This window comes from Castanea sativa, chromosome 4 (genome assembly GCF_040712315.1).
Source record: "Castanea sativa cultivar Marrone di Chiusa Pesio chromosome 4, ASM4071231v1".
In the NCBI taxonomy this organism is placed as follows: Eukaryota; Viridiplantae; Streptophyta; class Magnoliopsida; order Fagales; family Fagaceae; genus Castanea; species Castanea sativa.
In genome coordinates, this window is record NC_134016.1 from 41936088 (window position 1) to 42080266 (window position 144179).

Here is a 144179-nt window from a genome sequence, read left to right on the forward strand (position 1 = left end):
TCTTGGCAAAGCATGTGGCCCGCATCTGGACAATGGGAAATGGAGGTTGATGATGGACAACCCAAAAAGACGGCTGGCTTTGCTCCTTTGCCTTTTTTACAAAGACTATGATAATTAATTTTGAGTACTGATTTTTTTTATAATCAATTTTGAGTACTGATGGGACGCCTTTCATTTTCATTATTATATTTATAGGTGTGTTGCCAGTGTTGGACTTCCTCATTGATAAACTTTTTTCCTTAAAAGCTAAAAGTACATTAAAAAAATAATTAATTTGCCCCTCCAGATTAGAGCACCCCACAAAAAAAATATTGGGTGCAAAGGAATATAATAGCATTAATTAAAGTATTAAACATTAGTACAAAAGAGTTAGTAATAAGTCACACCTCTTGTGATTCAAGTGTTAAGGACAATGTGAATCCCTACCTCCCATAAAAAAAAAAAAAAAAAGTGAATCCCTATGTGTCTAGAGAACTCCCTTATGGGGGTGCGATACGGTTTTGGGTTATTTTTAGTTAGGGGTGTCAACATTCGACTCAACCCGTGAACACAACACAAACCCGACACGGGCTTTTTCGGGTTAGGGTTGGGCCTTAATATGTTTGGGTCATAAACGGGTCGACTCGAAAGCGACATGATAAGAAACGTGTCATAAGCGGGTCAACCCGCGTAACCCGCAGTATATACATTTGACACGCCAATTTATTTGTGTCAACCCAAAATGACCCACTTAACACAACCCGTTTAACTCGTAGAACAAATAAATATTTATTTTATTTTAGATTTGTCAAATACCTTTTATATCCAACAGATATTTTAAATTTAAAAAGAAAAGTGAGTAATTACAAAAATTTACAAGAGATATAATTGAAAATTGAAACTTTACAGACCCTAGAACTACTAATACTTTTTGTTGGCATAGAACTTGCACAAATGAAATTGGATGAGCTTGTGGAAGATGTTATGAATTTGGACATCAACAAAGAATCTATGGATGATAATTGTGGTCATAGTCAGGATTAGTCTACTGTTTACTCAAATTCTTTTAAGATTGATACTTAGCATTTGGCGAGTTCCAAGGATATTATATTTTTGTTGAAATATGTTATTTTATTTTTGTTAAACTATGTTATTTTAAATTTGGGTTGAAGTGTATACACTTCTTTTGGAGTGTAAATAATTTATTTCTAAATGAATGTTATATTTTTGTTGAACTATATTATTTTGAATGTGGGTTGAAGACTTAAAGTGTATGCACTACTTGTTGGGATGAAAACAAAAATTATTTCTAGATGGATGTTATATTTAATATTATGCAGTTTGAAATGGGTTGTGTTACATTCGTGTCAACCCAACACGACTCGTTTATTAAGCGTGTCAAATGGGTTGGGTCAAGTCAACCCACTTTATTAACAGGTTGGGTTAGGGTTGAAGGATCATGACACGATTATTAAATGGGTCGGGTTAGAGTTGAGTCATTTAGTCGAATACTCCTACCTCGACACGATACGAACCCGACATGCTAACCCAAATTGACACCCCTATTTTTAGCACCGCACTTTGCGATGCGGTTTAACTAAAACCATAACTGCACCGCACCTTATTTTTGCGGTCACATGTGCGGTGCAGTGTGGTGCGGTGCGGTTTAAAGTTTAGCCAAAACCATAACCGCACCACACCTCATTTTTGCGGTCACATATACGGTGCGGTGAATAAGATGCAGTTTGAATGATTTGAAGTTGATATATTTTTCAAATTTTGGGTTTTTTTCTACCCAGCCCAAAACTAATTTTTCCCTTTGTTTTAGTCCAAGTTTTAAACTATTGAGCTAGTTTTTCTTTATTTTGGGCTGGCTTTCCTAATTAACACTTGCTAGAATTATGAAACTTTTTTTTTAATTAGGGTTATTAAACTATTAATAATATATTTACTATTAAAAATATTAATATATAGAGAAGGTGCGGTGCGAAATTACTTGCGGTGCGGTGCGGTTATGTCATTTTGCGGGCGGTTTTGGTGTGATTTTTGCGGTTTGTGCGGTTTATGCGGTTTGGTGAACACCCCTACGGCCTTATCCATTTAGGAGAAAGATTAACATTGTGTTTGGAAGTTTGTAAAGGGTAAGGAAAGGAGAGGGGAGAAGAGTGGCAGGAAATAATTATATCTTCCACTTATTTGGGTATTTTAAAATTTAAGTCGGGAGAGAAAAATGGAGAAGAGTAATTGTTGATGGGCATTTTGGCAGAAAATGCACAATAGCAAGAAGAAACCCCAACAATATGGGTAGAAAAGAGTTAGTAAGTTGGAGGAAAAAAGTCATTATGTCCAAATGGCAGGAATAATGGGTTATAGGCCTAGAAAATAATAAACAAGCCTCAAAGGAAGCAAGCGGGCCTAAAAGAGCCCAGAGGAAGAAGTAATAAACCCATGGATACTATGAGAAATGGAAAGTAAGTAGGAATGGGTCAAAGAGACCCGAAGTAAATGAATTAAGTAAGTAAAGGGGTAATGGCAAGCCCAAAACCCCCAAAGGAAAATGATGTGGAAATTTGGGCCAAGGAAACCCAAAAAGAGTTAGCAAAAGCCCATGAGAATGCGGAATTAGAATGGGCCAAGGATGCCTAAGGAAAAGAAATAGGCCAAGGATGCCCAAGGAGAAAGAAATGGGCCAAGGAATCCCGTAAGCCATAGAATTAGGTCAAAAGAGCCCGAAATAGCATGCATGTAGCCCCAATGACAATACGGGGTTACTGTAATTAAGTAAAAGAAAAGCATACAACAGACCCAAAAGAGGTCCAGCAAGCACAAATTAAATAACACCACGGCAGAAATAATAGAATGTCATGGCAAGAATGCTAGCAAAACCACGAAAGAAACAAGGATTGGGTAAGAAAAGAAAAGCCCATAATCAAGCAAGGCCCAGCCCTCAAGAAGCCAAGAATGAGTGGTAGAACACACAGGCAAGCATCCAAGCCATGGAAAACAAATGAGCAACAGACAAGCTTTGGGCACACACGAAAGTGGAGTACGCATAAAACTCAGGCACCACCAAAAGAAGTACTAGATGGTTGGGACCATCTGATGCATGCCATAAAGCTAGGTAGTGAGGTAGTCTAATCCTTATCCATTTGAACCTAGAGGTAGAGGTATACAACAAGAACAAATAAAAGGAAATTTTGTCGTGAAATGAGTAGTGGTGCAACAAACATGTACTGAGCAATGACAGTGGTCGGGGCAACTAATGGGTTGGTGAGTAGTCCTAAAAGGATGCCCACAACAAGCCAAAAACAGTTGGTGAAGCCCAATGGGTAAAAATGAGAAATCTCATTGAATTAGCTCACTATAAAAGGAGGAGGTAGCCATGGATGAAAGGGGGACCAAATGGAGAAGCACCTAAGGGGGGAACCTACGGTAAGAGAGCAGTAAGCACCTAAGGGAGGCACTTAGAGAGAAGGACCCAAGAAAAGGAAAAACCAAAGGGGAAACAACCCACGGCAAGAGAGTAGTAAAAAACTAAGAGTAAAAAGAACGAAGAGAAAGAAAGAAAGTGGTAAAAAGAAGAGAGAAAACACGGCAGGAATAGGGGCATGCATCAATAGACCATATTTTCCCTCCCTCTTAGCAAACCCACTCTTTAAAGGCTCCCAAAGTAATAACTATTAGCCATTTAGGTCTATTCTCCAAAATGCACAACTTTGATGGCAGAAGCTTATGGCAAGGTTATTTAAGTTGGAGTTTGGGTTCCTTCTTGGTTTACTTATTCTATGGGAAGATTCAATACTTGATTTCGATTGCAAATATATTTGATCTCTCATTATGACTTATATTTGTTGTATTTAGTTGTTCTGCTGTAGCACGTTTTTATCACATTTGCTACATTAGTTGTCCTGTTGTGATATCTTTACTTGTTGTAGTAGTTATTCTACTGTAGCACATTTTTATTATATTTACTGTTTTAGCTATTATATTAGCTAAACCTTTTCTGCCAAAGTTTTCTTCTTTATTTGTTATTACGTGTTTTACTATTAACATAAACTAATCATTATTCTGCCATAAGTGTATATACATACATACATACATACATATATATATATATATATATATAGACACATATATCTTGTTTCTCATGTTCTGCATAATATATTTTGTAGATATATATGTGAATTCACATAAGTATGTTTACGAATATATGTATGTATATATTTGAGAATATGCTAACCCATGTAAGCTAATATTTGCTTGATTGGTATTTTCTTTGGGTTTTAGATTTATTTATGTGCAGGAAGTAGAAAAGTATTTTTGCAATAAAAAATGAAGAGTAGTCATTCACATTACAGAAGGTTTTAATGCACAGCGGAAAGTTTTATTGCACAGCAGACGGTGGAAGGCTTTAATGCACAGCAGACAGATTTACTGCACAATAGAAGGCTTTACTGCACAATAGAAGACTTTACTGCATAGCAGAAAGCTTTATTGCACAGCAGAAAGCTTTATTGCACAGCAGAAAGCTTTACTGCACAGTAGACAATTTTACTGCATAGCAGACCTGTGGTAGAAACTAGAAAAAAGTTCCTTCTACGGCAGAAATAGAGGATAAGCCCACTTTGCAACATCTTCCCTTGGACTTTGGACTCAATGTTTGTGCATAAATTGGCAGCAGCAGAATGGTAGTTTGGAGCCCATTCCGAGGAGTTCCAGGCCCAACTTCCTTCTTAGAAAAAGCCTAGACTAAGCGTTGTCCAATAATATCAAAATGCGTGTCTAAGGTACAAGAAATGTAAAAAGAACCCACGACAGGTGGCTACCAAGTAAGTGATACCCCTCTCATCAAAACCAGTCAATGGGGTAATGGTCCCAACAGTATCAACAAAAGAACCCATGACAGAATCAGCACATGTAAAACCCATACCCAAACTCCTATATGCTCTCCAACAAAACCCAACTCCTTTATCAAAAAACTCAACGACAGGATGTCCAAGCGCCTTCAACCCAACCCAACCCAACGAAAAGCCAATGGAAAATCAAATGCAAACCGACCATAGAAATCAATAATAACTCTCGGGCACGACTAGTATCTCTCCTTGGCAAAAAGAACAGGCCTACACTTTGCCAAGTGCCTAGCACAACGCTCATACAACAGATGCTACAAAATGGTACTATGAACAGAAGAAGTAACTATATGGCAAGAACCCGCTTGCTCCTCATCACTCCGCAGGATATCTAACTGAACATATAAATGACCCAGAAATGTGGGTGCCAACGGCAGACTCACCCCAACAGATATCTTAATGGCTAACCGAAAATACAAAGACTTCACAGCATAGTGAGGGTGGGAACCAAAGATGAAGTTATAAAGCCAAAACGTGACGAAGGTCGCATGACGAGCAACGACGGAAGCCTTGGAGAAGGACCCAACCCAATGTGATAATTTTGCGTTGCCACTCATCCCTTTCTTCAACTCGGCCTTCACGACCTCTTCTTCTAGAGAAAGTTGCAAGGCACCAGGGTCGACATCACCAAGGATAGGTAGAAGCAACTAGTTTGCCACATCCTCCAATGTCACGATGTACTCATCGTAGGAAAGAAAGAAGGTGTGGGTCGCAGTGCACCACCGGCGGACCAAATGACGAAGGTTGAACAAGTCCCTGTAGTTGGACAAGCAACTGATGAAACAATGGCCTTTAGCACACCGGCCCGCTGTAGCGCCTCCATAAAACACTTATCGGACAATTCGGTGTCCACCCATTCCTTCCAACTCAAAGCGGTACTCGACCCAAACTCAAAGAGAATGGGCACAGGGAGTGGAAGACCTTGGTGGATAACGAGATCAGGGATTGAAGAAGCCAATGGAGCCCAAGAAATTTCTGTATGGTGAAGGTAAAGGGAAAGCCACACACGGCCCGATAGCGCCGGTGTGTAATCGCCGGAAACTTTTGGAAAATGGGCATAGGTGTCATACCACAGGTATATGAGGGGAGCACACTCACTATCGGGTTTGCGCCATACTTCTTCCTCATCGGAACGATTCGATTCGGAGTAAGGAGCCTCTTCACCGACGTCTTGCTTGGCAGGATCATTGGAGGCAATCTCTTTCCCTTTATGGCGGGAAGAACCTTAGCCTCTCGCCGGCATCATGATCGATTGTTTGATCGGAATAGATGGGTGAAAGTGTTTGAGGGAGAAGATGTGGTGAAGAAAGGGAAAGAGAGAAAGTGTTTTGTGTTAGAAATATGAAAGGAATCTCTTTAAGTACTGACGTCATTAACGCTGACACGAAAGGATGTGATGGGTCACCCATCGGATAAGGCATAGCATTAATGAAGCGAGAGCTGTGTTTCAGTATAACTGCTAAACTGGAAAATTCGAAAAGACAACACTATTCATAGCAAGAAGGAAAAATAATAAAGTGGGGCCCATTGTTCGAAAAAAGCCCGCGAAGAAAAAGAAGAAGGAAAGACAGAGAGAAAAAGAATCTTTTATTCGCATATGAACCGCGAGAGCACTTTATATGCTCAGGGGGATAAATGTTGGTGGGCATTTTGGTAGAAAAAGCCCAATAGCCAGAAGAAGCCCCAACAATATGGGTAGAAAAGAGTTAGTAAATTGGAGGATAAAAGCCGTTATGTCTAAATGGCAGGAATAATGGGTTATACGCCTAGAAAATAATAAACGGGCCTCAAAGGAAGCAAGCGGGCCTAAAAGAGCCCAAAGGAAGAAGTAATAAACCCATGGGCACTATGAGAAATGAAAACTAAGCAGGAATGGGCCAAAGAGGCCCAAAGCAAATGAATTAAGTAAGTAAAGGGGTAATGGCAAGCCCATAAACCCTTAGAGGAAAAGGATGCAGAAATTTGGGCCGAGGAAACCCAAAAAGAGTTAACAAAAGCTCATGAGAATGCGGAATTAGAATGGGCTGAGGATGTCCAAGGAAAAGAAATGGGCCGAGGATGCCCAAGGAGAAAGAAATGGGCCAAGGAAGCCCGTAAGCAATAAAATTGGGTCAAGAGAGCCCGAAATAGCATGAATGCAGACCCAATGACAATACGAGGTCACTGTAATTAAGTAAAAGAAAAGCATACAGCAGGTCCAAAAGAGGCTCGGCAAGTATGAATTAAATATTACCATGGCAGGAATAACAGAATGGCATGGCAGGAATGCTAGTAAATCCATGGAAGAAACAAGGAGTGGGTAAGAAGAGAAAAGCCCATAATCAAGCAAGGTCCAACCCTCATAGGAAGCAAGCTATAAAGAATGAGGGCTCAGAAATCAGTTCATGCCACAAGAAGCCAAGAATAAGCAGCAGGACACATAGGCGAGCATCCAGGCCATGGCAAACACATGAGCAGCAGACAAGCTTTGGACACACACGGAAGTGGAGCACGCACAAGGCTTAGGCACCACCAACCTGTACCCAGCCAATACAAAAGTGGTGGGCCATGGGTCAGAGGTAAAAGAGAGTATGGTCTGGTGGTGGGGAGAAGGGGGAATCCTATTCTAAGGCTCCCGCTCAAACTCTTTTGAGGGAAATGTCCTGCTAGGATGACATGCTACCCAAAAGAGGGAGGGTGAGCTGGAACCACTAGGTGTATGCCATGAGGGATAATGAGAGAGAGAATGCCCACCTAGTTGCGGATAAGAATGCCACGGTTAACAAGCAAACAAAGTAGAATTCTTTGTCTGGTAAATGGGGTATGGCACAGCCAGCACAGGTAAGTGGTGGTCGCCAGGCAGCTGACAAACCAGTAAATGGTTTAGAAGTACACTCACACTCAGACAAAAGTGGTGAAAATGTAAAATAATAAAAACTAGTCACGGTAGGCAGTATATAAGGAGTTTCCGCTGTGCACAGTAAATATCATCAACACGATCATCATAATCACAGCAATATAACGACAATAACAAGAACATGAAAGTAAAAAGAAAAGAAGAGAGTAGAAAACAGAGTAGCAAAAGCTTAGGAAAAGAAAGCTACAAAGAAAAACAGAGAGAGTATGCAAGAGTTAGATGGCAGGCATGCACCTATAAGCTAATCTCTTCTCTCTCTCTAAAAGTCTACCCTCTGTTAAGGATTTAGGATTTTCTTTGGGGCATAAATCATTCAGGCCCATTCTCTCAAAGAGATTAATTTCTACAGCATGACCTTCTTGCAAGGTTATCTACATTGAGGAAATGGTTCCCTCCTTGATCTTAGTTTCGTAATGCAACTGAGCACGGCAGACTAACCATTTCTTCTTTGATTTTACTATTTATGCACCAGTATTATTTCTCTTTTATCTTTGCCATTTCACTTTTTACATTGCGTTTCCTGTTGTGATGTTCTTTTTCTTTATCTTAATTGAGTATCTTTAGTTTATTTTGGCTAACAGCAAGCACGTCTCCTTTACTATTGTTATATTATATTTATCTGCCGTAACACTTTTGTGACAGTTTCATCTACCACAGGCATGTCACCAAAGTTCTTCAACAAATGGGCCTTAGTTTGTGCACAAGCCGGTTTGAGGTGAGTTACAATCGGATTGGTCCCAACTCTCCAACCTAGAACCTTTGGGCCTTAGTGTGGCAGGAGGCAGCTCGACCCATAAATCTCAACCACAGTAATCACACAAAATTATAAATTGAAAATTATGACTTTTATATGCTAATTTTGAGAAAATTTATATAAATTGACATCATAAGAATAACATCGACAATTTAAATGTTTTTAATAAAAGTGAGACCCATCCCCTCGACTCCCCTTACAAATTCCTCCAATTTGGGGAAGTTACAAACAGGGGCTAGGAGGAACAAGTATAAGTGTATAACAAACTCCTTCAAATCCCTATCCTTCTCTCTTTAAAAAACAACTAAACAAGGTTCATTAAACCCTATCCCTCTCATTCCTTTTACTTCAATCTCCTCTCTGTTTAACCCAAAAAAAGCTTAAAGATAAGTATGAGGATGACGATTTTTGGGATTTTTTGTGTGTTTAAGTGTCTCTTTCTTCTTTTTTGTTAATAGATGTCATATATATTTGGTATGAAAAAAAAAGTTAACACATCTCCGAATTCGTAAACCAAAAGGGATTTCAAGGTTGTTGATCCTTTTCCTCCTTGCTTCCATCATGTAGATCACATAGAAGTTTATCATATGACTTATATCTTTCCTTCTTGAGTAATGTTACGTTTACAATATTTTTATAACAATTTTATAACAAATTTTAAATGGTAAGTTGATATAGATTTTAATATGAGCTCATTACTGTCACAATTTTTTTTATCACAATAACAATTTGTCACTTAAAATTTATTGTGAGATTGTTGTAAAAATGCTATGCACGTAACATTACTCTTTATTCTTTGCCATACATCTACCATGTAGCACACAACGTCAAACTTAACTCATTATATATATTACACAATCAATGAATTTTTAATAAGAATATTTATTATCATCTAAAAAATTTATTTTTCGTTACTAAACTATATATTGAAAAAAATTTACTTTCTATCTTTAAATTTTACCAAAATTTTTTTCTTTAAACTATTGAAAAAAGTTATTTTTCATCCTTAAACTTTGTAAAGAGGTTTTTTTATAGACAAAATTAATGATAAAAAAATAACTTTTTAAGATTTATGGACAAAAGACAAACTTTTGATAAAATTTAAAAATTAAAATAATATTTTCCCCACAACTTTTAAAGAGATATCTATATATATACGATAATTATTAGTATCCGTTTGGCATGATTAATTTTGTCACTTTATTTTACTATTCAACTTATTTTTGCTACTATTCATGGTATCGCTGCAATTTTTTATACTATTCATAAGTCTCACACTACTATTTCAACTAATTTTTATTTTTATTTATATTATTTTCAATTAAAAGTTTTAAAATTTTACAAAATATACGGATCCTAAATAGATCACTACCCAACCCAAAAAAGAAAAAAAAAAAAGGCGATGAGTTCTACCTAGAAGTGCTTGTCTACTTGACTTCTGTAAATTTTACACAATCCTGTTAAAAACCTCCAAAGGATGTTACTAGTTAGTTACATTGTTGTTAGCAGTTGGCAAGACGCAGCACAAAGTACCCGCCAAACCCAAAAATGTTTGCAACATCTTCCTCGTCCGTTACAGTCCCAACTCTTGTTGTCCCACACTCAACCGTTCCTCCATTATCAACCACCAAAACCCCTCACAATTCCTCTAACCCCATAGTAAACCGCCGGCACCTCCTCACCATCTCTATCTCTATCTCTATCTCTATCACCACCCCTTTTACTCAACCCAATTCTCTAGCTTTACCGGTCGCAGATGCCCGTGGCCTCTTCCAGATGCCCCCATTTCGGCTCACCAATAGGTAATTCAACATACCCAGAAAGAAAAAATGTTTGATTTTGTCTAGCTCAAGCTCATTCTATATGTAATTGCTGAGAATATTGTGTGAAAATTGGAAAAATAATAATGGGTTTTCTAGCTTATGGTTTAGTGAGTCGATTTGTTTTTATTTTTTTTCAGATTTTTTTTTAATATAATAATTTAGGCCACATTGGAGTAATGAGGGAGAGTTGGGTAAATAAATGCCTTAGCTTCATTGGGTTTTATATAGTGTAAATATGCTTTATTAACAGTTGCTTAGGTGCTATAGCTTGAGCTTGGCGATTAAATTCCATCATATGGTTATATGGGTCAATACAAACAATAACAATGTTATCTTTTCCGAGGAAAATTAACTGAAACCATGTGGATGCATACTGTAGCTTAATTGGCACCTCCCTATGCACAAAGTGTATGGAGTTTAGGGGGGAAAAGAGTTCAAGCTATAAGTTAGTAGCATATTGTAACTATAAAAAATAAAAAAAAGATGTGGTTGCATACCAGTTGGTTCATCGGTCAATGTAATCACATAATTGAATTTAATTGGAAAACCTAATAGACAACAGCTATATAACTCTACACTTACACCACTTCATAATTTTTCACTGATAAGTGTATTTTGACTATTCAACCATTAAATCACGTTATCCCCTTTTACCCTCTATGGTTGCAAAGTATCAAGATGATTAGAGATGAATAACTTTCTCATCATAAAATGTTTAAAGTTTAAGGTTTTTATTTTTTATTTTTATCGACTCTAAAGTTTATGCATAAAAATTGTGGATCCGATAGTAAATAACATTTGATTAACTCGAAATTTGGTGTGCATATTAAGAGCAATGAGAATCTGTAATCCAATGGTTGAATTGTTAAATTTTAATCATATAAAAAGTTATGGACGGCTGTAATATTGCAAAGTGTTAAACTAAGTATAACTTGATTCTAAACCTGTATACCATAGTTTCATAGTTTCCTATATTTTTCTTATCAAGAAAATGAGCAATAGTACTGCTGTTATTGTTTCTTGTATTTGTTGGTAATTGCTGTTGTGGGAAGGTATTTTTTGGTGAGGGCTGGGGAGTCTGAGTATGAGAGCTTGGGAATCATTAATACAAATCCAGTTGCGAAGACTTCAATGGATAGTGGGTTGTCAGAGAAAGGGAAGAAGCAGATTGTTCGGGCTGCTTTTGAACTTAAGGCAATGGGGGCTTGTGAAAAAGGATGTTGGATTTGGCCTTCTATTACTCAAAGAGCTTATCAGGCAGCAGAGATCATTGCATCAGTTAATGGAGTCAGTCGAAGGTCTGTGAAATTTTTTTTTTTCAATTGAATCAATTATTTAGAGTTAAATAGAATGCGGAGCTTTTTTGTGTGTGTGTGTGTGTGTGTGTGAAGAAAAATGAGATTTGGTGGTAGCTGGAATTAAATGGTGCTGGGTATCAAACTATAAACTCAGATGCCCTGTTTAGTTGCTTGGAATGATGTTGGAAGAGAAAGGGATTATTTGATCTGTTGTCCAATAACACCGAACCTCTACATGTTAAAATGATCTTTAGTCTGCTTATGTATTCACTCTAACAATGGAAGAGAGTATTTGAACTTCTGTTTCCTATAATCTAAGTGGAATTTATGATTTCAAAGACGAATCTTGAATGATAATTTGCAATGCAAGTATCTGATTATTCAATTTCATTGCAACCTGTTCTGTCAAAGAGTTAATCTTTTCTATGCTTTCAGTTATATAGTCCCAGAGTACAGCTTTCTGGATGCTCGTGGATTGGGAGCTTATGAAGGAAAAAACTTGGAATCTGTTTCAGAAGTAGGATTTCTGCATATACTCTTTCTTCAAATTAGTAGTGATATGACTTAATATCTACCTGAAACAGATTTTTTCTTTCCTTTTCTTCTGTAATGCTTCATATTACCCTATTTACAAATGTCAGTATCCTTATAGATGCAAAATTGCTTGCTTCGAAATGCTTCAGGTATATGCATCAGATGGTATTTCTACAACCATCAAACCTCCTCCTATCGATGATGGAACCCCAAATGAGAGTGTTGCAGATGTATTTGTTCGGGTAACACAACTCATGTCAATTCTTGAGACTCAATATTCTGGTGACACGGTTATTATTGTCTCACCAGACTCTGATAACTTGACAATCCTTCAAGCTGGTTTGGTTGGACTTGACCTGCGAAGGTAACTGGATAGTCCACAGCTCTTCTTATGGTATCTATAAAGGACCCACTTTTCTTATCAAATTCTTAAACAAAGTAAATAAACATTAAGTGAGCCATGAATTCTTTTCCCTATCAATTTCAGGCATCGGGATCTTTCTTTTGCCCCCGGTGAAGTCCGATTTGTTGACACCAAAAGCATTCCTACTTACAAGCAGCCTGCATCTGCGGTGTATAAATGTTACAATCCACCAAATTGTAATTAATTTTTTAATCTTGTTGTAATTAGTATTTAAGCAGTGGTGATAGATGTGGCAGATTGTCTACATCTTCTCTATTGGTTATCATCATCACTGTCATCTGTACAGTCCTTTCACATTTATACATCGGAAATTCCATAGAATTAATAAATTTAAAATATGGGCTTAATACTTTTTTGTGGTGCCCAAGCGATCGAACAAGACAATGAACCAGTTTCTTTTCATAAAGTCATGACTTCAGATGGCCTATTTTAAAGTGTATGTGGAATGACTTAATTATTCTGCAGTGATGAGCCCATGTTCCAATGATCCTTAAATCTTCAGTACATGGGATTTGGTTTATTCTTCTTTCTTGTCACTGCTCAAGTAAACTTAGAGGCTCAGAAACTGGCTAATTTGATCTCAATTGTCTGTGGACAAATTTATTCACTTTGTTGTGGCAGCTTGCAGCCTTTATCTCTCCTACGAACCTTTTCAGGTACAGCCAAGTCTAGATGTTTTTTCTAGCTTCTCAAACCTTGCACGTTTTATAAACAGATTATCCCATTGATAAATGCTTTTTTATATACTAATGTTACTTACATTTAGTCAAATTATCTCTGGACAATTATACTCAATCCATTGTGGCAGCTTATACTCTCTATTGCTCCTCTGAGCCTTAACATGTACAGCCAAGTTTTAGGAATTGTTTCACCAGAAGAAGCTTTTTTTATTTTGAAAGTTCTTTGAACGTTTCATCTTATTCATAGGAGCTTCTTATATTCTTATTTTACTTATATATTACTTATAATAATTAAATAAAAAAAAACTATATTTGATCAAATCATGGTTTTTTGTGTTGTGCTAAAGTGCGGAATGCTGGTCCTTATTGTTTGGTGTGGTATCTATGGTGGGAGAGAAATAGGAGGATGTTTGATGATCAAGAATAATTCATGGAGAATTTTAAATCTGAATTTGTTGAGTTGTTATTTTATTGGATTTCATTCTTTGATGTTCGTAGGCCTCCAATGTTATCTGATTTCATTGATTCTTTGTACTTGTAACATGTTTTAGGAACTTTAGGGAATACATCCAGCATACTTCATAAGTTTATCTTGTATGTTTCCTATCTGATTAATGAAATTATTTATTTCCTACAATTTAATTTTTCAAAATTTCCTGTTTCCGAGTACTAGTGTGTAATTTAAGTCTATACTCCTTTGGATGGCCTCCTTTTTATAATATAGTAAAGGCCATTCTACTGGTCATAAAGTCAATGCTGGAAAAATAATGGTGCATTTTCATTTTTCGTTTTATCTATGCAGTGAACTAGTCACTATAGATGTGTTGCACCAAGTGACTCCTGGCATGAAGTGGGTTGTACTTCTATCCCTCACCTTCAGAGTGTCTCCTGTGCCTGCTCCATGGAGCAGGCCTAAAGATAATTTTCACACCTTCAGGAGGTACCTAGGTTCATTATAACTTGGGTGGGGCATTTTCTTGGAAACCCTTAAGATTCCATCGTTTGTACAATGAACTTGAGGCCATAATTGGGAAGCTTTAGACCGCATGTATTGCAACCTAAGTTTGTTAGGTTCCATACTCACCTTTCACTAACATTGGACAGTACAGCACCCAAGATTCACTGCTTTCACCAAGTCCATAGTTGCTGTACAATTTGAGTGTTGTGTGAATGTGGTGTGGTGGGTGCTCTTTTAATAAAGGTGATGCTATAAGGTGGAGAACAGTTTAGCATATTCACAGATTAGGCAAGTTTTCACTTTTGTCATTTTACATTCATGAATGTTTCACTTTCACATTGTCATGTTATGCGCGGTGCCCGTTAACAACTCTGTTGACTTTTTTCTGACAACTTTTTTGTTTTTTTTTTTGCAACTTTATGTTTTTTTTTTTTTTCAATTTTATAAGTACTTTTATGTCTTTTTCTTTTATTTATCTCATTTTTTTATTAAACCCACCTTAAAAAACCTTAACAAGAACTACACGGTGCTTGTTAACATCTTATTTATTTTGTTTTGAAGCAGAGGGTATGTTTCAGAATGTGATTCTTCTGCTGCTGCTACCACAGCCAACTGTAGGATTGATTTGTCATTAGTTGTGCAGTTTTCCAACTTGCAAATTCGCTTTATGTGTGTGCTATTCAAAACATAGAATTTGAAGTCAAAAAGTGATCTATATTCTTTAGCTCATCAAATTCCTTCATGCTTCTGTTTTTCCCATTCACACCTATTGGTTGGCTTGACTAATACTTTCAAACAAAAGGAAGCATACGATCAAGAGTTATCTGTGGGAGAAAAAGAATTGAAGTCTATTAATTTCTCTTTGATTAAAGTCTTTAATTTGCTTGCTTTGAGTAATGTCTGGATTCTTGGTTGCAGCTTCCTAAATGTTTGTGGATTTGAGGCTCAAGAAGACAATGAAGTTGTAATTTGTTTTTAAAATATGACTATTGTTATTTTAGTGCCATGAAATTTTAGGGGTCATAATAAACCTGCCTTTATGAAGCATAATTTCTCTTCTTCACTGCTTATTCTTCCTCTTGCCTAGTGGAGTTCATTGAGTGGTATATATGCATGTCAGTCTTGTCATAGGCACTAATTAAAAAAAATTCTCTATTGTATGTAGAATAGTATCTTCCCAAGCATCTAGTACCTTGGTATTCATGTTAATTAGTGCTATTGCCTTACCAAATTCCAACAATTGGCAACCCTACCAGCTTATTCAGTTTGATTTTATCTACAAAAGTTACGGAGTATTTTTTTTTTTTTTTTGGGATAGATAACTCAAAAGTTGGATGTAGGAGGGATTTGAACTCTGGATGTCTTTATTTAAAACTCTAGGAAGTGTCAACCAGTTAAACTATAAAGTTCTTGGCAATTACTTAATATTTTTTTTCTTTTTTTTTGAGAATCAATTACTTAGTATTTTGTTATTGTTATTTGAATACTAACTCAGTGCCGCCCTAGGCTTAGGCCAATTAGGCCATTGCCTAGGGCCCCCTTCTAGAGAAGGCCCCAAATTTGGGAGCAATTTTTATTTTTATTTTTTATATACAAATATTTTTGGGAGATATTAAAACATTTTAGTTTATATTTTTTTCACTATTAAGAAGACTCAAAGAATTAAGTAATCCTAAAAATAGAGATAAGACAAATTTAAATAAATAGGTCTTACAAATAGACGTGTTATTAATCACAAGTAATTTTCATTTATTTAATTATTTTTATACAAGATAAAAATTTTGCTCTAGTCTAATCTAAGTATATGTGTACGAAACTCTCTCCTAGAGACTTAAATCTCAGTCATTGCCACCCCACACCCACAAAAATTTATATTTGTGGAGTGATCACTGCTCCAAGGGTGCATGACGGTCTCCATAACTTTTATAATTTAATGTGACAATGAATATGATAAGTGAATTTCAACAAACTATTGAATGCATTTTTGAATGAATATTTGTGATTGATGATATATCTTTGTAATTCTCATATTGTAAATTTTATAATATTTCTAGTATTTTTGTAAGCCTCATGTCATTGATCACATTCATTATAACAACAGTTTGTACTAAAATTGTTATAACTTTAGCATTTTCTCAAAAAAATATCATATTAAAAAGTAAAAAGAATGGATTTTAAAAATATTATTGTATAAAATACTAGTTAAATATTATTTAAGTGATAACAAAAATACCTCATTTAAAAATTTCGCCTTAGACCTCCAAAATGCTTGGGCCGGCCTGTACTAACTCGACACCTTTGTCAGCAGGTTATCTAACCTCTTTGTATAGACTGGTATTTGTCCTTGATTAGATCATTCACTGTGTAATCATGATTTTACACATGAACATATCTTGCAATACGTAAACAGTTTGTTTTATTCTTGTCATGAATCTTTCAGGCTTTTGAGTACTGGTTGTGACTGGTTTTTTATGGCTAGGGCTCCTCAAGATGGTTTTCAAAACAACAATCTATGGTCCTTGACATGAAGTTTTTGTCGGAACCAAGCATGGTGTGAAAGCAAAGCATGTGAGCTTGTTAGGCCAAAACTTGATTGACATACTCTGGACCTCCATTTTTGCCTGGGCCCCCAATATATTCCACACAGATAACATGGACATGTAGTAAACAACACTCCTCTATATGAAAGTAGAGTTGAAAAAAAAAAGAGAGAAGAAAGAAAGTACTGTGTAGAATTTATTCCAAAGTCATCATAAGTACAATTTGAGAGCCGGATATACGGTGTTCATATACTTTGCTACTTTTCTTGAAATGCAAAGGGTGCTCTTTTTGTAAGAATTGTAGAGGTTTTATGTTCAAATCTCAAACCCAACATTCATAATATTAATAATCGGAGAGAATATTACTCCAACAAAAAGAACATGAGATTGAAGAACCCTTTACTTCTAGAAAAAAGAAAAGAAAAAAAAGAACATCTTTTTGGGTCGTAGTCATACCTCAAGGAACATTCGTTCAACCATACATAAGATTTGAAGTAAATATTGCAAATTGGAAAATTTAAAATCAAACAATACACAGGGTTTTTGGCTCTTCTTTATGAAGACTAGATAAACACCTCTGCAGAAAAAGTGTCATAAAGCAAATCTAGTTCCAAGTTCCAACACGTCAGCCATGGATTCTCTTCTCCCATAGCTATCATCTCCATTGCTTTTAGAACAAAATCTCACTTTATTCGTGGCCATATAACCATGAAAAATAAGTCTATCATTGTGATCTTCAGCGTGATCAAAGTCAGTGGAATATGAAGTAATAGCAATGACTTATGGCTGAAGTATATATATCACTACAACAAAATGTATTTTCAGTGACAAAAAAAATCGTCATTAAAATTTCAGTATTTCGTCATTAAGAACCTTTAGTGACGAAATTGGACTTTTAGTGACAAAATTCATTTTGACGCTGAAACCCCGTCACTAAAAGTCCAATTTGATTTTTTTTTTTTTAACTTTTAGAGATGAAAACGTTTCATCACTAAATGTTTTCCTCACTAAAAACACCATTCAGTGACGAAAATATTTCGTCACTAAAAACACTTTAGTTTATTAAATCATATTTAGTGACAAATAATTTCGTTACTAAAACTATTTATCGGGTACATATAGTGACGAAAAAGTTCGTCACTAAAACTATTTTTAAGAAAATCCATGCACATATAGCGATGAAAATTTTCGTCACTAAAACCGTTTCTTACAAAATTTTGTTACATTTAGTGACGAAATATTTCGTCACTAAAACTTATTTTCTGTTTTTATTTTTTTCATGGTTTTGATATTAACTTGTAACCTGTTATAACATTACTAAAACCTCACATTTGAATAATACATTTATTTCAACAACACATTTATAAAAAAAGATCCATACATTCCACAAGTAAAAAATAAAACAAGTATCTAATTCAAACTCCTTCCATACAATAATTGTTTTCAACATATACAATAACTCAAGATGTTTTATAACAATACAAAAAGTATAGCATAATATAATTAGAACTAACGGAAGATGTCCTCATATGTCTTCAACTAATGCCAAAAGTAAATCTCCTTAAAACCACCAATAAGAAATCTGCACAAATATAAAACCAATACTACATTAAAATCATAAAGTAAAAACATTAATTATGTTAGAAGAAACATTTCTAACAATACATTAAGAGTAGTCACACCATGTAATGTGGGTCAATTGCTAAAAGAAAGTACTAACCAAAACATGTTTTAACTTGAAGTTGAACCACCCCCATAGGTAAGAGCGTCATCATAACCATTCCTCCTTAAAAAGTTAAGAATATTCTTTTGGACCTCTTCTTGCTTAGCTCGCTCCTCTTGGTCCCTAGCTCGCTCCTCTTGGTCCCTAGCTCTTGCGTCTTTGAGCTCAATGATCTCATTTTCTAACCGTTGAATATACTCCACCGAGGAATTAGATGAGGCGGTGGTTACTAGAGAAGAGGAAGGGCTCATGCCAAGTTCTTTTACAATACCAGACTTCTTCTTAAAAACCAAGTTTGAGATCTCCTCTTGTGTAAGGGGAATTGCATTAGGATCTTGACAATGATCTTCTTGCACTTTGAAAATATTTTCCTATCATTTGAAAAAGAGAAAGAAACAAACAATCACAACATTAATAATACATATGTTATAGCTTTACAAACATGATAGAGATGGAATGATAAGGATGGAATGATATACATACATATGTCGCTTAATCCTCATGGTGCATCCACATATTTGTATTTGGATTGAAATGAACATCTTTGAAGATTTTTGCCAATTCAGAAACTTGACCGTCATTACTATTTGTCTGATTAATTAACATTCAAGTGTTAGATAGTTATACTTAATTAATCACAACATGTAATATACTAAAGTTTAAGAAAAATGAAAAAATACGCACCTCCTTATCAACCCTAACAGCAAGTGCCTTTGTCCCGCATCTATGTTTGCCTGAAATTTTCTTCCTATTTTCAGAGTTCTTTATTGATTTTTCCTAATAAACAACATTCAAGATATCTATTAAATCATGAATAAAACAGTATACATTTACTTTATCTAAGTATTAATCTAATTAGTTTACAACATAATATAGTAAACATTGGATAATAATAATATATGCATAAATAATTTACCAGCCAATCCTTATTGGTCCATCTCTCATCAATGAGTTCAGTCCACAGCTCAAGTTTGGCATTCTTTGGCGGGTGGCTTCTTGCATAGTCAGCACCATGAGATTATACGAGCTTTTTATAAGCTTGATGCAACTTGTAGGAGCTGGAACTCAATAATCTTCTACATTTTGTATTTAATGTTTTCGTTACCAAGTTGGAATCCTCTTGTAGCTCACACTGATCCTGTAAAATGAAGTGTATATGTATTATAAAAATACTATTATATGAATTTAATATGCTTAGTGACAACAAAAACGAGTTAGACGTTAAAAATTTACCGCAATATTTGAAGCACCACATCTCTAGTAGCAGCATCAACATTTTTCCAATTTTTCACGTTGTAACTGGACAAATTACTTCGCACTTGTAAGCCAATTTGATTGACAAGCTTGCACGCATTCTTCCCAACAGGAGCATCATATTCTGTAGCTATACATACTAGTAACTTACCATTTTTTTCAACAAGTGCCCGTACTGCTATACCACGTGTTGTTCCACGGGTATTTCTGCTAGCAGATCCTATTTAAACATTATTAATGTTAAGAAATTATACATTCCATGTATATTATAACTAAATTAAGTGAAGTATAATCTCAATAGTAAAAACAAGGTGCAGTTGTAATTAAGTATGTTCTATGTAATTACCAGTCGTGCTAGTTAATGCGCCAGTAGTCTGCGCCTCCGCACTAGAAGAACTTTGGATGGGAGGATTTGCTTCAGGAGGTGTTTTTGTAGATTGGACCGTAGATTGAACCACCAGGATAGATGCCTCACCTCGTGAGCGTGTAAGTCGTCCTGGTGCCATCTGTAACTAACAAACATACATATAATGGAACAACAAAGTTATTACAAGTAATGGAACAATAAAATTATTATCATCTATTGTACCTTATGGATTACAGAATTAGATGACTCATCATCATTGTCATCGTCACCAATAGGTGTTACATAATCATCATCTACCACAACACTAGCTCTACTTCTTTTTCCTTTTGCACAATTGGACTGAGCAGTATCCTTTAGAGAAGTTGAGATGTGCTTCAATCCCAAAGCATCAATTCTCTCTTGGTTTTGCCTCATTTTATCCAATCTTGCCATCTCATACCTCGGTATGTTATGAGTGTATTTGGCATTTTTTGGCATTTTTTGAAACTATGTATTGATGTCATCAAGTTCAAAATAAGTACAAAACATCTCAATAACAATTACTACTAACTTTACATATCATAGTCTACGCCATTATCCATATCAAGCAATTAACTTTACATATCATAGTCTACGCCATTATCCATATCAAGCAATTCACAAGTGCAAAATTTGAACACAAGTACTACTAACTCAACACAACAAATGACCACATCAATATCCATATTAAGTTCAAGATAAGTACAAAACAATTGCTACTTAGACAAGCATAAAACTTTAAGATAAGCACACAACATTTAAGACAATTGTTATGAACTCTACATATCATAATCCATATCAAGATCAACATCAGGTATGTCATGCTCTTCATTTTGATTAGCATCTCTTGATTTCCACCTTTAAGAACAACCTCAGTTTCAACATCACCCATACAATAGTCAATAATATTGTCCTCAACATTGATAGAGACAACATCAACAATCGCTTCTTGTTGAAATGCGTCACTATCTTCTGTATTATCATTGGATTCTCCATTCCCGACTTCCAGGACATCAAACACTCTCCTATGTTGGATGGATTGCACAATTTTCCAAGGTTCACCCAATTTGGTATCTTGAAGGTAAAAAACTTGTCTCGCTTGACTAGGAAGTATAAAAGGGTCATTTTCATACCATCGACTTGTAACATCAATGCTTGTGCAGTGTGCATTGGTTCTTATCGTTCTTCTTCGACCATTGGTACCAGTATTGTACCATTCACACTAGAACAAAACAACTTTATGGCGAAACACATACTCCAATTCCCAAATTTTGCACACATGACCAAAGAAGTCGTGCATTTCTCCCTCATGGTCCCTTTCCGTACATACACCACTGTTTTGGGTTACACGACGATTGTCTAGGTCCCTTGTATGGAATTTTACACCATTGACCATACAAACTGTGTACTCCTTCACATGCGGCTTAGAACCATTTGCTAATGACCATAACTCTTTAGTAACTTCTGGTGACTCGTTAACTTTCAATCTATTCATCTCTAATGACATACAACAAGTGATATTAATTAGTAATAAGTAATGATGAAACTATTTAAATGTTTAATTTTTATTAGTGTGTGATTAAATTTCAAATATCTTACACATTCTCTGAACCACTTGGGAAACTCTTGTCATTGGATTTGAGTTATGGCTTCTCCAGTAGGATTATGCAATGTACTTTTATGTTCACTGTTAAAAATAAGGTGATTTATTTTCAGCTAAGTATTGCAAATAATATTCAAAACTTGATCAAACAATACATGCACATGAAATCACATACTTTAAATAAGGCTCTAGCTCAGGACTATTGTACAATAAGTACCAATGAGCAGTATCAAGCAATGCACGAGATAAGTTGCCATCATTCTGCCTACCACCTGTAGGTCGGGCAGTCTGTGAAAAAACTATCAATCCTTCACTAGATTCACCAAAATCTTCATTTCTTTCTATTCGATTATGCACAGTTTCGATCCCATCAATATACAAAGACCAGTTGTTAATACATTCTTTGAGAATGTAAGCCTCTGCAATCGAACCTTCTAGTCGAGCTCGATTCGAAATGTATCTTTTCAATTTTCCAAGGTACCTACGAGGAAAAAATACACACATTATGTGATTTTATACCACGTGGGAAAGATACAATTGATGGATGCATTAAAGGGTCTAATTACCTTTCAATTGGGTACATCTACCGATATTGTACCGGGCCTCCTAGAATTGCTTCTCGAGGCAAGTGAACAGCAAGGTGGACCATAACATCAAAGAATGCTGGAGGAAAGAATTTCTCAAACTTGCATAGTATAAGAACTATACGTTCTTCTAGTTTCTCCAATTCACTCCGCTTTAGGGTCCTTGAGTATAAGTCTTGAAAGAAGCTGTCCAACTCAAACAATACAATACTAATATCTTTATGTGCAAACCCTCGCAACCCAATTGGAAGAATTCGTTATAGTAACACATGACAGTCGTAGCTTTTCAAACCAGATAATCTACCATTTTTTGCATTCACTAACCTTGATATGTTGGCTGCATAGCCATCCAGATACTTGACTGATTTCAAAAAGTCATAGAAACCATCCCTTTCATTTGGGTTTAATGAAAAAAAAGCCCGAGGCTTGTCATATGATCCATCAGGACGTTGTTTCAAATGCAACGTGTGCCTAAAGATCATATTTTGCAAGTCTATCCGTGCCTTGTCAGTATCCTTGTTTCTCCCTTCAATACCCAACAAAGTATCGTAAGTACTCTCACTAATGTTCTTCTCCACATGCATGACATCAATGTTGTGCTTGAGCTTCTTATTCTTCCAGTATAGAAGCTTATACAAAATACTTACCTTTGACCAATTTGGCTCCCCAATGAGTTATCTCTTCTTATTACTTGGATGCTTTCCTAAAATTATATTTGGCATTCTATCTAATTGCTCTTGTATCTTTCCCACTTGTAACTCTAAAGATCTCTTCCGTTTCTCCGATAAACCATTATGCAACCAACTATGTCTCCAACAATGTTCCATAGGCAAATAAGCTCGATGGTTAATGAATCCAATTTTACTTTCCAAAGCTTCTGAATATGGTTCATCGTTGCAAGTGTAACAAGAATGATAACCCTTTGTCCTCCACCCAGACACGTTACCAGATCCAGGATAGTCATATATTGTCCACAACAAAGTTGCACGCATCTGAAAATGCTCTTTACTATAAGTATCATAAGTTTCTACACCTTCTTCCCACAACTCCTTCAACTCGTCAACCAATGATTTCAAGTAAGTATCAATCTCATTTCCTAGTTGATGGGGACCAGGAATAAGCAAGGACAACATAAAATATGGCTCCTTCATAACCAGCCAAGGCGGTAGGTTATAGGGGATAAGTATGACAGGCCACATACTATAGTTGTTGTTCATATTCCCAAAAGAGTTAAATCCATCTGTAGCCAACCCCAACCTTACATTGCGAGGTTCGAGGGCAAAATCAGGATGTTGCAAATCAAACTCCTTCCACTCCTCACTATCAGTCGGATGCCTCATTATCCCATCATCCACTCGTTTGTCTATATACCATCTCATGTCCTTAGTTCTTTGGCCTAACATGTACAATCTCCTCAATCTCGGTGTCAACGGGAAGTAACGCAATACCTTATGAGGAATCTTTTTACCTTGGGCACGTGTATCCTTGTACCTAGGCGTCTCACACACCGGACATTTATCAAGGTTTTCATTTTCCTTCCAAAATAGTGCACACTCATTTTTGCATGCATCTATATGCTTATATGACATGCCCAAGTCACTTAATATCTTCTTTGCTTCATAAGTTGACCTTGGAACCAAGTTATCTTTTGGTAAAACCTTTGTCTGCAATTCTAGCATCATATCAAGTCCCTTATTACTCAAGTTGGTCATTACCTTTACATTCAACATCTCAATAACAAACTTCAAGATAGAATAATCAGTGCAACCCGGATACAACTCACGCTTTGCATCTTCCTCAAGTTTGTCAAAATGACGCACCTCCTCATCTTCGTTTGCATTTCTTGGTTCCCCTCTAATTCGGTCACCTACCAAGGCATCGATACCATCCATATGATCACCATCCAACATTTCATTATCATGAATGTTCTCGTTCAATACACGAGGTTCTCCATGATTATACCAATTAACATAAGATTGCATAATCCCACGATGAAGCAAATGGATACGCACAATTTGAAGAGATTGTCGATAGCAGTTCACACAGTGAATACACGGGCACAGAATATTACCACTCAAGTCCACAACCGATCTTGCAAAATTAATAAATGTATTGACCCCTTCAATATATGAACGACTTAATCTGCCATCAGGTGTCTTAGCCATTGGCATCCAACTTTTATCCATGTTTGACTACAATAAGGTAAATGCTACTTTAGTAAAATAAGAATAACTCATGCATAATGTATTCTAACATCTAAGTCTATAAGCTACTTAGATAAAGTTCTATCTCATTCATAAATGCACAAGTATTGAAATCAAATAAAATATTATTCATCACATCTAATCAACAATACTCATTCACATTTGCAAGAAATGAAAAACACTCTCAATATTAGTTTAACCCACCTTATAACACCATGCAAGCCACCCGCTTGCTCCAACAGAACATGCCACCACAAAATCAATCACAAACATCACAAGTATAGAGTTTTACAAGTATTTAAATCAAATAAAATACTATTCATCACATCTAATCAACAATACTCATTAACATTTGCAAGAAATGAAAAACACTCCCAATATTAGTTTAACCCACCTTATAACACCATGCAAGCCACCCGCTTGCTCCAACACAACATACCACCACAAAACCAATCACAAACATCACAAGTATAGAGTTTTACAAGTATTTAAATCAAATAAAATATTATTCATCACATCTAATCAACAATACTCATTAACATTTGCAAGAAATGAAAAACACTCCCAATATTAGTTTAACCCACCTTATAACACCATGCAAGCCACCCGCTTGCTCCAACACAACATACCACCACAAATCCAATTTCCAACATCACACGTATAGAGTTTTATAAGGTTTTCTACTAAAATTTACTTACTTTACTCAAGCTAAGCTTACAACTTTCAAAAAAAATCCAAAGTTATTGCAAACAATGTGTATTTAACCTGCAAAAGAAAAGTTAAATTTATAAGTACTTCAATCTTGAAAATGATCCTCTCATAATAAAAAGAAGCGAAGGCACTAGGTCAGGAGTGATCAATCACTAGTTTTTGCCAAAGGTACACTTACTGTTGAAATGCTTTCCTGCAGAAAGAGAAACAAAATTGAAAATTGAGGAACACAAACAATAATCTAAAATAACTAACTAAACCATAAAACAATAATCTGGCTCTATCAAAGTGAAGACCCAAAATTGAGACCCAAAAACATTTCACAACAATTTCAGCTAACCCAAAAAGGGTACCATCAAAGTCACCAAAATGCTAAAACAATCACCATTCCACAACCACAACCACCATTCTAGTTCACAAACAACAACAGCACAACCCTCATCCAAAACAATCTATACAAAATGAGAACGGTCTCTATTCAAACTTAGACAAACCGTCCCACCACAGAGAACAAATCTCAAACAGAAAATATTGACTGAATTTATTTAGTGTTTCAGCCATCAAACAGAATCATCCACTCTCCTAAGTCTAGTTCTTTCAATTTATCAGCTTAGTTAACACATCTCCACCTTTTTGAAAACAAAATTGCTTACCCAAACAAAAAGATATAGGAGAGTCCTTTAACTATCTAATGAACAATCTAACATCATAGTCATACATCTGTGGATTAAAAGTGATCCTAACTCCATAAGAATTTTTCCCACAGAGTGATTCTCTAATCATATAACAATCATGTAGTCATTGAAAAGAATAAGATAATTAACTGAGATCATACAAATAATCATCAACCATCGCAGAAAACATCATCAATAAGACAATAACAAAACCCCCAATCTTCTATAGAACTATAGAAGTAATCAGATAGCAGAGGAAATACAATCACAAAACAAATTATTATTATTATTATTTCTAAAACTTTATGTTCTCCTATTTTCTTGAAAAAAAAAACAAAAAGGAAAAAAAAATTAACATCAAGCATTTAGAAACAAAAATTAACGAAAAAAAAAAAAACTCAAAAAGGAAAAAAAAAAAAAAAACCTGGAAGCGTCGTGAACTGAAGCGTCGCCGGAAGCGTCACTGGATGGTGTGAACTGAAGCGTCGCCGGATGGTGCGAACTGAAGCGTCGCCGGATGGTGCGACTAAAGCGTTGCCGGCGATTGGGAGTTGAAGCGTCACGATCGGGGCCGGCGTCTGAATCGTTGCGATTGGGAGAGAAGCGTCGCCGGCAAGCTGAAGAGTCGCGATCGGGGCTGGCGTCTGAATCGTCGCGATTGGGAGCTAAAGCGTCGCCGGCGTCTGAATCGTCACGATGGACACGAAATCGGCAACGAATGGGAACCGTCGTCGGCATCTGAATCGTTGCGATGGACACAAAATCGGCGACGAATGGGAACCGTCGCCGATAGAAACCGCCGAATGGAAGCGTCGCCGTCTCGCCGACAGGGACCGTCACCGTCGCCGATTGTGTGTTGATCTGAAGGTTCGGTGTATTTGGTCTGAAGATTCTTTTGTGTGGAAGGCTTTTGGGAGCTGAAATAAAAGAGAGAAATGACAAAATGAAAGGGTTAAGTGACCTAATATACTTAGGTCTTTAGCGATGAACCTTTTCTGTCGCTAATGCCTACTTTGTCGTCGCTAAAGGTATCAGGTTTTTATGTTTTTAGTGGCAAATGTCAATTTCGTCACTATAGAACCAAGGCTTTGTTAAGGTTTTTAGAGACGAAATTCATATTTCGTCACTAAAGCATACTTTTAGTGACGAATTGTGATTTCGTCATTAAAAACATGTAAGTGCAAAACCTACAGTGACAAAATATTTCGTCACTAAAAATTTCAACTTTTAGTGATGAAATATTTCGTCACTATAGATTAATTAAACTCGCGCCAAAGTTTCCCTCCCCTGGCACCCATTTTTCAGATCATAATAGTGACGAAATTTATTTTTCGTCACTAAATGTTATAATTTTTTTCATCATTAGTGACGAAATGCATATTTCGCCACTAAAGCTGTATTTTTAGCAACGAAAAATATTTCCTCACTAATTTTCGTCACTAAAAATACATTTTGTTGTAGATATGGTGCCATGGTGGTATATAGTGATTAGGATTCCTTGTAAGTCTTATTAATGTTATGACAAAAACTACTCTTTTTTTCCATAAAAAAAACAAGAACAAAAAACCTACACTTTTTTGTTTTTTTTATTTTTTATGAGCATGACAAAACCTACTCAAATGTTAAAAAAAAAATAAAAAAAAATCTAAAATGGGCTTACTTTAAAAATAATAGAAGATTGCATCTAGTGTCATATAAGTTTGTTTTGTTTTGTGTTTTTTTTGTAAACCATCATATTATACCATAAACACGACAAAGTCTTAGTTCCAAAATTTTGAGGTTAATTTGATTCAACATATTAGTTATGGTTGGTCGGCGACATATATACATGCATACATACATACATATATACATATATATATATATATATATTTTTTTTTTCCTTCATTCTATTCTATTTAATATCATATACTTTGTTACTTCTTTAATTAAGATATCCTTTTTATTACTTCTACTAATGTGATTTTTGGTCTTCTTCTACTTTCTTTTTTATTTCCTCTACTTAGATCAACTTACTCTTTTTTACTGATGCATTAGACACTCTCCTCTAAACTAAAAATCATCAAATTATAATAAGTAAATTGTTCTTTTAGTCCTTGAGGTAAGTTGGATTATGGTCCTTCAAAAGTAACAGTTTAATCATTTTATTAGTTGCCCGTTATTTTTTATTTTTTGTTTACATGACTAACAAATATGAGGCAACAAACCCTTTTATTTTTAGTAGAAAGAGATAATATTATAAAGTAGAACAACTAGCCCCCATTAGAAGGAACCAAGCGTTCATACATTATACCAACACGGTCCAAATTAAGAAGAAAATACACATTAGATGGAAGCTCAAAATACATAATAAAATCCTAAGCTTGATGAACATTACGTTGGGCAAGTGCATCAACACACTTGTTAGCCTCCCTATAATAGTGGAAAATTCTAACTTTGGGAATTCTCCTCAGAGTTTCTCTACAATCAACCACAATATTAGCATTACAATTGTTAGCAAGATCGAGCCCGTTAAGGAGATCAACAATAATCTTAGTATCAAGCTCAATTTCCACAGCTTTTAAATCAAGAGCAATACAAAAGATAAATTCCATCCCCACCTGCCCATAACTCAGCCGCCACACTTGAGGTGATACCAACAGCTCTACCAAAACCTCAAACTCAATTCCCCTCATGGTCCCTGATTAAATCACCTCCACCAACAAATCTAGGTTGTTCAAGGAGGACCCATGGGTGTTTAATTTGAAATAAAAGGTAATCTTTTTATTTCAATAAGTAAAACGTGGGAAACAAATGCAGCATAAACTATTTGCATGGTTAAGGAGTTACACCCACACAAGCAAAATATCTAAACTAAAAATAATAATAATAATAATAATAATAATAATGATAATAATAATAATAATGAATTGTAAATCAATGAATTCCTCTGCATATGGATTCATTTTGACACAAAAGTGAGCCATAGACATTTGATTTTGAATTTGGATAATTAGTTTGAATAGTTTCAAAAGACCAAATTCTACTCTCTTTTATTCTCTTTTTTTTTTTTTTTTCATGTTTGAGATAATTAAAAACTTAAAACTTAAAACCCGTTAGTCCAATTTATCGCATTTATAGTTTCATTAAGATACCCTTATATTATGCACTCCATTAAAAATTAACCTATTTAATTTTTTTTTCAGAAACGCTTATTTAACTTTTTTGTTAATTATTATTTATAGTAATAAGTGGGTTAATTAAACAAGTCATAAATAAAAAAAATACAGCAAAAAGATAGGAGTAATAGAAAACCCATGCAAACGGAGTGACATTGACTTGTTAAGACGTGACACATTAAACGAAGAGTAACAAGAAAATGAAGTCCACACAAAACACAACTCAACCGCCACCAACTGTTCTATAACTTTCCAAAAAAAAAACTGTTCTATAACTTCTAAAAACCGAAACTATAATTATATGTAGCGCAAAGTAAGTACACTTTATAGGTGGCCGTGGCGAACCAGGAATTGAGATGAGGTATGGTAAAATTTATATAAGATACATATTATGTGAATATATAATATTAGAAATCAATTTTAAAAGATTAAAACTATTCATTTAAATAGTAAGTGATATTTAATGTAATTATACAAAACATATTTATTCATAATATTGTATTTATCTATTAAGATATTTCTCACCTGAATGATTTATTTTTAATTTTTTTAAAGTCAAAACTCAAGTTATGACTATTAGTAATTTGATAAATAGTGAGTATAATATATGTGAAATTCTATTATTTTTTGTTAACGTAGACTCATAAAGGTTCAAATTATAATATGGTAGAGACAAACTAAAAAATTCAGTGCAAGGCGTGTTAGTAGAGGACTTAAGGTTCCTCAACGGTTCGTTTAGAAGTTGTGCTCTGTTTCAAGACTAAAAAAATAGAGCAGCATTTAATAAACCCAAAAACAAAAAGTAGGCAGGAATATTTAATAAGTATTAGCTATAATAATTAATAAGGGTATATTTTGGGCAGGCTAGGGGCACCACCTTGATAAGTGGGTTCTAGTTAACTCAACTGATAAAGTCTCTGATTGTTGAATAAGAGATTCGAAATTCAATTTCCGCTTACACTAAAAACTAATTGGTATCTTGATTTAATAATAAAGAGTTATTATCGAGACTCGAATACTAAAAACTAATTGGTATCTTAATCTAATAATAAAAAGCTATTATCGAAACTCGGGAGCGAACCCATAAGTTGCAACTCTTTCCCTCAAAACAAGTACAGTAGAATAATATTTTGTTAACGCCGTGAATTAACGTCCCCGTCAACGTTCCGTCCCATTTATAACTATCAAGTCCCTCTCTCTCTCTCTCTCTCTCTCTCTCACTCACTCACAGTACTACCCTCATTCTCACACAGTTTTGTTTTTGTTTTTTCACTCTTTCTTTCTTAGTGTACGGAGCTTCGTGCACTCCGAAATCTGAAAAAAAAAAAAAAAAAAAATCAATCTCTGCGTTTCGGGTCGTTCATGATCCGACCCGACAGAAACCGCTCCACCGAAGATCCGATCCCGATTTCGCTCCCCCAAAATGCCGATGACCAAATCTCCTCCTCCTTCTTCTTCTTCTTCTTCATCGCTCTAGAACTTTCCGATTTCGCTTCCTGACTCTCGCTCCAATGGCCATGAGAGGCGTCGATTTCAAATGGTCAGTTCCAAGCTCCAACTTTTTCTGTACATGTGAGTGAGTTTGAGAGTGTGTGAGTGATTGGTTTTGGAAAATTTGAAGCGAAAAATTTGTGGGTTTTCTTTTGCAGGTACGATGGGTTTTTCTTGTCGATGCTGGCGACGAGTGTGTATCCTTTAATGGAGTATTGATTGTGTTTTATTAGTATAGTTTAGTAGCTTTATGGTTAGTACCTAAGATAATATGGGAAAATGTTATAAAGACTTCAACTTTTTTTCTTTAACATTGATGGGTTATAGAGTGATTGTTGCAATCAATTGGAAGCGGTATCATGCTTGTACATACCCATTGCACATATGGATTGTGGTGGGTATTTTTATTTTTTATTTTTTTTTTAATTTTACTATTTTAAGCAATTTTTCAATTTGTGATGTTATAATAAGAGCTATGTGTTGTTATCTTTATTGGGTTTTTTATTTATTTATTTATTTATTTTATAGGTTGATTACACTACCGTGTTTGTTTTTCGCCTGTTGATGTTCGTAGATAATGGACTTGCGGCCGGAATGGGATTGTAAGGCCTTTTTCTCTTTCTTTTACTGTTGATTTTGTGGTGAAGATCTTATGTTACAAGTTTAATGGAGGATAAAACATATGGGGTTGGGAAAAAAATGATTGGTATGGTTGATTTGATAAAGTAAAGATGGGGTTTGTTAAATTAGTGTGTAATTTGGATTGGTTTATTTGCTAAAAGTAGGCAAAAGGCTTTAAAAAGTTGAACATAAAGCTAAATGAGCTCTAGAAATAAGCTAAACCAAATATATATGTTACTTGAGAGTGTTTTTAGTGAGGCTGCTTTTGGGCTCATTGTTGTATTATTTCTGCATTTAAAGAATTTTGAACTTATATAAGTTTTCACTTAAGTTGTTTGAGTACCCCATGACATGGATTACTCAAATGAAATTGAATGCCACTTTGTCTGGTCTATTGGCAATATGTGCATTCACTTCAAATCTTTTTGCTTACAGTTTTCCATTTGGAAGAATGTGACTTTGAAGGTTTACTGGCCAGGCCTGGACAATTTTTGCATTTGTTTAATAGTTTTATTGTTTTTTTTTTTTTTAAGGCTGTTAATGGTGAAAGTACTTAGATTTGATATGTGCATACAATTTGTATAAACTCATCACACATGGTTGTTATAATCATCTCAAGACAAGTTGTTATAAACTCATCATACATTGTGAGTTTAGTTTTGGGTTATTATTGTGTTCATAAGTTTCAACATTTAACTGAAGTTTTGATCAATATTATTTTAATAATCTAGAGTCAGAAGTTACCCTATCATTTCCTTGCATGTTGACTCAGATTTCATCACTTGAATTGTTTTATGTGGTTTTTTAGTTTTCTTTTGGAGTGGCTGTATGGTTGTTATTCTTGTTTCTTTTTTAGCTTTTTGGTGGCACTTCATATAGCTAAACCTCATGTAATATCTTTTCCTTTCCTACGTCAATTTTATGTGCTTTTAGGGATTTTGGGCGGCAACAGAGGTTTGCTCGTTTCTGTGGAAGAGTAGTGGTGCTTTCGATTCTGTCTCTACTACTGTATCCATTCCTTTGGGCTTGGACTGTAATCGGTACCCTCTGGTTCAGACGTGCAAAAGATTGTGTAAGTTTTTCATGCTATTGGTATTCCTTTGTTATCAAAGGCAACATCATTTTACAATGGCTAGTCTATGGGGCTAATGCACCAAATGCTTGCAGCTGCCTGAAGAAGGTCAGAAATGGGGTTTCCTCATTTGGTTGCTTTTTAGCTACTGTGGACTTTTTTGCATTGCTTGCATGTCCTTGGGGAAGGTTAGTGGTGCTCTTTGTCCCTTTGCATTTTTTGGAATTAACAATGATTTGGCCCTATATTATGAGTGAGATCTTTCTTTTCTGTTTCATTTTTCATATTTTACTTCTCCCATCTTGTCTGGCCTGTTGCCCACCCTATTTGGCAATATAGCTTCTTGATGTTACCTATTTTTGGCTTGTGCTGTTCTGATCCTTGTTTATTGAACATCTCCTTTGTAGTGGTTGACAAGAAGACAGGCACACTTACTACGCGCTCAACAAGGAATTCCTTTATCTGAATATGGGGTAAACTCTCAAATTACTTACATCCTGAACTCTGAAGTGCTTGCAGCAATATTGAAAGTTTTAATAATTTTTTGAGGATTTTTGCCATCAGTTACCTCACGGAAGCATATTACCTTTCGTGCCTTTTCTGTTTAAACTTAGTATTAGAATAGAATGTTTTAACTGTAGTCAAGGAGCTACTTAGAAAGAATGACCAATTTTTTTTAAGTATATATTGTTTATCTGTGGGATGATATATCACCACTATTCTATGCCTGATGCTAATATTTCCCTTAAAAACCTGCGTTTAAACTTACATAAGAAAAATGAGTTTAGTACAATATAATGCAACTTATATGACATGCCAGCTTCTTGTTATGAACACATAAGAAAAAAAGTTTTGTAGAATGTCTTCGAACCTGACTGATGATGTCAGTTCCAATGCAAATTTTATTTATTTGTATGTTACTTATGTTTCATGGGCCCTTTTATAAGACTGAGCAACTATGAGAAGTATTTCCCTCCATGTCCTAGGTTGTGGTTGACATGATCCGTGTACCAGATTGGGCATTTGAAGCTGCTGGTCAGGAAACAAGAAGCATGGGCCAAGATGCTGCTGCATACCATCCTGGACTTTACTTGACTCCAGCTCAGGTAAGCATTCATTGGGTTTAGAGTTTACTCATTGCCATTAGTCTTTGTCTTCTTACTGGGTGCCCTTCTATTTCATATTCCCTAGATAATATTATGTTAAAACTTTTTAAGCCCCTGATAGCTTTTTAGATGAACACAAGGCTTAGACTGACGTTGAAAAAGGGCTGATCAGAAATTATGCAACCATTATACTGGATGTATTAGTTATTATGCCCTCATGATACTTCCAATTATCTCTTCATTGTGAAAATCATATTGCTTAAGCAACTTTGATCCTAATATCATCCTGTTCTGAATCCTGAAGGCTAGGATTTTTTATTTTTTGGTGGTTCACAGAGAGAAGCAGTGGAAGCACTCATTCAGGAACTTCCTAAGTTCAGGCTAAAGGCTGTTCCAACAGATTGTAGTGAATGTCCCATTTGCTTAGAAGAGTTCCGTGTGGGGAATGAGGTAATTGTTTCTCTCTCTCTCTTGATAAGTATGCTGTTTTCAGGAGATCTCTTTCACATTCTATTCACAATATATCATCTATACCCCATCACAGTTGCCAAATTTGTTCCTGATTTTCAAATTCAATAGTAGGGATGATACATTATGAATGCATCATGAAAGAAACCCTCTGAAAAGAGCACTACTGAAAGCAAAATGTATATATTAATGTTAATCATTTCTTATTCAAATTATATGGGATTGGTTGTTGGGCTTTTTTTCGCCATTTGGCTGTATGTGGGACCATATGAAGTGATAATGTGACAAAAAAAGTTTTGTAGCTTTTTAGGTTTTTATTCAGAGGATCAGATTGTTTTGTGTCAATTCCTAACCTATGCAGAATCTTATTGTTTCTTCGTGCTTTTGTGTCTGGTTCTTTTGAATGTGGGTGGCCTAAAACTATTCATGTAATGTTTATTCCTAGAAAGCATGCAACTTTGAAAAAAGTTAAACTCAGATGCAGAATTGTTACATTAGGAGGTGCAGGCCATCACATCCATGCTCATGCATACACAGACATTAGGTATTATCAGTAGGACAGTTTAACACACAAATTTCATTCTAAAATTGGTGCAGGTTCGTGGCCTGCCTTGTGCTCACAATTTCCATGTAGAGTGCATTGATGAGTGGCTTCGACTGAATGTCAAATGTCCTCGGTGCCGTTGCTCAGTTTTCCCTAATCTTGACCTTAGTGCTTTATCTAATCTTCGTGCTGAAACTGAACGGTCATCTGCAAGCGTTATGACAACCAACAGATATGTAAGAGAACCTTCTAGCCAGAGCTATCTGTTGAGATTGCAGGGTCTGCTCCGTCCAGTGCGTACCGGAAATGCAGGGACAGCAGATGATGCTGATATTTCTTTGGAAACTATTGAAAATGGGGATGTGGCTCTGGCGACTCGGTATCCATCAAGCACTGAGCCCAACCCCTCAGTTGATCACATGTTTGTTGGGCAGGCCGCCCCATTGCAACGCTAGACTGTTCCTGCTTTTATTTTTGACATTTTTTCTCCTAACCCTGTGCTAAAAATATCAAAATGATACATGTCCATATTTGGCCATCACTTACTAGGCTCTTGTGTTGGTCTCTCATTGTAATGAAGAGTTTATTGATTGATCCATCTATGTCTAAGTAATGGACATAAAATTTGTGAATGATGCGTTCATTTTGTTAACCAATGGAGATTAGAATTGCAGTTATGTAGTGCAGATTACTTTTGGTTTCATTTACTGTGTTGTTTTATGAGCTTTTTATTACTTCTGTATTTATCCTTGTGGAAAAGAAGGTTGGACTATGAACTTTCGATTATTAACTGCTAGAGAAATGATAGCCAACCATTTTAACGTTGGTTGCACCATGCATTCCATGTGATGTTCCACCCTGTGCATAATACTGCATTAGAGTAGTATCAGTGGGCTTCAAGCAGCACCTAATCAACACACAGATGATCACAGTTGCTCAAATAGGTTATTATTGGCATTTCTCTTGATTCTTTTATGGAACCCCTACTTGAACAGCTGGAATAGCTCAGTTGGCTAGAGCGTGTGGCTGTTAACCACAAGGTCGGAGGTTCAAGCCCTCCTAGCTTTCTGGTTTAAGAGGTGGGTTTTGGTATGATAAGAAGTGTCTTTTACCATAATCGACAAGTTGTGGGTTCGTATCCAGAAATCAGCCTTTCCAAAATAAATTTGGGATAGGGCAACTTACCATGACCTCTTTCCAAACCCCAGCAATAGTGAGAGTTTTGTACATTAAGTACAACCGAAAGATGAGAATGAAATTGGTGAGTCGTGTATAGACTACAGATTCCTTTCTTGAACTGGTTAGGCAAAAATAGGAAATTAGCAATAATTTTTAAACAATATAATTAGTAATTACTGTTTACAAACTATATTTTTTATTAGCATCTCGAGTTTAAAAGAGTCGATTTTGGACCTAAAAATCGACTCTTTGAGGGTCGATTTTCATAGTCTGCTCACGTCTGATGTGGTATTTTTTCCACGTGGCGTCTACCTGAAAATCGAGTTTCTAAGACTCGATTTATAAGCAAAACAAAAAAAATTAAGTCATCAAAGAACTTCTCACCTCATCAGAGAAGAAAGACAGAGAAAAAAAAAAAAAAAACCTAGATCGCCATGGGCCGTGTGTGGGAGGGTGGGTTTCAAGTCGGCGTGGGGCGTGGGTGGCTGTCGGGGCTCGTAGCTAGCCGTGGGTCGAGTTCAAATCGTCGTTGAAGATCAAGATCAGAGTGGGTGGCCGTCGGTGATCGTGGGTGAGTTTTTTTTTTGTCTTTTTTCTCTATCTTTCTTCTCTAGTGGCGGATTCGGTCTGTTTGAGTTTGGTGTTGTTGGATTTTAGGTGGTGGTGGTGGTGGCTGTTGTGCTGTGGGTGTGTGTGTGTGTGTGTGTGTGTTTTTTTTTTTTTTTTTTCCGGTCTGTTTGGGTTTGGTGTTGTTGGATTTTAGGTGATGGTGGTGGTGGTGGCTGCTGTGGGTGTGTTTTTTTTTTTTTTTTTTTTTTCTTCTCTGATTTTGATAAGATTCTGACGAGAAGGTGTAAAGGGGGATTTTGAAACATTATAGATCGAGTCTTAGAGACTCAATTTCCAGGTGGATTTATAAGCCCAAAATTGAGTCTTTTAAACTTGAGATGCTAGTAAAAAATATAGTTTATAAATAATAACTACTAATTATATTATTTGAAAATTATTGCTAATTTCCTATCGGAATTTGAACTTTGTATTTTGAAGGCGCCCAGATGGCAAATGGAGCTAGAAAGTTATACCTTCTTATTTTGTTTCTGGAATTGAACCCAAAATGCCTTACCTTCCCTTACCAGAGAATAAGGTGTATCCTCTAAATTCTAGGACAAAATCTTATGGTCGAGATTATGTGATGGTAAAGTACTTGTTTCAGACAACACGTATATATCCTAATGTCATTTTCTTTTTATAATTCAATTGTGACCTTAGATTGGCCGAAAGTATGGCCGAGCATGTTTAGACAATGATGGTTGGAGGTGGGCCTGTCGTAGAATCTAAAACTAGGTTGCTTAAGAAAACCTTTTCAGGAGCTAAAAATGATAAAACATAGGCACATGGTTACCATTGATAAAGGGCCTTTGGGTTTGAGGAGAAAGTGGTATATTTTATATTCGTTTTCAGTTTTTGTGGAACCCACCATTAAAAAATTTGTTTGACTTTGCACTTGTATTTAGTATTCACTTTTAGTATAAAAAAAAAAATTGAATATAAAATCTAAATACAACATTTTGGTGTTTTTATTTTTTTTAAAAATGAATACAGTGATATTTTTGTAAAAAAAGTCAAATCTGTAAGTCCTACTATCACTGACTTATCACATCAAAGAACACACTCTCTATTTGTTGATGGTTGTGATAAAAAAAAAGTGAAAGAGAAGACAAAGTAGAAAATGATATCAAACAAAAAAGAAGAAGATGGAAACAGATAATGAGAGTATAATAAGATACCACTTATTTGCTAAAAATTGAAAATTTATTGCTGAAAATACTGTGAAAAAATAATTTTTAAATATGTAAATAATATTGTGGGACTCAAATTTATATTGAAATTTGTGTTTATATGACTTTTGTGGGTCTCATGAACAGTGTCATGAGACCAAAAAAATGCAAAATGCAGCACTAAAACTGTTCATGAGACCAAAAAAATGCAAAATGCAGCACTAAAATAATTTCAGTATAGAAAATTAGTATAGAAAATAAAAAAAATGAATACAACTTTCCAACCAGGCATTGAGTACGCAAAAGAAACCATTATTACGAGTCTATGTACTTTGTTTTCACTTTTAAGTCAAGTTTTACTTTTACCACTTGTGCATCTATTAGCCAATAATTAATAGTGGGGAAAGAAGAATAATGCCTCTCCCTTGAATATGACACTCGAGTCATTTGGTGTCATTGGAATAAGCATGGCAGTCCCTCTAAGCCATACTTTGAGCACCATCTAAGCCTATCAAATGCTTGAGAGTGCGGGATGGAAATTTTCTGATAAATCAATGATGCTTTTCTCAGCAATGGCAAAGAGCTATAATTGGACATAGATAATGCTAAATCACGGGTCCACAGAATAGATACTAATGATCAGTTCACCAAATTCATGCATAACTCTGCATCTTATATTGACCATTGTTAAGCTTGGAAGCTAGTTGCTTTCTTGTTTCCCATACACATAATTTTGCTTGCGACAGAACGTAACTAAAATTTTGCTTCACTACAAAAAAGTGCCATTAAATAAACTAGCTAGCTAATGTCCCGTATACACGGGTACAATATAAATTTATTTTAAAATATTTTATAAAAAGCAATATTTTTTCTGTATAAAGTTATTGTTATGAGTTATGATCATGCATAATATATAGTCTTAATATTGCTGCCTCTACCATAGCTCCCAACCATGAATTATCTTCCTCATTGGATTTAAACTTGTCAATAACATATACTAAATCTCCCTCTAAGAGGATATTTCTTACACCTATCTCAATTGCAAAATTAATAGTTTGGATAGCCGTTGCTATTTTTGCCTCCTCCGAATTCGAATTGTTCACCCTTTGCAACTCAATACTTGCAATGAGCGACTTGTTATTATCTTGAATCAAAATTCTTGCTTTCGCTCTATTCTTTAAAAATTGCTCCATTAAAGTTTATCCTGAAGGACAACTCCTAAGGAGATTGCTATTTATGATTGATTGGACAAATGTGTAGAGACAAATAATTATATTACTCAATCCATTGAATCTGACTCTTGCAATTTTACATTGAACTTAGTTCTTGAATGACAGCTCTTAAGGAGGTTGCTATTTATGCTTGATTGGACAAATGTGTAGAGACAAAAATAATCATATTATTTTACAGAATTCATTGAACCTGGCATTTGCAATTCTATAATGAACTTAGTTCTTGAAGGACAACTCTTAAGGAGGTTGCTATTTATGCTTGATTGGACAAATGTGTAGAGACAAAAATAATCATATTATTTTACAGAATTCTTTGAACCTGGCATTTGCAATTCTATAATGAACTTAGTTCTTAAAGGACAACTCTTAGGGAGGTTGCTATTTATGTTTGATTGGACAAATATGTAGAGACAAATAATCATATTGCTTAATTCATTGAATCCAACTCTTGCAAATCTACATTGATGATGCGAAAATCATCAATTGTGTACATTCGTCTTGATGGAGTTAAGTCCTCGTCACTGTACTTGCAAACGTAGTGCAAAACTTTCCTCAAATGGTCACTGGTGTGATACCTGCCACAACATCTCCGATGATTAAGTCAGTGCACAGAAGCTTTTGAGGAAGTAAGAAAGCTTAAAATATTAGAGTTACGTATACTAGTGTATTTTGGGTGTGTGTGTTTGTACCTGGTTTGGTTCTGATGGGCATATATATATAGTTTCATAGTTTCTAGCCATTGGGGCCTTAATTGTGGCTTTAGTGCTCCTTTTGTAACGCCTCTGGGTTTATTAATAAGGGCTTTGATGAGCTCCCAACGGTCTGACAATTAATTGGTAACTGTTCGGGGCATTGAAACTTCTTATTAATGACTTGCCTCCCTTTTTCTATGACGTGGCAAGATGGATGAAGACGTCTTATCAAATTGTCTGAGCATGAGGGTTCATCGGTCCCATCAGCTGCCCCTCCGGGTTCTGTGGTCGTTGCTATGTGTCAAGATGATCACAAGAAGGTGAAAGGTTTCTTGCCTAGACGTAACTTTTGGGGTTTTGTTCCGCATTTAATGTGTATTGGCAGCGTTGCACACGTCATGGCCACATGGCGTGTTTTGAGTGGTGGAGTTAATGCTCCACTTCTTGTGCCTCTTGGGTTTCCCGCTGTTTTTCAGTTTTCTGTGCCTAGTTTTTAAACTTCCTTCCTTTTCTCTTTCTTCTTCACATTTCATCTTTCTTACGCCATTGTTGTTCTGCAATTTTTCTTCTCCAAGCCACTTTCCTTGCAATTGTCTGCATCTTGTCTTTTGTGGGGTCTCGTTTTTGAGGCACGGCTTCTTCCTTCTCTTTTTATTCTTCCTACCATAGAAATTTCGCAAAGGTTTTTTATTCTCCCCCTTTTCTTTTTGTTTTGGGTTTCTTTAGGATTTTTTCCTTTTCCTTCTACTTTTTGAGTTCCATGCTTAGCAGTTCCGAGGTTAGGACCCTTTGTCCCTGTATTTCCTTCCTTTTTGCATGTTTAGGGGCTTCTCTGAGAATTTCTCACAATTTCTGCCCTTTAGTTGAGGGTTTTGTGTGTGGGGGAAATAGCTTAAGTTTAGTACAAGTCAATCTGTTCCCTTTACTTCGTCAATCCATTGATTGGTTTGAGGACCAAGTGGGTGACTGGAGAGTGATGTTGGAGGTAAGATCCAATGAGTTAGAGACAGGGTTGTCATCTAGTGACGATCCTGTGGGGGAAGATATTGTGGCGTCTGCTCCGAGAGTGGTTAGGGCTTTTTTTGCTTTGGAGGAGGAGTGCGGCTTGGACGCTGAGACCCTTTCCAAATTTAGGGATAGGTTTCAATTTCCTGATAGGGTTAGGATTCGTCTTCCTCACAAAGAGGAATGAGCTTGCCATTTCTCACCCAGGGAGGTGTGTTTCTATGAGGCCGCTTTTTAGAGCGAGCTTAGATTTCCTTTCCACCCCTTTATCATGAAGCTTCTAAATCACTTCAATATTACTCCAGGGCAACTTATGCCCAATTCGTGGAGGATCGTAGTTAGTTGTATGGAGATTTGGCTAGGGTCCATAAAGGGGGATATGATTAGGGTGGATGAATTCGTCTATTTGTAGCATCTGAAGGAGTCCAACGAATACGGGTACTACGAGCTTGTGCCCTAGAACAAGAAGGCTAGGATCGTTACTAACCTACCCTCATCCTTCAGTTAATGGAAGTCTTGGTTTTTCTTTGTGTCCGGGGATGATTGGGAGACTCTTCCAAACGAAGTTTGGGGCGATGTCTCTAGGTTACTCCGTCGGTGGAGAGCCCCAAGTCTAGGTGCATCATTTCTCTACAAGCCCCTTCGTTGTCCTTTATATATTTCTTTCTTCTATGTGTCTCTTTTTGATTGTCGCTAACTTGCTTGTTCATTGTGTGTAGTTAAGAAGCGTCCAAAGCTCAAAAGTAGGTATAAAGGTCGTGTGGAGGCAACTGTGAAGTTTGCGAAGACAATAGATGAATTCGAAAACCTGGTCGATTCGTGAACTTTAGCCCGTTGCTGTCTTGGTCCAGAGCCTTCTGCTTTTGTTCTTTGGGCTATAGCGATTGAAGAGAAGAGTGAGTGTCATCATACCTCGTTGTTCTTCTCCTTTTTTTTAAGTGTTTCTTTTCTTTTCTTCATTAGAGATGACGACTAAATTTAACCAAAAGATGTACTCCAAGATGAGGGTGAAGAAGAACAAGCCTCTTTCTACTCTTGGGAAGAGGATGGTTCCTTAGCCACTTCGGTGGAAGAAATCACGCCACGTACGAAGAAGGCTCGTGGGGTAGACAAAGGGAAGGAGAAAGCCTCTTCACGACCTTCCAGCGTTTGGAATGACGCTGATCTTGCACAGACGAGGGCGCATGAAGTGTTTACAAATGACGAGCTCAAGGCCCTTTCCGGGGTGCCGCCCAACAAGACAATGGGTCATCATGTTCTCAAACTCATTCATGTCATGTACTCATCCAACTTGCTTTTCATTTTTTTTTTTTTTTTAACATTGGATCCTCTTTCCAGGTCCTGGGGGAAACTATTCATATAACCTCGGAGTACTTGAGCCAAGAAGCTAGGGCTTCATCCACAGAGTCCAAGGCTAAGGGTTTGGAGGTGGAGCTTTCAAAGCTAAAGAAGGACCTGATCGTGGCTATGGACGAGACCAATACTGCTAAAGAAAAGGCAAAAGTTTTGTTCGATGACTTGAGGGCGGAGAAGTAGCTCACCTTGGAGAAGGACGAACAACTCCAGGCTACTAAAGTGAGGGTGAAGACGATTGCTGTCAAGTTTGCCGACGCCTTTCAGCAGACTGGCGAGTACAATACCATGCTCTTCAGCTGGTATTACAAAGGCTTCGAGCTCGTGTTGCGATACCTAGTTAAGCACCCTTCGGGTGTGGACCTGGAGGACTTGGACTTTGAAGTTGTGGATAAAAAGATGGCCGCTAACGAGGCTGCTCAGGCATCTCAAGCTACCAAGCTATAGTCGTCGCTCTCGAGGGCAGTACTCCAGGGCTTGTTGAAACTAACAGTGGAGAGGCTGGTGCTTAACCTGCAGACACTTATGTTTTTTCTTTCTTCCTTTTTTTTTTTTGGGTGCCCAATGTGTTTTTTGGGCTTTTTATTTCAATGCTAGAACAATATCTTTTGCCCCGTGTTCTTGGGTTTTTAATTCTAATGTTGGAACAAACTCTGGTTGCCCGATGTTTTTGGGCCTTTTATTTTTTTGACTACTTAATGTTTAACTGTTTACTTTTCCTACATCATTGTGCATGATACTTTTTGTCTGTATGTGATTTTTATTTGCCTTGTTACTTGTCTACCCTCAGCTCGGGGGGTTTGTCTGATTAGGAAATGACTTGCATCCATCTGTAGTTTGTATCCGTCTGGGCAAATTTTCATTAGCCAATTTTTTGCGCCTTATCCTCATGTGTGGGACCTTGTCATTTGCATCTGTCTGTAACTTACATTCGTCCAGGCAGAATCTTGTTACTTAGCCAATTTTTGGTGACTTACGCCCATTTAAGGGATCTTGTCATTTGGCTTCCTCAGTAACATACATCCGTCTAGGTGGAATCTTGTTACTTAGCCAATTTTTGGTGACTTACACCCATTTAAGGGATCTTGTCATTTGGCTTCGTCAATAACTTATATCCGTCTAAGCGGAATCTTGTTACTTAACCAATTTTTGGTGACTTACACCCATTTAAGGGATCTTGTCAATTGGCTTTGTCAATAACTTACATCCGTCTAGGCAGAATTTTGCTACTTAACCAATTTTTGGTGACTTACACTCATTTAAGGGATCTTGTCAATTGGCTTTGTCAGTAGCTAACATCCGTCTAGGCAGAATCTTGTTACTTAGCCAATTTTTGGTGACTTACACCTAAGGGATCTTGTCATTTGGCTTCGTCAATAACTTACATTCGTCTAGGCGGAATCTTGTTACTTAAACAATTTTTGGTGACTTACACCCATTTAAGGGATCTTGTCATTTGGCTTCGTTAGTAACTTACATCCGTCTAGGCGGAATCTTGTTACTTAGCCAATTTGTTTTTAGGCTCCTAGATTTACACGCATCACATTGGCTAAATAATTATTTAATTGCTTTATTTCAAACATGGATACAATTTTCCATTACACTTATTGATGGTATTTCTTTAAATGCTCGATATTCCATGGTCGTGGCAATCTCTTCCTATCCAACATTTCCAGGTGATAGCTGTCTTACCTAGAATAATGGGTAACCTTGTAGGGTCCTTCCCAGCTTGGGCCAAGCTTCCCCTGGGTCGGGTCCTTGGTAGCAAGTGTGACTTTGTGCAGAACGACATCTCCTATGTTAAGTCGTCTGAGCTTCACTCTCTTGTTGTAGTACTCGGCCATCTTCTGCTAGTACTTCGCCATCTTGCGAGATGCTCCATCTTTGGATTCGTCCAAGCAATCCAAGTTGACTCTTAATTGATTGTCATTGCTGCCTTCATGGAAGACTTCTCATCTCATGCTGGTGATTCCCACTTCGACTGGGATTACTGCCTCAGTGCCATAGGTAAGGTTAAAGGGGGTCTCTCCCGTCAAGATTCTTGTTGTAGTCCTGTACACCTACAGGACGTTAGCCAACTCCTCTGGCCATGCGCCTTTTGCCTCGTCTAACTGGGCTTTAATGATCTTGAGCAGTGTCTGGTTTGTCACTTCCATCTGGCTATTAGCTTGGGGGTGATTAGGTGGCGAGAATTGGTTCTTGATTCCTAATCTCGAGCAGAAGTCCCTGAAGCCTTGACTGTCAAATTGCCGCCTGTTGTCTAATATGATCGTCCGTGGTATCTCGAATCGGCAAACTATATTCTTCCACACGAAGTTCTGGATCTTTGCCTCCATTATGGTTGATAGTGCTTCTGCTTCAACCCATTTTGTGAAATAGTCAATAGCAACTAGCAAAAATTTTACCTGTCTAACGGGCCAACGATGTCAAGTCCCCACTGGGCAAATAGCCATGGGAAGGCTATTGGCGTCAATTTCTCTACTAGTATGTGATGGACGTTCCCAAACTTTTGGCATTTGTCGTACCTCTTGACAAACTCCCTCACATTCTTCTGCAAAGTAGGCCAAAAGTAACTTATTTTGATAACTTTACTAACCAGGGATCTCAGGCCTACATGGTCTCCGTAAATTCCTTCATAAATCTCCTCTAGAATATATTTGGCTTCTTCCTCGTTGACTCACTTCAGGTAAGGCATGGAGAAGCCTCTTTTGTACAAGGTGTCATTCAGGATCGTGAACCTTGTTGCCCTTTTTTTGACCTTCATGGCCTTTTCAACGTCCTGTGGAAGCCGTTCATCCTGAAGGAATGATAGGATTGGGGTCATCTAGCTGCTTTCGCTTTGGATTGCGAAGGTGAGGACTTCTTCGATGCTTGGACGTTTTTGTACTTCAATCTTCAGGTTTGTATTCGTTGGTCCTGCTTTTGAGGATGCCTACTTCGCTAGCTCATCTGCCCCTATATTCTGGCTCCTAAGGATCTGCGTGAACTCCACTTGATCAAACTCTTGTGTCAAAAGCTTCATCAGCCTTAGGTATTTTTGCATTCTTTCCTCCTTTGCTTCAAACTCCCCTTTTATCTGACCTACAACAAGCTTTGAGTTGCTCTAGAGGAGCAAGTTTTTGACTCATAGCGCCTTCCTGACCTTTAGTCTCGTCAGTACTCCTTCGTACTCAGCTTCATTGTTGGTGGCTGGGAATGTTAGCTGAACTCCGTATTTGAGCGTCTCTCTTTCGGGGGTGATGATAATGACCCCTACACCGCCCCTTTTTTGGGCTGACGAACAGTCAGTCTAGATCATCCATCTTTCTGCTTCGTTTGTTGCTCCCTCCTCGTTTAGGATTGTAAATTCTATGATGAATTCTGCCAATGCTTGTGCCTTAATAGCTGTTCTAGGGTGGTATTTAATGTCGAATTGGCTAAGTTTGATAGGCCACTGGATCATCCTTCCTGCAGCCTCTGGCTTGTTCATTGACTTTTTTATAGGTTAGTCCGTCATCACCAAGATAGAGTTCACCTGGAAGTAGGGGCACAGCTTGCGTGAAGCTACAATCAAAGCGAATGTGATCTTCTTGATCAATGGGTATTTGGCTTCTGCCCCTTAGAAGGCCTGACTGACGTAGTAAACTGGAAGTTGTCTTCTGTCCTCTTTTTGAATCAAGTTACGCTCACAGCTGTAGCTGACACCGCCAAGTATAAATACAGATTTTCTCCCTCCTTGGATGGGCTCAAGAGGGATGGAATGCTCAAGTAACACTTGAGTTCCTGTAAAGCCTTCTCACACTAGTCCGTCCAAGCGAAGGCCTGCTTCAGCATCTTGAAAAAGGGCAGACATTTGTCCATTTATTTTGAGACGAACCTGTTGAACGCTGCTATCCTCCCTGTGAGTTTTTGGACTTCTTTCACAGTCTTGGGCGACTTCATCTCTAGTATGGCTCATACCTTCTCTGAATTTGCTTCTATTCCTCTCTAGGACACCATGAACCCTAAGAACTTCCTTGACGCCACCCCAAAGGCATACTTGCTGGGGTTTAACTTCATTTAATATTGCTTGAGAGTTGTGAACGTCTCTTGAAGGTCGTCCAGGTGAGCAGACTGTTCTTTGCTCTTGACGAGCATGTCGTGTACATACACTTCCATGTTCCTCCCCATCTGTCTGCTAAACATTTTGTTTACTAACCTCTGGTAGGTTGCTCCTGCATTATTTAGCTCAAAAGGCATCACCTTATAGCAGTAAAGCCCTTGGCTTGTGATGAAGGCAATTTTCTCCTGGTCTTTCTTCACCATTTTTATCTGGTTGTACTCCGAGAATGAGTACATAGATGTCAGGAGCTTATGTCCTACTGTGGAATTTATTGGCTGATCTATTCTTGGCAGGAGGAAGTTGTCTTTGTGTAGGCATTGTTCAGGTATGTGAAGTCCACGCACATCCTCCATTTTTTGTTTGCCTTCTTTACGAGGATGACATTGGCCAGCCAATCTAGGTAGTAGACCTCGCAGATGAAGCCCACTGCTAGTTACTTCGTCCATGGCCGCCTAGTTTTGTTCCGGATCAAACACTCGTCGTTTCGGCTGGACGAGCTTTTTCTTGAGGTCAACATTTAACTCGTGTTGGATGATCTCTGTGGATATTCCTAGCATGTCCTCGTGGCTCTAGGCGAAGATGTCTAGGTTCTCCTTAAGGAATTGGACTAGTTTCTTCTTCATGTTTGCACTCATGGTCGTCCCTACTTTTGTAGTCTTTATTGGCTCTCCATCTACCACCTTCACAGTTTCTAGGACTTCCACCTGGTCCTCTTCGTTTTCCTCGATTATCCATGTATGGTCTTCTTTTGCAGCTAACACTACTTGGTAGCACTCCCTAGCCAGTATTTGATCTCCTTTCACTTCACCTATGCCATTTTTCATTGAAAATTTTACCTTCAAGCAATAAGTGGACGTGGCTACCTTCCAACAATTGAGTGTGGGCCTCCCAATGATCATATTATATGAAGAGGGACAATCTACTACTAGAAAGTCTAACTGATAGGTTAATTGTCGCATATAAGACCTCACTATGACCGTCAACGTCACTATGCCTTTGGGATACACCTTGTCCCTGCTGAAGCTGACGAGAGGGGACTCAAAAGGATGCAGCCTACTTGGATCCAACTTTAGCTGTTGAAAAGCAGAGAGGTAGATGATGTCTATGGAGCTGCCATTATCTATGAGGACTCTCCTGGTGTTGAACCCTTCTATCATAAGCATTATGACTAAGGGGTTTTCATGTGGCTGCTTCACTCTTCTAGCGTCTACTTCTGAGAAAAACATGTCCTTGTCCGTCCGTCTTTACTTCAAGGTTGGTATCCTATGGATGCTATTCACCTGCCTTTGATACGATTTCTTGAGGGATGAACGACCCACTTGTGGATGGCCCACCTGTGATCGTCTTTATCTCCCCGATCACACTTGGTGGATGTTGGGACGCGTGGTCTTCGTCCCTTGGTGAGGCTTCGCGCTTGTCCTTACTATCATCCCTAGACTTGCTGGGCTCTCCCCTTTTCACAAACCTTTGCAACTTCCCTTTTCATATGAGTTCCTCTATCTGCTCATTCAGGTCCCTACAATCTTATCTGTAGTGCCTGTGATCCTTATGGAAACGGCAATATTTCTTCTTGTCATGTACATTAGGTGACGAATGTAACGGCCTTAGCTATTTAAGGTAGTGCTCATCTTCAATCAGTGCCAAAATTTTGTCAACAGGTATAACTAAAGGAGTGAATTTTACCGTCCGAGGAGTTTTATCGTCTTTCCTTTTACTCTCTTTGCTGTTCTGACGATTTGTACGCTCCATTTTTAATCCTCTTCGATCATCTTCCTTTCTTCCCTTCTCATTGGATTTCTCCACATCTTTTATCGCGTCTAAGGCGTCTTCGGTGTTCATATACTTTTGCGCCTTCAGGAGCATCTCTGCCATCGTCTTTGGGGGATTCTTAAGAGACCATGAACTCCCTGGACTTCAATCCGGCTTTAAAGGTTGTTAACTGCACTTTGTTATCAACTTCGTCAACCTCTAAAGTTTCTCGAGTGAAACGCTTCACGTACGACCTCAGGGTCTCCTTTTCTTCTTGTCTGATGGTAAGTAAGTGGTCTGCTGGCCTTCTAGGGTGTTGTCCCCCGACAAAGTGGCGTAAGAAGGAATTGCTCAACTGCTTAAAGTTGTCGATGGACAATGTTGGTAACTTCGTGAACCACTCCCTTGCACCTCCTTTGAGAGTGGTGGGGAAAGAGCGGCACAATATTTCATTAGAAGGTTGTTGAAGGCCTAGGGTCATCTTGAAAGTGTTGAGCTGGTCTAGTGGGTCTTTCAGTCCGTTGAACAGTTCAAGCTGAGGTAGGTGAAATTTTGACAGCACTAGGCATTCCAGTACTGCCACCGTGAAGGATGAATCCGTTGTCCTGACCATTCTATCCAGGCTTTGGTCCGTTTTCCCCTTAATGGCGCTCCTTATCTCATCCATCTCCTTTCTCATTTCCTTGAGAAGATCCGAGCTTGGTCCTTTTGGAGTGGCGGGTCTTCAACGGTCATTCCTTCTATGACTGTCTCCATCGTCCTCATGGTTGGTCCTAGACCGGTTTTCCTCTTACTGAAGCCGCAACCTCATCTCCTGGTTCTGTCTGGTAAGCTCTTCCACACTAGCTGTAAGTGTCTGGATTTGCAAGGCCAATGTTGCAAAATCTTGGTTAGACTCCATCTGAATTTGAGAATTGACTAGAACTACGCTTTCGAACCTAAGCGTGAAAATGTCATTCCCATAAATGGCACCAAACTAATGATGCGAAAATCGTCAGTAGTGTAGGTTCGTCCAGATGGAGTTAAGTCCTCATCGCTGTACTTGCAAATGTAGTACAAAGCTTTCCCCAAATAGTCACCGGTGTGGCGCCTGCCACAACGTCTCTAGTGATTAAGTTAAAGCACAGAAGCTTTTGAGGAAGTAAGAAAACTTAAAAGATCAGAGTTACGTATGCTAGTGTATTTTGGGTGTGTGCATCTGTACTTGGTTTGGTTATGATGGGCGTATATATATAGTTTCGTAGTTTCTAGCAGTTGGGGCATTAATTGTGGCTTTAGTGCTCCTTTCGTAATGCCTTTAGGTTTATTAATGAGGGCTTTGATGAGCTCCCAACGGTCTGACAGCTAATTGGTAACCGTCCGGGGCATTGAAACTTCTTATTAATAACTTGCCTCCCTTCGTCCATGACGTGGCAAGATGGACGAAGGCATCTTATTAGATCGCCTAGGCATGAGGGTTCGTCGGTCCCATCATACATTGAACTTAGTTCTCATGTAGAAAATAGAAAACTGAAAATTAAATCATTAAATCTATCTAAAACATTTCAAGTAATAAATACATATTAAATATTTGAGTTGGATCTTTGCTTAATTTCAACTCCTCAAAGCATTTCATCACTTACTATACCCTTCCTTGTCTATGGGTGCCTAAGTATTTACCGTAAATCTTTCCTCATTTGAATCTCATTCATAGCTTTAAGAATTCCTATAAAAAAGTGAAAATAGCTCATAAAACTATAAATTTCCAACTAGAAGTATAAGCGACTCATTGGCAATGATTTGGAAAAAGGAACTTGCTCAAGTTGTAAGTTAAAATGATAAGTGTTTCTATATAGGTCAATTGTCACTGTTAATGGACCTGAACCTTATTACTCAATCCATGACCCTGGTGAAGATTGGGTAATAGTAATTGCACAATCATATAGTGTTGGATATATTTCAACAATTTACTTTTGTGATTAAACAAAAAGGAGCAACATACAGATCAAAATATAAGTAATAACACAAATAAATGTGATAGGCAAAAGTAATAAATAGATACTGTAAATATAAGAAGAAATCTGCAAATAATTAAAAACTTACAAACCGGATTCATGAAAGATAAATAATTCAGGTCAAGTCTTGTGTTTGACACAATCTCCTTAAAACATATTTCGTCTCTCACACAATTTGTGGTGTTTTGAGACTTATGGACGTTTGCCTCACAGGATAAAATGATCTACAACACGGAGAAGAAGCACACAAGGTCCATGTTTCGCGAATTACTCTATCTCTTTCTCTCTTTTTAACTCAAATGAATGCACAAAATATTTTCTCTTTGTGAGAGTTAGAAAAAAAAAAAATTGTTTCTCATGAATGATGGACTATGCATATATACGATACTAAACAGACACACTGTTTCAGAAGTAACTGTTGTATACAGACTTACTGACTCAAAAAATAAAAAATAAAAATATTATTATTATTATTATTATTATTATTATTATTATTATTATTATTTGAACAAGAGGACCCAGTCCACACACGCCTAAAGCTCAACCCAATCTAACCCATAAGCATATAAACTCATTCTCTATCATTTCTTATGTGGGACTTAAGGATTTTCACCACTTCAATATCTTGTTTAAGTGGACACATTAGGAGTTAATTTCTTATTCACTCCATACTATTTTTCCAACATATAGTTTAATGTAAACTAAAGATGTAACATTTATCTCTGATTGTTTAATTTAAACTAAAGATTTAACATCCATAAAATTGTGTTTAAGTTTTCTCTAAACAACTTTTTTTTTTTGTTATTGATGGGACTGACGAAGTCAAACACAGACGAGATCGACTCCACAGATGAACTTAACCAATTATCTACATTACTGACGAGGATGATTAAGACCATTCGATGCTGCCAATAATGTCCCGAACGGTTACGAAACCAGCTGAACGAGTCGTTGGAAACGTATTGAATGTCATTACTCAGTTGAAAACGTTATCAAGAAAGACATTAACACCATAATGGCTAGAATGCAAAGGGATATATAAAGCCCTCACAACGCCAATACGAGGTACATACATAGTCACAAGATACACTGATCTATTTTTTGTTTTTATTGTTATAAACCTTCTTCCACACTAACTTTGGCATCGGAGGCGTTGTGACAGACACCACACCGGTGACCATTTGAGTGAGCTTTTGCTTCCATCGTGACGCAAGAGTGTGATCGGCCCTATCTGGACGAACTCATAACGACTGACGAACTTTTGCTTCATCAGTTTGGTGCCGTCTGTGGGAACGACATTCTCGTACTACGGTTCGAAAACGCAGTTCCTACGACCTTCAATATCTAGATGGAATCCAACCAAGCTTCAGCAACCTTGGCTCAACAAGTTCAAGCTCTTGCGGCCACCGTCGAAGAACTCACCAGATAGAATCAGGAGATGAGACAAAGGCTTTAGCAGAAGGAGAACCGATCAAAAGCTGTCCAAGAGGATGAAGGGGACAGCCACGAGAGAAGTGACTGACGAAGGACCATTACTCCAAAGGAACAACATTCTGATCTCCTCCAGGAAATGAGGAAGGAGATGGACAAATTGAGAAATGCCATCACGGAGAAGACGGATCAGAGCCTAGATAGAATGGTCAGGGCAACAGATTCTCCCTTTACCATGGTAGTCTTAGAACGACCAGTACCAGCAAAGTTTCAGTTGCCTCAACTTGAGCCTTTTGACGGGCTTAAGGATCCCCAAGATCACCTTGATACCTTCAAGATGACACTGTGTCTTTAGTAGCCCTCTGATAAAATAATGTGTCGTTCTTTCCCTATTACGCTGAAGGGAGCTAGAAGAGAGTGGTTCACAAGACTATCCACTTCATCCATTGACAGCTTCAAGCAGTTATGTAGCGCCTTTCTATGTTATTTCGTTAGAGGGAAACGTCCTAAGAGACAAGCGGATCACCTACTCACTTTTAAGCAAGGAGAAAGGGAGACCTTGCAGTCATACGTCAAACACTTCACTCGAGAAACCCTAGAAGTGGATGACGCAGACGACAAGGTACAACTAACAACATTTAAAGCAGGGCTTAAGTCCAGAGAATTTATCGTCTCATTAGCAAAGAATCCGCCTTGAACGATGGCAAAGATGCTCCTGAAGGTCCAAAAGTACATGAATGCCGAGGACGCACTGGCAGCCATTGTGGATGAGGAAAGGCCAAGAAAGGAGGGAAGGAAGGAAGACGAATGTAGGGGCATAAAAGGAAGCGCCCAGGCCGTCGAGGAAGTGACGTAGATAAACGAAAGGACGAAAAAGCTCCACAGATGGTAAAATTCACCCCTCTAATCATGCCTGTTGACAAAATTTTGACACAGATTTAGGATCAACATTACCTTCAGTGGCCTAGACCTTTACATTCGTCCCCTAACGTGTGTGACAAGAACAAATATTGCCGATTCCACAAGAATCATGGCCATTACACGGAGGATTGCCGAGACCTGAAAGGACAAATAGAGGAGTTGATACAGAAAGGAAAACTGCAGAAGTATGTGAAGAAGGGAGAGTCCAACAGGTTCAGAGACGGCAACAAGAGCCAGCGCGAATCCTCGTTCAAGAATGAGATCTGTCTATCCTAACCACCACAGGATGTGATCAGGGAGATAAGTACGATCACAGAAGGGCCATTCACAAGGGGATTATACAAGTCCCTCAAGAAAACATGCCAGAGACAAGTAAATAGCGTCCATATGGAACCCCTATTCAAGCAGAGACGGAAAAACCAAGACATGTTTTTCAACGAAGAGGATGCTCGGGGAGTAAAGCAGCCAGATAATGACCCTCTGGTTATAACGCTCACAATCGAAGGGTTCAACACCAAGAGGATCCTTGTAGACAACGGTAGCTCCACAGACATCATGTACTTACCAGCCTTCCAACAGTTGAAACTAGATCCTGGGAGATTGCGCCCGTTTGACTCCCCCCTCTTCAGCTTCAGTAGGGACAGGGTATACCCCAAGGGCATACTGACGCTAAAAGTCACAATAGGGATCTACCCGAAGCAGCTGACCCATCAGTTGGACTTCCTGGTGGTAGATTGCCCCTCCTCATATAATGTAATCATTGGGAGACCCACGCTTAACAGGTGGAAGGCGGCCACGTCCACCTACTGCCTAAAGGTGAGATTCCCAACTGAGGACGATGTCGGCGAGGTGAAAGGCGATCAGGTCCTGGCTAGGGAATGCTACCAGGCTGTACTGGCTGCGAAGGAAAACCACACGTGGACAATCGAGAAGGAAAAAGAAGACAAAGTAGAAGCTTTGGAAGCAGTGGAACCCGTCAAGGGAGAGACTGCCAAGATGATGAGGATAGGAACAACCTTAAGCCCCGAGATGAGGACGAAACTCATTCAATTCCTCAAGGAAAACCTGGATGTCTTTGCATGGAGTCATGAGGATATGCCCGACATATCACGCCAGGTCATCCAACACGAGTTGAACGTAGATCCTGGGAGAAAGCCCATCCAACAAAGACGACAAGTCTTTGCCCTCGAACAAAGCCAAGCGATCACCGACGAAGTTAACAAGTTGTTGCAAGCAGGCTTCATTCGGGAAGTTTATTATCCCGAGTGGCTGGCCAACATCGTGCTAGTGAAAAAAGTGAATGGGAAATGGAGAATGTATGTGGATTTCACGGATCTAAACAAGGCTTGCCCAAAGGACAGTTTCCCCCCTGCCTAGGATAGACCAGCTGATAGATTCTACAGCCGGGCATAAGCTACTGACGTTCATGGATGCCTTTTCAGGATACAACCAGATAAAGATGGCTGAGGAAGATCAAGAAAAAACCGCTTTCATGACGAGCCAAGGGCTTTACTACTATAAGGTGATGCCTTTTGGATTGAAGAACGCAGGGGCAACATACCAAAGATTGGTAAACAAGATGTTCAGCAAGTAGATTGGCAGAAACATGGAGGTGTATGTGGACGATATGCTCGTTAAGAGCAAAAAGGAATTGACGCACCTAGATGATTTGGAAGAGACATTTAACACCTTCAGAAAATATCAAATGAAGCTGAATCCTAGTAAGTGTGTTTTCGAGGTTGCGTCAGGGAAATTCTTGGGATTCATGGTGTCCCAGAGAGGGATAGAAGCAAATCCGGAGAAGGTACAAGCAATACTCAACATGACATCGCCAAAGATCGTCAAAGAAGTCCAAAAGCTCACAGGGAGGATTGCTGCACTCAATAGGTTTGTCTCCAAAGCAACGGACAAATGCTTACCCTTTTTCAAGACATTGAAGCAAGCTTTCGTCTGGATTGACGAATGCGAAGCAGTGTTTCAAGAGCTCAAACGTTACCTGAGCAATCCACCCCTCCTGAGTCCGTCGAAGGAAGGAGAAAACCTTAACCTATACCTGGCGGCATCAGTCACGGCCGTCAGCGCAGCCCTGATTCGAGAGGAAGATAAGAAGCAGCTTCCAGTTTACTACATCAGTCAAGCCCTCCAGGGAGCAAAAGCCAAGTATCCCAGGATTGAGAAGATTGCATTCGCTTTAATAGTGGCTTTACAGAAGCTGCGATCGTACTTCGAAGCACATCCCATCCTGGTAATGACAGACTAATCAATCAGGAAATCCATGAACAAACTTGAGGTAGTAGGAAGAATGGTCTAGTGGGCAATCGAACTTAGCCAGTTCGACATCGAGTACCATCCCAGGACAGCCATCAAGGCGCAAGCTCTAGCAGATTTCATTGCCGAGTTCACCCTTCCAAAAATGACGACCGCGAAGATGAGGCAGAACAGTGGACAATCCAGACTGATGGCTCATCAGCCCAAAAGAGGGGGGGAGTAAGGGTCATCATAAACACCCCTGATGGAGAAAAACTCAGATATGAAGTTCAACTAAAATTCCCGGCAACTAACAACGAGGCTGAATATGAAGGGATACTGACAGGATTGAGACTCAGGCAAGCACTTGGGGCTAAGAACTTGCTCATCTAGAGCTACTCAAAATTGGCAATAGGGCAAATTAGGGAAGAGTATGAGGCAAAGGAGGAGAGAATGCAAAAGTACCTCAAGCTGACGAAACATCTAGCTCGGAACTTCAATAAGTTGGACTTCGTTCGGATCCCAAGAGACCAGATTAGGGCGGCAGATGAGATCGCGAAGATGGCCTCGTCAGAAGAAAAACCGACGAATGGAGAATTACTCATGGAGATTCAGAAACTCCCCAGCATTGAAAAAGTCCCAATATGTTCCATCCAGAGCGTAAATAGCTAGATGGCACCGATTGTGTCGTTTCTCCAAGATGGGCACCTTCCTCACGACGCCCTAGAGGCCAAGAGGATCAAAACGAGAGTAGCTAGATTTACGATTTTGAATGACACCTTATACAAAAGGGGCTTCTCCATGCCCTACTTGAAGTGTGTCAAAGAAGAAGAAGCCAAGTACATCCTTCGAGAAGTCCACGAAGGAATTTGTGGAGACCATACTGGGCCTAAATCTCTAGTAAGCAAAGTCATTCGAACAGGATATTTCTGGCCAACCATGCAGGTAGACACAGCGGAACTCATCAAGAGATATGACAAGTGCCAGAGGTTCGGGAATGTCCAGAGGCTGCCGGCAGAGAAACTGACAACGATAACCTCCCCGTGGCCGTTCGCATAATGGAGGATTGATATCGTCGGCCCATTGCCCCTAGGAAAAGGATAGGTAAGGTTCCTGCTCGTTGCTATTGATTACTTCACAAAATGGGTCGAAACAGAGGCAATAGGAACTATCACAGAGGCACGGATCCGTAGCTTCGTATGGAAGAATATAATTTACAGGTTCGGGATTCCAAGAATGATTATATCAGATAATGGGCGTCAGTTCGACAGCCAGGGATTCAAGGACTTTTGCTCCGGACTAGGCATCAGGAACCAATTCTTGTCCCCAGGACACCCACAAGCGAACGGACAGACAGAGGTGACTAACCGAACACTGCTCAGAATTATCAAAGCCCGACTGGACGAAGCGAAGGGCGCCTGGGCGGAAGAATTGCCCAATGTCTTGTGGGCCTACAGAACAACAGCAAGAACCCTAATAGGAGAGACGCCTTTCAAACTCAATTATGGCACTGAGGCGGTAATCCCAGTCGAGGTGGGAGTGGCTAGCGTCAGGCGAGAAGTATTCCGCGAGAAAGACAATGACGTCCAACTGTGAATCAATTTGGATTGCCTAGATGAAATAAGAGACAAGGCCTCTAGCAAGACGGTGAAGTACCAGCGGAAGGTGACCAAGTACTACAACAAGAGGGTCAAGCTCAGATGACTTGAAATAGGCGACCTCGTCCTTCGCAAGGTCACCACGGCAACCAAAAATTCCGCCCAAGGAAAGCTCGGTCCTACATGGGAAGGACCTTACAGAATAGTCCACTACTCCTGGCAAGGCAGCTATTATTTGGAAACCCTAGACGGGCAGAGGCTCCCGTGACCCTGGAACATTGAGCACTTGAAGAAATACCATCAACAGATGTAACACAGAAATGTACTTATTCCTGAAAATTAATGAAATAAAGATTCAACTAATGTCTTCATACAGGTCTCGTCAGTAGTAAATCCCGGAAACCCAATATGGCTAAGCAATAAGATTCCGCCTAGATGGATGTACATTGTCGACGAAGCCAAGAGATTGTCTCGAAAACCTCTAAGAAAAAGCCTAAGTAATAAGATTCCACCTAGACGGATGTGCATTACTGACGAAGGCAAAAAAGAAAAGAGAAAGCCTAAGTAATAAGATTCCGCGTAGACGGATGTGCATTACTGACGAAGGCAAAAAAGAAAAGAAAAAGCCTAAGTAATAAGGTTCCGCGTAGACGGATGTGCATTACTGACGAAGGCGAAAAAGAAAAAAAAAAACCTAAGTAATAAGATTCCGCCTAGACGGATGTGTATTACTGACGAAGGCGAAAAGATTATAAATAAATAAGCTAAAGTAGTGAGATTCTGCCTAGACGGATGTGCATTACTGGCTGAACCAAAAAATAAGATCCAACCCTAATGGATACAAGTTGCTAATGGGTCAAAGAGGTTGACGGGTCTTGAAGCACACACAGGTACAACATATGTAAGTAAATACGATGTTATAAAAACCCAAAAACCGAGGGCAATTACCTTTGTTTTTACATCTAAAAGCCCATAAACACTGGGCTAAAAATATTCTCATCAAAAAGCAAATTAAAAATGTTTTGGAATTTGAGCCTAAAACATGTCAGGCATCTAAAAAAAAAGAAAGGAAACTTTGAACAAGTAACAGGTTCAAACGTCCGAAATAGCATCGTCGTCAGCAGGGGCACCAAGGGCATGAGCTTCAACGACTAGGACATCAATGGCAGGTGTGTCTCCAGGAGTGTTAGCAGTCGTTGTTTGAGCAGCCTCGTCAGCAAAAATCTCCTTGTCCACTTCCTCTATGTCCAGCGTCTCCAAATCTATTCCAAAAGGGTGCTTAATACAATATCTCCTCAAAAGCTCGAACCCCTTGAAATACCAGCTGAAAAGCATGGAGTTGTACTCCTCAGTCTGCTGGAAACCCTCAATAGCCCTGGAGGCGACGACCTTGATCTTCTCCTTAGCGGCTACAAGCTGCTCGTCCTTCTCCAAAACCAGCTGCTGCTCGACCTTAAGCTCGTCGCTCAATTTCTTGACCTCCTCCCTGGCATGATGAACATCCTCCATCGAAGTTATCAAATCCTTCTTCAGCTTCGAGTTCTCTATCTCCAGGACCTTAATCCGAGAGAGCGAGGACTCAACCTTAGCCCCCTGAGCAAGGTACTCCAAGGAAAGATGAATGGTCTCCCCCAACACCTAAGAAAAAAAGAAGAAGAAGAAGGAAACACATGAAGGAATTTAACCTTAGTACACCTATATATAATAAAAAAGATAACTTAGCACGAGCGGGTTACCTGGACGAGCTTATGGAGATGACGACCCATCAGCTCATTTGGAGGCAAACCCGAGAACACCTTCAGGTCCTTCGCGATCACGATCCCATGAGCCCTATCCGTCGCCAACCTCTCGTCATCCTAAATAGTGGATGAACAAGCAGCGTCCTTCCCCCTATCAGACGTGCAAGGCCTTTTTGAAGCAAGGGTCGGGATCTCTTCAACCGAGGTGGCAAGAGGAGCTGTCCTCGTCGTCTCGGCAATAGAAAACAACTGGAGTAGCTGAAGCAGTCGGAGTGACGGAGGAAACCTTCCCCTTGACACGGACCACCTTTTTTCCAATATTGGACAGCGGTTCGTCCTTCTTGGACCGCATCTTCTCGTACATACCTTTGTTAAATTTCGTCGTCATTTCTGCAAAGAAGGAAACACTTATAAAAGAGCAAAGGAACCGAATACAGATATGGGGACCAAGATTGGCGAACTTAATGCTTACTCTTCTTTCCTTCAATGTCAAGGCTCTGCAGAATGTAGGGGGACGGATTGGGGCTGAGATTGTAAAAAGCAAGCGTTCGCAAATCTACTAGATTGCCCCAATTTTCAATGGTTTGGGAGTACTCAATGGCCTTTTCAACACGTTCCTTATACCTGCTTTTAAGCTTAGGCCTCCTTTTAACTGCACAAAAATCAAAGAGGTTAATGATAATAACAGTGGATTCAACAAAGGTAAAAAAGACAAGAAATAATACAGATGCACCTAAAGTTGGGGTTCCCTCCCGACGAAGCAATCTGGGGATATCACCCCAATCCTGGCTAGAGGGGGTCTCAAAATCGTCCCCGGACACAAAGACAAATCTGGACTTCCAGTACCTAAAGGACAAAGGTAAACCCTTGACGATCATGGTTCTTCTCTCCCATAGTACTAACTCATAATACCCATACTCTTTGGACTCTTTCAAACGATACAAATAGACAAGCTCACTCACCTTGATCATATCCCCGTTAGCGGCCAACCATATTTCCATACAATTGAACACTATTCTCCACAAATTGGGCATAAGTTGCCCAGGAGCGATACCAAGATAAGCTAAAAATTCCATCAAAAACGGATGGACGAGAAGCTTAAGTCCACAAATGAAAGCGGCCTCGTAGAAGCACACTTCATCGAGAAAAAATTGGCACGGCCTCTCCTCGTCATTGGGCCTACGAATACGAACCCGTTCTGGAAACTGAAACCTATCCCTAAATCTACCCACGGTGTTAGCATCCAGCCCACACACCTCTACAAGGGCATGAAAGGCCCTAACCTCCCTAAGGGTCGAGACAGCCTTATCCCCCTCTACCTGCTCACCACTGGACGATAGCCCAGTCTCAAGATCATTGGACCTAACCTCAAACATTGAGCCTTGCTCCCTCACCAAACCCTCGAACCAATTGACTGATTGACGAAGCAAGGGAAACAACTCACCCAAAACAACACCCAAGCTATTACCCTCGAAAACGAAGTTCTCAAGGTTTGGGAAAACACCCAAAGACCCCTCTAAGCATGCAAAAAGAAAGGAAATTGAAGGACAAGCTATCCTAACCTCAAAATTACTGACCATGAACACCCAAAGGAAAACACAGAAAAAACAAGAAAATACTAAAATCCCCGAAAACTGAAAGCAGAAGCCAAAAGAAAAGAAGAATCAAATATTTATAATCACCGAAGAGGGAAATAAAAAGGAATTGAGAAAGAAAAGAGTACCTTAGAAAAGAAAAGGGGAGGAGCTCAACACCAACCACGCACCAGCTCAAAAAGAAAAACAACAAAGAAAAATTGAGAGGAGAAAGCGCTCAGAGACAACTAAAATTTTTAGAGAAAATGAAAGATACAGTAAAAAGAAGAGAAGTTTAAAAGAGAGATTAAGGCAAACTGAAAATCAACGAGAAACCCAAGGGTCATACAATGAGGACATAAGCCCTCTCCAACCGTAACATGCCATGTGGCCACGACCAGCATAACGTCGCCACTACGCATTTAATGCGGCACGAAATCCCAAAGGTTGCCCAAAAAAAAAAAAAACCCTTTCATCTTCCACGATCGTCAGGACACGTCATGACGACCATAGAACCCGGGGGCAGCTGATGGGACTAACGAAGTCAAACACAGACGAGATCGACTCCACAGACGAACCTGACCGATTATCCACATTACTGACGAGGATGATTAAGACCATTCAATGCTACCAATAATGTCCCAGACGGTTACGAAACCAACTGGACGAGCCGTTGGAAACGTATTGAATGTCATTACTCAGTTGAAGACGTTATCAAGAAAGACATTAACACCACAACGGCTAGAATCCAGAGGGATATATAAAGCTCTCACAACGCCAATACAAGGTACATACATAGTCACAAGATATACTGAGCTATTTTGGTTTTTATTGTTATAAACCTTCTTCCACACTAACTTTGACATCGGAGGCGTTGTGGCAAGCACTACACCAGTGACCATTTGAGTGAGCTCTTGCTTCCGTCATGACACAGGAGTGTGACCGGCCCTATCTGGACGAATTCATAACGACTGATGAACTTTTGCTTCGTCAGTTATTATTCTTTTTTGATACAATTGTTATTATTCTAATTACAACAATGAAGGAAAATTTTAACCCAAGCAGCCATTGAGCGAATTGTTAGTGGCCAATAGCGCCCTAGTTGATAGCATTCCTTTATGTGTTTATCACTTGAGGAAACACGGGGCACTAATTATCCTCATAAATGAAAGCGAACAATATCACAAAATTTGGTTTTGAACATAAATTTGTGTTCTTAACGTTAGCTTAATGTACCAATGATTCTTTTTTTTTTTTTTTTTTATGAGAAAGCTGAATTCATTCAATATGAAATTGAAGTACAACAAGGGGAATACAAATAAAGGATTCAGTACATTCAAGATGGTTGAGATCCTATCGTCATCATTCAATGATTCTTGAGATCTTGAGATCCTATCGTCATCATCTTGGGGGTTATCTCCAATGAATTAATTCTATAATAATCTGATGTCGGTAAAACGAGAGGACTTCTCATGCCCGAGGGAACTTATCATATATTGACGTGGCCACGCGGGTTAGAAGTTGGAGAGGGTACCCAGCCCACCACAATCGCCCTCCTCATCATCAAGAGACAGACAAATCAAAATGGACCCCACAGATCCAAATTTCATAGGATCTGAGGGCTTTGGATATTCTTTCTTTCTTCGACCTGGGCTTAGCTTATCCCCAGTCCCCACTCCACCATCCTATCCTAAGAATCAAAGCCCCTCTCTCTCTCTCTCTTACAAACCAAAAGGTCCAAAACACCATTTTTTCACAGATTGAGAAATTCAAGCACACCTCCAATCTTAAAAAACACAGACACAGTCACAGATTCACAAACATTAGAGAGAGAGAGTGATATGTCGGTGGCTAATACATGGGGCGTGGGACAAGGAATCCCAATGACCCAACTGAGGCCAAGCTTGTGTTTCTCACATTTTTCATCTGTGAAATCAAAAACCCATCTGAGTTTCGTTGTGGGTTGGAGCTGGGGCTACTCTGTTCAGACCAAGAACGCTTCTTTTAACAATAAGACCCGCAAGAACTCCAGCTTCCGTTGCTCTAATGGCAGTAACAGTAACAGCACCAATACCAGTTCTTCTTTGGAATGGGATTGGAACCGATGGAACCGCCATTTCTCCGAGATTGAACAAGCTGAGAGCTTTGCCTCTGTTCTAAAGGTATTCCTTTTCCTCTCTCTCTCTCTTTGTGTCAGAGATAAAGCTGATTTTTTTTTTTTAATCTGTTTATGATATTTTGGAAGGGGGTTTCTAATAAAGTCTGCCCAGTTGCTAAATTCAGTGAAATTTCATGGTTGTGATTGCTTTTTAAGTTCATATAAACATGACCCAAGTAGATATGTTATGGGGTGTGAAGTTTTGGAATTGAATATAGCTTTAAAAGGTTAAAACTGAGGAACTTTAACAATTTAACTTGGAATTGGTTTTGTTAAGAAATTCCTGATTTCAGTTGCTATAATTAGCATGAGAAACTTGGGAATAGAAATTATGTGCGTTTTCTGGAATGTAAAGAGTGAGACTTTAATGTCATTGGGAGTTTGGTACAGCTGCTCAAAAGTGTCACGTTGCACAAAAGTTGCTACTTTCCGCCACTTTTTTTTTTTTTGTCCTTCTTGTCCCCTTTTGGTTGTGCTTCACATCCATGTTTTCTCGTGGAAAGTGTGAGGAAATGTAGTGACTTTTAAAAGTGGAGTGACTTTCTGAGTCCCATGGCACCAAAGAATTATCCGGACATGGAACCAATATCATGAAATTATAGACTAGTGGATCACATCCCACCATTTTGGAAGCTCAAAACTGAGATGGAATAACTGTTTTTCTAATTAACTTTGCCATATATCAGGAAAGTTTCGAGTCGCTACTAAATGGCTGGTAACTTGGAATATTCTACTGCATAATGGCCTTAAGACCACCTATCTATAATGGTGCCAAGATTTATTTTGGAGAACTACAGGCTGTGTCATGTTTGCACTGTCAAATAAGCTGTGAATTCTTATCGGTTTGCAAATCAAAAACTTAGATGTACTTAGTACATTTAAGTTATAGAGGTCAGGCCTTGGTGCGATGGCAAGTGCCTTCCACCAAAAAAACACATGTTGTGAGTTCAAGCCCAAGAATCTGACTCCAAAAAAAAGGGTGTTGGGGGGGGGGGGGGGGCTTTTTAAGGCTGCCTACCAATCACCTCTCCCAAACCCCACAAAAAGTGGAAGCTTTTGCACTAAGTACAACCTTTTATTTCATTACACTAAAAGATATGCTAGAATGATAAGTAACATTTCAAAATTTAGCATAACTCAGATTGATGAACTTACACATGATGGTTAAAATTTCTCTTTTTCCTTTTTTGGTAAGTATTATACTTAAAGCAAGCGCCCTTAGGTTTTGGCTTGAGTGATGGTAGTTGTAGCTCTCAAGTCTCAGGTTGAAATCATGCCATGAAAATGAAAAGATTACTCAATTTTAGATAGGTATTTACAAGTTTCTGTCTTTTTTTAGTTCTGATGGGAAGCCATGCTTTGTAGTTTCAACTTGAAGATGCAATTGAGAAGGAAGACTTCCAAGAAGCTGCGAAGTTGAAAATGGCTATTGCGGAAGCTACATCCAAGGACAGTGTTGCTGAAATCATGTCTCAGTTGAAGGTCAGCTCAACACTTGAATCACCAGATTTGCGGACCTGCACATGTCATAGTTTGGCAATTGATCTGATTTATTTATTTGCAGCATGCAGTTGACGAAGAGCGTTACCATGATGCTTCAAGGTTGTGTAGGTACACAGGAAGTGGACTGGTAATCTTAGCAACTATAAGCTATTCTATTTATATTCAATAGTCACCCTATTCCAGTTCTAGTAACCTGGTTTGCAGTTCCCCTTCACTGTTATTATCTTCCTTGCCCTCAATAGCATTGTCTTTGTCTTTTCTTATTCATTTTAATTTCAAGTTACTAATTAAAAAGTAGAAGGTGAAAAGAGGTTATTATCAAGAAGAGATTAGTTTTAATGGGACTATGAGCATCTTGTGTTGGTTGAATTCATGTTTCTCTGCATTTATTTATTTTGTTGGGACTCGCCACCATTTTAGAAGAATGGGATGGCATCAGTTGTGATCCAACTATGTTAGAGAAAGAATTTTTGAAAGAAAGTTAGACATAAAAGAAACTGATAGGAAAATTAACATTGATGAGAATACATTTGTGACTCTTACTATATTTGTTTTTGTGGGAGAGTGAATTTAATTTGAAGTGTTTCAACATGTTTTTGAAAATTCTTTTGAACTGCCATAACATTGAACAGTGAGTTTTATCTCTTTTAGTTAGTGGAGAACATGGATTGGTAGCCAGTTAGGGATTGTTGTTCAACTTAATAGAGTTCTGTGATCTTCCTACTTTCTTCAATAATTACCTGATAAGTGGGGCTCTGGCATAGAGCTGTTTGAACTCACTTCTATAAAGCTGTTTTATTTACTTGTGATATATGACACTCCAGTTATGTGACTCCTTTTTTGATAAATGGATGGCTTGGTAGATGGTAATGTCTATACTGACCAAGGAAACTTTGTTGCTGAGCACATCCTTACATATAAAGATATTTCCTTAGATGGTTTCAATCAGTTTTAATCAGCCATTTAATAACTATGCTGTCATTCTGTTTAATATTCTATTCAAATCCTGATGGCAGGATGAGTCTCTTCAGTGGATGAAGTGTTTGTTAGTCTACTCTAAACCATTATCTCTATATATGTAGGTAGGTTGGTGGGTGGGCTACTCAAAAGATTCAGATGATCCCTTTGGGAGAATAATACGCATAACTCCAGGTGTGGGCAGATTTGTATGCAGGAGTTTTAGTCCAAGGTAAGATTCGTATTTCCTCTCTCTCTCTCTCTCTCTCTCTCTCTCTCTCTCTCTTATTTTTTTGATGTCTTATCTATTGATTGTTGCAGGCAGTTGGTGACTGCAGCTCCCGGAACTCCATTATTTGAAATATTTGTGGTAAAAGACACCGATGAGACATATGTCATGCAGGTGACTTACAGATGCTCCTTTTAGATTATCACTTATATTGTATTCAATCATGGTTAAATTTCAAGATTGTGGAAGATGACCCGGGGATGACTAGCTTATGTGTTATAGTTTGATTTGGCTCTGGTAGTGCTGAGTTTTGACCTAGATTGGGCATTTCAGACACACAGTCATGAAACTTGGGATGATTCTGAACCTTACCTAACCACACGCCCCAAAATCCCTTCTCATTTCTTGTTTTTTGTGTGTGTTCGATTGGATGTGCTTGTGCATTGTTGTTAAAAACACTTATGCTCATACAATTCCAATGAGCTCTGAGACAGTGTACCATGTTAATAATTTGATTTGTCTCAAAGTTAAGAGTTCTCATAGATCTGGGATACTACTTGCAACTACCAAGTCTTGACCAGGCTGATTAGAAATAGTTTATCTTTATGCTTTCTCCATTCATATACATACAACTGATTAAGTTGCAGTTCACAAGATCAATATAGGCAACTGATTTGGAAGCCCCTCTTGTACAAAGTCAATATTGTTCTTATAAACCCTATTCATTATATGCATTTGCCTGCTATTTTTCCCCTTTGGTCAACTGCAATGCAATTCTCATATGTTGGATGTGTGATTTGAAAATTTGGGTCAATGATTCAACAAAGGCTTATGGGACTAACAGCCATGGTCATTGTTGTAATTTTTTTCTTTTATTTTATTGTATTAAGTCCACTTGTAATTTCTATAATTACTCTGAGTGCTACCTTTTGAGGACTGCATCCATGTCAGGATTAGAATGTTGATTTGGCCTCAAACTGACTTGGCGTTATTTAAAGACTGTCCACTGATGAGTATCATATATAGCATCCAGGCTGGATTTCACCCAGTTCAGATTTGTTAGTCTACTGACATTCTTCAGTGGGGGATCTTCCTTCGGATATGTCAGGTTCTCCAAATTTGGTTGCAGTTTATGTGAAATGCTTCTGATAAATTACTGTCTGTTGACAGGTGGTATGCTTGCAACGAGCCAAAGGAAATTCAACAAATTCCAGTCCAGCATCCAAACTCACAAAAGACCCTTCTACTTCCGAAGTGGAGAATGAATCTGTAGTAGATGTTCAGGAAAATGAAGTAAAGGCAGAGAGAACTGAGGACAAGGGAACTAACACTGAGGGAGTGACTGAGGAGGGAATTAAAAGTGTGATAAATTTTCTTAAGGAAAAAATTCCAGGATTGAAAGTTAAAGTCATGAATGTCAATGTTGCTGAGGAAGTGATAAAGGACAGTGACTCTGTGAAGCAGTTGATGCAAGAAGACAACGAGAAGGCAGGATCTACTGAGAATTCTGAAAATGAAGTTGGTAATTTGGATGAGATTCAGCCTGATGAGGTCACCATAGGAGGAGGTAGTGATGCCTCAGAAGATGAGAAGGATTTGGATATGAAACTTTTTATTGGTGGGGTTGTTCATAACAGTGATGATACTCCTAGCAAGGATGAGTATGTACGTCTTCCTGCTGAAATTAAAGATATGGAGAGAGATTCTTTTGTGCTACATATCCCTGGGAGAAGCTTAGATCATGATAACGGAGAAAGTAAAGTGTCCAGAGTCAAAGTGGCTGCTCTAGCAGCTCAAGGTGTCTCAGAACTTATGCCTTCTGATGTTGCCAAGGCCTTTTGGAGTGCTGAAAAAATTTCTCCAAAGGTAAGGTTGAGATTTAGGGAGTTGTATAGTAATTGAGATGTGGACATTATGTTTGTTGAATACTCTTCTTGTTATAAACGATACTAGATTGGCACATAATAGGATATTGAGAAGCACTTATTTAGTACTCATAAATATTGGGAAGACTTAGTTTGGATTATTTCTTGTTATGCATTGTAAGTAAGTTTTTTAAATTAAGAAAATGCCTTCATTGGTTGTAATTGAGGTTGTCTGCATGTTGGTGCATTTTTTTGGTCCAGATTGAATCAAAAGGAAACACTGAAATTCCATTAAATTAATAAAAACACTGTAATTTTGCCTTTTGGATAGGTTTATCCCTCCCCCCAGTTTTTGCTCTACGTTACTTTTGGTTGCAATGGTATGTTTTCACTGACAGTAAGTATACTAATTCTTAACTTAATTTTAGGTTTCCAGAAATGTGCGTGAAATTGTCAAACTTGCTGTTAGTCAAGCACAAAAGCGCAGCATATTATCTGAGTATACAACTTTTAATCGGATTACTACTTCCAGAGGAGATTTAGACCCTTTTTCAGGTGACTTTACATTTTATCCATTTTCTTTCTTTCTTTGTTGCCCTTGAAATTCAATCAAAGCACATCTTTTGATGCTGTAACTGGCTTGTTGAAGTGTAGGCCTGTATGTTGGTGCATTTGGCCCTTATGGCACTGAGGTGGTACAATTGCAGCGTAAATATGGTCACTGGAATGGTGGGGATGATGAAGACAAGTCTTCAGATATGGAGTTTTTCGAATATGTAGAGGCAGTGAAGCTAACTGGGGATCTTAACGTACCTGCTGGCCAGGTTTGTGGCTTTAAATTTCTTGATGGTTATATGGTTATGCTGGCTTGGTTTTTGTATGTAATTGCCATATAAGCACAGTAAAGGATATTATAATACTAGCTATGTAGTTTTTGTGTGTCTAGGTGACATTTCGTGCTAAAATTGGGAGAGGAAATCGCTCGTCCAACCGTGGGATGTATCCAGATGAATTAGGAGTGGTAATTATACTTGCAATTAGATAGCTCTCTTTGTGTGTGTGTGTGTGTGTGTCCACGCACATGCATCCATGCATGCATCTGCAATGATATGTACTCGATTCTCATTGATTCTGAAACCAAGCACTAGAGATCCTCAACCATGTATTTGGTGCTATGGAAATGCATTTGTGACATGTATCATTGCATATACTCCACTTTTTAGGCTGCATAAAATCTGTTCACCTTGGACCTTTCAGACATGCAACTGATTCTAAATGCTTATTTGACCAGGTTGCGAGTTTCAAGGGTCAAGGAAGAATAGCAGAATTTGGGTTCCGAAATCCACAATGGGTTGATGGAGAACTTCTCCAACTAAATGGCAAGGTAATGAAACTGTTGTGCTAGCATTTCTTCTCAGTACAAGCCTGATTTCTAACTGCGACACAAATGTTCAGCTGTGTTTTCTTTATTGTGTTTTTATGTAGGGCATTGGTCCTTATGTCAAAGGCGCAGATCTTGGTTTCCTATATGTTGTACCTGAACAGAGTTTTCTTGTGTTGTTCAACCGATTAAAGCTACCTGACTGAGCCATTAGATTGAGCTTTTAATGCTGAGAATATTCGTACCATGTTTGAGCAGAGAAGGCAGTTTTAAACTCTCCACCCCCCCCCCCCCCCCCCCCAACTATTTTTTTTTCTCTTTCTTTCCCCTTTTTCATTTTTAGGGGCTTTTTTAATCTCTTTTTTTAGCCTTCTTTTCAAAATTTTCTCATCTTTTTTGGCTTCTTTACTGAGCTGTATATCAGTTTTGCTGACCAACCAAATATAGAAAGGCGAAATGATTGTAATTACTAAGATAGTTTAAATGTGTTTGAGAGGAAGAGTTCTTCAGGATGCTGATTTGTGTAAGGATGTTATAGTTACTAAGCTAGTAAAATGGTAAAGGTAGATAATTGAGATTATTGTTAGTTATGAAGAGTTTTATTTTTGGGCCGTGGGGCATAGAAATGGCAATGGGTCAGTTTAGTGGGTTTTTTTGGTTCAATCCTACCCTAATAGTTGGTGAATATTGGTGGGTTTGGGGTGGGCATAATTGGGTTGGGTATATAAAACTTATTTATCTATTAAAACCCATTTAACTAATTGCTTTTATACCAATTCTAACTCAACCCAATTATTATGGGTAAACTTCAACTCACCCAATTATCAAAATTACCAAAATGCCATTAAAGTAAAAATCTCAACACTTTCTTGGATTACCTTTTTCACTCTCTCTAGTCTCCACTCTACTTTCCTGGGAAAAAGAAAAAACTTTTCTTGGATCTAAAATTTCTTTATCTTTCTCCTCCATTGCCTCCCCACTTCAAGTCTAACCAAAAAACTCTCACTTGTGCTCTCTCTCTCTCTCTTTTATTTTTGAGAAACTTTCATTTCATTCATTTTCCCTCTCTAACTTTCTCGAGAAAATTCCAATCTCTTCGATCAATTTCTTGGCCTCCTCAGGATCACTACTTTTGAATTCAATCTCATAAAAGTCCTAAACCCGAAATCAGGCTCATCCACCTCCAATTTCAAACCTTTCCATTGATACACTTCCCTCACATTCTCAAACCCTCCTAACCCCACAAATCCTAGCACCCCAAACTCCTCCTTTACCCTCTTGAAAACCCTAGACTTCGCTGCACTCGAAAGAATCTTCTCTGGCTCAGCCACGCAGTCTCTTCTGATCGATGGGTCCAACGGTTCCTTGTCCTCCTCGACGCGGCTGACGCCATCGATGAAGACAGCTTTGGCCTTGAGAGTAACGACGCAGAAGGTCGGTGTCGAAGAATCGGAGATGGAGGGTGGCTCGGCGTGATGAGTGCTCGCCGAAAGAGCTGTCGAAGAAGTGGTTCTCTTGGCGGTGGTATTTGTGCTGTGTTTGTTGTGTCTCATTGTTCTCTGTGAGAGCTAGAGAGAGAGAGAGAGAGAGAGAGAGAGCAAGCAAGCGAGAGGAGAGAGAGAAGTGTTTGGAAGCTAAGAAAATGAAGGAAAATGAAAACCCTGAAACACTGAAACGTTTGAGGACTTTTTATTTTTATTTTTATGGGAAGGTTTGGGTTGAATTTGGGTATATTGTTTTTGGATTAAATGGGCCTTAATAGATTTTTGTTAAAACCCAATAATCACTGGGTCTAATTGGGTTGATGCCCATTTAACCCAACTAATTGCAGAGTCCAAATCTTCTGTCTCACTTTTCTTACTCCACTCTATACTCCATCAATAAAAACTTGACACATGTTCACCTAAGTAATTAAATACTATTATTAATTAATAACGATAGCATTAATAATTCAATAATGATAATATTTAATTACTTAGGTGAACACGTGGTAAGTTTTTATTGATGGAGTATAGAGTGGAGCAGGAAAAGTAGGACAGAAGATTTGGACTCCTAATTGGATGGGTTTGGGTTCAATTAAAGTGGAGTCCAAATCTTCTGTCCCACTTTTCTTGCTTCACTCAATACTCCACCAATAAAAACTTGTCACGTGTCCACCTAATTAATTAAATACTATCATTATTAACTTATTAATGCTACCGTTATTAATTAATGATAGTATTTACTTAATTAGGTAAACACGTGGCAAGTTTTTATTGGTGGAGTATAGAGTGGAGCGGGAAAAGTGGGACAGAAGATTTGGACTCACTTTTAACGGTAGCATTAATAAGTTAATAATGATAGTATTTACTTAATTAGGTAAACACGTGGCAAGTTTTTATTGATGGAGTATAGAGTGGAGTAGAAAAAGTGGGACAGAAGATTTGGACTCAATTAAAGTGGGTGGGTTTGAGTGGGCAAATGGGTTTTGGCTTACTTTGCCACCCCAATTAGTGATTGAGAATTTTTATTAATGGGTGTGGGTTTAAATTTTTAAACCGGTTAGGGTATATTGGAAGGATTTGAATTTTTCACTTTAGGTATCCAACTCAAGCTTAGGTAAGGATTCTTTTTCCTTTCTTCCTTGTACCCAAACAAAGAAAAGAAGAAAGTTGCCATTATGCCTGCTGATATCCAATTTGAATCCAACAAAAAAAATTATGTGACATGCTCTATTGGACTTAAATTTGTGTTACAAATGTTTAGTTGCAACTCACAAACTTACATAATTGGTCATTGACATCATGTTAAATTTAGATTGTGATATATCATGTGAATACTTGAAAAGTAATGAGGGAAAATTGTTGGTGTTTTCTTTTTGTTAATTAAGACATAAAGGTAAAATAATTAAAAATTTCTCAGTACCTGGAGAGAGAGTGAGTGATGCTTTTCTTGTTTCTTTTAGGTATATCCTTTTGAAACTTCTAGGGGTATAAGGCTTTCACAAGTATCTTCTGGTTAGAGGCCAAGTAGCTTTATTTGGTGGGATGCTTCCTTTGATTGTGTATCTGACGCATGAATATCATTGACACTAAAGTGGGAGAATCTGTTCATTTCGAGGGACAAAAAAAAAAGTTGGAAGGAATTGGTGCTCTTTAATCTTTATAGCTTTATCATACAAGAAGAATAGCCCACTCTTAAAGCAACCTAAAAGAACAACCTTTACTTTTTTATCTCAGAAAGTCTCCACTGAAAGCTTGTTGGGAATTATCTGTGGGTTAAAGCAAAAAGAGTACATTCTATTACGAGTAATGCTAGAAATACAAAATTTTTTGAGAACTTTAATATGGTGACAAGTGTGATTGGTGGAACATTACTTGAAGACTTTTACATTAGTCTACTATTAATACCATTTTTATTATACACTAATTACAATATATCACCATAATAATTGTGAAAAATATTGTAAATTTTCTTGTGTGACTAAAATTATACTCCTAGTATTTGCAATGTGTACTCAAATTATAAAATTTTGTAATTATTTTTTAGTTTAAAATTAATATGCAAAGTTTACTCATCATGTAAATCACTGTATAAATTAAAATTTCATCTTTCTTTTCTAAGTAAATAATAGTATGGGAGGGGGAGGGGGAGGCGGGGTCGAAACCTGGACATCAAGCACCATAAAGAATTTCAATACTATTGGATTTTCACCTGAATCTGGATAAATAATTTTTTATTTTTTACCTTAAATTATAAAGAAACAATAGCATTTTGTACCTCAAAACAATAAAATTTTTGAGTTAATGCCTTGTTAATTAAAATAATAGTTTAAATAATGGATAGGAATTACAAAAGGATGATTATATGAACATAATTTTTTTTTTATAATATATTTCTAAAAGAGTAGTTAATGTATTTATTTCAGAAAACTTTTTATGAAATATTGAAAAAACTTTTATAAAATTACTAACATAGTAAGTTATAATAAGAGAATTTGGAGTACATCACTTTCGTATTTGTCCACTGCTAATATAATTTTTTAATTAATTTATCATCACCACTTTATTAATACCAATCACCCCCTATCATATTAACATTATATATTATAATACCTTTATATTTTATGATAGCCTTTTGGTTTTTAATGAATACTATATTTTATGAGAGCTCAATACAACAACCAACTGTTGAAAAAAAAATAAGAATATCGAAATGTCCTGGCGACACTCCATTGGTTAACTAGTAATGAACAAGCCACCAAAAACAAAGCCACGTGCCATGCCCCCACAAACAGACCATTAGTAAAGAGTAATCCTAAAGCTTTCAACTTTTGTCACATTTCGATTAGCAAGTTGTTCATGTGATAAGTCGTGAGTAATGGATCTGTAGAGCTATTATTTTTACTCTACCACTCGTAGGATCCGTTTGAATAAAGTTTATTTTGTTGAAAATTAAAAATACGGTACTAAAATAATTTTAAAATATGTGAATAGTACTGTAGGACCCATTTTTTTTTTTTTGAATAAAGTGGCTGTAGGTCCCTTGAACAGTGCGTAAATAGTGTGTAAATAGTACATGAACAACACTTTGTCTCCTAAAAGCTGAAACGCATGAATAAAAAATAAAAAAAAAGAATGAGGAAAACGCAATACGCCAGACGCAGGATTCCTAACGCTCATGTGGTCTTAGAATTTTCATAGAGGGTAAGTTTATTACCGCAACAATGTTCATAATTTTTACTGTAACTTACCTACATAGCGGGTTGTAAGTGGTGAAAATAAAATAGTGGATCCATATCGATGCATGATTCCATACTTACCAATCATCACGTGACAAAATTGTGAAATAGTTGTGGTGCTAGACTTATTGCTGAAACTGGGTCCGTTTTTTTTTTTTGAAACTGAAAACTTATTGCTAAAAGTACTGTAAATAAAGGTAAAAATTAGATGAAATAGTATAGTGGGGTTATAAATAGTATCAAAAAGTACAATAAGTCATGAATAGTAACAAAAATAAGTTGAATAGTTAAATAATTTTCATTTATAATTTGCATCCAATTGGAGGCTTAGAATGTGTTTGGATTCAACTGAAAAGGGAGCTGCGTTTTGCGTTTTGCGTTTGAAGCCTTTTTTTTTTTTTTTTTTTTTCCAGCCGCAGATGTTGACTTGTCTTCCGTGAACAGTGCATCGTGTACTGTTCACGGACCCACAAATTTCACTTTTCAGCCACTTTTTCATTAAAAATGGGTCCTGCGGTACTATTCACACATTTTAAAATTATTTTGCTACAGTATTTTCAGTTTTCAGTTTTCAACAATAAGTTCTATCCAAACAGACCCTAACGTGCATTTGCGAGTTAACGAGTCTGCGTTTTTATTTGGCTGGTCCCATCACACTATTTATGAACCAGTCATACCCTAAAAACGTGTGAACAATATTTTAAAAAAAAAATATTTCACTACAATATTTTTAGTAATAAATTTTTAATTTTCAACGAATAAGCTGGCTCTAAACCGACCTAACCCTTCGTACTTTCGTAAAACATGAAGCTAAAGCCTCTCTTACTTTCACTTTCTCGCTTACTCAAACTTCCTTTTTCCGAGTCCCCAAACAGACACTTTCTTTTGCTTTTTCTCTCTCTTTCTTTCTCACTCGCCTTAAAATCAGAGAAAGCCAAAGCAAAGAATGGAAACTCAAACTCAAAATCAAAATCAAAAGCAAAGCCAAGAAACATTACCACAGCAACAGCAACAGCATCAGCAGCAGCAGCAGCAAAACCAGAAGTTCAAGGCGAACATGAAGAAGTCTTCGTCGAAAAACTCCGACTCATCGGCTCACTACAATGACTCGCCTCACTCGCCCCTCCGATTCCACTCGCCGCTCCGATCCGAACTCGGCGACCCTCCCGAGACGCCTCCGTACCACTCTCCCGAGGCCTCGCCGGAGAAGCCGCCGCCAGACTACTCCAAAGCCGTCGTCGCCTTCGACAAGTACACTCAGTTCTCTCCGCAACAGTCGACGCCGGAGAAGCCGAACCTCACTAACAACAACAACAACTCCGCGACGCAGACGGAGAAGTCGCCGTCGCCGTTGGTGGTGTTTAACAGGGCGATGAGGGAGGAGCCACCGATGTCGGTGACGAAGGTAGGTCCTAGCGGCGGCGTCGGCGGCGGCGGAGCCGGAGTAGTAGGACGCGGAGTTGAGGACGGTCGGAGATCGGCGCATATGTCGATGTTGAGGAGGTCTAAGAGAGACATAATGGTGGGAAAAGCTGCGCTAGGGTTTAGGTTCAGTGAGATTGTGCTTTGTTTGATTTCGTTTTCGGTTATGGCCGCCGATAAAACTCAAGGCTGGAGCGGCGACTCCTTTGACCGTTACACTGAGTACAGGTCTCTCTCTCTCTCTAGTGTAATGGTTTTTCTTGTTTGATTTTGTTGCTAAGTTATATAGTTAACAGTGATAATTAAGATTTTGACTATGTTAGAAAGTTGAATATGCCTTAATAAACTAAAAATTTTGGGAAAAGAAGAATTTTAGTGCTAATTATGTCTTTGATTTGTGTTAAGTTTGTATACATAGATGCCAAGAGCCTTGTAGTAGTATTTAAAAAAAATTAGGACTCGAGATGGGTCTGTGTTTGGAGGTTTATAGCATGAAGAGTGATTTTGAGACTTTGAAAGAGAGACTGAAATGGTTATTGGTTTGTAGTGTATCTTTTCGGGGTTGTTTTCGGCTAATTTGCTTAGCCCATCGGGGGTGAATAGCCCCTGGATTACCCGGTAACTGGTTTTGGTGGGTGGGGTTAGTTGCTCGTAGGTGTTTGATTGACAGTGTGGATTGTTGTACAGCTATGTTCAACTAATCTGAGTGGAAGGAGCCTTAGCTTAGAGCTTACGTAGAAATCAATTTGTCTCTTATCAGTTCAGCGAAGACTGCTACCCTTATGTGCTTGGTAGGACCCAGTGATTCCATGTCGTTTTGATGTGCCCTGGGTGAACATTACCCTATGAATTAATGAAAAGTGCCCACCTTAACTTACCTCAAATTCAATTAGACATATCTTAAAGCTTTACTTTCTGATCCTTTAAAATTTAATATTTAAACAACTTATTGGATTCTCCTTTAAAAATCATGCCTAAAATGACTGAGTAGTACAACATAACTGCATTAGATGGATTTTATCTGCCAGAAATATTTGCTTATGTTTCCTTCATCTTCTTCTTCTTCGCCCCCTCACCCCCACCCGCCCTTTCCCAACCATTTTCTCGCCTTATTTTCTTCTTTTGAGAGATTTGATGTGATTGTAAAGCTCATTTGTTTGCAGGTATTGTTTATCTGTGAATGTTATCGCATTTGTATATTCAGGGTTTCAAGCATATGATCTAGCTTACAATATGATCACTGGGAAACATGTCATCCGCCACCACCTACGTCGCCACTTTACATTCTTCATGGATCAGGCAAGTAGTGTGACTTCCATTTCAATACTGTCATGTTTTCTGCACAAAGGCACCATGCAATATTGTAATCTTGTAATTTAGTTTAAACTGTGGTTTGACTTTTTGGGGCTTTCCATATCAGTACTGTCATATATCACTAGGATATCACTACTTTACTATTTTAGTGCAGTAGACAATGAATCTTGGACATTATATGAGTTAGACAAGCATCCTTGATTTGGTGGCAGTTGGTGCTGTTAGCTAGAGCACGATGTTTTAGCTTTGACTAATTTGGGTGTAAAGACTCTAAACACATTATGATATGATAAAGATGGTGGTTTGATACAAAATCAGTACAGGTGTTCATACAGATTAGTCTTGGGTGTTTTTTTTTTGGTGGTTATGCTTAAATGCCCGTGTCCTTTATTTGCTTGTACACGTTCAGTTTACATTCTGAGTAACATGTGTTTGCGCTGGTAGGTAATACTTTGTTAATTTGATTTGCAGGTACTAGCTTATCTTCTCATATCAGCATCCTCATCAGCAGCAAGCCGGGTTGATGATTGGCAATCAAACTGGGGGAAAGATGAGTTCACAATAATGGCTAGTGCATCAGTCGGGATGGCCTTCCTGGCTTTTGTTGCATTTGCCTTTAGTTCCCTCATCTCTGGTTACTACCTGTTTGCACAAGACTCTACATGATCATGGAACAAGCTTTACGGTTCTTCTTCTTCTTCTTCCTTTCCAATTTTTATGCTGTATCACAGATATTTATGTTGTACAGACAAACATAAAGTCATAGAATTTGTTTCTTCATAATTAGATAAATAAAATAATGTAAAGAGTTGGGCTGCTTGATTTGGATTCTCAATGGCATCGAAAGTGAAACCATTCCAGTGTCTCACTAGAGATTACATGTTTTTGGCTGCATTGAACGATCCACTTCCGCTCAGGTATTTGGATCCCACAACTGTACATCAATTATATACACATCTTCTTCTCTCACAAATGTCTGTTCATCGAATATACCTGCATCTTTTCTCGCAACGTGTGAATCTTACATGATTGTGGAGTCTTTACATTGTGAGAGGGATGATTACATATCCAATCTATGAAATGACTTTGCACAATTTTAGCCATTACCTTGAAGGCAATTCATGCAATTAGTAAGAGTCCCATTAGTATGCATGAAAAAATGCACGGAAGGCAGAAGTATAGTGTTGTAAAAGACATTAATCAAATGAGTTTCATTATACTTTTGTTCTAGTATTGACTCTTGATAATTTGACCCAAGAACCCTGTGTTCAAATCTCATTAAAAAAAACTGTCTGATCACGTTTCCTCCAATAAAAATATGAACACGGTAAGCCAAACACTGGAAATTTTCGAGGCCTAGTTGGGTGACCAGATAGTGGGAAAAAAGCCCAAGAGAATTCTGAAGTATTGAATTATTTTTATTGGAAAAGAAAAACCTTGAACTGGCAATAATTTCTTGAAGTAATTACTAGATAATTGCCTACCAGATAGGCTAGACTTTGTCAACTAAAAATTAGAGAGAATTGGCAAACTGCACTCAGGATACATTGGTGAGCATCAGCCAAATGGCAAATGTAAGCCCATTTTACCATTCAAGCCTAAAAGACCCACTCCATTAGCTGTTGTAAAATTTAACTATTAAAAAAAAAAATATACACAATTGTGCTACAGTGCGGTTTTACATTTAAAACCGCACTGTAGCTCAGATGGTATAAATTTAATATATTTTATTCACTCCATATAAATTTATTCTTTTCTCTCTCTTTCTTTCTCCGTCTTCCATCACTTCTCTCTCCCTTGTTCTTGTTCTGCCGTCTCTACTCCTTAAACCAGAAACATCCTTTTCTTAAGCCCAAAACCCTGTGTGTTGGTGGTAACGGTAGAGGTAGGTGTGGCATAAAAGTTTTGTTGATGTGGCGGTAGTGGCGGCGTGGGTTGTGTGGTGGCGTGGGTCTGGGTCGGTGGTGTTAGGGGATGGTGGATTTTAGTCATGGGTGGGTTTCTATCGCGAGTGGGTTTCAGTCATGGGTTGGTTTTGGTTGTGGGTTGGTGGATTTTAGTATTTGGGTTTGCTGTCATGGGTAATGGGTTTGCTAATCAGCACAGTGGAATGGAGAGGTGGAGATCAACATAGTGGGTTTCAATAATGGTGAGATTGGCGGTGATGGGTTTCTAGATCGGCAATCTTGGCCGTGGTGGGTTTCCGGGTTTTAATATTGTTTTTTTTTTTTTTTCCTTGGTGATTATGTGGTGGTTGTTTCTTGTGGATGTGGTTGTTGGTGGTGGCTTTTGGAGGCTTCTTTGTGTTTTTTTTTTCTATGCTGTGGCTTCTTCTTGTGGTTGTGGTTGTAGTTGGTGGTGGGTTTGGTGGTCGGAGTTATGGGTTTGCTTAGATTGGTGACGGATTTGGTGGAGATCAACGTGGGTGGTGATGGTGTGGTGGTGGGTGGGTGGTTGAGAGAGAGAAACAGAGATTAGAGAGAGAAGTGAGAAATATTTTTATTTTATTTTATATTATTTTATGTGTAGTATAGTAAAATAAAAGTTGAAATGCTGAGTTAAAAAATAGGATAAGATGGTATAAACTATTGTGGATGCTGGAAAAAAATTCCCTTGAGCTGAAATGCAAGGAAAAACTGGTAAAACTGTATAGCAATAGATTTTCTTAACAAATATTCTTCAATGAACAGTTTTTCTTCTTGTCTTGCATTAAAGTACTGTCAGGCTTTTACATGAATTTTTTATAATATTTAAAAATCCTTGTGTGGGTTTCATTATTTTTAACAAATATTCTTCAATTAATAGTTTTTCTTCCTGTCATGCATTAAAGTACTCTTAGGTTTTACATGAAGTCTTTATAATATTTTTTTTTTTTTGCTAAATGAATTCTTTATAATATTTAAAAATCCCTATGTGAGTTTCATTATTTTTAATGTGTGTGTTATTAAAATTGAAATTTAAGGTTTAATTTGAAACTAAAATGGAACTTTTGGATTTATTATGCATTTACTCTAATTTTTATGGATAGCAAGGAAGAAGAATTCCTTCAACCTATCACGTCATAGTTAAGATTATATGTGTATTAAATTACATGATTCATTAAATCATGTAAACAAGTCACGTGACTATTTTAGCAAGCCATGTGATGGACCCAAAAGAAAAAAACAAAAAAAGTTATGTGAATAAAAGTATACGTGAATTACCAATGTGATTGGTGGCCTAGTGGAAGGGGTCTTGGGTCAACAAGACTTCACTATGAGGAGTTTCTTGGGTTTAAGTCATCCATCTCTCACTAATAACAACGTGTTAGTGCTCCTTATATTTCATCATAAAAGAAATCTTAACCCGGGAGGGGCTACTATGAGTTAACGCTTAGGTAAGGAAGTCACCCTGTACACTGAATAGCCGTCCTTGAAAACCCTCCCTACACATCTATGGACTATGGGAGTGAATAGAGAAACTTGGGCCAGCCATAGAGGCATAAAACATGTAGGCCTGAATAACAAGGATGGCTTTCTTGGGCCAAAACATAATATATTGAGTTTACCATGTCCTACCCGACTGGGCTAGCCTGCTTAGAAATTGCTGGAACAAAGTCGGGTCAGCTATAAACTCTTGAACAAAGCCAATAACTCATTGCTAAGCAAATAATTAGTATGGTGACATTACTTTCCTCACTTCCCAAGATTGACGTTACTCTGTCTGATCTTTTACCCTCAAAATGGGAAAAAACTCACTCTCACCACTTTTAACTTGTGTTTGGATTAGCTTTTGGCCGAAAATCTAATCCAAATCCCTCTTTCCAACTGTCTGAGCTTTCTGAATTACTATACTATTCTTACTTATCACCTAGGAAATTTCCACCACTGATTCAACTAGAAAAAATTGGACCAAATATTTCACGTCCTTGTCTAGTTGTCTCACAATAGACAAATTTTTTTAAAAGATAGGATTATTAATGAAAATAAAATAATAGTGGTAATCTTTTTTAAAAGGTCATTTACTTTACTGATTCTTTTTAAAATGTTATTATATTAGAAAAAGCACAGTTTTTGATAATTTTTCTTATATTATAGTAATATAAAAAATTGACACCTACTAAAGGAGCACATTGGGTATTAGAGTTAGTCTAAAAATGTATCTATTGTCATATTATTTAAAATTTTAAATGGTGTGATAGTCTCTAAATTATCAAGTTTAAGAAATAAATATTAACTATGAAATGTACTGACTTCATTTAAAGTGAAATGAATAGGATTCTATCGTACAGATAGATAGTAACATTATAAAATTTATCAAGGCTAGTGTTTATGGTTAGTGCTCAACTGGGTCACAGGTGTATCAAATCAATGGACTGATTGAAATGCCAAAACCCACAAATAGATGCTTATCCAATCGTAATGAAAATTGATCTAAAATGACATTGTAAAAGTAATGTGATTGTTTTCTTTAAATACTGTGTATATTTTGTTTAAATACTGTGTATAGTGTGTAAAAAATAATTTTTTAAGGGTTGGTTTAATAGTTTTTAAGATTTCATGACATCCATGAGGTTCTAGCTAGCATGATAGAGCCACTTTTAAGAAATTTTTCCCTATAATAACTTGGTGTTTGTGAAACTGAGAGACTACTTCAAGAGATTAGTTTAATGCTCACAAAGCTCTAGACCCCTCGTTTCTTAACCAGAGAGAGAGAGAGAGAGAGAGAGAGAGAGAGAGAGAGAGAGAGAGAGAGAGAGAGAGAGAGAGAGAGATCCTGCACAAAAATTACTAGTTTTGTAAGTGATTATATATATACACAATAAAATTATAAGTGCCACAAGACATAAAATAGAAATTTGTTTGATCAAATGCTTATGTTCACAATATATCCAATATCAATGATACTGGAAAAAAAAAACTTTTAAGGTAAACTCTCAAATACAGGATACTAAGCACTAATAAAGTTGTCTTTAAACTCTTTACGTACCAAAGAAAATCAAAGTTGCACTATCCTTCTAAACCTTTGTTTCTTTTTCCTCTCAATATGGGATTACTATTTTCAATAAAAATCATTATACCATACTATTGCTTTCTAATCAATGTGGGATTTTCAAAACCAACTAACTTGTGCATTTTAACACTTATCCTTTCATGAATTGAGCTCAACAAATTTCAACCATAGTAGTGCTTTACAATGTCCTCAACAAGTGGTACAATTAATGAGTACAAAGTAATTCATGAACTTCTTTGTTGGATTTGGCTTTTCAATCATATCACTTACATTTTTTTCAAAAATCTTTATCTCTTTCATCTATTATACTATCTTCCATTTGTGGTGTTATAACTAAAACACTTCTCTTTGCCTTGTGCTCCACCATAAACATTATGATATGATCCACCTTTAATTGTATCACCGATTGACTTACACAAATTAATTCCTAAAAGTTTTCTCTCCTTTTATCATAACCAAATGACCTTTTATTAACTTTCATAACTCCACCTTATACAAAATATATTCATAAGCCAGAGAACACAATTGAAATAAAGAAATCAAATTCTTTCCAAACTTCAAAAACATGTCTCAAATCTTCACAAACCCATCAAAAATTTTAATTTTTACCTTTCATAATCTTACAACTTTACAACATATGTTAGTTAATATTACAAACATTAGTCACAAGGCAACCAAATATTTGTTCCAAACACATGTGAAATTACCAGGAAAAATCCAAAACTCATGATTTTTAAAATCAAATCATACCTTTGGAAACCATTAGAATATCATATCATCATTCCTACTATATGCTACAATAATTGTGGTGTCATTAGAAATTTCATAGTCATTATTTTTCTTATACTTTTATAAATTAGCTGACTTCATACATTATTATGCATTCACACCTGCACTTGTATATTGCATATGTTGAGATATTTTACCATCAAAGCGCAAAAGACATGTTTTATCTGCACTGCTAAATGCAAAAAAAAAAAAAAATTACAATAGTGCTACAATATCGTCTTACATATAAGATGGTACTGTAGCAACTTGTAAAACTTAAACTCTATATTTTATTCATTTATCCTCTCTCTCCCTGAATCACTTCTCTCTCTCTCTCTCTCTCTCTCTCTCTCTCTCTCTCTCTTCTGGGTTATATATTTTATTGGGTAAATATGTTATTTTATGTATTGTATAGGAAAATAAAAGTTGAGATGTTGGGTGTGTTGTAAAATGGTATAGTATAAATGATAAAGTAACTTTTGAGATGATAAAATTAAATTTTTTGTAGAAACCAAATGCAAATGCTCTTTTAGTACACTTCACATTATTAATATTCTTCATTGGATGAGAATTCAATCTTGACTTCTCCTTATTAAAGTTTTTTCCTATGACATATTTTTACTATGATCATATTCATACTACACCACAAAATGTCCAATATTTCAAATTATATGTAGCTTCTTAAATTTATGTCTCTCTTAAAAAATCCACTGTTTTCACTTCGTAAATGCTCCAAAACAGCCATTTCAAGCTTTCAACCAATTCTTTACATCCATAATAAATCTACTATAAGTGACATAGATGAAAATTTTTCAACCTTGAAACCCACAAACTCAACACTCTCAACCCAAGACCCTAATATGTGGGTTAATTGTAATTATCCATCCTAAACTATAGTCTATAGGCATATATGGATTAACAGCGAATTAGTATGTTAATTGCAAAAGCAGCAAAACTATATAGTTTATGGAGCATATTAATTGCAAATACTCCTAACACCACCATTTTATTTATAGATAAATAATATCCAACCCTCTCCTAAGTAACATTGGGCAAAGCTCCTGAGACCCTTTTTCAAAGGGTTTTTTTTTTTTGTTAAGTAAAGAGAAGGAGATGAGTAGATAAATGCCTTATAAATATAAGTCCCAAGTTCCCAGCTTTATACTCATATGTTTCTGTTATGGTAAACATTCAAAATCTTTTAAAATCATAATTTTTTTGCAGTCAATATACAAATTAGAAAATTATATTTTAATGTAAAGACTCGTGCCTCATGTCAAAATTGCAATAATATGAGCATGTTATAAGCTATATAATACGTAAGTAATATTTTTCAAATAATAGGTATTTGAAGCCTGTTCAAATTTGCAATGATTGATTCCTATCAAAAAAATAAAAAGTGCAATGATCAACAAAGATCGGCAAAGCAGACCTGCTTGATTTCTTATTTTGATGGTAGCAAGATATACTACTTGATCAAATACTTTTGACAAAGACCCTTCAATTTTTTTTTTTTTTTCTTTCATATGAAAACTCACATATAGGTTCACGTGGTTTCCTTCAGCAACCATGTTCATGAAATGTACAAATGTGAACTACATGACAAACATTCTCAATCAGACCCATCTTTTTCTTATCTACCCAACAACCATCAATTTTTAATATTTTCCCTTCACTCTCTCGGCTATTCACTTACTTCCCAAGATACCATACTACCAAACACGTTGAATATGAGCCCCTTAATTCAGAGAAAACCATATTTGCAAGTAATTTGATACACATCATTAACCATACCAGAAAGTTAGGTTCATAACATTTAAAAGAGATAAGCAATATAATACTCACTGCCATTACATCTAAAGAATATTATTTGGTTTCCATGTAACATTACAATACAACATTATTCACAACTACATGACCTATATTGTGACACGAGCAATTTAGTAACGTTTACTTTTACTTAGATCTATTATTATATTACCTTTATTGTTCTTTAATCAATTGATAATTACAGCTATCAATTGATAATTATAGCAATAGCGGAAGATTTGAACCCAATTCTCCTCATAAACAAAAATATGAAATGCCCACTAAAATACAGAACTATTGGCCATTGATACTCTTTAGAAAAAATTATAAATTGTGGGTAGCTCAAGTGGTGAAGAGATATATAAGAGTAAATTGGGACTAAGTAGTTTGATAAAATTATTGTGAATTCTTAATATTTGTTTTGTTCAAGTATATTCACCAACTATCACTAAGTACGGCTAGGTGCATGATATATGATATATTACGGCTAGGTGATATATGATATATCCCTGTACCAAAAGTTTCGGCTAAATTATTGAACCTTTCGGCTCACCTTATATAAAAAGACACGTGGTATTTTAGCCAAGATTACGTATCGTTGCATGTGCATGGCCCATAAATTATATCTTTTCTTTCTTAAAAAGTGTAGGACCATATAATTTTTCACAATTTCTTATCATAATTGTGATATGATAAAGTATGATTGGTAAAGAAAAAATGATAGGTTAATTTGTAAATAATGGTTAATCATTTATAATTTGTCACGTCAGAATTGTGGTAAAAAAGTTTTAGAATGTTTGGTAGTTCTAGAATTTTTTTTTTTTTTTGGGCTATCACTTAGGGGTGGCAATTCGTGTTCGTGGGTCGAGTTTGTGTCGTGTCGAGTCATAAGTATTCGGCTATATGAGTTGACCCAAACCCATCCGATTTACTAGACGTGTCAAGAATTCTCAACCCAAACACGACCTGTTTATCAAACAAATCACCCTGACTCGACACGTTTTAATTAACAAGTTATGTAAAAATCAATACAAATGATCTGTTTTATAATCTATTTAATTAACAAATCATACTTAACTAATATAATCTTTGCCAAATCCCGTGTATATAAAATTAAAATACACTTGCAACTATAAATATAATAACAAACATATAAAAAAACCATAAATTAAGTAATAATATCAAAATAACTAATAACTTTATAAGCTAAACGGCTTAGATGAGTTCACATGCTGAACACGAACCCAACCTGTTTATTATACGGGCTAGCTGTGTCAACCCGAATATGACTTGAACCCGTTTAACCTCAACCCATGACCTGTTTATAAATGGGTTAGTCGTGTCGAGTTCGCGGGTCGTGTTAAATTTTGTCACCTCTACTATCACTTGTTTTTAGCAAACAATGGTATCTAGACTTGCTCGACAATTTATTTGGTGATAGTCTTCCGTTTTACGAAAAAATATTTTGTATTAAATGATATTACGGCATTGATCTATATCAAAATTCAATAACTACCCACTAACACATGTTTTTCAGTTGTTAGTGGGTGGTTATTTTTTACTGACATATCTTACACTTATTGAATTTTGATACTACTAACATAATATCATTTGATACCAAATATCTTCTCCCATTGTATGCACAAGAGATTATTATACAGATATCATGAACTTTTAAGCACTAAGAACCACTCAAACAAACTCTTCGAGTTTGGGCTATTACTTATAACTTCCCAACTTATACAACTTTATTATAAAATCAGAAAAATCAAATTGCAGTTGCATCCTGATTCAATTCACACACAAATGTGACAAATCTTCAACAACTACAGTTTGTCGAAAACTTTATTTTTAAATGAATTTTGTCGTGATCTTCTTTTTTATTTTACAGAATTTGTCAATGATAGCTTGGAGTCGGACCCATGATAAGGAGTTGTCACCTAAGATTCTTGAATATCATTGGTTGATGTTTATGTGTAGGCTCCATGGCCATGTATTTTTTGCTTTCAACTTTTTTTTTTATTGATCAATAACTCCAGCGGATCACCTAACTAAGATCACTAATTAATCTCTTAATCATCAAGATATATACTACAAGTAACCAATCCTAATTTAGCAAAAAAAAAAAAGTAACCAATCCTAAATTTTCCATTTTTACAGCTACCATACCCTCCAAGTCCAATTAATGGGGAGGAGAATATTCAAACTCACATAAGTAATATTACCTAGAGTCTGTTTGGCATCAGTTCAATTTTTATCTTTTACTTTTTATATACCGATTTTTAAAACCTCACTTTTTTCCCTTTTTTTTATTTTTTCAAAAAATTTCAAGATACAAGTATATTTTAACACACTTTTAACAAAAAAATTTCGGCAAAAATCTAGAGAAGATATTTCTAAACGGACACTTAACCAAACATTTTTGACCAATCCAATCCATGTGGTTGTCTCTTGCTCTTACCTTAAAAAAAAAATATACATTTTTAAACTTTAAAGTTTAGGGACGTAACAAATTAAACTTTTGGAAGAAAAGCTATTCATTTTTTGCATTTTGTGTCAAAAAAAAAAATTTTAACAAATAATCTAACATTTAGATTTTTTTGGAAATAAAATAGTTTTTTTTTTTTTTTGCACACATTTAACGTAAAGGTTATAAAAAATTATATCTTTTGATTAACACGATACAAATAAGCTACTGAAAATTGTGGAATATCCAAACGAACACTTAATCATGGCCTTAATTAAATTATAGAGTTTAAAATATAAGTATATCCAGGGGCAGAACTACCCTTGGACCAGGGGGGGCAAAGCCCCCCTAAATTTTTTCAAAAAAAATATTATTATATATATATATGTGTGTATTAATTTTAGAAAAACAAAAAGCAATTTGTTCTATAAAATTACATTTTATTCCGTTTAACTATATCATTGATTCTTTTAAGACTAATTCTATACCCACAAACTTTTTTATAACATTTTTACAAACCTTTTTGGCAGCAAATTCTTATTGGTTCCCATATGGGCACATCACTCACATCATTTTTTTACTTACTAATAATCACTTATTACATAAGTAATTTATAAAAAACTTCTAGCATTTTCCTCATTTTAGTGACCATAAAAAAAATTTATAAATCTAAAATTTAAAACAAAATATTCAAGCCCCCCAAAAATAAAAAGCTCAATAACAAAAATTACGAGTAAAACTAAAAACAAAATTAAGCCCAATTAACTAATTTTATCCAAAATAAATAACCTTGCCCTTTAAAAAAAATTCTAAACAAAAATAATTTTTTTCTTACTTACAAAAAAATAATAATAATAAATCTCAGCAGCTAAGTAGCAGAGTCAAAGATTGAAATCACTACACATAGTCAACAAAACCGCCCCCTAACCCAAAGTTTTGGCTCCATCCTTCAGAATATCACATATTTATAATATATTAAGGTTACGTTTCAATCCTATTTTTCATCCAAGATTCGATATGTTTTTTTCTTTGAATCATTAATCGATCAAAGCATTCGTCATCGTAAAAGTAGAACACGAAACGTGAATATCTTTCTAAAATATACAAATGAAAGTTAAGTTGGCCCCTGCATAGCACATCAAGTCGACTATTGAGTTTCTTATAAGGTTAAAGCTCCTTTAAAGTGGGCTTTAGATAACACTAGTTTAATTAGATGTTAACTTAAGTGACTTAAGACTGAATGCATGGATGTACGGACAAAATTAAGAAAAGCCAAATGCTGTACCTTCTCAGTTCTCCCATGGGATTTCATGGGACACACAAACTCTCTATAGTTTTGTCACATCCATGATCCTTTGTTTTAAGAATCCAGGTTGGCTGCTAATTACGTAATTAAAAAGGGTTTAACTTTAAATCATGATACTTGGACCAGCATTTAAATGCAATATTAAATCCTTAAAACAGATAATATAGTACTTGGAATCAAACCACTTTCAAATACGGATATGTTTTTTTTTTCTTGATGTATATAAGTGTCTATAGAATTTATTTAGGAAAAAAAATGTATATAATATTAATTTTGGAGATTGTTAAATCCATAATAAATGATTTCTTCATTATAATTGCTTTTGCTTTGTACATTGACATTTGTTGCTATGAATTCAACGTTAATAAGCACTTTTCTAAGTCTAATATGCTAGGAATTAAATTATATATTTTTTGTGTGCCTTTGATTTGGCTTATTTGCTAAAATGAATAAAAATATAATCATACCTTAAAAAAGCAAAACTATAAACAACTTTATACTATAATCAATGCTCTAAAATAATGTTGCACTCGTTAAGGAGGAATCAAATAAGTGCAATGCTCCAAAACAATATTGTACTCATTAAAGAAGAATCAAGCAGGTTCTACCATCCATCAAAAAAATAAAGTAGGTTCTACTGTATTGGGAAATAACATCTTCCAAAAAAATGGATCAATTGTAATAAAATACTCAATCTTAACCAATACACTACAATAATTGCTAACTAGACCCTAACACAATTATATTATACAATTCAATCTAGGTTTGCGAAGTACCTTGTAATTGAATTGGTATCTCTTGGCAATTTAGAGGTTCAAACTTCAAATCCTTCCACTCATGTTTTGTAATTTCAAATCCCACACCTAAATTTATATCTTACTTATGTGTTAACTCAGAATTAAATTTCAACATCTTCATTACGCACTAATTAGGGGTTTAATATATAACGGTAATACTAAAGACACACACAGCTTGTGTGTCACATGAGTCCATCACATGCAATTTAAGATGCTGAAGTCCAATCGATTGTATTACTCGGTAATCGTTATATAAACAAAGGTGTGAGAAAAGGCAGAGTCTTTTGGGTAAATATTGGTAAAAATGAAGTTTTTTGGGGTTATAGTCACTGTTCGAAGTTATTTGGAAAAATGAGGAGAGAGAGTGAATTTCGGCAACAGTGTTGCCGAAATTCGAAGAAAAGTATGAGAGAGAAAATTCAAACTGAGGAGAGAGAAATTTTGAGAATTTCGGCAACAGTGTTGCCGAAATTCCTTCTGCCCAAACCCTGCCCGCTTCACTGAGTGCCCATGAGCGTGAGTGCCAAAAGGAAAAAATAAAAAAGGTTTGTGGCAATCCCATTGCCGAAAATGGAGGGAAAAGAAAAAAAAAAAAAAAAAAAAAAAGGAGAGAATTACAGCAATGGGATTGCCGAAATAGGGGGGAAAGAAAAAGAAAAAAAAAAAAAAAAAGTGGCCATGTAGTGCCGAAATAGGAAAAAAAAAAAAAAGGAAAATTCGCAATGGGTTGCCGAAATAGGGGGAAAAAAAAAAGTGGCCATGTAGTGCCAAAATAGGAAAAAAAAAAAAGAAAAAAGAGGAAATGTGACAATGGGATTGCCGAAATAGGGGGAAAGAAAAAAAAACAAATGTGGCACTACATAGCCACCTTTTTTTTTTTTTTTTTTCTCCCCAATTTCGGCAACCCCATTGCCATTTTTCCTTTTTTTTTTTTTTTTTTTTTTTTGTGTCCCCCCCATTTCGGCAACCCCATTGCCAATTTTACTTATTTTTTTTTTTTTTTTTTTTTTTTTTTTCCCCCTATTTCGGCAACCCCATTGCCAATTTTTTTTTTTTCTTTTCTTTCCCCACTATTTCGGCAACCCCATTGCCAATTTTCCTATTTTTTTTTTTTTTTCTTTCCCCCCTATTTCGGCAACCCCATTGCCAATTTTTTTTTTTTTTTTTCCTTTCCCCCCTATTTCGGCAACCCATTGCCAATTTTCCTTTTTTTTTTTTCCCCTATTCGGCAACCCCATTGCCAATTTTCTTTTTTTTTTTTCCTATTTTGGCACTACATGGCCACTTTTTTTTTTCCCCCCTATTTCGGCAACCCATTGCGAATTTTCCTTTTTTTTTTTTCCTATTTCGGCACTACATGGCCACTTTTTTTTTTTCTTTTTCTTTTTCTTTCCCCCCTATTTCGGCAATCCCATTGCTGTAATTCTCTCTTTTTTTTCTTTTTTTTTTCTTTTCCCTCCATTTTCGGCAATGGGATTGCCACAAACCTTTTTTATTTTTTCCTTTTGGCACTCACGCGCATGGGCACTCAGTGAAGCGGGCAGGGTTTGGGCAGAAGGAATTTCGGCAACACTGTTGCCGAAATTCTCAAAATTTCTCTCTCCTCAATTTTGATTTTCTCTCTCATACTTTTCTTCGAATTTCGGCAACACTGTTGCCGAAATTCACTCACTCTCCTCATTTTCCCAAATAACTTCGAACAGTGACTATAACCCCAAAAAACTTCATTTTTACCAATATTTACCCAAAAGACTCAGAAAAGGCATGTTCCTAGCATTATTTTTGTTTCTCACCAACTTAACTCCGCGTACAACCCAACCCATTCCTTCTCGACAACCAGATAAGGCATGTGGCCGGAGTGTGGACACACGCACCTTACCCGTGGGTGGGCATTGACATCGGTGTGGAGTCCCACGAGCTTCACTGCTTTTAAGTGTGTGTGCGTGATTATTGGTACAGTTTTAATATGAGTACAGAGAGGAAAAATAAAAGAAGGTCATCGGAAATAGTAAAAAGAAGAGAGAGAGAGAGAGAGATATCAAAGTGACCGTATACGGAAGAGGACCATACGGCATGTCCGACTCACTCACGGATACCCCTACTTCAACAACGTGGAACCCACGTGTTTTTTTTTTTTCTTAAACACTACGGTTACCAATAAATAATAACAACAATGTCAATACCCAACAACCTCGCTAGCTCTTCTCTCTCTTCTTCACTTCTGTTTTTAGTTTGTAACGCTTCAAATGTACATGGCTGCTTTTTAAGTTTTTAACTTTACTTCCCCCAACTTTTTCTCTTTTGGACTCAACTACCCGTCTAACTAAGAGCCCATGCTTACCTAGTACACACTCACCTTTCAAAGTTTATAGACTTGTAACAAAGTGGTAGGGCCATATAATCGGTAGTGGTCAAAAAGTGTTCACGGTTCGTAGCGGTATAAGTCTATAAACTGTGAAATTAAACGTGCAAGTAGTTGTATCCTTAGATTTATTCTATTATGAAAACTTTGTGTGGTTTCACATATTTTATGAGGTTATATATTGTAAATTCCTTTTGATGATATACTTGGTAGCTATAATTGGAGAGAAATGATTTACAACTTGAATTTGGTTGTTGATGAAAATATTAAGAGGTTCGGTTGAGCTACTATGTTCTTGACACACGAAAATAGTGTATGTTGTACTTGTCATACTAAAATGGTCAAATACAATTTTTGGCAGAAATATTTGGCGGTCTGTCACTGTTTGTGAAATAATTAGGGATTTATCATTTTTTTGAAATTTGAGTTTGTGAAACTCAAATTTGCTGTGTAACTTGAGTTTCATGAAAAAAAAAAAAAAAAAACCACCAAGTTTGCCGTATAACTTAAGTTCTTGGAACTCGAATTCCATAAAAAATAGCATGACACACTTGAAGGTTATTTTTCATAAAACTCAAATTACACGACAAACTCGAGTTTTATAAACTTAAATCCCAAAAAAGTGGTAGATCTATGTATATTTCCAAAACAACATCAAATTACCAAATATTTTGGCCAGGGTATTTAGTCATTTTGGAGGTACTTGTCATACGCTAACAATGGTGTCCAATCACAATTTATCACTTATAGAAGTTGTGAAATTTATTGTCTTTTTGTTTTTTTCTTTTTTTTTTTGCCGAATAAAATTTAGTCTTTTTTTTTTTTGTTCCAAAATTTATTTTTTATTGTCTTTTTAAGACTTCAGTATGTGGGCTCTGTAATTCTAGCTAGATGGCAGCTTTCATAGTGTGGATAAAGTATGGTTGTTGGAAGTGAAAGCTAACTAGTAACTGGTGATATAATTAACCGTGCGTGTTATGCACAGTATTGAGAATATGAGCTACAGCATTAATATCATAATATTGTAATGTACGGTGAAGTATCTCTGAAGGGAAGTGTGAAATCCAAAGTGATTGTACCCCCAAATAGCAACTGTCTTTTAAAAGTTTTTTTTTGAGAAAGTTGAAAAGTTATTTTACAGTCTTAAAAGATGTAGTATAGGTGATTGATCAATAGTTTTGCAGTAAATTTTTATTTGGAGCGACTAATTCGTGAATTAATTGTACAACTAATTCATGAACTCAACCGAATAACTTATGACTGTTGTTATAAAAGAAATATTAATGAATATTCTTAGAGTATTGGTTAATAATTCATTTAAAAAAAGATTTTATGAGAAAAAAAAAGTAATTAATATTGTAACAGTTTTTTCATTTCCAAAATGATGTCAAAACTTTCCTAAAATTGATTGTTAACTAATGTCCTAAGGGCACTCATTAGCATGACCATTTTTCTAAAAAGAATTTACCATTGTAATAAGACCCTAACTCTAAAAGTATAATAAAACCTAACTACATTTAATTCGAACCTAATTCTCATCAATATCAAAGCATCAACCGTATTGTTGTTATGACTTATTATCTAAAAAAAGGACATTGTTCATAGTGGCTTCTTTCACAGCTTGCATCCCAATATTTAGTTTATTAAGCCTCTCCTTATAACACCACTTTATTTGGGAGAGTAAGAATAATGGTGAAACGAAAAAATTCATAATTTTGTAACTATTTAAGTTTTTGAAAAGTGGGTTCTAGTTAACTTAATTAGTAAAGTCTCTGATTATTGAATAAAAAATTTGAAATTCAATCTCTACTACACCAAAAATTGATTAGTATAAATAGTTATCACTAAGAGTAGATGTTATAGGTTGAAACTCTCTGATTGTATCAACTCATGCAAAAAAAAAAAAATTGTCTATTTTAGCACATGAATTATATTTCATTTATTTTACGCAACAAATTTTCAAAAACATCAACATTAAATTATTTATTTTACACTATATTTTATTAAAATATTATCTCTTTACCAAATTTTTATTACTCTTTCAAATCATCTCCCTCTTTTTGTGTATTTGAGTAAAGAAGTATAAAAAAATAGAATTCCATGTGAATAGTAATCATCTGTAGTAATAATCTAAATTTACACTCAATACTATTATATATATATATATATATATATATATATATATATAATTTTTTATTATTATTATTAGGAATATTAAAAAAATTAAAAAGGGGCAAAAGGGGAATTGGGGAAAGAAAAAGGTGGCGGTCATTATCGATGAAGACCCGGTTTGTCTCCTTAGAAGTGGTTCTTCGCACGTTATGAATGTATAGAGCTTGTGATTTTTTTTGTTAGTGTTTATAGAGAGAGTCTGTGTCTGTCTAATAAGAACGAAGAGAGAGAGCAAAACCGCCAGCTCTTTGGCATTTGCTGCTTTCACTGCTTACCAGAAAACACCTTCTACAACATCCCAACCAACTCTCTTTCTCTCTTTTGTTTTCATTAATCTTAGCTTTAAGTCCTCACAAGCTTTTAACCTCTGTGTCTATGTCTGACTGTGATTATTATGTCATTTATAGCTTTGGCTTGTGAAGATCAGAAACTATGTTTTTTCCAGCTTTGTTTATCCAATCTGTTTCTTTCTTAGTCTGCTTTAGATTCCAGATTTGAACAAAGTGTCACACTTTCCTTTAGAAACAATTTATTTGCACTAAGAAAATGAAAATTAAGTACTCCATACGTATTTTACTCCAAGTTTCTTTGCTTTAATTTACAAAAAAGTGAGCTTTTTTTTTTTTTTGTTTGCTTTGATCTTCGTGCGCTTTTAATGTTAGAAAATTTCGAGTTCTGGGTTTCATAGAGGATGTGCTAGCTTGAATTCACTTTGTCAGTAGGAAATTTCGGAATGTAGTGGGAGTGGGAAGTGAACTGTTTAGAGTCATCAAGTTCAAATTTTTCCCATCTGGGTCTCTTTCAAATCAAGTGTTTAGAAGAGATTTGCTTGTTTTTGGAATCTACATTGGGTTCAAGAGGCTAAAGGGTGTGCAGATTTGATGATTTTGATGAGTTTTCGCTCAGACCCATGAAGAATTTCTACTGGTTTAAGCAGATTGCAAACAACGGGAAATCCGAGAGGAGGCTCTCTCTTGGAGAGTACAAGCGAGCAGTGTCATGGTCCAAGTACTTGGTGTCTTCAGGGGCAGAGATAAAGGGAGAGGGAGAGGAGGAGTGGAGCGCAGATATGTCACAGTTATTCATTGGGAACAAATTTGCATCAGGAAGGCATAGTAGGATCTATAGAGGGATATATAAGCAAAGGGATGTGGCTATTAAGCTAATAAGCCAGCCTGAGGAAGATGAGAACTTGGCTTCTATGCTTGAGAATCAGTTTATTTCAGAAGTTGCTTTGCTTTTTCGGTTGAGGCATCCGAATATCATTACCGTAAGTTTTTTTCTTCTTCTTTTTTGAACGAATTATTTTCTTACTTGCCTGTATTCTAAGTTCTATGGAATAATTCAGGTTGTGGTCCTGCACCAATGTAATATGTGATATGAACTTTTTACATTGTTGCTATTCTGTTTGGCTTTTGAATGGAATATTATGGTATGAACCCGAGATTTAGTGCAATTGTATCTGCTTTGTAGTCTTATTTTCATGGTCCCATTGATGATGTTACCTTGTAAAACTTTAAATAAAAAAAGAATAAAAAAAAAAAAAAAATTCAGCAACACTGATATGCATTTCTTGCTGGATTTCATATCCCAACTTTTCTTATATGGTGTCAAGAATGAGGTTTTTGTGCGAGGAAAAGGAAAACTTTAATCCTATACCCACTTGCTTATTATTGTTCCTTTCCTTATACGCTCTATCATTTATATTTTGACTGTTGTTTTCTTAGCAGCAGGATGTTGAGCTAAAATCACTATTTACTTAAATCACTTCAAATTTATGCCAGTAAGGAAGGAGATTTAACCCGAGCTCATAACGGCAAGTTTCAGCATCCTTTACTTTTTTCTGAGTCAGTAACTAAGAGGAAGGCAAACAAGGTGGAACCTTTGCAGCAATCAAGAATCCTTAATTAAGTAAACTATGTGTGCAGTGAAATGTTTCAATACTGCAGTCTGGATAGGGATTTAAATACTAATTCCTTGTGAGAGAGTTATTCATTATCTAATGAAATACTATAGTAGATCGGGCACATCTTATTGGATTTGGGTGCGGTTCATTTAGGTGGTGAAGCTATTTGCTTCACCCAAATGGTATAATCAACCAATACACTTTACATTATTGGATTCTGTTGTTGCAGACAAGCAACTAGTTGGTCATGAATTTTTAAACAGCTGAATCTTGGTAGGATTTTATCACTCTTTCTGACCATTTATGTCTTTTCTGCTTTCTTAATGCAGTTTTTTGCAGCTTGTAAGAAAGCTCCTGTGTTCTGTATCATCACTGAGTATTTGGCTGGGGGTTCATTAAGGAAGTACCTCCATCATCAGGAACCACATTCTGTTCCACTCAACCTAGTTCTGAAATTCGCCCTTGACATTGCACGTGGGATGCAATATCTTCATTCTCAAGGGATACTTCACAGGGATCTGAAATCAGAAAATCTATTGCTAGGGGAAGATATGTGTGTGAAGGTAGCAGATTTTGGTATTTCATGCTTAGAGTCTCAGTGTGGTAGTACAAAGGGTTTCACAGGCACATACCGCTGGATGGCTCCTGAAATGATCAAAGAAAAACACCATACAAAGAAAGTTGATGTTTACAGTTTTGGCATTGTTCTGTGGGAGCTTTTAACTGCATTGATACCATTTGACAACATGACTCCAGAACAGGCTGCGTTTGCAGTCTCCCAGAAGGTATGTACATGGTGAATTCATTTCTTTACTATCATATATATACCAGTGAGGCCTGAGATAAATGAAAGGAATTCAAACATCCATATCCGTGATTGGAACCTAGGTTGTGAAAATTTCATGAAACTACATGTGAAGGCTGTATTTCACATATGCATCAAAAGATTATTCAAAAGAAAAAAAAGAAGAAGAAAGAACAGGAATAATGATACCGTTGATTATATCACCCAGCCTGTGCTGCAGATCAAGATTAAATCACATACAGAGAAATTATATATGTTTTTCACTGAAATCATTATCCACTTGTCATTTTGGAAAATTTGGTAGAAATACATTGTATTTTTCCAAAATCATCTGCTATTCGAAAGGCTAGTAAGTCTTTCATGAATAGATAGACTTGGTATATTCTTGGGACCCCACATTGTCAACAGTTGACAATATTGTTCTAGTTGATAAAATAAATGAGGGAACTCCATGTTAGAAATGATTTTTATGATGAAGAGGATTAAAATTGTATGGAATGTAACATTTTGTAAGTATGAGTGAGTGAAATAGGGGCACAATGAAAGTGTTTGAGAGGGAAGACTGATCATATATTTTCTTATTATCTTTGATTGGTTGTTTTTGGAATGATGGAAGAGGACAACATAATTTGAGCAAGATACTGGTTTGGAGATGTGTTTATGGCCAGTTGTGTGATCAATTACACCTATGAAAATAAGTCAGAAGTTGATGTCAGGTACTAGAAACAAAGAGTTATTGAGAGTTCTAGTTTCTTCAATAGCTCCTCTCTCTCTCTCGCTCCCTCTGTGTGTGTGTGTGTGTGTGTGGTAAGCATGCATTTCATTCATTCTGAAATGGATCGTGTGTCTTTGTATTTTCCATTCAACATTTATTTCATTAGAATCGCTCTACTATAAAAAAAAAATGTTATTACTTGTGTCATTCTTCTTTATTTACTTTTCATTTAACCATTCTTAGAGTGGTTTTGGCTCATTGGCTGGTAATTGATAATATGAAATTTGATTGTATTCATATTGAAGTTGCTTACATATATAGAGTTGGGATGCTGAGTTGAAAAGAAGATAATATCACAAGATAGCGCTACTAACTAAAGCAGCCAATCTCCTATGCACTGTTGAGTTTTTATACACTTACACAAAAGCATGAAAGCAAAGAATGGGAGACTTTGCTGCCAGATTTTCGAGTTTCCTCAATGCATTGGCAAGAGGGAACCACTCTTAACTAACCTCATCACTCGCACATGAATATTCTAATAGATTATACAAACTTAAGACACTTAGTTAAGAAGGTGTGCTACACGTTAATTAAGTAGGATAGCTCAATTATGACATATTTCTGCTATGCTTGCTATATGCTCACATACTTTTAGTTATCTAGTTTCATTTTAGTTATTGCAATTCTTGTTATTACAATCCAAATATTAAATGAAGAAATTAATATTCGTGAAGTTTTATATAAACAAACAGGATTTAAAACAATTATAGAAATCTGATTGGATTATTATGATTGATTACAGCCTTCATAGATTTTGTCTTCACGATGCATCCACAAACAATATCTTTCTCACATGCATGATGGGTTGTCATATGCTTGCCCTTGAGTTTTGTCCAGTCATGTGGGACTGTCTGTTGGAGCCATTCTTATCCATGCCGGACATGACATCTCCAAGTTGTATTAGAATAATATAATATGATAAAATGTTATCCACATTCTAGAAGCATAAGTATGATCCTTGTACTTTTAACTGTGAAGGTCTGAAGGCAACTCCTTTCTTCTAATTATAAATTCAATGGATACCTCTCTCTGTCACACATACACATGCACACACACATATCTGGCAGATGGCATAGATTATTGAATTTAATGTTTATCTGATAATAACTTGCAATTGGAGAAATTATAAGCATGTCCTTATCATCTTCCTAAATCAAAACAAAGACATGGTAACATCTTACACATCTGTTTTAGCTTTGCTAGTTCCCTCTTGCACTGATTACAACTTTACAAGTGTCTATGGAGCAAAGGCAGATTATGACTCCAACAAGCCATAAAAGGTAGAAAAATCCACATTTGGCAGTCATAAAAACTGGTTATATGGTTAGAAATACTATTTATCAGAAAGCTTCAGAGTTTTATAGATCAGCGAGTGCTCCTTGTTCTGAAGTCTGGACCACTTGCCTTGTGGTCCAAGGGCATCTCTGCTAGAAAATATTATAGGTTTCATTTTAATGAGGATGTTTTCCTTTTGCTGGCCGTACTCTCCTGAGTAATTTTTTGGGGTCATGTACTCTGTGTTTGCCTGGAGGAAATTACCAACTACATGAAAGTACTATTATTATCTTAAAACCTTTGCCTCTTTTCTGGCTTTGCATTTAAAAAGTTTGTAGTTGAGCTTCAGATTTAGCATATCATGGAAGTTGAACACTTTTTTTAGTTGATCATAACTGTATTGATGCGTTAGTTCTTTTTTTTTTTTTGTCCTTGAGTCTCTGTGGTTTCATTTTATGTCCTGAAGTTTCGGGGAAGTATTTATGCATTGGATAGTTTGAAACTTGAATTCCATTCATCAAGAAGAGGTATCTTTCAAGTATGCAAACTTCTTTAGTTTCTTATGTATTGAATCTACTTGGTGTTTGGCAGAATGCAAGGCCGCCATTGCCACCTGCATGTCCTATGGCACTTAGTCATCTCATCAACAGATGCTGGTCAAGCAATCCAGATAAACGGCCGCATTTTGATGAGATAGTTTCATTGTTGGAGGGTTACGCTGAGTCAATTGAGCGGGATCCAGAATTTTTCTCATACTTCAAACCTCCCTCTGATCATGCTTTTTTGCTATGCTTCCCAAAATGTATTGCTCGCCATAGATCTGCTTCTATAAAAGCTTAGATCCTCCTCTATAACTACCTATTATGCAAGAATGTACCATATATTTGTCTAGGCTTGTAACGTTCAATTTTTATTATGAACATTTTAAAGCCTTTTTTTTTTTAGTGTTCAATATTTTGGAACTTAATGCAGTTCCTTTCAATGGTATTATAGTACTTCTATCTATACTTTCCTTCTCACTTGTCTCCAAAGATCATCTTAATATGTAAAAAAGAATTGGGACCCATTCTCTCCCAGCACTACAAATACTCTGCGCATCCACTAGAAAGACTTAACGTGGCTACTTGAGCTTGGGACAATATTGGCCGGTGCATAAGAAAACGCTGATCTTTCTTGTATTGTAGAAGTGGGGACAATGGAGAAGGTTTATTATAGGCCTCATTTCCAACGGGATGAATAAGAAGGTAATGCATCATTCCAAAGTTAAACATAATGTAACTGTTGGGGTAGCGTAATGTAACTGTTGGGGGGAGCGAAACACCTTGGGGAGACTCTGATCAGGTAGTTAATATAATATATAGTGATGCACCTAACTCAAAAAGCCTAAGTCTAATGTGTATAAGTTCAACTATATATTATATTAAGCACTCAATGTGGGACTTCTATTTAACCAACCACACTACTCACACGTAAATATTCCTACAGTAATGATTTTGGTTTGTTATTTGTTGACAATTGTTCATAGTGAATTGAATATAAACAATTGTTCATAGTGAATTGAATATAAACAATTGTTAACAAATCTAAAACAAGAGTAGAAAATGTGGTAACAATGTTGTGGTCAATGGTTAGTATTTTAAAAATCATAGTGGAATCTCACTTAAGAATTACATTCCTCTAGTCCAAATTCGAGACCATGGAGAGTACATGTAGAACTACCCATAATTCAGTTGATGGTGCAATCTAGGTGTAGAGAAAAGCCAATATTATCTATTGCAACACTATTATTCGTGTTGAGTAAGATAAAGAGTGGGATTAGGAGTAACCATTGGAAGATTTATTCATTGACTATATTTGCTATTTGAAAAATAGTTTAATTTATTGTTTGGAGTTTTTGGTTGAAGATGAGGGTTTTTTACATGCTGCATTAATAGTTTGACTCAAAAACATGACTCAGCTTTTTTCTGAAATCTACACACCCTCAAACACAGCCTTTTTAATTCACCATATGAAACTTATTTTATTGTACGTAGAGATGGATTAGGCTTCCTTAAAGTTCCGTGTAAAGTTTTTCTAGTTTGCTTTATATAAATTAATTAAAAGTACACAAGCAACAAGGCGACAGTTTGGCCGAGTGGTCTAAGGCGCCAGATTTAGGCTCTGGTCCGAAAGGGCGTGGGTTCAAATCCCACAGCTGTCAAAATTTTTGTTTTCTTTTTTCTTCTACGCTATCAGTATGGGCCTTATACACTGTTATTGGAGCCCATTGATTTTTTGTTCTTTTGGGCACATGGTTTTATTATTGGAGCCCATTGATTTTTTGTGTTTTTTTGGACACATGGTTTTTCATATATTTTATAAAGCCTTGTTATTCTGAAACTTTGAACCCAACCCATGTTTTTTGTATTTATTTTTTATTGGGGTCATTTATCTCCTTCCGTATTTTTTTAGTTATAGATTTTAAGATAAAGTGGTTGATTCATATATATATATATATATATATATATATATATATATATATATATTAAAATTAAAAGATATTTTTACACTCTAAATTATTGGGTTATTTTACTTTAAAGTATAGTTGTTATTGTTGAAATTTGATGTTAAATTTGACACTTTTAAGAGAATTCAAATAAAGAATGGTAAAAATTATAACTTTTAGCAACTCAAAACACTATTTTATCTATTTTAACACTTCACTTTATAACATACCCAATATCAAAGGTTTTATATTTTTTACTACTTCATTAAAATATATATATATATATATTTTTTTTTTTTTTAATTCTCAATCTCATCTCTTCCTCTCTCTTTCACTGTATATCTCTCTTTTCCCAAACAAAAATAGCCAACCCACGGCCGCCACCCACACCCACTACCATCAGCCACTACCGCCACACTCACTGTTATACCCACCACCACCCACAACCTCAACCTCAACATTTTAAAGTTAAGGGGAATAACCTTGCAGTTTAGACCAGAAAATATAATTTATCTTAGATATTATGTGAATTTACCTTTTGTATATTATTGGTTTCATGTCATGTGGTTGATATTATGTGAATTTACCTTTTAACAATCTCCATTTTAGTAAACTGTTTGTCAATTGAATCTTGCTCTTTTCGTAGGGCAATTTAATTATAGTTTAACCTATTATACACTTTAGAAAAGATCAAGTTAACCCATGATTTTAACTATTTAATTTAACAATTGTGAAGTCATCATGAATATTACAACATTGGTCTCAATGTAGTCCAACCAGACAACAATGTTAACAAACTAAAATTGCATAAAATCCCCAGCACAAGCTGCTTTGCACCAATGGGACTTTTATTTATTTATTTTTTTAAATGAGTTGCTAGATGTTCCTTTTCTTCGTTGTACCACACTATTGCATTATATGGTCATAAACAACTAAGGTTGGTGACCAAAATTATAACACAAGGAAAAGATTCGCCTACAACTAGTCCTAATAGTTGCATAGTTGCTGAAATAAATAAATAAAAGGAGTAGTGCTTACAACTTAGCCCAAAATAATAATTAAGAATAATAAGAATAGTGCTTACCTATAGGGTATGAGTGTCTTTGCCTCTTGAAGAAGGAATTGTACGTGGGGGTGTTACTTTATTCATTCTTGAGCCTAGAGCTACCAAAGGGAGGGTCCTCGTTAATTTAATTATAGATTATAGAATTATCATTTTCTAAGTACTAATATCATCGGACACCACAACCTTGATCATTGCAATGCAAACTCACTTACTCCAATAATCATTCAAAAAAGTCTTGAAATAGCTAAATGTCTTTAGTACATTTGTTAATGAACTATTTTATAAAGAGGAGTGCTACGTTTACAATATATTTATAATATTTTCACAACAATTTATATGTGGTAAGTTGTTAATACAACAAAAAAAAGTTAGGCATCTTTACTTTAATTCCATCTTCTTAAAGTCTAGCTAAGACATTCCCTTAGAGTATTTGTTAATGAACCGTTTTATAAAAGTTTTTTGATACCGCTCTCATGAAAAATATAAAAATTTGTTAAAATAATTAGTTTTTTTTTTCCACAAAAAGTTTATAAAAATATTCCTTAAACAAGTACTATTACGGCATATGTTAACTTTTTCCATTAATTAAATTAGTTTTAACTGTTAAGAGCTATGTAGCTTAATTGATTCACACATTTTTATATTTCCAAGAAAAATATTTATTAAAGTTCAAATTCCTCCTCTCCAACTATAGAATCATTAAAAAAAAGAATTGATATATCTTAAATTCCATAAACCACCATTCTTTCACTCAGTGCAATTTAGTTAAAATTATTTTTGAAATCCGAACTTGTTGGATCACTTTAACCATGTTAAAAAGATTTTTTTTTTTTTTTTTGAAAAAAAAAGTTCAAAAGTTATTGATGGTTGTATGTGCGCTTTTTTTTTTTTGTGGTGATGAAGGTACTAGTACAAATTGTACAATAAAGTTTCCTTTGTTCATATATCAAAAAAGGGTTTCCTTTATTCAGCAAAAAAAAAAAGAAGTTTCCTTTTTCGTTGTTTCCCTCTTTTTTTTTTTAAATTTTCGTGCGATTTAACTTTTACGGACCATCGTACTATCGTAGTTGGTGAAGTCTGAACCAATTAATTTTTATCCATTGGCAGAGACTAGGGAAGGTAAGAGTCACGGAATTTTCAATAAATAGATTGATGTATAGGTGGATAAGGGAATGCAATATAATTATTGCTTCATGTGCCTTTGCTGTGTCTATTAAATGCAAAGGAACAAACACTTTTTATGATGCTGATCTAATGTTTTGGAAGATAAGTGAATAGTTAGTAACGTTGTTAATAAAAATGCGTGTAATATTGTTTAAAAATTGAAAATTGTTATTCAAATTCATATACCAAATAACCCCTAAGTTTAGAAAATTATTTCTGTAAGAGTATTAGTATTGGTTGTAACAAATTGCTAAAATGTTAAATTTAACAATCAAATATAATAAAAGTAGACTGTATATCTGTATCAGTGGAGGAAAGGCTAAATTTTTTGGCTGTTAAGTTACATCTATACGTGTGCATTGTAGCTCAGATGTTAAACAAAAATAATAATATTTTATTAACTCCTCCACCATATCTCAAATTATCAAATGATAATTTTTTTTTCTTCCTTTCTTTTCTCATTTTCCCGTTGCACCTCCTCCCTATTCTCATCACTCTTCACTTCTCTCACCCTCTCTCCTTAGATATTTTTCTCTCTTCCTCCATCTCACCAATCCATATCACCTGCCCAACCGATCGACCCATCTCTCCTGCCTAGCTCTTCCCCACCTCTTCATCCACTCGCCGCTGACCCATCTTTGCCTTTATTTCTGATCCATCTCACCCTCTCTTCTCTCTTTGGATTTGAGTTTTGTTTGGTTTTAAATTAGGGATTCATTGTGGTGGTGGCAGTTGTGGTTGTTGTTTATTACTTTATTGTAGTGGATGTATTATTTTATTGTAGTAGATGTATTATTTTATTGTAATAGATGTATTATTTTATTGTGTTGAATGCTAAAATAAAACCACTGATATTGAATGTTTTGTAAAGTAAGGTGGTAAATGTAAGTGCACAATTGCACCTGGTCCCAAGAACAGTTATGGGCTCAGGCCCAATGAGCCTTAAACAATATGAATTTGTAGAGTGTGGGCTTGAAACCCAAGTTAGAAGCGTGTGAGGATTAAATGACAAACTAAAGATTGCAAATACTTGGAAACAACAAGGAATATAGTAAATCAGCTTCCTCGGACATAAGCCGAAAGTTGTTCTTATATTATCTCTCTCTTTGTTTCTTTTCTTTTTAGGTTACAAAAAGTCCGTCCCCTTTTTGTGTTCTAGGTTGCCCCTTAAATACTCCTCTCTTTGATACTTTGTACACGTGTTGTCCCATCTCCCCCTTAACCTAGATATTTCTTTCTCGGTGCCTTGAATAGTAACCGAAGTTTCCCTTCCACTGTTCAGGTGTCACTTACCCATTAATGCGGCCAGGGTAGTAGGTGCAGGGTCTTTAATGCGGATGTGGCAGCCTTTATCCTTGACATTTCTCCAACACCGGTGCTTCTGGGGCATTCTAGGGTTCACCCCTTTTAACCATTGGCCTTAACCGTGTCATCTCCTAATCTTTACTATGAAATCCCGAGTTCTTCGGTGTCCATCCGAGGGTAAGTTCACCATCGGCTGGATCCTCGGATCCTCAGCGTATGGGCCGACCCATAGTACTAACAAATTCTAAACCCAGGAGCAGGTCGGCCTTCTTTAACACGGCCCAACAGGCCCACATTCCCATCAGGATCTTTTTACCCCCCCACAATAGCCCCTCAAAACTCTAATTTTCAACGTCCGAGGAGAAAAATAGGGTTTTGATCCGACGAGAACCTACTCCACACATTTGTGAGTTACGACACGTGTGAAAATCGTTTCGCGTCCCAGAAGATGCCACTTGGCGGTTTTATTTTCAAAAACGCGCGCATTTATTACTGTAAGTTACATTTTGTCTTCCACGTTCAACGGTGAGATGGGCATCCAACGGTCTTCGTTACTCCACAAAATTTTAGGCGAGACAAATATAATTTCGAGGCCGCCTTTTCGCACGTCGTGACGCTTCGGGAACCTGCGCCTTCATTTAATTCCTCAGGGGCTAATCCCATCAAAACATCAGCCATCATACCTTACTTGCAGAAAACCGTGGAAATTTGCACACCTTCGACCTTGTAAGTTCTTGCTCCTTCTATTCTTAACCTTTTCTCCTCGGTATTTGTCCTCGGCTATCACTACAAACATTCTCCCTCTTAGAGTTTAGTCTCTCGTTTCTCTGTAATGGGAAGATTCAAGTGTCTAGTTGATACCGCCGCTGGGATGGAAGGCTTTAGGGCCAAGTACCGTATTCCCAGCGACGTAGGGTTAAAATATTGCCCGGCGTGCCGTGGCCGGTTCTAGGAAAGAGGGAGAGGTTATCATCCCAATGATAGCCTTTATAGAAGGTGGGATGACCCTCCCAATGAGACCCGTAACTAGGGAGTACCTTCGCAACCACCGGTTGTGTCCCGATCGCGTCTCCCAAACGTTTTTAGAGCTTTGGGTAGTGTAGATGCTCTAAACCAGCAGATGGGTTTAAACCTCACCTGGCACGACGTCGTCTTTCTATACGAGTCCCATAAACTTTCTAAGGTAGGTTATTACATTAAGTCTCGGTCCAGTACCGTTAGACTGATCTCCTGTCTGCCCAAATCCAACAAAGGCATGAAGGACGACTACTTGATCGTGTCTGGGAACTGGCACGACGGCCTCCACTGCCCAGTTGTGTGGGGAGATCCAGGTGCGACACCTTAGGATTAACCTCCCCACCTCGCAACTTCCTTGACACTCACAAACATGCACACTAATATGTGTTTATATTTGTTTAACTTTGTCACTCGTTATGTGAATCTGACCATGTTGTTCACTTCTTTCTTTACAGATAAGCAGCACGTGCGTCCACGTTTGAGCCACTGCAGCGTTGCCGATCTAAACCGAGTGCTTCGCTCCGAGGTGTTTGTCAGTGAGGACCTACAACTTAGAGCCGCCCATCTGATTTTAGGATACGATCCCATATCCTCGGACTTCCAAGAAATAGAAAACGCCATAATCGCGGGTGACCGGAGGCGAAGAAAAATAAACGTAGCCCGGCCCAACTTTTTGGACGACCACGATCTCCCTGACGCCCCTAACACCGTTTTATACAACCAGGCCATAGCGGCAATTCCCCTCGCCGTGCATTCCCAGGCAACTAATGTTCCAGAAGAACGGGTGTCTTCTTCACATACACTAGACGACGAGATAGACAAATTCCATCTCGAAGACACCGAGAGACCTTGCGGGAATCAGTTTGTTGTACTTTCCGACGAGGAGGAAGAAGCCGCCAAGGCCTCTGGAATTGCAGGGTTTGTGGTTGCCCTACCCGAGGACGAATCTGAGGAAGATATGGGCAGGATGCAGGGTCTCCTTACCAATAGAGCTGCGAAGGTTGTGGAGAAGAAGACGGGGACGTCCTAAGTTCCCCCGTCTTTACCACCTCCCCCTCTTCCAGCTGAGCCAAAACCTACAGCCGAGGATCCCAAGAAGAAGAGAAAGGGGGATACTGAGGGGACGATCAGTAAAGACCCCAAGAAACTAAGGCAACAACTCCCACCGGTTCAGCAGAAGAAGCTGGACAAAGGCAAGGGTCGGGCCCGCTCAGTTGAAAGCGGGGAAATTGGGGACGAGGCTGAAGTGCGCTGAGCACCGACCACCTGGTCCCCCGAATTAAGACTGGACGGCGCCCCCATCTCCTGCCAATCCAGTATAAGGGCGGTTCAACAAGGTCATGCCCACCACTTGGCCGAAGCGTTGGAGCGCCCTCTCCTGTTGCCCAAGGACATGGAGACCTTGGAAAAAATGAACCAGCCGTAACTATTCCTCTCTTTAAAAAGGGATTTAGCGCTGGTAAGTTTACCCCTTTTTAGGAAGATTCCACATTTAACAATATTCATAAGTTTGTTTACTATTCCTAATTCCATCACACTTTGTTACGTGCCATTCGGGGAGGTCTTTACGCCGAGAAATTTATAGAAGATACTCGGAAGAAGGCCGGGGCGAGATGGAGATTAAATTTGAGACGAAGAAGACCACGGGCACATGCCCTTGCCGAGAACGAAAAGCTTACCTTGGAGGTGGGCCGAGCCGAGGAGAGAGAAAAATGGGGTCGAGTCAAACTTGAAGACTATGAAGACCCGTATAGAAGTAAGGCAGCGCAAGCTCCTCCGCGAAAGAGATGAAGAGCTCGCCCCAAGCCCAAAGGAGTGCTCGGATGCGAAAAAGGAACTGGCGCCGATGAAGGAAGAAGCCGGCTCCTTCCAACTCTCTCTACAACCGCCAGCGGCGAGTTTCGAGGAAGGGGTAGCAACCATCGAGGAGCAACCGACGAGGAGTTCGCGGCTTTGTGCCGAGAATACCGTCAAAAGTCTCGGGGGAAGCTTTAAACGTGGCGGGAGTTCCTCTATCTTCGGATTTGAGGAAATCCGAGAACGTTTGGCTTCCCCCGGAAATACGCTGGAGATTGAAGAGGCTCCTGCCGCTACTCCTACCCCCGAGACAACTCTTCCCGCTCTTCTAGATCCTACGTAACCTTCGGGTTCCAATAAAGACAAGGAAGCGGGGCGGAAATGCCGAGAAGGGACCGAGCCAAGCCATGGAGTCCAATGTTCCTCCAACCAAAGTAGCGTACAAAGAAAACAAGGTTAAATCGTCTCGCTTTTGAGTTGGAGTTGAAAAAGACAGAGGGAACCGGCACTTCTCGGCAAGATCCTCCTCCAAAAGCTTAGGACTTAGCTTAGGGCTTCTATTTCTCCATGTTCAGCCTTTATATGTAATGTATACCTAAATGATTAATGAAGAACAACTTTATTTGATTTTTACTCGTGTTGCATCTCGTTTTTACTTTATTCTTTTTACATTTATCGCAAAAGTTTCCCATTAATACATAACGAAAGTCTCTCGCAGTAAACAAATCTAACTCCCGTGATTGCACAATCATAACTTCCCCATAATCATACACACATTATTAAAGATTTAACGAAGGTGATATGATTGAGATATTTAAACAATGCCTTTGATTGAAAAGGAAGAGAAGACCTCGTATAACGATTGGACCCTTGTAATGTACATCGTCTTTCTAGTAGGATGTAAGTTCCGAGGACCATTCCTTGCACAAATTTGCTTAACACTTAAAAATATAAAACTTAGGATCCAAGTTAGTAAACAAAGCAATGCATTAGCACCCAGATAATAAGAAGTTAACTTTGATCAAAGTCGTGGTCCGAAGAATAAGACTTAACCAATTTTTCGTTTGATTCTTAAAAATGATAATTTCAAATGTTAATTTTCCCAAAGCAATGAGGTCCGAAGACCCGGCATAACCGAGGTTCGTTTAACAAATGACAATGCATCAATTTCCACAAGGTTTGTGGTCCGAGGACTACACTTAACCAAGTTTCGTTTGATTCTTAAAAATGATAATTTCAAATGTTAATTTTCCCAAAGCAGGAGGTCCGAAGACCCGCATAACTAAGGTTCTCGTTTAACAAATGACAAGACATCAATTTTCACAAGGTTTGTGGTCCGAGGACTACACTTAACCAAGTTTCGTTTGATTCTTAAAAATGATAATTTCAAATGTTAATTTTCCCAAAGCGGGGAGGTCCGAAGACCCGGCATAACTAAGGTTCGTTTTAACAAATGAAAAGGCATCAATTTCCACAAGGTTTGTGGTCCGAGGACTACACTTAACCAAGTTTCGTTTGATTCTTAAAAATGATAATTTCAAATGTTAATTTTCCCAAAGCGGGAGGTCCAAAGACCCGCATAACTAAGGTTCTCCGTTTAACAAATGACAAGACATCAATTTCCACAAGGTTTGTGGTCCGAGGACTACACTTAACCAAGTTACCGTTTGATTCTTAAAAATGATAATTTCAAATGTTAATTTTCCCAAAGCAAGAGGTCCGAAGACCCTAAGCATAACTAAGGTTCTGTTTAACAAATGACAAGGCATCAATTTCCACAAGGTTTGTGGTCCGGGGACTACACTTAACCAAGTTTCTGTTTGATTCTTAAAAATGATAATTTCAAATGTTAATTTTCCCAAAGCAGGAGGTCCGAAGACCCGGCATAACTAAGGTTCGTTTTAACAAATGACAAGGCATCAATTTTCACAACGTTTGTGGTCGGAATACTACACTTAACCAAGTTTCTGTTTGATTCTTAAAAATGATAATTTCAAATGTTAATTTTCCCAAAGCAGGAGGTCCGAAGACCCGGCATAACTAAGGTTCTGTTTAACAAATGACAAGGTATCAATTTCCACAAGGTTTGTGGTCCGAGGACTACACTTAACCAAGTTTCTGTTTGATTCTTAAAAATGATAATTTCAAATAACAGAGCTACTCATGACTTTGGAATATCAATTGACAAAAGCACATTTCATTAATAATAATACCTTCTAAGATTATTTACATTCCATAGACGTGGTACAATTCTTTCGTCTAGGTCAACTAACCTATACGACCCTATGCCTCGCCCACGAAACAATGCGATAAGGGCCTTCCCAATTGAGTCCCAACTTACCCCAAGCTGGGTTCTTAGAAGTGCCTACAACTTTCTTTAGTACAAGATCACCTGGCGCGAGTGGTCTTAGTTTCACGTGGGCATCATACCCTCGTTTTAGCTTCTGTTGATAATAAGCCATTTGGACCATAGCTGCCTCACGCCGTTCCTCAAGTAAATAAAGATCTTTTTCTAGGAGTCCTTTATTATTCTCTGGGCTAAAAGAACTCGTCTTTAGGGTAGGAAAACGATTCCAGGGAATCACCGCCTCGCCCTCCATAAGTCATTGAGAATGGCGTTTCTCTAGTAGACCCGCGCGGTGTAGTCCGATACGTCCACAGAACATGAGGGAGCTCTTCTACCCATCTACCTTTCGCATCGTCCAACCTCTTCGAGCCCGTTGACTATGACCTTGTTAACAAATTTCACTCGGCTCCATTTCCTTGAGGATAAACCGGGGTGGAATATCTATTTATGATACCCATGTCACCACAATACTTCCTAAAAGCCTTACTATCGAATTGGACACCATTGTCCGAGATGAGTGTGTGGTACTCCGAATCTAGTGACGATGTTTTTCCGTACGAACTTCTTGGAGTCAACATCTCTAATATTTGCCAAGGGCTCGGCCTCAACCCACTTGGTGAAATAGTCTCGTTCCCACGAAGCCATCTTTGTTTCCAAATGCCCTCGAAAATGGCCCTACAATGTCCAAGCCCCATTGTGCGAAAGGCCAATGACCGGAGAGAGGGTTGAGAACCCCTCCAGGTTGGTGAATATTAGGGGCGAACCTCCGACATTGATCACATTTTCGGCATAGTCCCGAGCCTCCTCTCGCATATTAGGCCACCAATAGCCCCGAGTCGTGGCTCTATGGGCTAAGGACCTTCCCCCGTGTGGCTCCCACAAATTCCCTCATGCGAGTTCCTCCGGAATGCGTCCGTTGATTCGGGGTGCACACACAACAAGTACGGTCCCGAAAAGGATCGTTTGTATAGCTTCCGGTCCTCGGACAAATCCGTAAACGCGGCGCCTTTCGACGTATCTTTTCTCGCTTCAGCCCCGTCCTCGGGAAGGAGGACATTTTAAAGAAAGGATACGATCTCGTCCATCCACCTATGTCCAGGCATTATTAGATGGATGCGGGTTGCATCGGCAATGAAAACACACGGTTATAGTAAATCCTCAAAGAGGATAACCCAAGGAAAACCTTGAGCCGAGGTAGTTGCCGCCGTGGCTAAGGAGTCCGCATGAGTGTTCCCGCTCCGAGAGATATGGGTTAAGGCGAAGGAACCAAACTCGGCCTTTGCGACGTTTGATCCGGGCCAAATATTCCCGCATTCTCGGGTCTCTAGCCTCCATGGTCCCCATGACTCGGCCGACCACCGGTTGGGAGTCCGAGAAGACATGGACTTCCTTACCACCCATCTTACGTACCATCTCGCATGCCTACCAAGATCGCTTCGTACTCGGCCTCGTTGTTAGTAGCCGAGAAGGCCAATCTTAAAGATTTTTCAAAGACAATTCCTTCGGGGGACATTAGAACGAGTCCAATACCAGACCCTCTTCGATTAGCAGCCCCGTCCACATACACTTCCCAAATCGAGACACCGCAACTCGTGATTGCCTCAACGATTTTTCACCCATGTGGGCCTCTTTCGCAGTTTCTTCCAAGAATGGTTCGGCAAATTCCGCCACCGGGTCGGCCGAGGACTGGCCCTTCGACCGAGGTGCGAGGCTTATATTTAACATCAAAAGCCCCTAGGATGGTCCCCCACTTTGCTACCCTTCCCGAGTAGTCGGCGCTACGCAAAGACCTTTGCCGAGGGGCAACTGAGTCAGAACAACCACCGTGTGAGACTGAAAATAATGGGGAAGCTTTCGCGTGGCGTGAACCACGGCCAGGAGCGCTTTCTTTAAAGGTTGATAACGTACTTCGGCATCACCTAAAGACTTACTAACATAATATACCGGTCTTTGCACCCCGTCATCATCTCTTATCAGGACCAGGCTGACCGCGTGGACGGCCACTGCCAGGTAAGCAAACAAAATCTCATGTGCCTCAGGACGAGACATAATAGGTGGCTGAGAAAGATATTGCTTGAGCCGTTGAAAAGCTAACTCGCAGTCCTCAGTCCATTGAAACCCTTTCCACTTATTCAACAGCTGGAAGAAAGGGCGACACCGGTCAGCCGACCGAGATATGAATCTATTCAAGGCAGTAATCATTCCCGTTAACTTCTGGATTTCTTTTGGGTTCCGAGGAGACTACAAGTCCTGAATAGCCTTGACCTGCACCGGATTTATCTCTATGCCTCTATGAGTAATCATATATCCCAAGAACTTTCCCGACCCCACGCCAAAGGAGCACTTTGAAGCATTGAGGCGCAACTTGTACTTTCTCAATATCTGACAAGTGTCGGCCAAATCTTTCACGTGTGAGGGTATTGCTTTGCTTTTCACCACCATATCGTCAACATATACCTCAATGGTTTTCCCCATTTGCTGTTCGAACATTCTGGTCATCATTCTTTGATAGGTAGCCCCAGCATTCTTTAAGCCGAATGGCATGACCTTATAATGATAATTCCCCGTCGGTGTAATGAAGGTAGTTTTCTCCTGGTCCTCTAATGCTAAGGGAATCTGGTGGTAACCCTGGAAGGCGTCCAAAAAACTCATCCGAGGATGTCCGACAGTGGCATCCACCAGTTGGTCAATACGTGGCATTGGGAACGAATCTTTAGGACAGGCCTTGTTCGGATCGTGAAGTCCACACATACCCTCCACGTTCCGTTCTTCTTTTTCACAACAACCGTATGGGCCAACCACTCGGGTAGAAAACCTATTTGATAGCACCAGCCCTTTTAAGCTTAAGAACCTCTTCCTTCGGCCTCGGAATGTTCCATGGAGGATCGCCGAGGTGGCTGCCTTCTCGGAACGATAGCTGGATTGACATTTAAGTGATGACAAATGAAGCTCGGATCAACGCCTGGAGCTTCATAAGGATCCCACGCAAAAACATCAACATTGTCCTTCAAGAATTCTAACAGTTCCATCTTCTCTTGGTGTGGCAAAAGTACACCGACTTGGAAGAACCTCTCTGGGTCATCGGCTCGGAAACTTCTCCAACCCCTCACAATATGTCTCCTCCCCTGTCACCATCCCGTATGAACCGGGAGCGAATTGCTATAATTCCTTAGTGATCAGGGCCGAAGATTCGGCCTCCGTCTGATGCAGGATAGCAGCCGATATGCACTGCCTGGCCACCGATTGGCTGCCGAGGACCTCTTCAACATATTCCCCTGAGGGAAATTTAACTTTAACATGCAAGGTAGAGGAGACAGCTCCAAGAGCGTGCAGTCATGGCCTGGCAAGGATGGCTGTATACGGAGAGTACGCGTCAACCACAATAAAGTCCACCTCAACCGTTTCTGAGCCGGATCGAACGGGCAAACGAATTTGTCCCTTCGGCACAACGGCTCTCCCTTCAAAGCTTATGAGCGGCGAATCATAAGGAGTAAGATCTTCCAACCTCAACCTTAACCCCTTGAATAGATCAGGGTACATGATATCTGCACCGCTGCCCTGGTCTATCATCACCCTTCTCACATCATAGTTCCCTATCCTAAGGGTGACCACAAGAGCATCATCATGGGGCTGAATAGTCCCTACCTTATCCTCCCTCGGAGAAACCTAGGACGGGCAAGGGTGCCCTTCAACCTCTTCGGCCTCGCTACCCACATCCTCGGCCCGAGGATGGGAAACCACCATCACTCTAGTGGGACCCGAGCCGGTCCTACTGTGCGCAATAAGATAACATTAATTGTTCCTAATGCGGTAGAGATGAATTGTTCCTCCGGTTATTCGAAACGGGTTGACTGCCCCGCCCATTAGGGTAGCACATGTGTCCGCTTCGGTTTTCCCTCACCGACAAGCCGTTCCAAGTGGTTCCGCAGGGTCCGACAGCTTCTCGCAGTGTGGCCCACATCCTGATGGTACTGACAAAAGAGGTTTTGGTTTCTTTTCGCAGGGTCCCCTGCCATCTTTCCTGGCCATCTGAAGAAGGGCTCTTTACGAACTTTCTCCAGTAACTGATGCACTAGTTCTCGGAACACAGTATTTACAGCCTGAGGTGCTGCCGAGCCGGATTGCCCGAAGTAATCTCTCCTCGGCTTGTTGTTGTGGTATCTGTTCGACCTGAAATCCCTTCTCTCCTGCGGGATAACCTTTTCCTTTCCCTTTCCTTGCTGCTGGTATTCTTCTACCCTCTTGTACTTATCAATACGATCCATAAGGCGGCGTACGCTGCGGACGGGCTTTTTCGTCAAAGACTTTCTTAGGTCGTGGTCAGTAGGAAGGCCTACCTTAAAGGTATTAAGCGCCACCTCATCAAAGTCACCATCTATTTCGTTAAACATCTCCCAAAGACGGTCGGAGTATGCTTTCGGTGTCTCCCTTCCTTCATGGCCATGGATAGCGGGGAGTCCAATGGCCGAGGGACTCGCTACACGTAATAAACCGCGAAGCGAATGCCCTAGTTAGCTCCCCAAACGAGCCTAGAGACCCCCGATTTGAGACCGTTAAACCATCTCATAGCCACAGTCCCAAGCCGGAGGGGAAAACCTTACACATCGTAGTCTCATTGTGAGAGTGCATCGCCATCCTCTCGGGTTGAAGTGACTCACGTGCTCCATCGGATCAGTCCGGCCATTATAGATGGTAAAGGTGGGCCGGGTGAACCTGGGAAGCCTTCCTCTCAATCCTCCGTGAAAACGGAGATTTAGAGAGTTGGTGCAACGCCCTACTCATAGTATCGTTGCCTAAGCCCCTAGAACGAAGCTTCTTATGTCAACGGGTTGGCCGGGTCGCCCTCCTCACCGGAGGACGTTGCACCGGTGGGGGAGCGCGACCTTGAGCCGTAGCCAACTCCCCTATCCTTCTCCGAAGAAGAACTAGACGAGGACGGTGAAAACTTACGTTTAGCACGACGTAACTTCCTCTTCAAACGATTGATTTCCCTCTGCATGGATTTAGATCCCTCCTCGTGGGTGGTGCTACCCTTGCCATGAGTATGGCTAGCGTCAGGGTATTCTGTATGGACACTCCCTTCACGATCCCTTCGACGTTCAAGACGTTCGAAATGGTCTTCCGGTTGTGATCCCTGTGACTCTGCATGGTGAGAGCCTAAGCCTTCCATAGTATTCCTACCTCTTCTAGACTAGATTTCCCACAGACGGCGCCAATTGTAAGTGCACAATTGCACCTGGTCCCAAAAACAGTTATGGGCTCAGGCCCAATGAGCCTTAAACAATATGAATTTGTAGAGTGTGGGCTTGAAACCCAGGTTAGAAGCGTGTGAGGATTAAATGACAAACTAAAGATTGCAAATACTTGGAAACAACAAGGAATATAGTAAATCAGCTTCCTCGGACATAAGCCGAGAGTTGTTCTTATATTATCTCTCTCTTTGTTTCTTTTCTTTTTAGGTTACAAAAAGTCCGTCCCCTTTTTGTGTTCTAGGTTGCCCCTTAAATACTCCTCTCTTTGATACTTTGTACACGTGTTGTCCCATCTCCCCCTTAACCTAGATATTTTTTTCTCGCGTGCCTTTGAATAGTAACTTAAGTTTCCCTTCCACCTGCTCGGGTGTCACTTACCCATTAATGCGGCCAGAAGTAGGTGCAGGGTCTTTAATACGGATGTGGCAGCCTTTATCCTTGACATTTCTCCAACATCGGTGCTTCTGGGGCATTCTAGAGTTCACCCCTTTTAACCATTGGCCTTAACCGTGTCATCTCCTAATCTTTACTATGAAATCCCGAGTTCTTCGGTGTCCATCCGAGGGTAAGTTTACCCTCGGCTGGATCCTCGGATCCTCGGCGTATGGGCCGACCCATAGTACTAACAAATTCTAAACCCAGGAGCAGGTCGGCCTTCTTTAACACGGCCCAACAGGCCCACATTCCCATCATGATCTTTTTACCCCCCCACAGTAAAATAGATAAAATAGCATTTTGTGGTGCCAAAAGCTAAAATTTTGGCACTACCAATGCTAATGCTCTAATTTATGTATTACACTTTTCTCATACATAAAAATAAATTCTACATGTCATGAAATTTATGAAATTATTCAACGTATTAGATGTTATTTACATTTCTTTTATATAAAAAAAGATGAGTAACACGTGTAGATGAACACTTGAGGACTGAAATTATGTGAAAGGGATGTATAATGATATATTAGTATAGTATATTATATTGTATATATGTATATTATATTGTATATATGAAATAACTTTACACAATAGGATAATCTCTCTCTCACTCTCTCTCTCTCAAATCTTTATAATAAAGTCAATAAATTTTATCAATGAAGGTGTATTGCTATTCATCCACATGTTGCATAGTAACAAGTAAAAAACAAGTAAATGTAATCTCAATGTGTGTGTTGTATACTTGTATTCATACTATATCCCAGCTATTAGCCCATTACAAACAAACACTGTATAGTCCAAGCTTGTCATGTGCTTAAACATAACAAAAAGGAAAGTAATCAAGCTTAATAAAGAAGACTAACAGAAGGAAAGTAACTTCAAGACTTGGACCCTTCGTCCATAAAACCTAACAATCCCACCAAAGAGTCGAAGTAAAACTAAAATCAAGTATACAACCCCAACAATGAAAAAGACACGCATATATAATATGTTATTAATAGAAAAACAAATATCCCAAGGCCATATTTGTCATTTTCTTAAAATGTTAGATTTTAAAGTGTTAGATTTTAAAATGTTAGAAAAATGAAGAAAATAAGAAATGAAGATTGGAATAGATCAACATATGGTGGTCACAAAATGACCTAAGTCCACAGAACCAAAACCCAAGAGATTACTCGCATATTTTGAATTTGGATTTCATATCAATATAATTGATTGCTTCATTTTCAATTTATGGAATGTGCCATACTTTCCAACAACAAGAGCAATGTTAGACAACACAAATTTTTTTAGAATTTGTTAAGTTGGCAAGTTCAGACTAGAGCATTTATGTTAAATTTTGGGTATCACTTAATCTATTGTTTTAAAAAAACAATAACTCTAAAGTCGCAACCATTTTAATAAAATATTTAACAACTTTGGAGATGACAAGATATTAATGGTAAATAAGAAAGTGATGTTAGTTGTGAATTTATATAAAATCAAATAAAAATATGTCAACTCGACTATAGTGAAAATTATTGCATATGTAGTGGCATGGCTTTAAAAAAAAAATGAGAATGTTTGTAAAAACAAATTTTGTACCACAACTCTTGCCACAATCCTCACATATAAAATTGTAAATTGTGGAGAAAAAAATGAATAATGCTACATTTATAACATTTTTTATAACAAATTATAGGTGATAAGTTATTACTGATTCTAATTTGAGCCTATTATTGAAAATATTTTTTTGCCTACTAGTAATAGCTAGTAAAAGCTTTCCACCTGAGATTTGTTGTGATAATATCATGGAAATAAATTTTTAAAGAAAAAATATAATGAATCCATATGAAAGTAATGATTTACTAATTACAATCACACGTGTCATTAAGTTGTGACAAATCTTAGATAAATTGAGAAAAAAAAAGTAAAAGAAAATATAAAGAATTGCTAAATTGAAACTGTTTTTAATTCAACCCCACAACTGAAAGATATTGTTTTACTCATTATTAGCCGCTAATAACAATCTGTCATTTAAAATTTGTTGTGAAAGTGTCGTGAAAATATTGATACCATTTCATTTTATCTAAAAATTACAACCCATAATCTCAAATACAATGCCAGGTGGCAAATTACAGATATAGAAAAAAAGAGAAAAAACAACAAAAGTAAAACAAAAAGACAAAAGACAAATCAGGAGTTGTAAAAGCCGCTCCCTCGCGCGGGTGGGTTGGGTTGGGTTGGGAGAGAGAGAAGAAAAGAAGAGAAGCGAAGTCACCTTCTGACCTTTCTTTCTTTCCCCTCTCATGACATTCCAACTCTGCAAAAATACCCACTTTTTCCTTTTTATTTTTCAACCTTTTATTCTCTAAATCTCAAGCTTTTTGTTTATATTATTTCATCTTTACTTACCTATTTTGTCCCTACCCTTTTGTCAAAATCCCTCCTTCTTTGTCTACTTTCAACGTCCCAGGCTTGTATATATTCCACCAACAAAAGTTGAGATTTTTTCTGTGTGTATAAGGTATCTCTGTCTTTCTGTAACACCCCATAGAGCACCACCCAAGTTTCAATTTTTAAGGTATGTCTTTTCATTTCTATGTTCATTTATAGTTGAACCCAATTTCTTTGTTCTTCTTGTGTTATTTTTTTGGTTCCTTGTACCCTTTTCCATTTATAGTTGACTCAACTGCATATTCTGTTTCTCTGGTTTACGTTTTTTGGGTTTTTTTTATTTTTTTTTTTTAATGTGATGTGTTTGTGCTTTGTGATTTTGTTTATGGGTTTGTGTTTTTTTAGTGATTTTGTTTCATGGGTTTTTTTGTAATTGTTATGTTTCAATTTGTTATGAGTTGATATTTTGATAAGTTTGTACTGGTTTTGTGAAGATCTGATGAGAAAACTTTGGTGGATTTTAAAACAAAACAAAAATAGAAAATAGAAAAAAGAAAGAGGAAAGTTTGAATTTTGTTATAGTTGCGTGATTTTTGGTTCTTATGTATGTTGGGGTGGACATAGAACTAGAAGCTTCACCAGCGGTTATTTTGCAAGTTGAAGTCTTTGATGTTGTATTGCATTAGTGCTTTGTGTTTATTTCACTTTTTGTCTTTTTCTAACATGTGTTAAGTTAAATGTTGATTGAATATTTGGAATTTATTGAAGAGTTTGTATTCTCAAATGGAGAGTTTTGTATAAGTATATGTTTTTCTTGGTTGGATCTGCTGTGACACCTGTTGATAACATGTGTTCTTTATGTTGGATCGTTTGTTGTAGATAATTTATTTGGTACCGGAGTTTTTATCGTTTTGGATACATTAAAATGCCCGGCATTGTTATGGATGAAATTCATGAAGAAGCGGTTGTGAATGAACTGAATGGGAATTCTACACCTATCAAGGAAAATATAGTTGAAAATAAGTCGCCGAAGAAAACAACTCCACAAAGCCCTGGGGTTGTTGCTGCTGATTTTCCTGCTAATGAGGTTGTTGATACCTCGATTGAGCAGCTTTATGAAAATGTTTGTGACTTGCAAAGTTCAGATCAGTCTCCCTCTAGGCGTAGCTTTGGATCTGACGGTGAAGAGTCTAGGATTGATTCAGAGTTGCGCCATCTTGTTGGAGGGGAGATGAAGGAGGTGGAGATAATGGAAGAAGAAGTGGTTGATAAGCCTGTATATGATTCTCGTAGTGACTCTAGCTCTAAGAAGGGAAGTTCATCCACTAATAACAAGTTGGTGAAGGTGGACAAGACCCAATCTCTAAGTTCTAAATCTGCTTCTCCAAGAAAATCAAAGAAACCTTCTCACTTGCAGTTGGACTCTGAAGCATCATTGAAATCAAGTCTTAAGGGCAAAAGTCCTCCTGAGAAGCCTTCTATGGGTAGGCGGAATGATAAGAGTTTGAAAAAACAAAACTCTGGTGCCTCTCTTGTGAAGAAGCATAAAAATTCTCCTTTGGGAGGGTCTAAGTTACAGGACGGATCTCAGGATCCTACCGAATCAGAGTTAGCCAATCCAGATCTAGGACCCTTTTTACTTAAGCAAGCAAGGGATTTGATTTCTTCTGGGGATAATTCTCAGAAAGCACTTGAATTAGCTCTCCGAGCAGCAAAATCACTTGAAATATGTGCAAATGGGAAGCCAAGTTTAGAACTGGTCATGTGTTTGCATGTTATAGCAGCGATATACTGCAGCTTAGGCCAGTACAGTGAGGCAATTCCAATTCTTAATCGTTCGATTGAGATTCCATCTGTTGAGGAAGGTCAAGAGCATGCCCTTGCTAAATTTGCTGGACACATGCAATTGGGTGATTCTTATGCTATGCTGGGCCAACTTGAGAATTCAATAAGGTGTTATACAACAGGATTGGAGATCCAAAGACAAGTTCTGGGAGAAACTGACCCAAGAGTTGGTGAGACTTGTAGGTATTTGGCTGAAGCTCAAGTTCAGGCATTACAATTTGATGAGGCTGAAAAGCTTTGTCAGATGGCATTAGACATTCATAAAGAGAATGGTTCACCTGCATCTCTTGAAGAGGCAGCGGATCGGAGGCTCATGGGTCTTATATGTGAAACAAAAGGAGATCATGAAGCTGCCCTCGAGCACCTTGTTTTAGCCAGCATGGCTATGGTAGCAAATGGCCAGGAAGTGGAGGTGGCTTCAGTTGATTGCGGCATTGGTGATACATACTTATCTTTGTCTCGATACGATGAAGCTGTTTTTGCTTATCAGAAAGCACTCACAGTTTTCAAGACCACCAAAGGAGAGAATCATCCAGCTGTTGGTTCAGTCTTTGTCCGTCTGGCTGATTTGTATAACAAGACAGGTAAATTAAAGGAATCTAAATCATACTGTGAAAATGCCCTTCGGATGTATGAAAAGCCTATGCCTGGGGTCCCACCAGAGGAGATTGCAAGTGGACTCACTGATGTTTCTGTTATCTACGAATCAATGAATGAGCTTGAGCAGGCAATCAAATTGCTCCAGAAGGCATTAAAGATATATAATGATGCCCCTGGTCAGCAAAGCACAATAGCTGGAATTGAAGCCCAGATGGGGGTCTTGTATTACATGTTGGGGGATTATTCTGAATCTTACAATTCCTTAAATAATGCCATCTCAAAGCTCCGTGCAAGTGGAGAGAAGAAATCTGCCTTTTTTGGAATTGCTCTTAATCAAATGGGCCTTGCTTGTGTGCAGCGTTATGCTATAAATGAGGCTTTAGAATTATTTGAAGAAGCTAGGAGTGTTTTGGAACAAGAGTGTGGACCAGATCACCCTGACACACTTGGGGTGTATAGCAATCTTGCTGGAACCTATGATGCAGTTGGCAGGTATGGACCCTTTGTCATTCTTGTATTGTTTGTTTCCTTGTTAGAAAACTTTACCCTTGCATAATTTTCTTCTTCTTTTTACTTATATATATAAAAATAGTCCTCTTCTTTTTGTTCTCCCTTTTTGCAAAGTGCATCTGAGTTGTAATTGATGAGGCCGTGTTATAGCGCAGAAATGAAAGTGAAAGAAGTGGCTGGGATTTCTTTACTTTCTTCCTAAAACTCGTGGCAAATGAAATATCAATGCTAGACAAGGGCTAGCAATAAGCACATTTTTTGATCCCTCACATTACCTTTTGTTGTTATATATTTTTATATATATATATATATATATTAAATTTAGTATTTCTGGCCATTGCTTTGTTAAAAAATGTCTTGGATGAGATCAAGAGGTGACTAATTAGGTTTGAATTGTGAATTCTGCTGACCAGGGAAAAAAAACTGAAATCAGGAAATGAATTGTCTGATAAAAATTTTTTGGTTAATAATTGCATTTTTTTGGTTAAACATATGATTAGTAGGACCTTAAAGTTAATGCCAGTTGTGAATGCTGGGAAATAAACTATTCAATTTTACAGTCATGCCTTTTGTATTTTTATGCAGGTTGGATGATGCGATTCAAATTCTGGAGCATGTTGTTGGAGTGAGAGAGGAAAAGCTTGGGACAGCAAATCCTGATGTAAATGATGAGAAGAATAGGTTGTCTGAGTTATTAAAAGAAGCGGGCAGAGCTCGTAACAGAAAAAACAGATCACTAGAGAATCTCCTTGACACCAACTCTCATAGTATAAACAATGATGGCATCCAGGTATTATAAGGATGTTTTATAGATTCAGGAACGAGTCTGATGTATTATAGGACATATTTATGTAAAAAGGAAAGGACAGAAAGATAAAGAAGAAGACAAAGAGAAAACAGGGGAGGAGGGTGTTGATTAGTTTTTTGTTGCGGGGGTCAATGGAATAATTGCAGGGCGGGATTGGTTGTTTTATTAATTTATATGATTATATTGGTTGAATGATATTTTATTTTGTAATATTCTGTTGACATAATTATGTTAAAGCTTCAATAACATTTTCATCATTTGTTTTTCATTATTCAAGAATTATTGGTTTGCTTACTCTCTGCCTAGCTTTGTTTATTATATCAGGATATTTGGAAACTAAGTCCATTATGGTTCGTTTGTATAGAGGTATTGAAAGAGAGTGTTTTGGAGTGCAATTTTTAGCTTAAATGATTTGAATAGAGTATGAAAGGACACATTTTGGTCTATTGTTGAAATTAAAGGGATTTGAACTTTATCAATGTGTTTAGAAATAAGTAGTTGTAAAATATCATTTCAAATCCATAATAGTATTACAAATTTGCAATGTTTTTGTTTAAATAAAATCTTCAAAGTTTATATTATCATATCTTTAAGCTAACAATTGTTCTTCTAATTTTTTGATTTTAAATGCTCAAATCCAAATGCAACCTTCTGAAAATCTTAACTTATGTCATTGTGACTAACCTTATTTTGTACTCCGAAAACTTGAAACTTGCAAGTAATCCACTTTTTATTGGGTGGTTTAGTTTGGTAGTCCACTTCTTTATGTGGGTTTTAGGTGTTACCTAATAAATCAATGTCATAGCAATCTTGAGGATAATTTATTTATTGACAGGTCGAAGTAGGAAGGATGGTTCAAACTTTTCACCTGAACATTTATATGACCATTTATTAATGTATATGCTAACGATGATTTGAATATTGATTTACTTGAAGTGAAGAACTGCCAACTGCAACCCTATCTACCATGGAAAGAGGTCCACAAGAGTATCACATTGCAATCGAAAGCCACAACATTACTTAGTTTTATATTTCGTTATTTGAAAGAGTCGGTAACATTGAGCGAAAAAAAAAGAAAGAGTTGGTAACAATTAGGACTTCCAACTTCCAAGGTTTTAAATGCCCTTCGATTCCGTATTGTCCAGTACAGCTGGTATTTTTCGTACCACTACCAAAATCAATACTGGTTAAGTAAAATAGTCTTGTACGGTTGATATTGAGTTGAGGATTAAAAATGCAGACTTGTTAACTTTATTTTGAATATGAGCTGAGCTTGAACTTACCACTAAACAAGATTACATATTTAATTTTAGTTTACTTTTTGTCGAGTAAGTTTGAGCTATTTGATTAACTTTTTTTTTCTTATATATAGTAAAAATATGATTAAAATGTTTTACTTATTCACAAATTTATGAATTTTTAATTTTTTTTATTATCACAAATGGATTGGTTATGTTATGAATAAATTATAAATAATAATTTTATTTCAAATGAATCAATTTATTATACTATCCAATTTCAAGTCTATATAAATAATTTTTAGACGAGTATACATATAAAAATATAGTACTCTATAATCTATATAGTTTATTCGAACTCCCACGTTCACAAGTTTGTTCATGAACACATTATTATATTTGAGTTTGACTTGTTTAATAAGCAAGCCTAAAGTTGGATTTGAGCTTGGCTTGTTTACTAAATAAATGAACATAAATAAGTTTTTTCTCAAGCCAAGCTTGAGCTATTTATAAACAACTTAATTCATTTACTGTCGGACTTTTAAAATTAGTATAAAAACCCCAACACAAGGTGTACAAGTTAAATGGTCCTTTATATATAATGTTAACCTTCTCTTATATTTGGTTGAAGTATTTATTTATTTTACATGGACAAATAAAATGGAACATTTTAAAAAATAATGAGACAAACACAACAATTTTCAAAACAAATTTTACAAATACTAAGTTGGCAGTTTGTTATTGAACCGTTAATAACTTGTAACTTTAAACAATTGTTAAATTTATTGTGAATTATATTATGTCGGTAAACTTATTGCATTTTGAAACTTTGCTTCTTAGTCCCATATAGAACCAGATTTACCTAACATAGGTCCCATGTAAACATTGGACACTTACAAGTACAACACCCCAGCAGTCCAAACGGCGTCTTAATCATGATGGGATGCAATGGTCTGTTTATGAGGACATCACCGACGCTTGAAGAAGTGTTGAAGTGTTACCTACCTTGTCAGTTGTCAAATTGAGAAAACATCAAGAACCAACCCAGAGGTGATTGCCTGCTGAATTGTCATTATTCAACAGCAGAAAAATCTGAAATGAGATCCTTGCTGGGAAGAATTGCAAGCCTAGACCACAAAGAGAGAGAGAGAGAGAGAGAGAGAGAGAGAGAGAGAGAGAGAGCTTTGGCCCAAATGTGATATTCATAGGAATTAAAATTTATCATTGCTTGAACAAAAGAGGCATGGAAAAAGGCATTGATTCTATCGCGCTTGTTAGTGTAGATTGTTTGTACGTATCACTTATTTCATGTTTAAAATATAGATATCAATCCGCTCAAAAAAGAAAAAGAAAAAAGATATCAATAAAAAAATGTGTTTATCGTATGTGAAATTATGGATGTTGTAGGTATATATTAGCTAATTTTCGAAAGAAACAAGCCGAAGCACTCTACTACTTAACAAATTTGACCTTTAAAAATTGCTTCAAAACTAATTTTCAACAATCCATTCTCACAAGATAAAATTAAATTAAAGACATCCAATATATTGAATCCATCACTTGCCCTAATACTCTTGAGTCTTGAAATTTGCTGATTTTTTTTAACCGCAACTTTCAATCTTCAAAAACTCTAATTAATATAAGAGTCTCAGACTGTCAATGACCGCATCTTTTTCTATCTCTGCAATCATTATACAGAAAGGATTGAATAGATGAGTTTTGGTTAATCACAAATTCACAGTACAAAGTTCAAAGTGTTAGAACTATGATTTTCCTGATTCTTGGGTTTCATGAGCTAAACTTATGTATTAAGTTATAATATTTAAAAAAAAAATTTATTTATTGAATTTTTGGGTTTAATTCATATTTTTATATTGCAAGACAAATAGACAAGCCATTAGGTTATTTTATTATTATTTTTGCAATACTACAAGATAAATAGATATATTTGTTAGGAGTATTTGGGGCCTGGCCACTGCCTAAATGGCCTAATAGTTGAGTCACCCCTACTCCCATGATCCCGTTCTATTTATAAATATGTTGTTTTACTATTCTCAAACTTCATTATTCTTCAGCTTAGAAAGAAAATCTTCATCTGCAAACACAAACCAAAAACTACAGAGAGAGCTATGGAAATATGGAGTTCTATTATTCGTTGATTTTAACAAAATAATGGTCTCCTATATATAGAAAGCATGGACTATAAGAAGACAACTTAAAATGAATCACCTGAAACTTTCCTAGCTGCCGTTGAGTACAAATATGTCTTCAAACTTCTCATACTTATCTTCAAATGTATGGCTACTATATTCTCTAACAATATACATTGCACTTTGCATAGCTAGAAAGAATACAAAAAATAGGACAATTTCTGTCCCTAATAGACATTTACAAGTTCCCAATAAATATCTATTGACAAGTGATTAAGTAAAAAAAAGGGAAAAAAAAAGTCCCAACAAAAACAAATGTTAGAAAGTCATGCTTAAACTTACTTCATAAATTCTCGAAGAGGAGAATCGAGATATGTTAATAAGCGCAACATATGAATCATAAATAATCCCCCCATTGGCATCCAAATTGTTGACCAAGTATTATCTCATTTCTCAATCACTAAAGAGTAAAGAGATAGCCCTACTGATGATAACAGCAGCCAGCATTAACAGACACTTTGGTTATATAGCAAATCATTGTTTTTACTTGAATTTATACCTTCCATATTAGACTCATCAGATCCAATAACTTTTTGTGTTCGAGGGTTATAACCTACCCTTTTCATCTCTGTAGTTAAACTTTCTATTGCACCATAGATTTCTTCGGACTGACGGTGTGAATGATCACCTGAAATAAATGAATGAATTTTGTGATCAACTTCAATCCAGCTGCATCCGGGCTGCTTTTTGAGTCTCAGATCTTTAATTTCTGATCTAACTCTAGTAACTTCATTCTGTTTCCCAAAGCCTTCATATATGTTTGAAAGGAGGACACGGTAACTTATGCATGTAGGATCAAGTTCGAAAATGTGTTTAGACACAAGTTCTGCCAGCTTTTCATTGCCATGAGTTTTGCATGATCCAAGCAATGAACCCCATATGAGATCATCTGGGACACAAGGCATGGTCATTATCAGATCATAAGCCTGCTTTAGATGGCCGGCTCGGCCCAAAAGATCAACAATGCAAGTATACTGCTCAACTCGAGGCTCAAGTTTGTGATCTTCAACCATGCTTTTAAAACATTTCAATCCCATATCAACCCTGCCTGTGTGACTGCATGCAGAAAGAAGAGCTGTAAAAGTTGCATGGTCGGGCTTCATGCCTGTTTCTGTCATCTTCTTGAACAAAACAAACATTTCATCTGTATGGCCATGCATTCCAAATCCTAAAATAATTGAATTCCAGGATACTTTATCTCTTTCGAGCATTTTCTCAAATAGAGTTGTTGAGCTGTCTATGTCTCCACATTTGGCATAGGTAGCTATTAGAGAATTGCTCACTGAAACATTAGACTCAATCCCACGCCGTAATAAGTAACAATGTATTTCCTTGCACAGGATCATGACTGAAAACCTAGCACATACAGAGAGAATACATGAGGCTGTGACACTATTGGGTGCAATTTGTTCAGATTGCATTTCACAAAAAGCCTTCAATGCTTTATCTGCACACTCATTCTGGGCATAACCAGATATTAAGGAATTCCATGATACCAAATCCCTTGCTGGTAATCTCTGGAAAACCTTTTGAGCAGATTCAATATCTCGGCATTTTGCATACATATCAACAAGTGCACCACCAATAAACATATTGTCATCAAACCCTGTTTTTATCGCCAAGCCATGGATTTCCATGCCTCTTGAATTAAGAGTCAAGAATGAGCATGCTCGCAACACAGCCAGAAGCATGACAGAGTCAGCAAAGCCATAATTTGATAAGAATGTATAGAATAATTCCAATGCCTCAGCAGCACAACCACACTGAGCACAATTTGAAATTACTGCACCCCACATGACCAAGTTACGATTTTGAGAACTCCTGAAAATTTTCAAACCAGTTTCAGGATCACCACATTTAAAGTACATGTCTATGAGAGCTGTTTCAACTCTTACATTGTAATCTAGCCCAAAGCTGACAATGCATCCATGCATTTGTTTTCCTACTGCTAAATCTGACAACTGGGAGCACAAAACTAAAACAGCCACCAAAGTAGAAGAATCTGGTGTAGTCCCCATTGCCAACATATCAAGGAACAAGTCCAATGCTTGCAATGAGCACCCATTTGAGACATAGCCCAAAATCATCACATTCCATATCACCGCATTTCTTCGGCTTGATTCATTGTCAAGAATTCCCTTGAATACATGTTCTGCAGTCCTTACATCTCCACATTTCATGTACATTTCAATCAATCCGCTGACCAAAAACTCTTCAACATTCAACCCACTTTTCACAACAAACCCATGAATCTCTCGCCCATGAATCAAAGACTTAATTGAAGAACACGCAGAGAGAGCTGAAAGGCAAGCTACCCGATTTGGGTACACACCATATTCCCAAATCATCATGCTAAAAGTTATCAATGAACCCATGTAATCCCCAGATTGGTAAAACCCAGATATCATCGAGTTCCAAGAAACCGGATCCCTCTCACCCATTTCCTCAAACATCTGCACTGCATCCTCAACTGCACCGCATTTCAAATACACACTCAAAAGCGAATTCCCAACAGAAACATCATTCAAAACTCCTAACTTCAACACATGCCCATGAACTTGTTTAACCTTGTCTACGTCACAAAGCCCACCAAAAGCCTTAATTAAACATGGAAAGAACCTAAATTTCTCAGCCTGAAATCCATCACATTCAAACATCTTAAGATAAACCCTGATTGCATTTTCAAACAATCCATCATCTACACACTCCTTAATCAACTTACTAGCTGAAGAAACACTATTAGAAGGCTGGTTATGCAAAAGGTGAGTCTTAACTATTGATTTCTGAGATGGGTTTTCTTGGAACTGTATGGAAGTGCTACAATTCTGAAACTTTGTGCTATAACACAGTGAAGAAGCTCTTTTGCCATAAAGGGCATGGCTGAGTGAGTAGTGGGTTACCTTAAATGGTCTTAGAGGGTAGCTTTGGTCCTTGCAGTGACCGTTAGGTGAGCCCAGTGGTGGCAAGATTGCCATTGTTGCAAAGGCAGAATCCTCAGAAACCAAAACCCATCTCATCTTGGTCGGTCAAATCCATGGAAAACACTTTCGATGGAACCAACGCACAAACACAACCAGCAGAAACGACTGTTCTTTGATTTTCGTAAACTAACTTATAAAATGGTGTCGTTTTTTCAGTTTTGTTTGAAAATACTAAAGTGCCCTGCCTTTTTGTGTGTGTGTGTGTGTGGGTGGGGGGTGTGAAAGTACCCTGCCTTCTTCTTTAGTGCAAATAGGGCCGTAAACGAGTAAAATTTTGCTGAGCAGTGCTTGTTTGAGCTTGACTCATTAATAAAAATTAAAAGTTCAAGCTTAACTCGAGCTTGAGATAAGTCTTAAAACAATATTTGAATTCGAGTTCATGAGAAAGCCAAAAAGTTTGAACTCGGCTTAGCTTGATTAATTAGTCAAATCAAGTTCCAGCTTAATATCAAGCTCAAACTCGAGCTCGAGCTCAAGTCAAGCTTTTTAGCTTGGAATCGATCCAAAAAAATTGCATCATTAAATGCTTATATCACCAAAAATCAAGTCAAAAAAAAAAAAAAAAACTTGTAAGGACACAATTTGTACTTAAGCCAAAAAGAAGAAAGAGAATAGGTACAAAGAGCCCAATACAATAAATTTGTAGAGAGTGAGTTTGAAATCTAGGTTCTAATGAGTTTGTATATCAATTGTAGTGGGCTAAGATAACAACAGAATAAAGATGAAGCAATTTTATATAAGGAAAATCGTCTTCGGACTCAATCCGAGGAGGTTGATTCTTCTATATATCTCACTTAATGACAGATTACAAATATTGTTCTTCAATCTACAGTGTTTTTCTCTCCTTTTTCTTCGATCCCCCTATCTTGAGGGTCTCATCTCCCTTTTATACTATCATTCCTCCTTTCTCTACCCTTCATGTATGGATCAAATTGTTGGTCTGGATACTTGTCCCATCAGCACTTTCCTAGAGCCTTTGGAAGTAGCTGTAAGGCTGAACACTCCTGCTTAGGTATCACTTTTTTATTAATGCGACCAAAAAGTTAGCTGTAGAGCATTCAATGCGGTGGTAGCAGCTTTCTCTTAGATATTTCATAGCCATTCCATGTCCTGTGCTCTCACGATGTATATCCTTACCTACAAAATCTTCTAGAACATTGCTTCTGGGTGGTAAACCACACCTTCTGACCTCTGCTTTGTTCAGCTGATGAGACATCTCTTCTCGGACCATTGTAGTTTGACTTCTTTTTTTATTCATCAAAGCTGACCTCCCTAATGACGCTTACCCCATCCTTGGACAATTAGGCATCCTTGGATCGGGCCCCCGGCCCAATATACACTACTAGGCTTATTCTCCCTACAATACTCATTTTATTATGCTTCTAATTCCACTCGTGATTAGAAATGATTCAAATTATAACTTTATATAATTAAATCCATTCATTCATCATTCATTGTTTATAGCTTAAGTACTTGTTCAAAATACAATTTTTACATTCACATTTGTCATCTGTGCAACTATATTATTCACAAATCTAAATAAATTAACATTCCAAAACATATATGTAATGTCATAATAATAAGTTTATTTAGTAAACATATACGATCTCCATGTGTAATGTCATAATAATATCAAATACGATCTATTTGAGAGAACTAATCAAATTGAACAATCTCCATGTGCACGTGCTACCAATAGGATTAGACTCTAGGAAGTACGGGTGCGGATTTGGGTTCGAGTGCGGGTGCAGTGCAGCAACATGGCAATATTTTAAAAGTAGGACACGGGTGCGATGAAATACATTTATTAATTAATTATTAAATAGATTTTTATTTTATTTTTATTTTATATATATATATATATATATTGCTAAGCATTTTTTTTCTTCATATAATGGTAAATATATCAATTTAAGAGTAATAGTAGATAATAAAGTAAATATATAACCATTACATGAAAAGTTTGAAATTAACTTTTTTTTTATAAAATATTTCGGCCCATATCGGGGAGTCTTTTGGGTAAATATTGGTAAAAGTGAAGTTTTTTGAGGTTATAGTCACTGTTCGAAGTTATTTGGGAAAATGAGGAGAGAGAGTGAATTTTGGCAACAGTGTTGCTGAAATTCGAAGAAAAGTATGAGAGAGAAAATCGAAACTGAGGAGAGAGAAATTTTGAGAATTTCGGCAACAGTGTTGCCGAAATTCCTTCTGCCCAGCCCTGCCCGCTTCACTGAGTGCCCATGCGCAAGTGCCTAAAAGGAAAAAATAAAAAAGGTTTGTGGCAATCCCATTGCCGAAAATGGAGGGAAAAGAAAAAAAAAATTGAATTATGGCAATGGGATTGTCGAAATAGGGGGGAAAGAAAAAAAAAAGAAAAAAAAAATGGTGGCCATGTAGTGCCGAAATAGGGGAAAAAAAAAAGAGGAATTGTGGCAATGGTATTGCCGAAATAGGGGGGAAGGAAAAAAAAAAAAAAAGGAAATGTGGCAATGGTATTGCCGAAATAGGGGAAAAAAAAAAGAATGGTGGCCATGTAGTGCCGGGAAAAAAAAAAAAAAAAGGAATTGTGGCAATGGTATTGCTGAAATAGGGGGGAAGAAAAAAAAAAAAAAAAAGGAAATGTGGCAATGGTATTGCCGAAAAAGGGGGAGAAAAAAGAAAGAAAGAGAAATGTGGCAAGGGTATTGCCGAAATAGGGGGAGGAAAAAAAAAAAAAGGAAATGTGGCAATTGTATTGCCGAAATAGGGGGAAAGAGGAAAAAAAAAAAAGAATTATGGCAATGGGATTGCCGAAATAAGGGAAAAAAAAGAAAAGAATTGTGGCCATGGTGTTGCCGAAATAGAAAGAAAAAAAAAGAGAGGAATTGTGACAATGGTATTGCCGAAATAGGGGGAGAGAAAAAAAAAAAAAAAAAAGAAATGTGGCAATGGTATTGCTGAAATAGGGGGAGAGAGAAAAAAAAATGTGGCAATGGTATTGCTGAAATAGGGGGAGAGAGAAAAAAAAATGTGGCAATGGTATTGCCGAAATAGGGGGAGGGAAAAAAAAAAAAAAGGAAATGTGGCAATGGTATTGCTGAAATAGGGGGAGAGAGAAAAAAAAATGTGGCAATGGTATTGCTGAAATAGGGGGAGAGAGAAAAAAAAATGTGGCAATGGTATTGCCGAAATAGGGGGAGGGAAAAAAAAAAAAAAAGGAAATGTGGCAATGGTATTGCCGAAATAGGGGGAAAGAGGGGAAAAAAAAAAGAATTATGGCAATGGAATTGCCGAAATAGGGGGAAAAAAAAAAAAGAATTGTGGCCATGGTGTTGTCGAAATAGGGGAAAGAAAAAAAATTGTGGCAATGCAATTGCCGAAAATGGGAAAAAAATTTTAAAAAAAAGGAAAATTAATTGTGGCAATGGCATTGCCGGAGGGGAAAACGACAAACTCAAGTACGCTGAGTGTTTGATTCATGTCTTGTCCGTCTGTTTGAAACAAATTCAAGTACCGTTTGATTATTATTCAAAGTACTTAAATTCTAAAACGTACATGAAAGAAAGTTATAGAAGAGAAAAAATGATTGATGTGTACCATAAATAAAAAATAAAATAAAAACTGAGATTTTTGTAGAGATTCTTTGTAGTGACATTGCCGAAATAAAAGGAAAAAAAAAAACGTACACAACATTTTTATTTTTACAATAAATTATAGGTGGTTAGTTGTTGTTGGTTCAAATTTGAACCTAACGCTAAGATACTTTTTTTGCCCTAACAATAACAACTAGTAACAACCTGACACTTATAATTTGTTGTGAAAATATTCACCTCGTCCTCTCATTCTTATTTTCTACCTGAAATGATTCCATTCATCCTTTCCAATAAAACCATATCACGCCTAAAATTTGGTTTCAGAGATTCTTTTTACTTTTTATCCCTCCTCCCTGTAACAAGTCTCCTCATCTTTTGGCTTTTTGTTTTTTTATGAACTGTGTTGTAACAAGTCTCCTCATCTTTTTGGCTTTTTGTTTTTTTATGAACTGTGTTGTATTTGGTAAATTTTTATTAGTACAATTTAAAGTACATAGATATTCTTATTCAGATTCTTATCCATGCATGGGAGAAATTTATGGAAGAAAAAATGATTGATGTGCATGGTGTAAACAACAAAAAAACTGAGAATTTTGCAGAGATTCTTTGCAGTAGCATTGCCGAAATAAAAGGAAAAAAAAAAACGTACACAACATTTTTATTTTTACAATAAATCATAGGTAGTTAGTTGTTGTTGGTTCAAATTTGAACCCAACGCTAAGATACTTTTTTGCCCTAACAATAACAATTAGTAACAACCTGACACTTATAATTTGTTGTGAAAATATTCACCTCTTCCTCTCATTCTTATTTTCTGCCTGAAATAATTCCATTCATCCTTCCCAATAAAACCATATCACGCCTAAAATTTGGTTTCAGAGATTCTTTTTACTTTTTATCCCTCCTCCCCGTAACAAGTTTTCTCATCTTTTTGGCTTTTTGTTTTTTTATGAACTGTGTTGTGACAAGTCTCCTCATCTTTTTGGCTTTTTGTTTTTTTATGAACTGTGTTGTATTTGGTAAATTTTTATTAGTACAATTTAAAGTACATAGATATTCTTATTCAGATTCTTATCCATGCATGGGAGAAATTTATGGAAGAAAAAATGATTGATGTGCACGGTGTAAACAACAAAAAAACAAAAAAAAACTAAGGATTTTGCAGAGATTCTTTGCAGGATTTGCAGAGATTTATAAATGATTGATATGCACTGTAAACAAAAAAAACAAAGACACTTTGAGATTTTTTGCAGAGATGGTCCTTGTTGTATTTGGTCAATTTCTATTAGTACAGTTTTAAATCTAAGAATTTAACTTATACGAAACTTGCATCTTGTTTAAACAGCACCAATATTACTTTAGTTTTCATGTTTCTTATTTTCCACTCTTTTCCCCCTAAAAATTATATCAGCCTTTTTCTTCACTTTTATTCCCCTCATAATTCTATCAACCATTTTCAATTCATGCGTGCCATACATTCTACAAACAATTATAAGGAACAACACTTGCAAATACCTATCCGTGGTTATCATTTTACAAGGTGAGTTACATCTCTTTAAGTAGTTACTTTTCTTTTTATAATATTCATGTTGATATGTTTTAGGGGCATAGCTAAGCATGAAAATTTTGTTTTTGTTAAATTATTTGTTCATGAAAATCTTGTTTTTGTATTATGTGTTTTGCAACAAGAACTGATTTGTATGATATGTTTTAAATTATGATACGAAGAACAACTGTGATAATTGTGATACCAACTGAAAGAATTATAGAGTGATACGAAGTGAAGGAATGTAAGAATTATAGAGTGATGCTTGCAAGAAAAGAAAGAAAGAAAAAAAAAATCAGATAATCATAAATATCTTCTAAGAACAAAAGAACAACAATAAAATATAATAACATTAATATAACCATACATAAAGCATATAATTTTTCCACGAAACACAAATGTAGGATTTATTGTACTAAATAAAAAAAAATACACATACATATCTTTATTATAAACCAACAAACATATTATGCAAAATATTTTTTTCCAAGTAATGATGTAATAACTGATAATAACAAAGTAAAATTGACTATAAAAAGATCACAATAATACAATTTATTACAATTTTTGTGGTCATATACTACTAATAATAATAACAATAAATAATATTAAATAATTTCAAAATTAACAAAACATATACGTAAATTTAATTAGATAGAGAATTGAGATGCTTACGATAATTGTGATACCAACTGAAAGAGTAAGAATTATAGAGTGATACTTGCAAAAAAGAAAAAGAAAAACACAATTAGATAATCATAAATATCTTCTAAGAACAAAAGAACAACAACAAAATATAATAACATTAATATAACCATACATAAAGCATATAATTAATTTTTATGTCAACTAAACTTTAAAGAAAACGAAACACAAATGTACGATTTATTGTACTAAATAAAAAAAAATACACATACATATCTTTATTATAAATCAACAAACATATTATGCAATATATTTTTTTCCAAGTAATGATGTAATAACTGATAATAACAAAGTAAAATTGACTATAAAAAGATCACAATAATACAATTTTTGTGGTCATATACTACTAATAATAATAACAATAAATACTATTAAATAATTTCAAAATTAACAAAATATATACGTAAATTTAATTAGATAGAGAGTTGAGATGCTTACGATAATTGTGATACCAACTGAAAGAGTGAGAATTATAGAATGATACTTGCAAAAAAGAAAAAGAAAAACACAATTAGATAATAATAAATAAATACAAAATAACAACAATACTAAAAATATTTGTAGTCCTAACCATAAAAAATTTATTAATCTAAAATTTGAATAAAAACAACAACGACATCAACAACAACAACAATCATAATCACTGAAGCAAAAAGCAAAAAAACTTACATTAACCCAAAACTTACAATTGTGTATGCTGAAACAAAACTGAAGAAAAACTGAACAATCGGATAGAAGTGTTTTGTGAGAAAACTTCAAGCAGAGATGTAGAAGTGTTTTGTGAGAAGAAGGCTTGCCTTTTATTATAAAGATGTGAAATAAAAGACAAAAAAAATTCATTTGTCACGGAGACTAACTGAGTTCCAGTCTTTTTGTTACATCAATCATATTTTTTTTGCAGAAATTCTTCTTCAAGTCTTGTTTGATTCTTAGCAAAGAATCTCAGCAATGTTTTATTCAAGTATGAGTCACATCAATATATATTTTTTCTATAACTTTCACGTGTTAGAACCTATGTACTTGAAATTGAGGAGGTAGATAAGAATCCTTCTATTTCGGCAATGTCATTGCCATAATTAATTTTCCTTTTTTTTTTAATAATTTTTTTCACATTTTCGGCAATAGCATTGCCACAATACCCACAATTTTTTTTGCCTTTCCCCCTATTTCGGCAATACCATTGCCACAATTCTTTTTTTTTTTCCCCTCTTTCCCTCCTATTTCAGCAATCCCATTGCCATAATTCTTTTTTTTTTTTTCCTCTTTCCCCCTATTTCGGCAATACCATTGCCACATTTCCTTTTTTTTTTTTTTCTTTTTTTTTTCTTTTTTTCCTATTTTGGCACTACATGGCCACCATTCTTTTTTTTTTCCCCCTATTTCGGCAATCCCATTGCCATAATTCAAAATTTTTTTTTCTTTTCCCTCCATTTTCGACAATGGGATTGCCACAAACTTTTTTATTTTTTCCTTTTGGGCACTCGCGTATGGGCACTCAGTGAAGCGGGCAGGGCTGGGCAGAAGGAATTTCGGCAACACTGTTGCCGAAATTCTCAAAATTTCTCTTTCCTCAGTTTCAATTTTCTTTCTCATACTTTTCTTCGAATTTTGGCAACACTGTTGCCGAAATTCACTCTCTCTCCTCATTTTCTCAAATAACTTCAAACAGTGACTATAATCCCAAAAAACTTCACTTTTACCAATATTTACCCAAAAGACTCCCATATCGGGTCCTATTTTGGACCGCTTTGGATTGAATTGGAATTGGACTCATATCAAATCATTTTGGACAGAATTGGATTGAATCGGACTATATCAGGCTGCATTGAAAAAGAAAATCGTTAGGGGAAGCGTGTGCAACTGTGTCTAGGCTGCATGGCGTGTCCTGTTGAGTTCGACACAGGTGCGCCGACCAAAACGGCACGCCCATACTTTCTCGATTAGACTATTCTTGCTCCAGTAAAACTACAAGCAAACTTTCAAGTGGAAGATGTACAAAACTATTGCAAAGACCATAAATTGGACACATAGCAATTAACTTATCCTCAAGAATTCCCAATGCATTAGGAGGGGGAAATACATATCAATTTAAAGAAATGTTCAACATGGAACCAAGAAAACCAACCCTTAGGGTCCGTTTGGATAGAGCTTATTGCTAAAAACTGAAAACTGAAAACACTGTACCAAAATAATTTTTAAATGTGTGAATAGTGTCGTGGGACCCATTTTTAATAAAAAAAATTCTGTAAAGTGAAGTTTGTGGGTCCCGTGAACAGTACACGGGACCCACAAATGTCGAAAAGTCGGCAAAAGGCGCTCTGTTCATGCACAGTGCATGAACAGTAGCCTTTGTCCCCTGACCCGTACAGCAGCAGAAGAAGAAAAAAAAAAAAAAAACGCACAGACGTGGACGCTATATATATAAGCTGTATCCAAACTCAGCTTTAGGCTGAGTTTGGATAGGGTGGCTGCGTCTGGCGTTCGCGTTTTTGACCTTTTTTTTTTTTTTTTCTTCCCTGCGCACATCTTCCAACAGGGGACAGGTGCGCTGTGCACCACTGTGCATGAACAGTAACCGCACAGTGGTGCACTGTTCATGTACTTTTCAGATTTTTTAAAATTAAAAATGGGACCCGCGTCACTATTCACCCATTTAAAAATTATTTTGCTACAGTGTTTTCAGTTTTCAGTTTTCTGTTTTCAGCTGTATCCAAACGGACCCAATTAGTCTCACTTGATCTAATCACTAAATTCTGATTGCAGATTTGTTGATGTTTGAAGCCAGCACAAGTTAATTACTTTTGATGCTGAAGGAGAAACTATGCACAGGGATACTAGATCAAGAATGCTAAGAAGTTCAATATTTGAAATATCAATATTAGAAATCACAAATTCACAATATCTATGTCTTTTGTAAAGAATGGGAATGCTACAAAGAGAGAAGAATGAAGACAGTTAAATAAAGAGGATGACACAAAAGTTAAGGAAACCATGATCATTTTATAAAAAAAAATGTGACAAAGATTAAACTTGGATAAATTAAAAGTTGAACGCAAGCAAGAAATTTTAGATTCTGGAGAATACCAGAAATTCAATATCTTGTCTAAAGTATAATTTAGCTCATGCGAAGATGTTCATGCATACTCAAGTTCAAAAAGATGCAGGACTCATAAAATTTTTCCACAGTAAGAATTAACTTGTATAATAGAATTTTAGCCTAAGGTACCTCCTCTATACCATTAACTATCCATTTCTCCAATTCTACAAGACTAGTAGATTTCACGCATTTTCCATTTGAAAATGTGCAACATTCACATCGTAGCAGAAGACTACCCAGACTACACCCCAAAAAAATAAATCTTCACTCAATGTTCTTTTCTTTTAAATCACATTGTTGTCTTGAGTAATTCTTTATCTGTGTTACAAGATTAACCTTGTGTTATGCCTTTTATATTAAACTTTCAAATGAACCTTGAACTCTTTGAACATTTGAAAGCTAAGGTTGAAAGGCTTGATTGGAGTCTGCCTACAAACTTTCTACTTAACATTTGTTCACTTTTTAGGTTAATAAGAGTTCCGTTAAAATAACCTAAAGCTTATTATTATTTTTTTGATAGGACATCAGTCATTTAGTAGTTTTTAAAAATACAAGCTAAACGTAATAGGTGCTGTAAAAAAATACTACTGCTTGTATTACATGTTGTAATTTTCATGTCCTTTTTTCTTAACTTCTGCAAAATCATATTGATTTTTCCATTTTCCAATAATTTATGCTTTTCTTATAATTTTTTTATTAAAAAAAAGAAAAAGAAACAACATTACAGGAGAAAACAATGTTACAACTTAAATTGAAAAGGGAAGCCACATATGCATGACTGAACTGTTATTAGAGAATAAAGGTTTTATCACCTCACACCAATTAATGATGTGCCTCTACCCTTATTAGATTAACTCAAGTCCTGAGATTTTAATTCAAACTTTGACGGAATAACATTTAAACTAAAGTCATTAACTATGGTCGCTGATTTGGTTTCCTATTAAGTGATGTCAGCATTTTATGTGAGTTGTTCTATTTTTATTGGTTCCGAGTAGCTGACCTTCTAGTCCCAGAGCATTTAGGAATTTCCCAAAAAACCTCTAAAATACCACAAAGTCTCTAAGATGTTCAAAATACACTTGAATCCACAAAAATGACTAAAATGCACTAAGAATGCTCAAATACCCTTAAAACCTCCAAAATGACTACAATACCCCTAAAGCCTTTAAAAAACCCACAATCTAAAAAATAACCAAAATACCTCCAAAATCTTTAAAATGACAAAAAATACTCAGAAACCATAAAAATACCAAAATATCCACGAAATTAACAAAATATCCCCAATCCTAAAAAATTACTAAAATAACCTTGAAACCTTTAAAATGACCAAAATACATTTGAAAATTTTAAAATAACTAAAATGTTCCAGAAACCTCTAAAATGAGCAAAAATATGTTGAAACCTCTACAATGAAAAAAAAAAAAGTGCATTGAAACATCTAAATGACCAAAATACACACATACCTCAAAAATTACCAAAATAAACTCAAAACCTTTCAAATAACCAAAATACCATCGAAACCTCTAAATTGACCAAAATATCACCGACACCCTAAAATGAAAAAAATCCTTCAAAAACCTCTAAAAAAAAAAAAACCTCTAAAATCCTTAAAATAACCAAAATACTCCTGAAACCGCTAGAATTACCAAAATATTCTTGAAACCACTAGAATTACCAAAATACACCAGAAACCACTAGAATGATTAAAATACTCTTAAAACCTCTAACATGACTAAAAATACCTTGAAACCTCTAATATGACCATTGTGGTGGGCCTTTTTATGTCTTGGGCTAGATCACTCTTACCGTACTACGACCCTATGATTCTAGGGTAGGAGAGTCGGGACTGGCCTAATTGAAACACACCTTAGGCCAGCTTGTGCACAAGTTAGAGTCCTGACAGGAATCTTAAGCGTGTCATGTGCCCATAGTAGGAAATACTATTACAAAACGTTATAGCAAGAAAAACACAATATAATGGGATAACTAAAATACTTTAACTAAAATATTCCTACTAACAACAATAATACTTGGACAGTTCCACAAGGGAGGAGTATGGTAACGTGATTACACCAGGAATAGATTAATAGCAAAAAGAAGTCATGCTAGTAAATCAACCATAGTAAAAGAAAAGAAGATTAGTCTGCTAAAGGAATGAGTTTGACCTTGTGGTAAATTCAAGTCTAAGAAGGGAACCAACCTCCAATGTGGGTAACCTCAGAGGGGAATCCTGCTGTAGAGGTTACTCACTTTGGAAAATGGACCTAAGTGGCTTGATCTTAGATTCTTGACTTACTAGAGAGTGGGCTATTGAGAAGGAGAGAAGTAGGAAGTCTATTGGTGCATGCTTTTACTCCTATCACTCATATTTTTCTTCCTTACTCTCAGTTTCCTTGTTTTCTTTGTTTCCTTACTTGTTTTTCTTGTTTTCTTTATTTTCCGTTGTTATTTCATATCCCTCTCTGCTGTTCCCCCCATGCTGTTGTTTACTGTGCACGACTATGGCATTTTATACTGCTTGTTGTGACAAGATTTTCCATTTTTACCCCTTAACTACTTTTGGCATGTTGTGGGTGTCCTTCTAGGACTGCCCACTAATCTGCCGCCTATTCAACCCCTACCACTACATTGTGTTGGCAGTGCCACGTCTCATACCCGGACAAAAGTAGTTTTGTTTTATTTTTATTTTTACTTCCTTTGGCGCTCCGATTCGGATAAGGGCTATGTTTCTCTCTTATCAACCTCTATAACATACACCTAGTGATTCCAGCAGGACATTTCCCCCAAAAGAGCTTGAGCGAGAACCTCAAAATAGGCTCCTCATTCTCCTCACTGTTAGACCACACCCTCTCTTACCTCTGACCCATGATCCACCTCTTCTGTATTGACTGGGTACAAATAGGTGGTGCATAAGCCTTGTGTGCATGCTCCGCTCCCATATGAGTCCTACTGTTCTGGCGTTCATGCGTTTCCATTGCCTACAGGTCTGTTTGACTCTGCTACACACTCTGGGGCTTGTTTAACTCTTGTGGCATGGGTGAGCTCTTGGGTCTTTATTCTTTATATCTCATTCCTTCTTTGGGCTGGACATTGCTTGAGTGTAGGCTTTCTCTTCTTTAATTCGGTCCATGTCTCCTTTCATCCCTTGTCCATGGGCTGGTTGGTGCTCCTGCCACGCCACTACATTACTTCTACCATAATATCGTTTAACCTTGTTTACTATACTACTTCTGGACTTGCATGCTTAAGTGCTTGCCATTTTAACTTCATGTGTTATTCCTCCCTTTAGTTTCTATTGCCCAGCATTCCTGCTGGGCCAATTTACACAATATCTAAAGCTTCCTCAGGCATCCTCGGCCTGTTTCATTCTTTGAGTGTCCTTGACCCATTTCGTTCTTTCCTAATTTTTTACATTCCCATAGGCTTTTGCTAAATTCTTTGGGCTTTCTTGGCCCAATTGCCACATTCTTTTCCTTTGGGTTTATTGACCTTCGAACCAATCCCATTTACCAATTTCTTTCTTTGGGCTCTTCCGACCCCTTTTTTGCTTTCTTTCTATTTCTCATAATTCCCATGGGTTTATTACTTCATTCTTTAAGGTTTCCTTGGTCTGTGAACCATTATTCCTGTCATTTTGACCCAATGGTCTTTACTTTGTTGTTTTCTTTCTTCGCCTTTTTCATATTGTTGGGTTTCTTCTGCCATTGGGCCCTTTTCCTAAAAAATGGTTGTTAACAACCATAATATCACAAAACATCTAAACAATTTAATACCTCCAAAATTGCAAAATGACCAAAATGCCCTCAAATCCTTTAGAATGAGCAAAAATGCTTTGAAACATCTAAAATGACCAAAATACCCTCCAAAACCTCTAAGATGACCAAAAAGTAGATTGTTTTGGAGTATTTTTGGTCATCTTAGAGACTTTAGAGATATTTTGGTTATTTGAGAGGTTTTAATATATTTTTTGTGATTTTAGAGGTTAAGGAATATTTTGGTCATTTTAGAAATTTTAGGATATTATGGTCATTTTAAACTTTTCAAGACTATTTGGGTCATTTTAGAGGTTTGGGGGTATATTGATTATTTTAGAAATTTTTGGGGACGTTTTGGTCAATTTTTTTTAAATTTTAGGGGCATTTAGGAATGACAACAGGTCGGGTTTATGCCGGGTTTTTTGATACCCAAACCCAACTTGTGGGCCTTATCCGTTACCCAAATCCGCCCCGTCGGGGCCCCGTCCAGCCACTTCTGGGCCTATTCAAAAGCCCTAATCTGTGGCCCAATTCGATCCAATCTTTAAAAAAAAAATTACAACCACATAAATCACAACCATAGAAATTGTTTCGATCACAAACATAAATAGAAATACAAATCACACCCTTCAAAAAAAAGAAAAGAAAAAGAAATACAACTCACAAACAAAAACTATTTTCAATCTTCAATATGATATTGTTTCATTACAGATACAATTTATTATAAAAAAGAGAGGACAACACAATGGATATAGATGATTTTAGGAACGATTCGAAAGACTTTAGGAGTGGATGTGTGGACGTTTATAGAGACAACAATTTCGGTGGCGTCTATGGATTATGGTAGCGAGTTGAAGCAATGAAGAGATGGGATTGTTGAGAGGCCTATGTTGCAACAGCGCCGTTTCAGTCTCACTGTCAAATTTGCGATGAAGATGATGGTGATAATGGTAATGTCGGTAATGAAGCGAAGACGACAACTACGACGATAGCGATGAGAGATGACGACAGCAGCAAGGATTTGGATTTGTATTGTGGTTTGTTCGAAGATCAGCAACAGTGGGTGGCCGGCGGTAGTGTGTAAGAGCCTCAGAGAGAGAGAGAGAGAGAGAGAGAGGTGAGGGTTAGGGTTTGGGAAATGAAATTTGATAGGAGAAAGAGATTATTTATATCTAGGGTTTTTAATTTTAATATTATATATGTATACGGGTTAGGTTCTGGCCGAGTATGCATAAAACCCTAACCCAATTCGACCCTATTATTTATCGGACTGGGTAAAACCGGCGTATTAGGGTTGAGCCGGGCCGGGTACCCGCGGGTTGGTCTTTTATTGCCATCCCTTGGGGCATTGGGGTCATTTTATAAATTTGGGCTTTTTTATTTTTTTATATTTTTATATTGGAAGTATGGGGGTATTTTGATCATCTTAAACGTTTTATTTATTATTAATATTTTTTTTTATAAAACATCTTAAACGTTTTAAATTAGGGGTTTTAATAAATAAAAAAAAGATAATAATAATTAGGGTTTAAATATATGTTGCCATTTTAATTATTATTATTATTATTTTTCTTTCCCGCGATTTCTCCCCGTCTTTATGCTCTCTGCACAGCGCCGCAAGCTTCTAATCACCGACTCTTCTTGAAAATCAAACTCGCAAGCTTTCTCTAAAATCACGTAATGGAAAACAAACCGTCGGGTTCGCCGACGAGCCTAGTCGACCAATTCGTCGTGAGTATATATACTCTCTGTCTCTCTTGTTCGATTATGTGCATTGCTTACAATTAGTATTGGTTTATTAAGCAAGCTTATAATTATCATTTGGGTCATTGTTTAGATACCAGGTGATGAGGCTCTCGACCTCTCAACCATGTCTAACCAGACCATTAAGCTTGGCAGCAGTCTCCGTCAGGTCTGTGCTTAGCCTATGGTTTTTACTTCTTCTTTTTCAATAGACCCTGAAAATACAAAGAGTTCTTGTAAAGACATTTTAACAAACAGGTAGAGTGCATTTTGGGAAATATATGATATACATGGATAATGAGGTTTATTTAGATGATTTTGAGAACTGGGTTTTTGCCCATTTTGTGTTTGAAGATTATTATGCATACTATGAAAAAAAAGAAAGCACCATTGGATCAAATTGACTGCGAAAATATAAAGAGTCCTTATATTGGCATTTTAACAAACAGAAAGAGTGCATTTTGGGAAATCATATTAAATATTGATAAGATGCCTATCTAGATGATTTTGAGAATTGGGTTATTGATTGTGGTTGAAAATTATAGTGCATATAAGTATCTGAAATAGTGAAACTCTGTCACCATCACAAGTTCACAACCCAACATTTTAATTGTTGTCTTGTCCTTCTACTACCAGAATCAATGGTGTGCTATTACTGTCCATGGTATGTGCTAAAGTGAGTACCCAATTGTGTTTTTGTTCCAGTCGATTATCTGTGGCTGTAGAGCCCTGAAATGTGATAGAAAAGTGAAATGGGCACAGGGCTTTATTATTTTTGTTCTTCCTATATGCGTGATGAACAATTGTTAAAAAACATTGTATTTTTTTCTGATTCATTTTGATTAATTAGCGGTTCATCGTAATTGATATTGGGTAAATTTCCAGGACGGTGATGTTCTTTCTGTCATGAAGGCTGGGACATTTAAATTCTCAAAGCCAAACAAATATTGGGTTGAGAGCTCGCAGAAAAGGGTGAGTATGGCACTATAAAGTATGCTGGATATAAAATAATATATGCACTTTTTCATTCTTAGTTGATAGTTAGTGATCTGTGAATTTGCTTTTCGAAGTGTATGGTCATGACTCGTGACTACTATGCTACGCCATAGAAGTCAGATGCCTTAACTAGTGTGCACATCAATCTGAATATGCTTATGATAGCAAAGTGAATTGCAATGTATTATAGTAGGCAGCAGTGTTGAAGCAGCAAGTGATGGAGCTTATATATTTTATGCCACAATGCCTTCTGGAATATGTTTTATTATAAGGTGTTGTTACTGCCCCAAATAGTTGCAGTTTTTTTTTTTTGTGTGGTGGTAAGGGGGAGGGGAGAGGAGTAGATTAGATTACTTTTGATGCATTTGTTTCACGTTATGTGCTCATTGGTGATTATTTGACCATGTATTGAATTGGACCTCTCTTTCTATTTTGTGTTTTATACTTCAGCGGTGTTTCTATTCTTTTAGCTACATTGAGAGAAATTGATTGCTGAAGTGTTCATATGTTTTGGTTCTTTCACATGGATTCCAATTGTTTAACTGTTCATATTTTTCCTTTTCTTTTGATGTTGTAATTTGTTGTTTTGTACAGTATGAGCCTCATGCAGGGGATTCTGTTCTTGGAATTGTGGTGGACTCTAAAGCAGATGTAAGAAACTTCACTTGATTACATCATTGAATCTGGTGTCATTAATTCCCTAATGCTAGTAGTAACTTCTTTCTGTTTTAGATTAGTTTCTTTTTAAAATCAAGCAGCCATTTTGTCCCTTAATTGTTATCCATGTGAAGAAGAAGAATTGCCCAATCTTCAATTTGAAATGACCAATTTGGAAGAGATACTATCACTTGGAGGTGATAATACCTGTGTTTATCCATTTTTTTGTAGGCATTTAATGTGTTGTGGAGATATTGATGCTAGGGATTTTATCCCTTAGGGATTAATGTCTCCCGTGGATGTTCTGCCATGGTCTCCTTCCAAGTGACATACTGTCTTTTTATGTAAATTACCAGCCTTTTGCTTTCAATTTCTTTGAAGTATGCAATGTCAGAAAGTTCTTTCTGCTTTAATGAACTTACGAATACCTTTCTATGATCCTTTTGTCTTTCATTTACAGAACTTTCTTGTGGACATAAAAGGACCTGCATTGGCATTTTTGCCTGTGCTTGCATTTGAAGGAGGAACTAGGAGAAACATACCAAAGTTTGAGGTGTGTACTCTATGCATGTTGTGTGGGAAGTAGGTTCTTTGTGTGTTCAACATTATTGTTATTATTTCCGTCTTAGTTGTAACACTTGGGAGAGAAAGATGGAAGGTGTTATAAACTCAAAGCTGCTTTCTCCCTAGTTTCTAGAGGCCTTTTTATTGGAAAATAAAGCAAGAAAACTAATATTTCTCACTTAGCACGAATGGAAATTTGAATAGTTGGTCTTGATTTTGCTGCCAATGAATTCTGGCTCAAATGGTAGTTCTTCCTCCATAAGAATGAGATGCAGGGTGGGGTTGTGGGCTTAAATGCTGTGACTATTCTTAATGTAGAAATCAAAGCTTTTAAATAACTTAGGAGCTAGTAAGGAATATACTACACTTTCTGGATGATGTTTATGAATTAAATAGTATGAACCTTTTCTTATTTGAATGCTCTGTCGGTTGTGGACCATAGTGAGTTCTTTGTTATGAATTAAAAGATATGGGCTTTCAAAATTTTATAATTTAGAAGAAATTTGACCATAGCATTGAAATCACCAACAGTTTCTATTCTTGAATGCTGGTTGTTCATTCCAATATTTTCTTTCTTTTGCTTTATATGCAGGTAGGAAGTGATGGTTGATTCATATAGTTATTTGTGTGATGTGTATTATGTTTCTGAAATGTTTTCTTTTTGTTAATGTATTGTGTTGCAGGCAGGTACTTTGATCTATGTTCGGGTTGTGAAGGCAAACCCTGGCATGAATCCAGAGCTTTCATGCACTGACGGTTGGTTTTTATTGAAAAAAAAAATTTGTGATTGATGTGTGCCATAAATATGTCATGGTTCTGACCCTTTTTTAGTTTCATTTCTTGTTGATTTGATATTTTTGGCAATCTCCTGACTTTTTTGTTATCTTGTTTTTCATTTTACAGCCAGTGGGAAAGCAGCAGAATTTGGCCAACTTAAAGATGGTTATATGTTTGAATCTTCAACTGGTCTGTCAAGAATGTGAGAATTTAGCTCCCTCTTAATTCATATTTAACGCTTGATAGATCTCTTAAAACACTCTTGCGCCTGAACACATGGTCGCTGCAAAGCACATCTTTTTTTGGGTAAATTTTACTTTGTGATCGTGGAATATATGGTATGTTCGATTTTGCTCCCCCAAATTTTTGAAATCCCTACTAATTTTTTGCACACGACTAATGGCATGCTGAAAAGACTGCTGAAAAGACTTTTATTTTTTTATTTTTATTGAGTGGGAATTATTGGGTTGGAAAAAAAAAAAATTCTGAAAGGAGGAAGGTTGACACTCCTGAACTCTTGAGTTTACTGATGTACCATGCTTTTTTGTTTACCATTCCTTCTTATGTGGGAAATAGATTGGAAAGGTTGCAGGGGAATATTTTATGGAGTGGTCCAGGAGATAAGTTCAAATTTCCTCTAGTGGATTGGAATACAATGTGTTCCCCAATTTCCAATGGGGGTATGGGTGTGCACAAGTTAGGCACTGTTGGCTTTGGGGTTTTGGAAAGGAAGAGACCCACTCGTAACAATAAAGTATGGGGTGGATTGGGGAGGCTGGACAACAAAGCAAGTGCAAAGAACTCATGGACGTAGCTTATGGAAGAGAATCCGAGTGGGGTGGGCTAGGTTTTCAACCCATAAAGTCTTTGTTTGAAATTTTTTATACGTAATTTTTAGGCTATCTTGTGGTAGTCTTTCCTTCAATAAATTATATATATAAATTGAGGGACCAAAATCAAACTTAATTTATGTCTCAGATACCTAAAGTACTATTTATCTTTTATTTATTTATTTTTTTCCTTGATTTGATAGGAAAACATAACTTATGCAGCCCGCATATATCATGGTTATAAAGCTTGAAATTTTCTTTCTGTTTTAAATGATGTCTCTAGGCTCCTGAGCTTGCCAACATGTCCAGTTCTTGATGCATTAGGGAAGAAGCTTTCATTTGAGATAGCGGTTGGCTTAAATGGTCGTGTTTGGGTATACTTCTTGAGAAACTACTTTATTGTAGTTGGGTTTAATAGTTCCCTGTTTCCAATGTGTGTGTGTGTCTTTTAAATTTTTATTCCACCCTAACCTTCTCATGTTTACTATTGTATGCTGCAACCTTGTTTTCAGAAACTTCTTCCTGATACTATCTTGTAAAAATCTTATTGA

General features: G+C 36.9%; 11 protein-coding genes and 2 non-coding genes across 16 annotated transcripts in view; 11 read left to right on the forward strand and 2 right to left on the reverse strand.

The window, feature by feature from the left end:
* The first annotated feature begins 10009 nt into the window (after positions 1 to 10009).
* LOC142630791 (uncharacterized) lies at positions 10010 to 12965 on the forward strand. The gene is made up of 5 exons (XM_075804843.1): positions 10010 to 10341; positions 11415 to 11660; positions 12096 to 12177; positions 12344 to 12558; positions 12682 to 12965. Exons 1-5 carry the CDS (start codon positions 10088 to 10090, stop codon positions 12800 to 12802), a joined length of 918 nt encoding a protein of 305 aa, XP_075660958.1. The 5' UTR covers positions 10010 to 10087; the 3' UTR covers positions 12803 to 12965.
* A 17335-nt stretch (positions 12966 to 30300) lies between these two features.
* Positions 30301 to 35097, forward strand: LOC142631893 (E3 ubiquitin-protein ligase SIS3). The gene is made up of 10 exons (XM_075806239.1): positions 30301 to 30632; positions 30742 to 30780; positions 30911 to 30977; positions 31112 to 31185; positions 32138 to 32276; positions 32372 to 32464; positions 32684 to 32749; positions 33263 to 33382; positions 33719 to 33832; positions 34448 to 35097. Exons 1-10 carry the CDS (start codon positions 30604 to 30606, stop codon positions 34847 to 34849), a joined length of 1143 nt encoding a protein of 380 aa, XP_075662354.1. The 5' UTR covers positions 30301 to 30603; the 3' UTR covers positions 34850 to 35097.
* Positions 35098 to 35387: 290 nt separating this feature from the next.
* Positions 35388 to 35460, forward strand: TRNAN-GUU (transfer RNA asparagine (anticodon GUU)). Its single transcript has one exon. It is a non-coding gene; the product is annotated as a tRNA-Asn (tRNA).
* A 10823-nt stretch (positions 35461 to 46283) lies between these two features.
* LOC142632930 (uncharacterized) lies at positions 46284 to 46940 on the reverse strand. The gene has a single exon (XM_075807241.1). The coding sequence runs from the start codon at positions 46938 to 46940 to the stop codon at positions 46284 to 46286; it is 657 nt and encodes a 218-aa protein (XP_075663356.1).
* Positions 46941 to 52196: 5256 nt separating this feature from the next.
* On the forward strand, positions 52197 to 53186 carry LOC142632931 (uncharacterized). The gene has a single exon (XM_075807242.1). It carries the CDS (start codon positions 52197 to 52199, stop codon positions 53184 to 53186), a length of 990 nt encoding a protein of 329 aa, XP_075663357.1.
* A 445-nt stretch (positions 53187 to 53631) lies between these two features.
* LOC142632932 (uncharacterized) lies at positions 53632 to 54449 on the forward strand. Its single transcript, XM_075807243.1, has 2 exons — positions 53632 to 54054; positions 54165 to 54449. The coding sequence occupies exons 1-2, from the start codon at positions 53632 to 53634 to the stop codon at positions 54447 to 54449; spliced, it is 708 nt and encodes a 235-aa protein (XP_075663358.1).
* A 6157-nt stretch (positions 54450 to 60606) lies between these two features.
* Positions 60607 to 67640, forward strand: LOC142631131 (protein EXECUTER 2, chloroplastic). Of its 4 annotated transcripts, none has more exons than XM_075805213.1 (11): positions 60611 to 61129; positions 62491 to 62607; positions 62690 to 62755; positions 63711 to 63817; positions 63907 to 63988; positions 64985 to 65680; positions 66108 to 66234; positions 66334 to 66503; positions 66626 to 66700; positions 66971 to 67063; positions 67165 to 67640. In XM_075805213.1, the coding sequence occupies exons 1-11, from the start codon at positions 60809 to 60811 to the stop codon at positions 67264 to 67266; spliced, it is 1956 nt and encodes a 651-aa protein (XP_075661328.1). In that variant the 5' UTR covers positions 60611 to 60808; the 3' UTR covers positions 67267 to 67640. The 4 variants fall into 4 exon arrangements, 3 of the variants coding, with proteins under 3 accessions (XP_075661329.1, XP_075661328.1, XP_075661330.1); XM_075805215.1 differs by having other exon boundaries at positions 60613 to 61129; positions 62465 to 62607; XR_012843523.1 differs by lacking the exon at positions 67165 to 67640 and having other exon boundaries at positions 60607 to 61129; positions 66611 to 66700; positions 66971 to 67020.
* A 4931-nt stretch (positions 67641 to 72571) lies between these two features.
* On the forward strand, positions 72572 to 75381 carry LOC142632217 (CASP-like protein 4A3). The gene is made up of 3 exons (XM_075806640.1): positions 72572 to 73430; positions 74366 to 74501; positions 74988 to 75381. Exons 1-3 carry the CDS (start codon positions 72727 to 72729, stop codon positions 75180 to 75182), a joined length of 1035 nt encoding a protein of 344 aa, XP_075662755.1. The 5' UTR covers positions 72572 to 72726; the 3' UTR covers positions 75183 to 75381.
* A 15963-nt stretch (positions 75382 to 91344) lies between these two features.
* LOC142632054 (serine/threonine/tyrosine-protein kinase HT1-like) lies at positions 91345 to 96945 on the forward strand. Its single transcript, XM_075806478.1, has 3 exons — positions 91345 to 92459; positions 93425 to 93880; positions 96542 to 96945. The coding sequence occupies exons 1-3, from the start codon at positions 92100 to 92102 to the stop codon at positions 96788 to 96790; spliced, it is 1065 nt and encodes a 354-aa protein (XP_075662593.1). The 5' UTR covers positions 91345 to 92099; the 3' UTR covers positions 96791 to 96945.
* A 1125-nt stretch (positions 96946 to 98070) lies between these two features.
* Positions 98071 to 98150, forward strand: TRNAL-UAG (transfer RNA leucine (anticodon UAG)). Its single transcript has one exon. It is a non-coding gene; the product is annotated as a tRNA-Leu (tRNA).
* Positions 98151 to 114970: 16820 nt separating this feature from the next.
* LOC142631551 (protein KINESIN LIGHT CHAIN-RELATED 3) lies at positions 114971 to 119251 on the forward strand. The gene is made up of 3 exons (XM_075805723.1): positions 114971 to 115381; positions 116074 to 118131; positions 118735 to 119251. Exons 2-3 carry the CDS (start codon positions 116120 to 116122, stop codon positions 118946 to 118948), a joined length of 2226 nt encoding a protein of 741 aa, XP_075661838.1. The 5' UTR covers positions 114971 to 115381; positions 116074 to 116119; the 3' UTR covers positions 118949 to 119251.
* Positions 119252 to 122436: 3185 nt separating this feature from the next.
* LOC142630949 (putative pentatricopeptide repeat-containing protein At3g01580) lies at positions 122437 to 125477 on the reverse strand. Its single transcript, XM_075805010.1, has one exon. The coding sequence runs from the start codon at positions 125420 to 125422 to the stop codon at positions 122852 to 122854; it is 2571 nt and encodes an 856-aa protein (XP_075661125.1). The 5' UTR covers positions 125423 to 125477; the 3' UTR covers positions 122437 to 122851.
* Positions 125478 to 139607: 14130 nt separating this feature from the next.
* The window catches only part of LOC142631854 (uncharacterized), a 5181-nt gene continuing 609 nt past the window's right edge, over positions 139608 to 144179 (forward strand). Inside the window, exons 1-8 of the mRNA XM_075806176.1 lie at positions 139608 to 139792; positions 139899 to 139973; positions 140690 to 140776; positions 141395 to 141451; positions 141918 to 142010; positions 142705 to 142777; positions 142925 to 143000; positions 143912 to 144002. Of these exons, the coding sequence (XP_075662291.1) occupies positions 139742 to 139792; positions 139899 to 139973; positions 140690 to 140776; positions 141395 to 141451; positions 141918 to 142010; positions 142705 to 142777; positions 142925 to 143000; positions 143912 to 144002 (603 nt within the window). The 5' untranslated portion in view covers positions 139608 to 139741. The remainder of the gene's footprint in view (positions 139793 to 139898; positions 139974 to 140689; positions 140777 to 141394; positions 141452 to 141917; positions 142011 to 142704; positions 142778 to 142924; positions 143001 to 143911; positions 144003 to 144179) is intronic.

Coding starts and splice junctions, on each gene's coding strand:
- LOC142630791 (XM_075804843.1), top strand. CDS start 10,088: ATGTTTGCAACATCTTCCTCGTCCGTTACAGTCCCAACTCTTGTTGTC. Junction 11,661..12,095: donor GTTAATGGAGTCAGTCGAAG/GTCTGTGAAATT, acceptor CTATGCTTTCAG/TTATATAGTCCCAGAGTACA. Junction 12,559..12,681: donor GTTGGACTTGACCTGCGAAG/GTAACTGGATAG, acceptor TATCAATTTCAG/GCATCGGGATCTTTCTTTTG.
- LOC142631893 (XM_075806239.1), top strand. CDS start 30,604: ATGGCCATGAGAGGCGTCGATTTCAAATG. Junction 30,781..30,910: donor TCGATGCTGGCGACGAGTGT/GTATCCTTTAAT, acceptor GATGGGTTATAG/AGTGATTGTTGCAATCAATT. Junction 32,465..32,683: donor CTTGCATGTCCTTGGGGAAG/GTTAGTGGTGCT, acceptor TCTCCTTTGTAG/TGGTTGACAAGAAGACAGGC.
- LOC142632930 (XM_075807241.1), bottom strand. CDS start 46,940: ATGTTTTTCTCAGAAGTAGACGCTAGAAGAGTGAAGCAGCCACATGAA.
- LOC142632931 (XM_075807242.1), top strand. CDS start 52,197: ATGGAACCCCTATTCAAGCAGAGACGGAAAAACCAAGACATGTTTTTC.
- LOC142632932 (XM_075807243.1), top strand. CDS start 53,632: ATGACATCGCCAAAGATCGTCAAAGAAGTCCAAAAGCTCACAGGGAGG. Junction 54,055..54,164: donor TCGAAGCACATCCCATCCTG/GTAATGACAGAC, acceptor GTACCATCCCAG/GACAGCCATCAAGGCGCAAG.
- LOC142631131 (XM_075805213.1), top strand. CDS start 60,809: ATGTCGGTGGCTAATACATGGGGCGTGGGACAAGGAATCCCAATGACC. Junction 63,818..63,906: donor TGCAGGAGTTTTAGTCCAAG/GTAAGATTCGTA, acceptor TGATTGTTGCAG/GCAGTTGGTGACTGCAGCTC. Junction 67,064..67,164: donor TTCTCCAACTAAATGGCAAG/GTAATGAAACTG, acceptor GTTTTTATGTAG/GGCATTGGTCCTTATGTCAA.
- LOC142632217 (XM_075806640.1), top strand. CDS start 72,727: ATGGAAACTCAAACTCAAAATCAAAATCAAAAGCAAAGCCAAGAAACA. Junction 73,431..74,365: donor GACCGTTACACTGAGTACAG/GTCTCTCTCTCT, acceptor ATTTGTTTGCAG/GTATTGTTTATCTGTGAATG. Junction 74,502..74,987: donor TTACATTCTTCATGGATCAG/GCAAGTAGTGTG, acceptor TTTGATTTGCAG/GTACTAGCTTATCTTCTCAT.
- LOC142632054 (XM_075806478.1), top strand. CDS start 92,100: ATGAAGAATTTCTACTGGTTTAAGCAGATTGCAAACAACGGGAAATCC. Junction 92,460..93,424: donor GGCATCCGAATATCATTACC/GTAAGTTTTTTT, acceptor TTCTTAATGCAG/TTTTTTGCAGCTTGTAAGAA. Junction 93,881..96,541: donor CGTTTGCAGTCTCCCAGAAG/GTATGTACATGG, acceptor GGTGTTTGGCAG/AATGCAAGGCCGCCATTGCC.
- LOC142631551 (XM_075805723.1), top strand. CDS start 116,120: ATGCCCGGCATTGTTATGGATGAAATTCATGAAGAAGCGGTTGTGAAT. Junction 118,132..118,734: donor ACCTATGATGCAGTTGGCAG/GTATGGACCCTT, acceptor ATTTTTATGCAG/GTTGGATGATGCGATTCAAA.
- LOC142630949 (XM_075805010.1), bottom strand. CDS start 125,422: ATGAGATGGGTTTTGGTTTCTGAGGATTCTGCCTTTGCAACAATGGCA.